This window comes from Oryza sativa, chromosome 5, assembly GCF_034140825.1.
Source record: "Oryza sativa Japonica Group chromosome 5, ASM3414082v1".
Lineage (NCBI taxonomy): Eukaryota > Viridiplantae > Streptophyta > Magnoliopsida > Poales > Poaceae > Oryza > Oryza sativa.
In genome coordinates, this window is record NC_089039.1 from 25,668,668 (window position 1) to 25,803,876 (window position 135,209).

General features: G+C 43.8%; 23 protein-coding genes, 1 long non-coding RNA gene and 2 other non-coding genes across 30 annotated transcripts; 15 read left to right on the forward strand and 11 right to left on the reverse strand.

Moving 5' to 3' along the window:
* The first annotated feature begins 3,892 nt into the window (after positions 1-3,892).
* LOC4339313 (auxin response factor 14-like) lies at positions 3,893-9,856 on the forward strand. Of its 2 annotated transcripts, none has more exons than XM_066310279.1 (10): positions 3,893-4,472; positions 4,560-4,616; positions 5,225-5,434; positions 5,520-5,604; positions 6,370-6,460; positions 6,549-6,713; positions 6,960-7,076; positions 7,150-7,225; positions 8,317-8,479; positions 8,561-9,653. In XM_066310279.1, the coding sequence occupies exons 1-10, from the start codon at positions 4,230-4,232 to the stop codon at positions 9,439-9,441; spliced, it is 2,088 nt and encodes a 695-aa protein (XP_066166376.1). In that variant the 5' UTR covers positions 3,893-4,229; the 3' UTR covers positions 9,442-9,653. The 2 variants fall into 2 exon arrangements, with proteins under 2 accessions (XP_066166376.1, NP_001407633.1); NM_001420704.1 differs by having other exon boundaries at positions 3,915-4,472; positions 5,225-5,410; positions 8,561-9,856.
* A 2,692-nt stretch (positions 9,857-12,548) lies between these two features.
* On the forward strand, positions 12,549-14,253 carry LOC4339314 (O-methyltransferase ZRP4). Its single transcript, XM_015782901.3, has 2 exons — positions 12,549-13,398; positions 13,751-14,253. The coding sequence occupies exons 1-2, from the start codon at positions 12,595-12,597 to the stop codon at positions 14,048-14,050; spliced, it is 1,104 nt and encodes a 367-aa protein (XP_015638387.1). The 5' UTR covers positions 12,549-12,594; the 3' UTR covers positions 14,051-14,253.
* A 2,892-nt stretch (positions 14,254-17,145) lies between these two features.
* On the reverse strand, positions 17,146-19,028 carry LOC4339315 (O-methyltransferase ZRP4). Its single transcript, XM_015783065.3, has 2 exons — positions 18,167-19,028; positions 17,146-17,622 (listed from the first exon to the last, which is right to left on the reverse strand). Exons 1-2 carry the CDS (start codon positions 18,977-18,979, stop codon positions 17,323-17,325), a joined length of 1,113 nt encoding a protein of 370 aa, XP_015638551.1. The 5' UTR covers positions 18,980-19,028; the 3' UTR covers positions 17,146-17,322.
* A 4,722-nt stretch (positions 19,029-23,750) lies between these two features.
* On the forward strand, positions 23,751-27,882 carry LOC4339316 (transcription factor VOZ1). Its single transcript, XM_015784923.3, has 4 exons — positions 23,751-24,132; positions 24,220-24,630; positions 26,157-26,682; positions 26,774-27,882. Exons 1-4 carry the CDS (start codon positions 23,866-23,868, stop codon positions 27,493-27,495), a joined length of 1,926 nt encoding a protein of 641 aa, XP_015640409.1. The 5' UTR covers positions 23,751-23,865; the 3' UTR covers positions 27,496-27,882.
* Positions 27,883-28,254: 372 nt separating this feature from the next.
* Positions 28,255-29,888, reverse strand: LOC112939030 (uncharacterized). Its single transcript, XM_066310938.1, has 3 exons — positions 29,690-29,888; positions 29,286-29,614; positions 28,255-29,211 (listed from the first exon to the last, which is right to left on the reverse strand). Exons 1-3 carry the CDS (start codon positions 29,886-29,888, stop codon positions 28,255-28,257), a joined length of 1,485 nt encoding a protein of 494 aa, XP_066167035.1.
* A 291-nt stretch (positions 29,889-30,179) lies between these two features.
* Positions 30,180-34,731, forward strand: LOC4339317 (uncharacterized). Its single transcript, XM_015782952.3, has 8 exons — positions 30,180-30,315; positions 31,362-31,402; positions 31,833-31,937; positions 32,047-32,130; positions 32,504-32,538; positions 32,997-33,082; positions 33,964-34,029; positions 34,371-34,731. Exons 1-8 carry the CDS (start codon positions 30,249-30,251, stop codon positions 34,403-34,405), a joined length of 519 nt encoding a protein of 172 aa, XP_015638438.1. The 5' UTR covers positions 30,180-30,248; the 3' UTR covers positions 34,406-34,731.
* Positions 34,732-35,260: 529 nt separating this feature from the next.
* TRNAR-ACG (transfer RNA arginine (anticodon ACG)) lies at positions 35,261-35,333 on the reverse strand. Its single transcript has one exon. It is a non-coding gene; the product is annotated as a tRNA-Arg (tRNA).
* Positions 35,334-37,404: 2,071 nt separating this feature from the next.
* Positions 37,405-37,959, reverse strand: LOC4339319 (uncharacterized). The gene has a single exon (XM_015783406.3). The coding sequence runs from the start codon at positions 37,887-37,889 to the stop codon at positions 37,530-37,532; it is 360 nt and encodes a 119-aa protein (XP_015638892.1). The 5' UTR covers positions 37,890-37,959; the 3' UTR covers positions 37,405-37,529.
* A 17,137-nt stretch (positions 37,960-55,096) lies between these two features.
* On the reverse strand, positions 55,097-56,463 carry LOC136356581 (uncharacterized). Its single transcript, XR_010741539.1, has 2 exons — positions 56,336-56,463; positions 55,097-55,319 (listed from the first exon to the last, which is right to left on the reverse strand). It is a non-coding gene; the product is annotated as an uncharacterized lncRNA (long non-coding RNA).
* LOC4339320 (GCN5-related N-acetyltransferase 3, chloroplastic) lies at positions 56,415-58,951 on the forward strand. 4 transcript variants are annotated; one of them, XR_001546105.3, is made up of 4 exons: positions 56,415-56,943; positions 57,628-57,696; positions 58,279-58,335; positions 58,494-58,951. XR_001546105.3 is itself a non-coding variant. In XM_015784252.3 (4 exons), exons 1-4 carry the CDS (start codon positions 56,464-56,466, stop codon positions 58,573-58,575), a joined length of 678 nt encoding a protein of 225 aa, XP_015639738.1. In that variant the 5' UTR covers positions 56,415-56,463; the 3' UTR covers positions 58,576-58,951. The 4 variants fall into 4 exon arrangements, 2 of the variants coding, with proteins under 2 accessions (XP_015639738.1, XP_066166841.1); XR_010741538.1 differs by having other exon boundaries at positions 58,508-58,951; XM_015784252.3 differs by having other exon boundaries at positions 57,638-57,696.
* A 2,208-nt stretch (positions 58,952-61,159) lies between these two features.
* Positions 61,160-66,604, forward strand: LOC9271877 (proline-rich receptor-like protein kinase PERK2). The gene is made up of 8 exons (XM_015784251.3): positions 61,160-62,385; positions 63,113-63,607; positions 63,931-64,017; positions 64,114-64,184; positions 64,287-64,363; positions 64,625-64,772; positions 65,415-65,576; positions 65,987-66,604. Exons 1-8 carry the CDS (start codon positions 61,263-61,265, stop codon positions 66,422-66,424), a joined length of 2,601 nt encoding a protein of 866 aa, XP_015639737.1. The 5' UTR covers positions 61,160-61,262; the 3' UTR covers positions 66,425-66,604.
* Positions 66,605-68,879: 2,275 nt separating this feature from the next.
* LOC4339322 (ras-related protein Rab7) lies at positions 68,880-71,608 on the forward strand. Its single transcript, XM_015784253.3, has 7 exons — positions 68,880-69,062; positions 69,165-69,191; positions 69,320-69,419; positions 70,381-70,527; positions 70,598-70,678; positions 70,786-70,931; positions 71,245-71,608. The coding sequence occupies exons 1-7, from the start codon at positions 69,010-69,012 to the stop codon at positions 71,309-71,311; spliced, it is 621 nt and encodes a 206-aa protein (XP_015639739.1). The 5' UTR covers positions 68,880-69,009; the 3' UTR covers positions 71,312-71,608.
* A 741-nt stretch (positions 71,609-72,349) lies between these two features.
* On the forward strand, positions 72,350-73,336 carry LOC4339323 (uncharacterized). Its single transcript, XM_015782162.3, has one exon. The coding sequence runs from the start codon at positions 72,399-72,401 to the stop codon at positions 72,939-72,941; it is 543 nt and encodes a 180-aa protein (XP_015637648.1). The 5' UTR covers positions 72,350-72,398; the 3' UTR covers positions 72,942-73,336.
* Positions 73,337-73,468: 132 nt separating this feature from the next.
* On the reverse strand, positions 73,469-75,518 carry LOC4339324 (ras-related protein RIC2-like). The gene is made up of 2 exons (XM_015782161.3): positions 75,190-75,518; positions 73,469-74,118 (listed from the first exon to the last, which is right to left on the reverse strand). The coding sequence occupies exons 1-2, from the start codon at positions 75,420-75,422 to the stop codon at positions 73,689-73,691; spliced, it is 663 nt and encodes a 220-aa protein (XP_015637647.1). The 5' UTR covers positions 75,423-75,518; the 3' UTR covers positions 73,469-73,688.
* Positions 75,519-77,505: 1,987 nt separating this feature from the next.
* On the forward strand, positions 77,506-83,360 carry LOC4339325 (protein LAZ1 homolog 1). The gene is made up of 9 exons (XM_015784948.3): positions 77,506-77,670; positions 79,374-79,783; positions 79,925-79,981; positions 80,467-80,575; positions 80,968-81,152; positions 81,234-81,322; positions 81,516-81,771; positions 82,262-82,504; positions 82,594-83,360. The coding sequence occupies exons 2-9, from the start codon at positions 79,568-79,570 to the stop codon at positions 82,903-82,905; spliced, it is 1,467 nt and encodes a 488-aa protein (XP_015640434.1). The 5' UTR covers positions 77,506-77,670; positions 79,374-79,567; the 3' UTR covers positions 82,906-83,360.
* Positions 83,361-83,661: 301 nt separating this feature from the next.
* Positions 83,662-83,734, forward strand: TRNAA-AGC (transfer RNA alanine (anticodon AGC)). The gene has a single exon. It is a non-coding gene; the product is annotated as a tRNA-Ala (tRNA).
* A 342-nt stretch (positions 83,735-84,076) lies between these two features.
* LOC107277192 (uncharacterized) lies at positions 84,077-85,318 on the reverse strand. The gene has a single exon (XM_026025454.2). The coding sequence runs from the start codon at positions 85,237-85,239 to the stop codon at positions 84,289-84,291; it is 951 nt and encodes a 316-aa protein (XP_025881239.1). The 5' UTR covers positions 85,240-85,318; the 3' UTR covers positions 84,077-84,288.
* A 4,677-nt stretch (positions 85,319-89,995) lies between these two features.
* On the forward strand, positions 89,996-94,717 carry LOC4339327 (probable alpha,alpha-trehalose-phosphate synthase [UDP-forming] 7). The gene is made up of 3 exons (XM_015784527.2): positions 89,996-92,143; positions 92,902-93,175; positions 93,730-94,717. Exons 1-3 carry the CDS (start codon positions 90,096-90,098, stop codon positions 94,105-94,107), a joined length of 2,700 nt encoding a protein of 899 aa, XP_015640013.1. The 5' UTR covers positions 89,996-90,095; the 3' UTR covers positions 94,108-94,717.
* A 3,990-nt stretch (positions 94,718-98,707) lies between these two features.
* Positions 98,708-100,610, forward strand: LOC4339328 (uncharacterized). Its single transcript, XM_015783382.3, has 3 exons — positions 98,708-99,462; positions 100,092-100,180; positions 100,260-100,610. The coding sequence occupies exons 1-2, from the start codon at positions 99,110-99,112 to the stop codon at positions 100,150-100,152; spliced, it is 414 nt and encodes a 137-aa protein (XP_015638868.1). The 5' UTR covers positions 98,708-99,109; the 3' UTR covers positions 100,153-100,180; positions 100,260-100,610.
* A 1,031-nt stretch (positions 100,611-101,641) lies between these two features.
* On the reverse strand, positions 101,642-106,010 carry LOC4339329 (gamma-glutamyl hydrolase 2). The gene is made up of 10 exons (XM_015781954.3): positions 105,631-106,010; positions 104,775-104,861; positions 104,500-104,589; positions 104,138-104,232; positions 103,843-103,903; positions 103,574-103,663; positions 103,242-103,304; positions 102,750-102,838; positions 102,008-102,100; positions 101,642-101,921 (listed from the first exon to the last, which is right to left on the reverse strand). The coding sequence occupies exons 1-10, from the start codon at positions 105,940-105,942 to the stop codon at positions 101,888-101,890; spliced, it is 1,014 nt and encodes a 337-aa protein (XP_015637440.1). The 5' UTR covers positions 105,943-106,010; the 3' UTR covers positions 101,642-101,887.
* Positions 106,011-107,068: 1,058 nt separating this feature from the next.
* On the reverse strand, positions 107,069-108,375 carry LOC4339330 (anaerobic nitrite reductase NSHB5-like). Its single transcript, XM_015783486.3, has 4 exons — positions 108,277-108,375; positions 107,890-108,010; positions 107,681-107,797; positions 107,069-107,381 (listed from the first exon to the last, which is right to left on the reverse strand). Exons 1-4 carry the CDS (start codon positions 108,369-108,371, stop codon positions 107,244-107,246), a joined length of 471 nt encoding a protein of 156 aa, XP_015638972.1. The 5' UTR covers positions 108,372-108,375; the 3' UTR covers positions 107,069-107,243.
* A 2,982-nt stretch (positions 108,376-111,357) lies between these two features.
* On the forward strand, positions 111,358-113,892 carry LOC4339331 (uncharacterized). The gene is made up of 2 exons (XM_015785028.3): positions 111,358-111,588; positions 113,572-113,892. Exons 1-2 carry the CDS (start codon positions 111,437-111,439, stop codon positions 113,651-113,653), a joined length of 234 nt encoding a protein of 77 aa, XP_015640514.1. The 5' UTR covers positions 111,358-111,436; the 3' UTR covers positions 113,654-113,892.
* Positions 113,893-114,473: 581 nt separating this feature from the next.
* On the forward strand, positions 114,474-115,714 carry LOC4339332 (cyclic phosphodiesterase). Its single transcript, XM_015785026.3, has 3 exons — positions 114,474-114,856; positions 115,059-115,113; positions 115,204-115,714. The coding sequence occupies exons 1-3, from the start codon at positions 114,560-114,562 to the stop codon at positions 115,407-115,409; spliced, it is 558 nt and encodes a 185-aa protein (XP_015640512.1). The 5' UTR covers positions 114,474-114,559; the 3' UTR covers positions 115,410-115,714.
* On the reverse strand, positions 115,305-117,836 carry LOC107276171 (protein VERNALIZATION 3). The gene is made up of 4 exons (XM_015785027.3): positions 117,507-117,836; positions 117,227-117,288; positions 117,028-117,068; positions 115,305-116,013 (listed from the first exon to the last, which is right to left on the reverse strand). The coding sequence occupies exons 1-4, from the start codon at positions 117,690-117,692 to the stop codon at positions 115,778-115,780; spliced, it is 525 nt and encodes a 174-aa protein (XP_015640513.1). The 5' UTR covers positions 117,693-117,836; the 3' UTR covers positions 115,305-115,777.
* Positions 117,837-125,880: 8,044 nt separating this feature from the next.
* LOC4339333 (uncharacterized) lies at positions 125,881-130,900 on the forward strand. The gene is made up of 3 exons (XM_015785025.3): positions 125,881-126,032; positions 126,150-126,525; positions 127,703-130,900. Exons 1-3 carry the CDS (start codon positions 126,001-126,003, stop codon positions 130,460-130,462), a joined length of 3,168 nt encoding a protein of 1,055 aa, XP_015640511.2. The 5' UTR covers positions 125,881-126,000; the 3' UTR covers positions 130,463-130,900.
* Positions 130,901-131,170: 270 nt separating this feature from the next.
* LOC4339334 (GDSL esterase/lipase At5g45670) lies at positions 131,171-133,378 on the reverse strand. Its single transcript, XM_015782921.3, has 3 exons — positions 133,061-133,378; positions 132,104-132,727; positions 131,171-131,653 (listed from the first exon to the last, which is right to left on the reverse strand). The coding sequence occupies exons 1-3, from the start codon at positions 133,308-133,310 to the stop codon at positions 131,430-131,432; spliced, it is 1,098 nt and encodes a 365-aa protein (XP_015638407.1). The 5' UTR covers positions 133,311-133,378; the 3' UTR covers positions 131,171-131,429.
* Between the last annotated feature and the right edge of the window lie 1,831 nt (positions 133,379-135,209).

Genomic DNA, 135,209 nt, shown 5'->3' on the forward strand with positions numbered 1-135,209 from the left:
ATATCGAGAAAAACAAGAAAAGAGAGAAGAAAGCTGGCTGCAGATTTATAGCCAGCTGTAACACGGACTCCAAGACGTTATGTGTGTATGAGAGGTGAGACCGGGTATTAATAGTGTAGTATATTTTTGTAGTTAACTATTGTATGAATCGACTATTAGATTAGATATAGATGATTTAGAGCCAGTAGTTGGCTATACTAATAAACTTGCTCTAAGGGCCCTGGAACGGAGGGTGTATAAAAAGGGTTAAATCTGTGAAATGGAGCAAGTAAGGCCTCTCACAGTGCTCCTAGCTGGCGCATGATCTCGTTGTGCTGCGGCGGATTCACATCGACGTGGAGCGGGCGACCGTGCCTCAGCTAGGTTTCTCACCCCTTATGTGAGCGACGTAGAACCTCGCCAAAACGAGGGCGCGCAGCGAGGAGAAGACGCGGGTCGCGCGCGCTGTGGGCGGCGTAGCCTCGCGCTCGCGTGCCCTAGCGCCCAAAATCCCCTCCTGCCGTAGCAAAATCCCCGATTGGCCCTCCCAAAATCCCCTCCCGCCACAACATTATTTCTCCCACCACAGATCGGATTGGAAGAGAAAAGGCCAGTAAATATTGAGGATTGGAAGAGAAGAACATATCGGATTCAACAAGATGAAAAAGAAAAAGAAAGCAAAATCATCACAGCAAAATCCGACAACTGGGTCATGCTTGACTCCGACAACCCCACTGACTCTCCTGCAACACCATCCCCGCCTGCTCTGTCTTCGACGATGAGGTGGGAGCGATGCTGATGGCGACAGCCTCTACGGCGGAGAACTCGCCGCGCCCGCCGCCGATGAGGCCGCTCTCCGGCCTCTTCTACCACACCGCCTCCACCGTGCCTCTTCTTGGGGAGGGGAAGGAAGCGAGGCGGCGCCGCCACCACGACGACGAGCCGGCAACCACAACGACGAGCAGGAAACCACTGGTGCCAGCGCCTCCCGAGGACGCCTCCCGCTCGCGTCAGTCGCCGCGGCGTCGACGCCCATGTCCACCAACGCCGCCACCGCCTCCGCCTCCCTAGCCGCGCGCACATCGACGAGGAGAGGAGTCCTCCCGCGCACATCGGTCGTCGCTGCGTCGGCGCCTCACCTCCCCGGTGTCCCCCCTCGCCGCCGTCGTGTGCAGTGGGTGTGGCACGGGCAGCGCAGTCGACAGCGAGGCGAGGCACACGGCGGCGGCGTCCCGGGCGTCCGCCGCGAGGGAGGAGAGCACGACGAAGAGGGAGGAGAAGGCGAAGGGGAGGAGAAGTGAGCAGCGCAGGCAGCACGGTCGACGGCGAGGCGAGGCGCACGGCGGCGGCATCCCCGGCGTGCTGCTGCGGCGTGGGAGGCGAGGAGGCGCGGCGGCGTGGGAGGAAAGGAGGAGGCGCGGCGGTGCGGGAGAGAGGAGAAGGAGGCGGTCGCGCCGAGGAGAGTAGAAGGAATATTCGCGCGAGTAGCAGGCGAGGACCGTGCTGAAGGGTAGTTGAGAGAAATAAATTTCGTTCTGCTCTGTGCTAACGCGCCTAGGGTCATGCCCACTGTGGGCTTAGTACCCTTTACCAGTGCCTCCATCCAATTAAACCACATATATATAGATGCTTATACTGTAGGATGGATGTCTTTATACCAACTTTTTACTTTTTAGACTAAGGTACGTGGCCATAGCTTATACCGTGAGGCCTCAAAGTAGAGAAAGGGAAATGGAATCGGAGCAACATCCCCCGATATTCCCGGGCTCTTGCTGCGGCTTGCGTCGCTCAGTGTGCGCAGGCTACTACCTGTCTGTCCCGGGATCCGAATGTCATCAGCATAGCCGTCACGTAGACAGCAGATTCGTTGGCTGCTGCACCCAAATCTCTCTCTGCCCCGTGCTTTTTTAAATCGTCTCCATGAGACAAAACTTGCCACCATTTTAAGAGGATTCAGTTTTCCATTTCTGCATCCACAACAGAAAACACACAATAATGCTGGATTGAACCTTTAGGTGGTGTTTGGATCAGGGACTAAATTTTATTATTAGTCTACGTTTAATACTTCTAATTAGTGTCCAAACATTTCGATGTGATAGAGACTAAAATTTAGTCTCTGAATCAAAACACTTTTAGGCTGTATTCAGCACCCCTTTTTCTAACCCCTCTCATTCGTTTTCCGCGCGCGGGCTTTTCAAACTACTAAACAATGTGTTTTTTAAAAAAAGTTTCTATACGAAAGTCACTTAAAAAAAATCAAATTAATTTATTTTTAGAAAAAAATTAACTAATACTTAATTAATCACGTGCTAATGGACCATTCCGTTTTCCGTGTGTACTGTTCTGATTGGGAACATATATCAGCAAACACAGCCTTAATATAGACACGTCTCTTAGAGCAGGTACAGTAGCAAGCTATTAGCCAGCTATAAACATATTTTAATGAGATAAATAATGAGAGAAGAGCAGCGGGCTATAGATCTGTAGCCAGCTGCAGCACGGACTCTAAGACGCAATATGTGTATGACATGTGTGACTATATATTAATAGTATAGTAAACAACTATTGTATAAATTAGCTATTAGATTGGCTATAGATAAATTGGAGCTAGTAGTGGCTTATACTATTGAACTTGCTCTTATGATAACTGAGAACCATCAGCCAACGAGAAAGCCTTTTTCAGCCTTTTAAGGATGCTGTCCCATTTTGAAATCTGATACCCATTTTGAAATCTGAACTTACACATGCTTTTGATTTTTTTTTTGAAAGCAATCAGTGCATGCACGCATTGCTGGCCAAATGTATGGATGGATACTTTGACTGTCTTTTTTTCTCCACACATCCGACTTTGGATTCAGCTACACCAAAGTGGGCGATTTCTGATTACGGCAAAGAGAATCGGTTCCATTCCACGGCTTTATTATTACCGGATGCAAATGTAAACAATGTTTTGATCTCCCCTTGGCGCTGCTTTTCGCGGTTGCAGAACTTGTGCAATGCGACAGTCACACAGGCTCGATTCCCCGCGAGGCAGCGTCGAAAAAGCAAAGCGAAAACACGCACGCATTTGTCCGTATCATATCAAACCGAAATGATACCGATTCCAATCTAACATCTTAACTTTTAATTCTTATAGTAACTTGATCTTACTATTTATTATTACATAATTCTAGAAGGACGTATTTTAGATAACTACGATGGTACAAAATATTATTTAAATATAATTGTTTGAAAATAATATAAATAAACACGCTCAAGTTCATATAAAAATCAATTAAATTTATCATAATTAATATCAAATGCTTTAGTTTATGCAATATACTTTACATCTTATTAAAAAAATATGTATTTTCCAAAATATGATAGTATTCCAGTTATATGATACTATCTCCGTTTCAATTATAAAACTTTTTATTATTGACCATATTCATATAGATATTAATGAATCTAGGCACATATGAATGTGGACAATGCTAGAAAGTCTTATAACCTAAAACAAATGTAGTATTACTCTCTCCGTCCCATAATATAAATAATTTTAGAGAGATGTAACACATCATAATATTAACCTAAAACAGATGTAGTATTACTCTCTCCGTCCCATAATATAAATAATTTTAGAGAGATGTAACACATCATAATATTATAAATTTGGACAAAGATATATCATATCACTTTAAAATTTCTTTATATTACGTGAGGGAGTACTAGTATCCAATATTCCAATATAAAAAGAAACGTACGTGACACTGATGCAGGAGCGATGCTGTCACTGAAAGAAAAAAAAACACAGAGAGAAGAAAAGCTGGGAGCTGTACACGAAAACGCAAGGGCAAAAGGCGAGCGAGAGAGAGTTCACGGATCACGAAAGGTGTCGTTTTTACTTGCAAAAATCCAATCTTTAGCTTCTCCCGATGCGAGGCGCCCGAGCCTGCCCTTCCTCCTCCCTGTGCGGGAACAGTGGCTACCAAAAGCGGCAGAAGCCGCGGCAAGGCAAGGCCCCCGGCCCCGCCACGCCACGGTGGTGGAGCCCGGAGCCCCCCCTCCTTCTCCCTCCTCCTCTCGTCGCTTCCGCCTTGGCTCGTCTTGTGCCTACGCGAGAGCCAGAGATTGGGGGGGAAGGTTGCATTCATTGATGCCGCCGCGGCGCCGCTGCTGCTTTTAACGCGCTCGTCGTCGGCGTCGTCGGCTGCCCTCCACCGCAATCAAGGCCAATTTGGCGCGCGGCGAGGAGGAGGAGGGAGGAGGAGATGGGGATTGACCTGAACACGGTGGAGGAGGAAGCGGAGGAGGGGGCGGCGGCGGCGGTGTGCGGGGAGCTGTGGCACGCGTGCGCGGGGCCAGGGGTGGCGCTGCCGCGGCGCGGCAGCGCGCTCGTGTACCTGCCGCAGGCGCACCTCGCCGCGGACGGCGGCGGCGGCGAGGTGCCGCCTGCCGGCGCCGCGGCCGTGCCCCCGCACGTCGCGTGCCGCGTCGTCGGCGTCGAGCTGCGCGTGAGTGATACTGACCTACCTCCGGCTCCTCCTCCCCTCGCCGAGAAAGAAGTAGTATTCTGATGGCGTCTCGTGGTGCGCGTGCAGGCGGACGCGGCGACGGACGAGGTGTACGCGCGGCTCGCGTTGGTGGCGGAGGGCGAGGTGAGCAAATGCAGCTTGGATTTCTCGCGCCGTCTCTACTTTCTCGCGCGATCGAGTTCAGTTCTAGAGAATGGGGGGAGAAGTGGAAGCAGTTAACTTGTTTACTCTTTTTGGTAGTTGTCTGATTGAGTTGTAGAGAGCGAGAGGCTTGTGCTGCTCCCGTTTCTAATTGGGGGATCTTGGGGTTGGAGAGTAGTCAGATAGAGACTGTTCCATTAAAATTGTTTCCCTGTTTCATTTTACATTTCGCATTTTGGCTTTACATTTTGGATACATTGTTAGGACATTGGAGACGTCACTTGCTTAGGATGTTGTACGGTATATGAATGCAGCTCTCCTTCTATATCAGTCAGATTTGATGGCTGTTGAAACTTGAAAGTAAGGAAAATTTGGATGCACTGGCAGGACACTGGAGACATATCTTTCTTTTGCACCTAGTTGCTTTGCTTAGGATGTTAATGTGTTATACAGTACTAGTATATGGTGAATGCAGCTCTCCTTCTATATTAGTAAGCTTTGATGTCTCCATGGTCTGTAGGTGTGTTGAAAGCAAGGGAAATGTAATTAGATGGTAAGTGTTCCTAACACTGTTGTTCTATTGAACTCAGATGTTGCAGCGGAACTTCCGCGAGGGTGGAGGTGAAGATGGTGCAGGGGAGATGGAGGGTTGTGATGCAGAAAAGAAGCCCCGGATGCCACACATGTTCTGCAAAACTCTCACAGCATCTGATACAAGCACCCATGGAGGTTTCTCTGTTCCTCGCCGGGCTGCAGAGGACTGTTTCCCACCTTTGGTGATACACTTAAAAGAAAAACTTGTAACTTTTAATGTAACTGCTAAAATTCTGATATAGTCACTTGCATTGCTGCTCTAACCAGCTGTAGTTCTTCAATTCTTTGTAGGACTATAAGACAGTTAGACCTTCTCAAGAGCTGATTGCCGTGGACTTACATGGCACACAATGGAAGTTCAGGCATATTTATAGAGGTGCACGATTGGAACACATTTGTTTTAGATTTTGTGCTGTTGTCTTGTATACAATACACATGTCCGCTGTGTTTACTTGGAGAATTTAAACCACAATAGAGAACTTGGTATGCTCACTGCTTGTGCTTGTTTAAGGCCAAAAAGGAGGGTTCAAAAAAGATGTCTAGTGGTGGTAGATTTGGATAGGATGGACTAAGAAGGGGCTGCATTTCTAAAGTAGAAAACTATTGTAGTTGTGTCTGGATCATGAAGGAAAGTTGCCAATCCAATATACTAAAAGGAGAAATATTTTTTTCTATTACTTGGTAGTACGGAATTTGGAACATGTGTGTCCTTCTATGTTTGCTAATTTGATAGTATGAAATGAGGAATCTTTCTGGACTTGGTTGCTGAAGTGAGCTAAGAATTTGCAAAGGCGTTAAAGCACTTCGTAGTATTGAGGACTCATTGGATTGATTAGAGGCTCAAAGTTAACTAGCTAAGGTTAACATAATAAGTAAGGTGGATGTAATTTATTGTGCTGGAGGATCAGGTTTGTAATATGGCGTTTTTTACCTATTGCTGGCCACGAGTCTTGAAAATCTGTGTAAAGCAGTGTGAAATTTATAGATGATTTAAGCATCAGCACAACTAATTTCCTTCTTCAGATGTGCTACCACTTTTCTGGTTTTCACTATAAATCTATGCATTGCAGCATTTTTCTTCTCATTTACGTGAACTCTCAGTTTAATTGTGACGTGGAAAAAAAAACTTCTTGAATTTCAGGCCAGCCTCGTAGGCATCTTCTAACGATTGGATGGAGCTCATTTGTCAATAGGAAAAAACTAGTCTCAGGGGATGCTGTCTTGTTTCTTAGGTAAGCATATCATCTATCTAAGTGATGAAGTTAACTTCCTTTTGTCATTTGTCCTTTTTCATAAGCTTCAATTGTTATTTTTATACAGAGGTGATGATGGCCAACTAAGATTGGGTGTAAGGAGAGCAGTTCAACTTAGAAATGAGGCCCTCTTTGAACCTGTCAACAGCAGCGATTCAAAGCTACGCATTCTATCTTCTGTTGCCAGTTCCTTGGAAAATAAAAGTGTTTTCCACATTTGTTTCAACCCAAGGTTTGTGCAGACAAGTGCAAAATTTCAAGTTCCAGTTAATCACTGTTATGCTTGCATGGATAGTTAAAAGTCATAAAACTCCCTTCACAATTATGTAATCCTTTAGGGTTGTTCTTTTTCTTCCTTTACCTGATCATATATGGTAGTATGGTACATGAAACTTATACAAGAAAATGCCTTTTTAATGTAACTCTGGCATAGCTTGAGTGACTTGAAAGTAATTTCGGGTTTTCTATTCTCCCACAGGAGTGGTGCGTCAGAATTCATTGTACCGTATTGGAGATTATTGAAGAGCCTGAACCATCCATTTTCCATTGGAATGAGGTTCAGAGTTTGCTATGAGAGTGAAGATGCTAATGAGAGGTCTGCACTTTTAAGTCAACCAAATGGTATTAGTCTATCTCAAATCTCATGAAGTTACATTTTTGCTGTGCAGGTCCGCTGGATTAATTTCAGGCATTAGTGAAGTTGACCCCATAAGATGGCCTGGATCAAGATGGAAATGCCTACTGGTATGCATTTGAGATTGAGAATATCATACTTGTTTTCTGACTTGAGAGTTTTAGCTTATTCACTGAGTGCTAAGTTTGAATTTATTATTCGTTTTGAAAGTCAATTGTTTTAAAAAGATTCACTGCTTTTCTGATACTTTGTTCTGCTTTGATTCACTGCTAGCACCTGCTAAGCTCTGTCAAATATTAGACGTTTCAACTCCTGGCAACGTCTGTCAGAAGTAGGGGTGGGCATAAATCTCCCGAAAACCAACCACCGCACTGAACCGAACCAAACCGAAGTATCTTTTTTTGGGTGTTCAGATGATTGTGGTTATTGTTTTGATCTACTTTGGTGGTCGGTCTGTTCTCCGGTTTCCGCCTGCTGTGAACAGAACGCACTGAAGAAACCTGAAGTCCTCATGTGCGTTGTCGTCTAGGCATAACTGCCTCCTTGTTTCGTGCTATCTGGGAACATGAGCGTGATGCTCCGTTCTTTTGTGGATGGACGGTGGAGCCCATGGCCTTCCTGCGCTGTGTGCAATGCGTGCATGGCATGAGCCCACCTCTTGCTTCATGTGATTGGTACTTAGAGGGAGGAATAATGGAGGCATATGTTTCTTCGGTAAAAAACGGTGCCCCGAAAAAACCAAATCAAATTTGTTCAGTCTTTTTCCATCGGTTTTTATTTTGTTTGCACGTTCTTCGGTTGCTATTTTACGAAAACCGAACATTTTGAAAACCGATAAAACCGACCCGATTAAACTGGTGAAACCGAATGCCCACCCATAGTCAGAAGTAAGATGGATCTAAGAATCGCAAAATCATTCATTTTATGACTGCTCAAATCTCGAGTATGCAAGTAAGATCCTTTTCCCGAAGTAACATGTGGAGAAGAGTTGCCAATGGCCAAACCTGTATCTTATTTGTTACGTACACTTTTAGAGTCTAAAATGGAAAATGACACATAGTCAAAGTTTCCTTCTGTTTTGTGTCATGGAAGTTGATTTGAATCTGTAAAAAGCTTATGGTGCATTGTTTATGGCTACTCTGGCTTAGGTGCCCATAAATCTTTGATGAAGTGATGTGCTTCTCTGTTTGCATTTTTACAGGTAAGATGGGATGATAGTACAGATAGCAGCCACCAAAACAGAGTTTCTCCATGGGAGATCGAGAGAGTTGGTGGCAGTGTCTCGGTTACCCATTCCTTGTCATCTGGGTCTAAGCGAACCAAATTGCACTTTCCTCAAGGCAGTTTGGATACTCCATTTCTTAGTAGGTTCCACAGTCCCAACAGTACTATATATATAATTTCATTTACTCATGCATGTTAACTAATTTGCATTAAACTTGTAGATGGAAATGGTCACCCGGACTCCATGGGAACTGAAAATTTCCACAGGGTCTTGCAAGGTCAAGAATTTAGGGGTTCTAGGTCCCATGGTGTTGTATGCTCTGAATCACCTGGTGTACCAAACTTTCAATCTCCTGACAATAGGAGATTTTCTGCTGATATGCGGGGCTACATGATGCCAGCAAGTGGGCCCCCACAGCGGAACACAGAGTTTACTTATCAGCCCATAGGCTTCAGTGAGTCTCTTGGATTCCCAGAGGTCTTGCAAGGTCAAGAAATGTCACAAGTAGTTCCTTTGTTCCGAGGAGCTACTTTTGGCGCTCGTACACAGAATGACAGAGTTGTCTCTGCTAATTCTGTGCATAGATCAGCTGCACAGAGTGGATTGCTAGCTTCAACTCTAGGGCATCCCATCTCGCAGTTTACTCTGTCATCGTCAAAGGTATCTTCTCCCTCGTCGGTTCTGATGTTTAACCAAGCGACAGCTCCAAATCATGAAACAGTAAGCGGAACCAACAACAAAGGTATGCATGTCAGCCAGTTTGCTTCCCAGGAGATGCTCTCAGAAACTGTAACCTGGCCCGGCACACAACGTCAAACGCCGAGCGAAATCACGAGCAACCAGTTCGCCCTGGCGAGAATCCCAGCTCCTCCAAGCGGAGCTGAATCCGGATTGCCCAAGAGGGATGCCGGGAGAAGCAGCTGCAGACTGTTTGGCTTCTCCCTGACAGGCAACATGCTGGGAGAAGATGGAGAAGGCCTAGATGATGGAGCCATTGAAGCTGGTTGCGAAAACCCGCCCGTGCTGGAGCTGTTTGGGCACAGCCATTCTACTCCCGGTGCTCTTCATGCCCTGTGTGCTGCTGCTCCCCTGGGAATGTGATGCTGCTGCAGTACTGATGGTTTGCTCTGGGGAAATGGTCGTTGCATCAAGCTACCTAGCTGAAACAAACTGAATAATGTGTTAGCTACTTCCTAGATTTCTTCGGCACATTCTTGTAAGGATTGCAGCGGCGCCATTTGTATGTTGGTGCCACATGATGCATGTAAGACTGTAACTGTACCTTGAAATTTCGGCTGTTTGTCCGTAGCTTATGACATGAAGACTATGCAGAAGCAGATCCTCGAACTTAACTACACGTAGCATGCTGTATGACTATACGAGTCAACTGCACGTGCAGTTAAGTTGGAGTATCCTGATGGTGTTGTTTTGACAGTTGTGAAGCTAGGCCGCTAGGGTGTTACTTTTCAGCTACTTCACCGAATTATTATTGCAAATTATTTATTTTATGTCTATCAAAATATGTGTTTGCAAATTATTTATTTAATGTCTCTCAAATTATGTGTTTTAAAAGAAAAGCTTGTTCTTAACGAGATATACCCGTGCCACCGAAATGGTCATAATTTTTTTAAAAGAGTTATCAATAAGATACCACATGAGATATATCACTCCACAAATTTAATACATATATAAATTATAAAGTAAAAATAATAAAATTGCGAAAATCAATATTTTTAAGGGACGAAAACACTTTTTCCAACAGTGGTGTTCGTACTAGCTTCGGTAGTCTGTCACTTTAATTTGTCTGTTTTGATAGTGTGTCACTTTGTCAGTGGTGTAGAACTGTAGATGTTGGAGGATTGTTTGGATTCGCCGGGTGCACAACAGTAGTTGCTTGATACGGGCACCATGAAACATCAAGATCGATCACGTCAGTGACTAGTCGTCGTACTTGCCATTTTGCAACGTGTCCAATATTATGAGGTTTCGCCAACTCTATCGTTCTCACTGCACCACCCATCCACTCCCTCCTCATCTATCCATTGATTTTCATCGACCTAAGACAGGAGCGCAACATCCCTCCCTTGCTCGACACGACTCCCAGCGAGAGATTGCAAGATCTAGATCAATTGTTGCCACGCCAGTAACACCGTGTTTAGTTCCAAACTTCTAACTTTTTCATCACATCAAAACTTTCCTACACACGTAAACTTTCAACTTTTTCATAGCATTGTTCCAATTTCAACCAAATTTTTAATTTTGACATGAACTAATTAAACACAGTATAAATGAGAGAGGTAGTGCTCTATATCCCGTTAGCCCCATCAGTGGGGTCCATGGTGTGGCCCGGATTGAGGGGTTCTGATCATGGATCCAGTGACGGGGGCTGGGACCTCTCTCAACATGGCAATGACGATAGTGTCCTTATCAATGAAGTTTTTCTTGGTGGTTGCGTTCGATCTCTCTGTTTTGAGAGAGATTTTCGACGCACACAAAACAAAAAATTTCATTAGCACATAATTAATTAAATATTAATAATTAAAAACTTGAAAAATGGATTTATTTGAATTTTTAAAATAACTTCCATATAGAATTTGTTTTTAAAAAAAGTATCATTTAACAGTTTAAAAAACGTGCTAACAGAAAACTGAGTAAGTTGACGTTTGAAGTTGAGAAATAGAACTAGGCCCTCAACTATTACGAGGGTAGAGCATATAAGAGCTAGAGATTTGAGAAGGCTGCATTATTCCAGGTTCACCTTCTTTGGTGGCAAGGAGAAGCATGTTGTGTTGCAATAGTTTATATTTTAGCATCCTCATCGTTGCGGTTATACTTATAAGCTAAGATTTGAATTCTGAAACTTTTTTTTAAGTTGATTTTGTATTTTTTTCATTGTAGTTTATTTACAGCATTTGCTTTTGAATAGCTAAGAACATGTATATAAAAGTCTGGTATAGTCATTCAGCGGCAAAAGTTTTACCCACTTTAGCTCATCGTCCAAATTCAATGGCACTTCGGCAGTACTCCCTCCGTCCCACAAAAACCAATCTATTACCAGATATTATCCAGATTCGAAGTACTAGGATATGTCACATCTAATAATATTATTATGTTGATTTTCTACTAGACAGATGGATTATAATTATCTCCACCTCCCAACCATCATAATTAATGTGCATTATTGAGAAACACAAGTAACTACTGACAGTACTGATGCATACTCCATCGGTCCCCATAAAGGAGTCTAGGACTGAATGATGCATACTCCATCGGTTCCCATAAAGGAGTCTAGGACTGAATGTGAAACATTCTAGTACAACGAATCTGGATAAATATATATCCTGGTTCATAGTATTAGGATATGTCACATTTAATATTGGTGTGGTTTTTTATTAGACGGTGGGAGGAAGACAAATACAATACTTCTAGTGAGGAGACGGATCGATCTTGGAGAGGATAAAATTGGACAGGACGATGCAGGTTGATTAGTGGGCGATCGATCTGCGTAGAAAAGCAAAGCGAGAAATTAACATGAAATAGTATTCAAATTAACACGAGCGTTTAAAAGCTTCTGATCGATCTCCGTCATTTAATCTCCAGAAGCTATAGCTTGATAGGAATTCGGTCACTACTACCTAATCCTGACGATCGACCTGGATCACCTAACTTAATTCCTATAAAAATGGAGCATATATGCACCCCAAGTAGAGATGCACTTGAAAAGTAGCAAGGGATGTGTGGTCTTTACCTCTAAATCTCGTTTTTTACGCAAGTAAAAAACACTAAGTAACCAATCAATTAATTATTTTTAGGGGAAATTAATCATTTTTATTATGGAAGATGAATATACTAGTAATAATACAATTAATTACAGTTAATTAAATGATAGAAAGAGTTACTCCTACAGTAGTGACTTGAGTAGCGCTTCTTTTTTCCAACAAAAGTTAGATAAACTTTTGTATACTCGTGGCACGTTTTTTAAACTGCTAAACGGTGTGTTTAGTGCGAAAATATTCTATATGAAAGTTGTTCAAAAATATAAGATTAATCCATTTTTCAAGTCTGTAATAATTAAAACTCAATTAATTACATATTATTACCACATCTTTTTACGTAAAACACTTAATTTTTATCTTTATTTTCAGGAAATTCAAACACCGCCTAGGTGATGACATTGGATGCAGCTGGCATGTCCACGATCTATATATATGGTGTGTGTCCTCACTATCCGAAGGAAGACAGTGTTACGGGAGCATGGAGCTCACTGAGAGTAAGTGCGATGGCGGGCAAGAAGTTAGCTTGCTGGACGCTCAGCTCGAGCTCTACTGGAACACCTTCGCCGTCATCAAGTCCATGGCTCTCAAGTCGGCGCTAGACCTCCGCATCGCCGACGCAGTCCACCTCCACGGCGGCGCCGCCACCTTGGCCGAGATAGCCAGCGAGGTGGCCCTCCACCCGTCCAAGATCCCCTGCCTCCGCCGCCTCATGCGCGCGCTCACCGTCTCCGGCGTCTTCGCCGCCGCCGTCAAGCCCGGAGACGGTGGTGGTGGTGAGCCCGTGTACGAGCTCACGCCGTCGTCGCGGCTCCTCGTCGGCTCCTCGAACCTGTCCGGCATCATGTCCATGATCCTCCACCCGACGCTCGTCGTCCCCTTCCTCGGCGTCGGCGAGTGGCTCCGCCGCGACCGCGAGCCGCCGGAGGAGGACCCGTACTGCATCTTCAAGCAGGCGCACGGCCGGAGCCTGTGGGAGCTGGCCGGCCGCGACGCGGCGTTCGACGCGCTCATCAACGACGGGATGGTCTCGGACAGCCGCGTCATCATGGACTACGTCGTGAGGGAGCACGGCGAGGTGTTCCGGGGGATCGCCTCCCTGGTCGACCTCGCCGGCGGGCTCGGCGCGGCGGCGCAGGTCATCTCGAAGGCGTTCCCGGAGGTGAGGTGCAGCGTGATGGACCTCGGGCACGTCGTCGCCAAGGCTCCCGCCGGCACCGACGTCGAGTACATCGCCGGCGACATGTTTGAGAGTGTGCCACCGGCAGACGCTGTCTTCCTCAAGGTATATATATATGTTGGTCTCTCAAACCTGCTAACAATTCTCTTGATCACTGTATAATGTCTAATGCAACGTGACATCTCTTATGGGTCATGGGTTCAGTCAACAAATTTTTGATTGTTTTTAAAACAAATTGGTAGGAGAATCTTCGATTGTTTTTCAAAATAATAGAAGTTTTCATTGATCTTAGTCAATTACATCGCGGTGATGTAATTGCACCATGAACACTCCTAGCATCTACATAGCTAAGATATATAGACAAAGAGAGAGAGAGAGAGAGAGAGAGAGAGATATCTCAATGTATTAAAGAGATAGAAAAATGAATATGTTGTCTCAATGTTTGATGCATATTCAGTGGGTTCTACATGACTGGGGCGATGACGATTGCATCAAGATATTAAAGAACTGCAAGAAAGCTATCCCTCCTAGAGACAAAGGAGGAAAGGTGATAATCATGGATATAGTGGTCGGAGCAGGACCGTCTGACCAGAAGCACAGGGAGGTACAAGCGTTGTTCGATATGTACATCATGTTCGTCAATGGCATTGAAAGAGATGAGCAAGAGTGGAAGAAGGTTTTTATGGGGGCTGGATTTAGTGGGTACAAGATTATGCCAGTCCTGGGTTTTAGGTCAATGATCGAGGTGTACCCTTGAAGGTGACACCGGTGATTGTGATTGTGAAATCAATGATTGGTGATTAGTTGCTCGGTGGAGATGTGGAGTGTAGCATGTTTGTTTGTTGTTGTGAGATTCACAATAGTGATGATTGTGTGGGTGTGTTTTCTTGGTTGTATGTGAAATTGTGATTAGAATTCAGACCAATAATAAATTGTGATACTATGTTGTATCGATGTAAACTATAGGAAAACGACACGGGTGGACTATATTTATTCATGCATGCCTAACGTGTGCTCGTCAATTATCACGGATTTAATACTAGAAACAACAATGCAAAATCTTAAAAGCAGAATATAGCATCAAGATATAAATGTCACTGCAATCTATACAAGAATGCGCCACTATAATCTTGGAAGTGGCTAACACAGTATACAAAAATGGGGGAAAATGTTTTAAACTCACGAGGGGGATCCCTCTTTTGTTCAAACACCATTCAAATAGTTGTAAAAAATCTAAATAAAAAAAACTTGAAATCGTTCAAACCATGTACATAGACTACTTAAAAAAAACAAGTCAAAACTCAACTCATGCAATGAATAGTATTGATACTATTCACGTCTGAATTTGTGTTTTTCGTTTTTTAATTCATAGATCTAGTTTGAATATGACTTTTTTGTGGAGGGGTAAATGTTACTCTACTCTACACTGCCAAATTTTTTTTAGAATTTTTCCCATCCATTTACATTGAATTTGAGAGGAAAAGTTAGCATTTGTTTAAGGGATTAAGAATCCTCTCCCAAAAAATAGCGATTTACATCTAGGTATGTTAAAATAAGTTTCACTATGCACTAGGTTGCATCATATAATTGAAGATAATTCTTATAAAGTATGAGTACTATGTACAAATCGTTTTGTATTTAAACTATATTTCACAATGTTCGATTTAAATTTCATAATTTTTTTTATAGATTTTCATGATCATGTTAGGTGAAACTTACTCCCCTTATAAAAAATTGCTTAGACTCCAAGAGTGTTTTAGTGGTGAGGAACTGTTAACGCCAGAATTTGATAAGCCCCAAAGTCATCATCGGCCTAGAGTCAATATCGGCTTCAATGTTCTGAAATTGGTCGATGAGAATTATCAAGTCGCCAATAATTGGATTCTTAGTAGATTCAGTTAAGAAAATCAATCTATTAAAGGAAGTTTATCCAGAAGTGACCGAGTTGATGGAGTATGTGGCATGATAATTTATCTATTAATTAGAAAGAGTTTGTTAGTTTCCTTTTATCTTTAGGAAAGTGTGTTTAGTGTCCGATAATGACATTATGTTTTCCTTTTATATTTAGGAAAGTTTTTTTTCTTGTTTAATAAGGACTAGTATCTACCCATGGGTATAAATATATACACTCGGGGTCATTGTAAATTATCTCACAGATCAATACAACTATTCTCGGCAAATCACCACCCTCTTTCCCGAGGTTTTTACTTATCACGACAGAACGTGGCACCTGATGTGGGTCTTCTGCATCGATTTTTGATCTCTGGCGAAGGGTTAAGTCCTACGTTTTGCCGGCCCAGGCAATTGTATCGGCTACGTTGGTGTTGTTCAAGGCTACATCGCTTTGACTTCTTGGGTTGCTCTGGTTCGGTTGATATTTGTTGACGGTCGTTATCAATCAGTTTCAACCGTCAATACTACCAAAATAGAGGAGAACTAGTGATGCTTGCAATGCATAAATATGTTAGAATAATAATATTCCACTAGTATTAGGTATACTAACATTTTGTAGAGAATAACACTAAAGTGAAGGAGAATTGACATCAACATAGAAGATAAATCAATCGGATGATGTCGAGAACCAGACTTATGTATGAATGGGCTAAGAACTCAGAATTGACATGACAAACTGGGCCAAAATTCACAAGTCTACAGAGAAAAACAACGAAGGAGGCCACCAGCCGAAATTGGGCTGGATTGGGCCGGCCCTAGGTTCGGCCGAACCCTCCTCAGCGCCATCCGATCCAGGGCTTCGCCTGGACGGTGTGGATTAGCCCCCAATGACGGTTGGAGGGTATTTCCAACCATTCCAACCGTCATTGGGAGGCTATAAAAGGAGTTCTCATCCTCACTTCACTCACACACCTCAAGCAATAGCTCTCTCATTTATCTCAAGTTTAGTTTAGTAGTATCTAGTTGGTGGAATAGAAATAAAGTAGAAATCAGGAGTCCAGAAGTCTTCGGAAGAGTTCGGGTATGGCTCTAGTAGCTTTTCTCTTCTCTTTTGTAAGCTTTGTACTTTTATTAGAATACTCTTCTAAATACATTTATGGTATTGAAATACTTTCCGAGTATCTGAGTACCTACTTTACATTATGTTCATGTTATACTGAATATACGGCTAGCTTATCTGGGAGATGCTTTGGTGCATGTATAATGTTTGTTTATGCAATTACTCTGTCATGACGATGAAATTAGAGTAGTATTTGGTAGTTTAGACGTGGTGTCTAGATTACAAGATATCATTATTTGGGGTTATATATTGCGGATGAGAGGTGTGCCGCTGATGGTGACAGCTCAGTACGGGTATTCCTCCGCGCCAGTATATAATCCTAAGTTAATTCCCTGGGGAGGGTATTCCTCCGTATTTAGCCCCGGTTGTATGGTCATGACGGGCTGTCGTAAGGAACTCGGCAGCCAGGGGTGGCTTTTCGAAGTACCAGGAGGACATCAGATAGAGGGTATTAGCTAGTATATTGGTTAACTAGGTATGTATACTATGTATATTAGAAGTATAGAAATATATTTTCTTTCTCTTTTCTTTCCACTTAGCCTAGATAATATATTATGAGAATGAGTAGTAATGCATGTGTGTCACTCTACCCTTGGATTATCTTAACTCCTGCTTAGAATATGATTATCACAAGTAATATATAAATTATTAGTCAATGTTCCTCTACATGATTGCAATGATGCATTCTTGTATGGATGGCAGCGACATTTGTATCTTGATGCTACATTCTGCTTTTAAGATTTTGCATTGATGTTTCAATTATTAAATCAATGATGATTGACGAGCATGTGCTTGGCATGTATAAATATATATAGTCCACGTGTACCGTTCTACTATAGTTTACATCACATACAACGTAGTACCACACTTTATTATTGGTCCAAATTCCAATCACAATTTCACATACAACCAAGAAAACACACCCATACAATGATCACTATTGTGAATCTCACAACAACAAACAAACATTCTAACAGTCCACATCTCCACACACCAACTAATCACCAGGGTCGCCTTCAAGGGTAGACCTCGATCATTGACCTGAAACCTAGGATCGGCATAATCTTGTACCCACTGAATCCAGCCTCCACAAAAACCTTCTTCCACTCTTGCTCATCTCTTTCGATGCCATTGACCAACATGATGTACATATCGAACAACGCTTGTACCTCCCTGTGCTTCTGGTCAGACGGCCCTGCTCCGACCACTATGTCCATGATTATGACCTTCCCTCCTTTGTCTCTAGGAGTGATGGATTTTTTGCAGTTCTTCAATATCTTGATGCAATCGTTATCGCCCCAATCATGTAGAACCCACTGAATATGCAGCAAACATTAAGACAACAAAAAAAATGTAAATATATTTCTCTCTCTCTCTCTCTCTCTCTCTCTCTCTCTATATATATATATATATATATATATATATATATATATATATATATATATATATATATATATATATATATATATATATATATATATATATATATATATATATCTTAGCTATGTAGATGTTAGGAGTGTTTATGGTGCAATTACATCGATCAATGGATGTACTCCCTCCGTTCTAAAATGTAAGCATTTTTAGTTATGAATCTGGACAACTGTGTGTCCAGATTTATAGTCAAAATTTGCTATATTTTAGGACGGAAGTAGTAATTGACTAGGATCAATGAAAACTTTTATTATTTTGAAAAACAACCGAAGATTCTCCCGCCAGTTCGTTATAAATTTGTTGGTTCTTCGTTATGGACTAAACCCATAAAGATGTCACGTTGGATTATACATTAGACACTGATCAAGAGAATTGTTAGCAGGTTTAATTAATTTTGATAGACCGACATATATATTTTATATATACCTTGAGGAAGACAGCGTCTGCCGGTGGCACACTCTCAAACATGTCGCCGGCGATGTACTCGACGTCGGTGCCGGCGGGAGCCTTGGCGACGACGTGCCCGAGGTCCATCACGCTGCACCTCACCTCCGGGAACGCCTTCGAGATGACCTGCGCCGCCGCGCCGAGCCCGCCGGCGAGGTCGACCAGGGAGGCGATCCCCCGGAACACCTCGCCGTGCTCCCTCACGACGTAGTCCATGATGACGCGGCTGTCCGAGACCATCCCGTCGTTGATGAGCGCGTCGAACGCCGCGTCGCGGCCGGCCAGCTCCCACAGGCTCCGGCCGTGCGCCTGCTTGAAGATGCAGTACGGGTCCTCCTCCGGCGGCTCGCGGTCGCGGCGGAGCCACTCGCCGACGCCGAGGAAGGGGACGACGAGCGTCGGGTGGAGGATCATGGACATGATGCCGGACAGGTTCGAGGAGCCGACGAGGAGCCGCGACGACGGCGTGAGCTCGTACACGGGCTCACCACCACCACCGTCTCCGGGCTTGACGGCGGCGGCGAAGACGCCGGAGACGGTGAGCGCGCGCATGAGGCGGCGGAGGCAGGGGATCTTGGACGGGTGGAGGGCCACCTCGCTGGCTATCTCGGCCAAGGTGGCGGCGCCGCCATGGCGGTGGACGGCGTCGGCGATGCCGAGGTCTAGCGCCGACTTGAGTGCCATGGACTTGATGACGGCGAAGGTGTTCGAGTAGAGCTCGAGCTGAGCATCCAGCAAGCTAACTTCCTGCCCGCCATTGCACTTGTTCTTACTGAGCTCCAAGCTCCCCATGACATGCACTGCCTTAATTAGTTTGATCTGTGTCTTCTCTTCAGACAGGGAGGACACACCATTTATATAGATCGTGGACGTGCCAGTTGCACTCGATCAATGGCATCACCTACTCAATGGCATCACCTGTATTTGAAATCCTCTTAAAATACGTATGTCCGAAGACCACTCTCCTAAATTTTCATACACATTTGCCACCCGGACCCACATGCCAGCCTCATCATCATTCGAAAAAATGAGATGTGGGACCAGGTAACGGCTGAGACTGACATGTAGGCCTAGGTGGCAAATGTGCATGGAGATTAATTTGGGAGAATGGTATTTGGGCATGTGCATTTCAGTAGGAAGTTGCTACTTACTTTTCTAGAATTTATAACTAATTATTGTATTACTATTCATCTTCCACTATAAAAATATTAGTTTTCCTCTAAAAGTAGTTAGTTAATTAATTAATTATTAGTGTCGTTTTACATGTGATGCACATGCTCCATTATTATAGGAAGTTGGGTGATCCAGCTCGATCGTCAGGGTTGGCCGGATTTATAGGTTGCTCTAGCTTTCGAAGATTAAATGACAGATAAAAAAGCTTTAAACGCTCGTGTTACATTGAATACGATTGCATGTCAGATTCTCGCTTTGCATTTCTATGCACATATATGTATTATTGTATATACTATAAGGATTCATCAGATCTTATGCACCTACTGTTGATTTCGTGTGAATGCAGCCTGAGCTAATTAACACAAATTTTGCCCCATATATTTGGTAATCAGAGAATTCATTGGTCCATTTAGCACGTACTCCCTCCCTAAAATAAGGTAATTTCTAGAATTTAAATTTGTTTGAAAATACGGGCCCGTTCATTTCATCAACTCGAGTGAGATTTAGTTTTTCATGATACGGAAAACTGGAAAGGTCATTAACGAGTGATTAGTTAGCTATTAACTATTATAACCTTAAAAATAGATTTATTTTTCAAAGAAAAATCTATATATAAAGTTTTTTTTTTCCCACGAAACATATAGTTTAATAGTTTGGGAAACGTGTTCACGAAAAATGAGTGAGTTGCTCATGAATCAAGCTGGTTAATTTCTAACCCCTTATTTATACTCGGTCCACAAATAAAAAATATTTCTCCTTTTTTTATCTATTAACCCACTAATACTACTTTCCTGGTATTAATAAGGGGCACTTTAATCTATTTTCCTTGTTATTAAAGTTTTTTTCATTTAGAATGCACGAATGAGAAGTATGCGTGCAGTGTGCATGCATAGTAATGATGTGTGCTCGTATATATGTCTTTCATTTAAGAGAGAAATATTCAAATGGTAGTGCATAGCTAGATCATCATGCTGCTGAATCGATATCGTAAGTTCGTAACAACGTTTGCCTCAAAAAGAAAAAAAATCGTAACAACGTTAGTGACAACAACCAAGCTAGGATCAGTGAACACGACCAGGTAGTACAATGCGTACATAAACAATACATATGTAGATATCACGTGTGTCGGGTGCATGCAGCATGCGTTCCATAGGATAATCGGACTTCGGAGAGAATTGATTTGCCATCTCATCAGACATCGCTGATAATCGGGGGGTCCCATGTTTATGGGAGTGGATTCTAATCTCTCGAGGAATATGTCTCCTCGGTACTTTTTCTATAAAAATTTCTGAAAAATAATTAACATGATGTGTATCGGGTCACCAAGAACCAAGTTCAGACGATTTACACATCGATAAAAAAAAGTAAACAATACGCCACTATTTATACGCTGAAAAGTTTTTTTTTAATATCTCGATGTGTGAGTTTAATTTGGACTTAAGATTATGTGGAGTTGTATAGATATGTTATATGAGTGTTGTTAACTTTTTTCAAAAAAAATTATAACCGTTTGGATGATTTTTAAGAAAACGAGAGGACATTTCTCAAGGGATGAAAATAGTTTTCCCATGCATGTTTTTGCATGAAATCGTTATACTTTCAGATGAACATATATCTCCTTGTTGATCTATGCATATATAATCTTCTTAATTGATCATTTCTTTTCACTGTTTCAGGGACGAAAAAAAGCCCTGGCCAATATTATTGAAATTGAGAGAAGGTAAAACATTTTACAACAAACATGGTTGTTGATGTACCGCCCGTTCAATGGGAGAAACGGGGCACCGCAAAGATAGAGCTACACAAATTACACACCCAGGCCAAGCTGCAACATCAATGATGCTCTTTAAACAGGTATTAGGAACACATAGAACTCTCCCAGGGATCACCGCATATTGCTTCAGGCTTTCTTCTGAGTAGAAGGGGATTAAGGAGATTGAGAAGATACGCAAAACGAGATGAGCCATTAGCTCATGATTAATTAAGTATTAACTATTTTAAATTTTAAAAATGGATTAATATGATTTTTTTAAAGCAACTTTTCTATAGATTTTTTTTTTTGCAAAAAACACATCATTTAGTAGTTTAAAAAACGTGCGCGCGGAAAACAAGACTCAATCTCCCCTATCACCCTGGAACGAACAGAGCCTAAGTCGTGTCTAGGATCTCTTCAATCACAATACCTCCCAAACCAGCTACTTGCCAAGCCCAACCATCCCTCCGTAGCACTCCAAGTCACTTCCGTGGGTGATTTAGTTGGTCCCTCATTGTGCGAAATTGCTAGTTCGCGACCGTGTCGCGCGTGGAGAGGGGGCTGCAGACAGCGCGTTGGCTCCCCTTTTTTCCCCTTTTTTTCGGTTTTTATTCGTACCTTCTGTTTTAGTTTTTTTTTCTGTTTTTTTCTTTCAGTATTTTTTCGGTTTTAATACGTACGTATGATAACTTTGTATACGTACAAATAATACGCGTATATAGAGTTTGTATACATGTATTTTTTGAGTTTTATACATAAGTATTACCAATTTTTTATACACGTATACCAAGTTTGTATACACATATATAAAGTTCGTATATACATGTATTTTTTGAGTTTTTATACAGACATATACCAATTTTTGTATACACGTATACAAAGTTTGTATACACATATATAAAGTTTATATACACGTATTTTTTAGGTTTTTTATACGTACACACAAACTTTATATACATGTGTTTATTTTTTTTACATTTAAAGTGTATACATATAAAAAAATTATATTTATATATACATACGTGTGTGTCTATATATATATATATATATATATATATATATATATATATATATATATATATATATATATATATATACACACCGTATAAATTTTGTATATACGTATACAAAGTTTATACGTATGTATATATAGTATGAGATAATCCATAAAATGCCATTGACAAGCGTCCAAGTCCCAGAAATGCCATCGACAAGTGTGAGTTCTAAGAAATGCCATCGTACAAACGATTTTGTCCCAAAAATACCATCGCCGTTAGGGTTCCGTCCATTCCACGCCGTTAAAGTTCTATAGGATGAACAGTGTATTTAACGGCGCGGAATGGACGGAACCCTAACGGCGATAGCATTTTTGGGACAATCACTTGTACGATAGCATTTCTTGGAACTCACACTTGTCGATGACATTTCTGGGACTTAGATGCTTGTCAATGGCATTTCATGGATTATCTCATATAGTATATACATGTGCTGTAGAGAAGAGAGACTAAGAGAGAAAAAAGTGACCGTGCGCCGCGCGGGGGGCGCGACTGGTCGCTAATCAGCGCCCCCCTCCCTCATTGTGTGCTCCATACCTAGAGTGCTCCATAAGATGGCATTACGTACATATCGATTTTAAAATTAAGGCAAAATTTATTACAAGACACTAACAAAAATTATGGTATTTACTAGCGGCATTGCAAGGATGTGAATTTACTCAAGGACACTAAAAAAAATATAGTAATTTGCTAGCAGACATAGTACGCATTATTTTATAATTTCCTACCAATTTGGAGAGAGAATTTTTGTAAATTGACAGCTTTGCCTATGGGATCAAATTTCTTTCCCAGGTATCTTGTTTGACCCAGCATAAGCTTATGTATGTCGGTAGCCGCCAACGACGCCTTGGTTCTGAGCCAATAAATCAAGTCATCTGCCCTTATACTATCATCACTTATCGGATGGCAAGAGTAGTCTGGCGGCATTGGGCCGCTAGGTGGCGGTGATTCACGCTACCTCTAGGTGGTGGAAGATCAGCATGGAGGTGGACACGATCCACGACTACAGGGGACATGAAGTCTTTTGGCTCAATTAACATTGCTATTTATTTGTTTTATTTAGATATTCTTAAAGTAGACTATTGATAATAATTGTATTTCTAGGATTTAAATTTATCCCAAAATAATTGTTACCATAGAGTACTAATTATCACATTAATTACTCTCCATTCAAATTTCTCCTTATTATACCCTTAATCACTCTTTCACTATTATTTATACCCCATTCAATGAGGGTCATTATAATCTTTCCTCTGAAATCTTAATATATGCTAAACAATTTAGAATTATAATTATTTTGGGATAGAGTACTAATTCGTAACAACGTGGGTTCGATAACTTATCCACAACAGTTAGTTTATCAAACTAATTCTGATCCGCTTGTTATAGACACACTATTAACAAAACGTTCATGGCTTTTATTCTGTACTCTATTCTCTATTGGTTTTTCAAGTCTGTTAAAGTGTTCTCAAGAACATAGTTCTACTTCTATCAAAAAAAAAAAAAGAACATAGTTCTACTTGTGAAATCTATATTTTCCATAAGCCATATATTGCGGTCAAAAAGGAAAGGAAAAGGAAATAAACCTTCTCAAGGACTTTGCTCACCAAATTTCGTCAACCGAAGGAGAGTCCTCTTCTTCGCCCACCAAACCCCATTCCAATCACACCGCCGCCGCCGCCACTTTGATCGGCAGGATGGCCGGCGATCCGGCCGCCGGCGGCGACGGCGGCCGTGGCTCCTCAGGCGGCAAGGGCTCGTCCCCCTCCTCCTCGCGGCACCAGCAGTTCCGCAACCTCGCCAAGACCCGCGTCGACGACCTCCAGGAGATGTTCTCCGGCCTCCAGTCCGCCCGCAAGGAGAGCCGCTCCGCCGACGCCGCCCTCCTCGAGGAGCAGGTCCACCACATGCTCCGGGAGTGGCGCGCCGAGCTCAACGTCCCCTCCCCCGCCTCCTCCCTCCAGGCAATCCCCCCAAACCCTAGCTTCCCCCCTTCCTCCTTTACTTGTGCAGTAGATTGATGCTGACTCCGAACTGTTGCGCCGCCGCAGAACTCTCAGTCGCAGGGTAACAACCGGGAGGCGTCGGATCCGCCATCGGAGACGCTGCGGTTGCTGCAGCTGGCCGGGGCCGAGGAGGAGGATGACGCCACCAGCAAGCTCGTGATGCCGCGATCGCCTATGCCGATGCAATCTTCTCATGAGGGCCATAATCTCAGCCCCGTGCTACAGGGGGGGACTATGGCGGGGGGAGCCGCTGAGCTGATGGTTCCCCGATCGCCGCTGCAGCAAATGCCATCTTCTCATCAGAGCCATGGGCATGGGCAGGATGGCGGCCAGAATCTGCAGGGTGAGGCTGTCATGGGAAGTACTGCTGCTACTGCTGCCCCGCATCTGGGTCAGGGAATGCAGGGCGATTGCGGAGGAATGGCTGGTGTTACCAATGCAATGTTCCATGATCAGGTATTGGATTTTAACAGGTCTTCTTTTCATTTCATCGATGAGTGGAAATTGTTTGATTCTGTGATATTGATCGTGTTAGGGAGCTTATAGGCAAGGCTATTCTGTCAGTGAGAGGTTTACTTTGTGTTGTTTGTGGAGTTCACCTTTATGAGCTTGCTCAATCGTTCGCTAATACTGTCAGATGCTTCATGCAATCCTTCGCAATATTGTAGTTTTGTTGAGGCAATTTAAACTAGCAGAATGGTTCATTGTGCTTTGTTATCCTTGTTGCATTTTAGGCTTGGGCATTCAGCCAAGCAGGACACACTTTTTTACTACATACAGCGTTTTTCTGCAACTGCCAACTATTCCTTAGTATTCCCCAGAAGAAGTTAATTGCTATTTTATATGTAAGGTATGAAAATGCATCTTTTAGCAGAACAATCCATTCGATTTGAACCATTAACTCTATTTGCAAATAACAGAATTGCTTTTCCGAGGCTTGGACTATTTACAATTCATTTTTCCTTTTCAATATATTTCTCCCAAAATTGTAATATAGCATGTGCCAATTTTGGATGTAAGTTTATGTATGCAAACTAACTTCATTCTGCTTTAGATGAGATTATTAGATCTGGCAATGACCTCTATTAGTGTGTTATTTGTCTAGTCTTGGGAGGAGCACAAGCCACCAGTCACAACTCGACAGTGTCTTTTTTTGTGTACTTCTTGATTTAACTTGGATGTCCAATGCTTGAGTGCTGTACTTAAGTATGCTAGCTTCAGCAAATCTACTGTTCAATGATGAGTAATGTGTTAGTGTGTTGTGTTATTTGTGTAGCTTTCTGAGGAGCACAAGTCCACAAAGTTTAACTTGTTCCATGGTTAACGTAAGTGTAAGTAGGAACTAATAATGGCCTCCTGAAGATGCATGTTGAGGCAGCGTGATATACCTTGCTCCAGTGAAACCAAATTTCCAAAATTTGTTTTATTTGCTAAATGTCTTTCTGAATTTCTGATCCAAATTGGTCGGTGTTCAAATTTTAGTTTTGTTAGGGTGTTCTCATTAGATGATGGATGAAACTGAGTTTACAACAATTATTCGAGGGAAAAAAACAAATGAATAAATATTAGAAAGTTGACAAGCTGATTTTAAAAAGTTTCCTTAGAAATGCTGATGAAGAAAGTTTCTGCAAAAATTGTACCATTTAGGAGCTTGGGAAGCATGGCCACAATAATCCATAATCCGTAAGCTACTGAGAATGCACCTAAAATGTTTCTTCTTTACCACCTAATGAAGACATATGTGTTTCAGGATATCTTTTTGATGCAGCTACGCTTTGTTTGTTTTGTGTGCCTTCGAGCATGCAAATTGTGAATCTCACAATGTGCTGGTCAGTATATGCATGCATGCTATCTGTTATCTGTATATAATATTTCATCTGTTTGGTGGTTGTAACCTGCACGTCCTGTTAGTGTTCATGTTGGTTTTGTTTTTTCCCTGCTGACTGCTTTTTGGGCTAAGTCTATGTTCCCTTTGATTGCAGCTGTACTATATAGATCATGAACTCAACATTGATGATTTTCTTCAAGATGATGATTATAAGATAAATCTTCCTGGCTCAAACCCAGACGGCCCCAATACCATGCAGGGGATTGGTCAGCTGGAACATCAACAGTACAACCTGCCATTAGATCTGCCACCTAACTCATTTGTTGATGCAAATAACTCTGCGCAGAGTTCTGGAGATGTTTTTTTCCACATGTCAGACTTGCTCACAACAATGTGCCCATCACCTTCTCAATATTTGGGGCCAAAATGTGCACTCTGGGACTGCGGTCGACCTGTTCGAGGATCAGATGAGTGTCAACATTACTGCAATCCTTACCATGCCGGTTTAGCTTTGAATGATGATGGCCTTCTAGGGACTAGACCTGTGATGCGTCCAAGGGGGATTGATTTGAAAGATGGCCCTCTGTTTGCTGCTCTTAGTGCAAAAGTCCAAGGAAAAAATGTTGGTATTCCTGTGTGTGAAGGGGCTGCAACTACAAAATCTCCTTGGAATGCACCTGGTAAGTTTGGCCATGTTACTTTTATCCCGTTGTTGAATAGTTATATCAGCATATTATTGTGCTAATTATTGTTTTCATTCTGTTCTGGCAGAGCTTTTCGATCTATCTCTTCTTGAAGGTGAATCTCTTAGAGAATGGCTATTCTTTGACACACCAAGACGGGCATTTGATAGCGGCAATCGGAAGCAAAGGTCATTGCCAGATTACAATGGCCGTGGATGGCATGAATCAAGGAAGCAAGTGATGAAAGATTTTGGAGGTCTGAAGAGGTCCTATTACATGGATCCACAACCATCCAGCAACTATGAGTGGCATCTTTTTGAATATGAAACCAATGATTCTGATGCTCTAGCGCTGTATCGGCTTGAGTACAAGTCTTCTGATACTAAGAGGAGTGTTAAATCAAAATTGGCAAGCAGTCCACTGAGTGAAATACAGCAGCAAATGGTCAGGCTTAGTGCAGACAGTCCTGTGGAAAGCAAACGGACTGCTAGGAGCAGGGCAAAGGCTAATCAAAAGGATAACAATTCAAACGCCTATCCAGCTCTCAATACCCCTGTTCAAGTCAGTGCTTCAAATGCTCATCAAACAATGTCTGTCAACACCCCTGATCAGGTCAATGTTTCAAATGCATATCAAACAATGCCTCTCAACACCCCAAATCAACCCGGTCCTTCTAATGCTTATCATGCAGCATCACAGATGGACCAGATGACGTTTCTGGATGGCAGTGTTGTTTATGGACCTCATCTTCCATATGGATACTCCACCGAAAGAAGCGATTTCTACTGGAACCCTAGTGACGGGACATGAAGATAGCATATTGGGTTTCATACATTCTACTGCATCTGTCAGCTGGGAATTTTAACAGCATCAGCTAAATTATGGGGCTCAACAGTGTGGCCCAAAAGTTTTCTGATTGTATGACCTCTTTTAAAGATGGCATGTTTGCAATACAGTGCTATACTTTGCATTAACACTTGACTGTAAAAATATATCCCAGCACGCCCTAGCTCCTGTTGATGGCAAGTTAAATGGTCAAATGGCTTTTACCAGGAACCAATGCTGCTGTGCTGGGTGTATTTTTAGCTTAGCCTGAAGCCTTATGAAGTTCTGAACTTCTGAAGGTTTCGTTTTATCCTTTGTATATACCCTGATTTTCTGAGGCGTTGTGGCATCCCAGATTTGCCTTTCCGTTTCCATATGCTTCATGTCGAATAACTCGACGCGCTGCTGTGGAAAATTAAGTTGCATAATATGTATAAGTAAAATGTATTTTTATTACTAAAACTAAAACAATTTGATACAATTTTGAGCCGAAAAATAATTAAGATTGCATGTTTTTATGAGAGAAGAAATAAGAGACAATTTAGACCATAAATATGTCATCCAAAGATTAGAAATAATTTGAATGATTGCTTAATGAGAAAAGAGAGAAATAACATTAATTACACTTAGTAGGGATGAGCTATGTAAGCATATATAAGTATATAGGATTAGGCAACACATTGGTTCCGTGCAAAAGAGTACATTTGGATGATTAAGCTAGTGAAAAAAAAGAAGGAAAAAGATTCATCCTTCTGCATTTGTGCATTGTCCCCCGTCTTCTTGCGATGGCCTCTGCTCCTCCTCGTACACGTTCAGCGGCATTGGCGCCTGGACCTCGCCGCCGTGCGTCGTCGCCGGCAGCAGCTGCATTGGCGCCTGGAGCTCGCCGCCGTGCACCATCGCCGGCTGGTCATTGTTCATCATCGGCGGCAGCTGCATTGGCGCTTGCGGCTGGTAGTTGTTCATCATCACCGGTAGCTGCTGCATCGGCGGTGGCGGGTCGTCGAACGGATCGAACACCCAATCGTCAAACGGCAGCTGCTGCATCGGCGCTTGGGCGATGTGCACCGGCGTCCACTGCGCCTGGTGCATGTGCATCGGCGCGTGGCCGCCGACGTGATGCACCGGTCGCCGCTGCGGTGGCGCTTGGCCGACGAGCACCGGTCGCCGCTGCACCGGCCGCGGCTGGAAGCTGTGCGCCGGCGACGGCATGCAGTTGTGCTGCATCGTCGGCCACCGCATCTGCGCGCGGTTGTTGTGCACCGGGAATCCTTGCTGAAATGGCGCGTGGCCGCAGAACGTCGTCGGCGGAGGCGGGAAGTTGTGCATGAGTGATAGCCCCTGCATTGGGACTTGGCGGTTGCCCATCGCTTGCGATGGCCCGCCGTCACATGGCGTCGACGGTGATGGTGGCAGCCACGGCCGCTTCGACGGCTGCTCGGCCACCGCCGCCGCCGCCACGGGCCTCTTGCCCGCCTGTTTCGCCGACCGCATGTCTCCCTCCGCCGCCGCCGCATCCGCATTGTCGCTGCCCTCCGCCGTCTCGGGACCCAAGTCGAAGACAGCGCAGGCTTCCGCCCACTCGTCGATGTCCTCGCCGCCGCCGCCGCCGCCGCGGACGACTTCGGCTTGCTCGCCGTCGTCTGCGCCTTTCTTCGGCGACGTGTAAATCCTGCACAACACGTACTGATCCAGCTGCCGCTGCAAGAACAAGCTCGATTTGAGCTACAGCGATTAACCCAAAAAAAAAAACAAGAACACAAGAGGCGGCTGACCTGGTTGCTGCTGCCGCCGGCGGCGGCGGTCTTGTCGAGCTTGTTCTCGAAGTGCGGGATGGTGAACTCGCGCATCAGCCACTTGGTCTTCTTCTCCGTCTTGACGGGGCCCTTGAAGTAGACGAGGCTGGTGACGCAGAACTTGACCCAGCCATAGCACTCCGTGATCGGGTCCTTCCCCTCCGTCTTCCCCGTCGACGCCTTCCACCGCCCGGCCTTGTCCTCCGTGCTCCGCGACGGCCGCTTCCCGTTCCTGTACTTGCGATCCCTCGGCGACAGGAAGTACCACCCCTCCTCGCCCTCGCCGGCGACGCCGCCGTTGCACTTCTCTGCACGCCATTGATCCGATCAAGATCACCAAGAAACAAGAACAACTCGATCAAAGAAGAAGAAGAGGAGCGCACCATTGATGAGCCGCTCCGGCTCGAACTCGTAGACGTTCTCCACGACGATGGCGGGGTTGGGCACGGGCGGCCGGCCCTGCAGCCGGGGGAGAAGGTAGTACTCCACGGCCTCCGCCTCCCTCGGCTTGAACCTGAACCCCATCTCCCCTCCGCCGCCGCCACCGCCGCCGCTACTCTCCCCCTTTCCTAATCCCGCCATGCCGATCGCGCGCTCTCGGACGCCGTGCCGGTCTCGAGTTCGTCGAGGAGACGACGCGGAAGCTTCGATTTCGCCGGGACGCCGAGGAGCTCGAGACCCTTCCACCTCCGTGTCGTCACCGGAAATCATTTTATACTCTCAAGAACACACACGAAGAAGAAGAGTTCGAGACGGTTTTTGCGGAGACCGGTCCGGGCCAGACCGGGAGACCGGTTTGGGCCGGATGGGCCCGGGCCGGTTCGGGCCCGGATGGCTCGGCCTATAAAAGGCGCCGCGGCGAGGAGGCGAAGCAGAAACCCCCGCCGCGGGAGGAGGAGAGCAGTCGCCGCAGTAGGGCTTACGTCGCCGCCGACGAGCTCCATGGCGAGGGGAAAGTTCAAGGGCAAGCCCACCGGGGAGCGGAGCTTCTCCAGCGAGGAGCAGATCGGTAAGCTACGAGGCGGCGGTGTGCCCCACCACCACCACCCTCCCCTCTCGCCGCCGTACGGCCGTTTGGCTCGCAATCCTCGCGCGTCGGATGCTTTTTGGGTTTAATAAGTAGGGAGATTTGGTTGCTTAATTGGAGTGTCACTGATCGACAGAGTTTGTGGGATGAATGATGCTTGGTGTTTCGCTTGAACGAGGTGGCTTGTTCCGGGCATAAAACCCTCCTTTTTTTTGAAGAGGGGGTTGGGGTTTTCAGATCGGGCGATCGGGAGCTTGTTGCTCTACCATCGCAGTGTTTGGTTTGATCCCACATTGTGTGTATTTCTTATTATTATTGAGAATTTGTCATGGTTTGCAAGCAGTTTGTGCTTTGTTTTGTGGGAGAGAGGAGGGTTTAATTTGTTCTTTTAGGTTTGAAGTATTGTTTGTTTTTCACTGTTCTATTGATGTCTCTCGTAGTAATCCGTGGGTATGTTCATCCATCCAGATTCCTAAGGCTCGTGGTTTGCGGAATCGGCTATGAAGAGCTCGGTGTAACTTGTAGAATTGTTGTGTTTATGATTTTTTGAGCACTTTGCCAAATTTTTAACTGCTGGACAATCAAAGAAGAACTTGGTGTTGAATAATCAAGAAGAAAGTGTGCGCGTGTAGGGATTCGAACACGGGACCTTGGGGTAGAGAGATGCACTTGATAGTGCTGTGGCAAGGGGTGTGTGGTTTCAACCCCGAGGTCTTGTGTTCAATCCCCAACACGTTCACAATTTCTTAAAAAATATATTTGGAGGGATGTCTCTCCCTCCAAATCTCGTTTCTTTTTTGGGACCATGGGGATGAAACCACACACCCTGCCACGACGCTAGCATTAAGTGTAGTATTTTGAGAATTAAGATGGAACTTTGGGCGTCATGTTGAGTGTCATTTATTTTTGATATCTCACGAATTTGGAGCTAGTTGCTTGCTGCCTCTGCATCCTAATGGAATAGAAAATGGATAGTTTTTACACTATTTGATCAATGTTTTGAGCTTATTTCTGTATTTTGAATGCAGCTGCCGGTACTTCAGCAGGTCGTCCAAAGAACTTTAAGAAGGTTCATTCATGCCCTTTTCTTTTCTACCTAGTTATTGATATTAAACATAACATTTAGCTTGCTTCGTTATTTCTCTCTTATGCTGTGCAAACATATAAAATTTTTGGCTAGGCTGCAAGCCTATAAAAAAATACTACTTATTATTAAATTGTTCTGCTACTTTTTTTTTGGACCAACTTCTCTTTTCATTACCATGATAAATCAATGGATTTCTGATCAATAACCAATTACCATAGTGGCATAAAGCATTTCTAGCCTCTTTGGAGTCCTGTAAAAGCATTTTTTTTTGTCAAATTGTGTTGAGACTTGAGCCCCACAGTCTTAGCTATAATTTTGCTTTGAACCAAGGTGTGCATGTCATAATGTGCTTATGATTTGATAAACTGATATGCTGCTTGTTGCCACTGTCTTGTATCATTAAATCAAATAGAAGCAATCTGAAAAGGAGGTATATGATAGAAGGCAAGAATCAGATGAGGAATATGATAGAAGCCAAGAATCAGATGAGGAAGAATCTGACAACTTCCAGAAGAACGTAAGACATTGTCCTGCTGAAAGCATGCATTTGCCCTCCTTTGACCCTTCATTGTCTAAACTATTTATTTCTTATGTGATAACTGTTCTATTTTTCAATATTATATCAGAAACATAAAGGCACTGAAGGTCTTATCGAGATTGAGAATCCAAACCTGGTGAAACCAAAGAATATAAAAGCCAAGGACATTGATGTAAGTCAAATATTTGTTTCTGTTCATGATGGAGGTAGTCTGGTAGCGATGCAGTTCTGAGGGGAAGAACATTTACAGGTCACAAGTTATATACAGAGTTAGACTGTACGTCTGCTTTAGTAATAGATTTAGCTTTTTTTTGTGTCAATTCTATTGAGTGAGGTGCACAAGTGAATATTCAGTAAAGTTATGCTAGAATGAGTGATTTTACTCCATGTACTTACCATGCCTTTCAGAATGTTATCGTCCTTGTACTTCATTGTATGTGTGGGCTTTGTGATACTGCTACTGTTATACTCTTTTCAATTAAGTGTACAAATTTGATTCATTTTTGTGTTTATATGACTACTTGACTAATTTTGCTCTGGTACAGATTGGTAGGACATCTGATCTCTCCAGGCGTGAAAGGTGGGTTTGTGTACTATGCAATGCTCCTGTCAATTTAAAAGTATTTTTCCTTCATGTGTAAATTAAGTGAAAAATATAATGTTGAATGTCAACAGCATAGGTGTAAGTTTATAAGGACTGCCTACAGTTGACATCATAGAGGGATGGCTGGTAGGACCATCTCCTCTCAGGATTGTTTTCAAACAATGCTGAAGAAAAGTATTCCAATAATATTTTACACTACGATTTGTTGATATTTTTCATGTCCATGAGTCATCTTCATTGCATTTTATCTTCCTGTTTTTAATTAAGTACAATCTGCAGTCATTATTTTGAAACATTATTGGTAACAAAATGATCCTGATCCTGACCCTGACATCATTTATGGAAAATATAAAGCAGTTTTCATAATCCTTATAAACACATCAGAATGCATCGTTGCCATATTCAGCACTTTTACAAACTTTTTCCTGTTGCAGAGAGGAGCTTGAAAAACAGAAATCTCATGAGCGTCACATGAAGCTCCAGGAGCAAGGGAAAACTGAACAGGCTAGGAAAGATTTAGGTGAGGACCTAAGTAACAAATGTTTATGGCTATTCTGTGACACCATCCTTCTATGGTTTGAACTATACTTCCTCCGGTTCTATAATTTTTGATGTTTTAACTATGACACAGTCTCTTAAATATCTTTGAGGTTCTTTTATCATAATATATACAATTATAGTACTTCCTCCATTTCAAAATGTATTACATCGTTGACTTTTTGCATAACGTTTGACCATTCGTCTTATTCAAAAAAATAATTTAAATATCATTTGTTGTGACTTGTTGTATTATCAAAAATATAATCTTAACTTATACTTTTACATATTCATATTAAATTTTTGAATAAGACAAATGATCAAACTTTGTGCAAAAAGTCAATGGCGTCATACATTTTGCAAAGGAAATAATACTTTGTAAGACAAATTTATATATGTTGTTATAGTGCCTTTAAACTAAATATTTTTAAAGTTACTAATAGTCAAAGTTATAAAAGTTTGATCTCTATTTTTAGATATTGGTTTGTTTATGCTTGGATCTTGCAGGTTGTGCTCATATTTTCTGTCGAGTTCATGTAACTACACAAGTAAGAGCTTTGAAGGAATGATCTGTCATTTGACAGCCTAAACTAGTATATGGTTTTAGCATACCAGCATTAGGAAATGATGACCCACGTCATGCTATTTGCCCTTTCATCAACCAGAACCTCTTTTAAGAAATAGATACAATTCCTCCTTTGCATGTGTGTATATTTTATATTTTAGTGCAAGTATGTATGTGACTATGTGTTGTTCCATATTTCGTATGTGATGCATACTATGCTACTTTTCTTTTATTCGAGCGCAGTTACTTATCATAATCTCAAACAATCATGATATTAACTTGCCCTTTTCCAACTATAGAGCGTCTTACTTTGATACGCCAACAGAGGGCGGAAGCTGCAAAGAAGCGTGAAGAGGAAAAGGCTGGTATGTGTCTTTATCTGTTAGAAGCAAGTTTATTGGAACTTTAGAAGATTCAGATCTTAGTCTAAGTATCTTCATAAACCCAGAGCAGCTGCTATTAGTTTGTTTTGGCATGTTTTTCCATTCATCCACCCATAGCGGCTAGTTACCTAACGTTCCTCGGGAGTTGGCCATATTTGTACGTCAACTAAGAGTGACAAGCGCAATCTTACACTGACACTAACTTTTCCTTCACGTCCTTAAGCCATACAAAACTTAGTGATTGTAACTTGTAGAATAAACTGTTTGTTTCTGCCCTACCACAAATTACATGCTGATGTTTTTTGTACTTTTACTATTGACAGCCAAGGACGAGAGGAAGGCTGAGGCGCGCAAGTGACCTGCCAAGCTATTGGAACAAGAAAGAATTTTGACCCGAGCTGTGATAGCTCAACGTTACCTTCCTATGCTTCTGAATTCTGATATCACTTGAACTCCCCTATATTTATTTACCGTAGGAATAGTATGCAGTAGTTATGTAAAGTGGTTGTGGTCGACCGCCACGGGTAGATGCGACTTTTGAGCTTGGAGAGGTAGTAGGAACTTGGTGGTAGCAACTTTGGTGAACAATTGTCTACTATTTGTCCTCATGCCGCGGTATTTTCGTTATGGTATTTTAGACTGTTAATGATCAATCTTTCGATAAAATGAATACTATTATCACTCTGCTATGGACTGAACAATAGCATTGCAAAACAGTATTCCTTGGGCTGTCGAGTCCTTTACTCGGTCCCAAACAAGGTTTGGCAAAAAAAAAAAAAGGTTATTACTTCCTCCGTTTTCAATTAACTGAGGGTGTGTTTGGATAATGGGAAATGATGGGTGGGATTGGGATTGGGAAATGAATGAAGGGTTAGGGATTAAATGGATGAGGGAGAATGAAAGGTTAAGATTTAAAGAGGGGTGGGAAATCATTTCCCTTAGACATTTGGTTTTGATTCTGGTATTTAAACTTTGACCACTAATTAACCACACTAACAAAAAGTGACAGATAAGTTTCATAATTACATTTATGATATAGCACACTTTGTTAACATGACTTGTCGATATTATTCTCAAAAGAAGACCAGTGGTCAAAATTTTAAGTAATTTTAAAACGGAAGGAACGGGAGCTTTTGTTTAATAAAAAGAAAATGTCTTCAACTCAAACGGGGAAGGAGAAGGCCGCAAACCCCAAAAAAATATTTTTAAGAAACGACTCCGCTGGGGATCGAACCCAGAATCTCTGGTTCCGTAGACCAGCGCCTTATCCATTGGGCCACGGAGTCCTTATGAAATGCGAATTGTAGCAAATGTTATTATTATTATTTTTATTTTATCTCGATTTCCAACCGATATATTTTATTAGAAAACTTTATATTTATAAGATAATTTAAAATATAATATAAATTTATACTTTGTGTTTATAATAATTAAAATTAAAATTCAATTAATACTTTCTTATTTGCTGTGTCCTGACTCTCTTTATTTTTATCTTCAACACCAATTAAAGCTACTATTTATGATTTCTTCATCCTTCAGTGCGTAGCCTAGGGCGCAAGATCCTAGATCCAAGTAATCATGTGGATGGCTAGAGCGACTACATCTATACTCTACTGAAGCTTGGAGATTTCTCCTGTTAATAACAGTCCATAGTCGTCATTCTGGACCAACAACACAATTTATGGCACACTGGTGTCGTCATAGCCTCCTAGCCCAGACCGCCTCAAGTTTTAATGCCCTTGATTGATTCCTGGATCCAAGCAGTGCTTCTCCTCAGCCAGTGCACACCAGCCACTACTATACCTGCATCTGCATCTGCAAATGGTGTAGTACGAATTCAGAATTCAGAGTTAGCATTGACACTGCACCAATCTCCAGCACAGCTCCGGGTCCAGTTTAGCTGTTTAGGGTGTGTTTAGTTCACACCAAAATTAAAAGTTTGATTGAAATTGGAACGATGTGACGGAAAAGTTAGAAGTTTGTGTGTGTAGAAAAGTTTTGATGTGATAGAAAAGTTAGAAGTTTGAAGAAAAAGTTTGTATCTAAGCTCAGCCTTACTCCAATGATTTTCGCACAGTGCCTGAACATTCCAGCGCCACAATAATCACAATCAGACCAAAAACACATCCACATGCTAGAGATTATCCACGAGTTCTTTTAAAACGCAAAAATCCTGCCCCCCTGATCATGCATTCATGCATACTGTTGCTACAGCTCCATCGACCATTTCGTTGACACATACTGAAAATCCGTTGTAATGAGACTGAAGCGTCAATGGCATTGTCGCCTATAGAAGACGTGGTTGTCTCAGACCACGACGTCGCAACAAACAGTCACCTTAATTAGAGACCACTGTAAAGGCAGTACTTAATTTTGAGATTAGGACTTGCTGACTTGCTGTGGTGTGGTTGATTTGTGGACATTATTTCCACCATAAAAACGTAGCAGTACTAATGTACAATCATTTGGTTAATTTTCAGAACATAAACAAGAGAGCTAGTCCTCGGTAAGGACTTAAGGATAAGAAAAAGTTTCAGACTTGATCATGAGTGAGAGGAAAGCAATGACAATGCTTTGTCTCTGGAGGTCTAGCTGCTAGTTATTAGTACTGGTACCAAATGCTCGAGCTTTGCTCTTGCCACAAGCAACGTCATGGGGGAAAGTTCAGTCAAGATCAAGATTGGATATATATGTATCTAAGCAGATTCAGTCAAGATCAAGATTGGATATGCAGCTAAGCAGATTCAGTTGGGAAAGAAAGGTTGTCCTCGTCGAGACAGATATTTCCATGAACAGGCGACAGCACAGCATCACCGGTGCCAAAAATTGAAGGCGATTTTCATTGCGATTCATTCAGTTCAGCACGGTTGAGACTAAATTCTGGCTGGATCACTCTGATTATTGGCGTAGGCAAGCTGCCTTTTTATCTCGTCCATGATCAGGCCATGATTAATGCGTGCTTTTTCCTCGAGTGGTTCATCTGCATGACTGCATCGCATTGCTTTTAACCCACTTTTGTTTAAAAAATGTTACACCGTCCATGATTCCAACCATTTCTTCCCTTAATTATCTTCTGATGAAATTTTGAGTAAGCTCACAGCTGGAGCAATCGACTGACAGTTCTTCTCATAGCAAATTCAGGTTCTTGATTCTGGTATAGCAATAGCATACTACAGAGTACTGTCGAAATTAAATGCTGGTCTTCGAAGTCAGTCGAGCCAGCTACCAATTTATCAATGAAATGTTACCATTACTCGATATGTACGTTAATTATGCTAATCCAGTTCATAGCAACAAATCAAGGAGAATCCATATATCTCCTCTGTACCTGCAAAGATTCTGGTGAAGTCATCCACGAAAATCAACACTTCAACTACCATTTCAAGAACAGAGCTAATTAATAGCTACAAGCGAACCACCAAATAAAAAAGAAGGAAAAAAGAAACAAAAAAAGGAAAAGAAAAGATCAAGAAACCCTCTAGCTAGCTAGCTCCGGCGACCGGCGGCGGCGCTTGGGCGGAGGCGGCGTAGTGGGCGCGTCGGCCGTCGTCGAAGTTCTTGGCGTAGCTGGCGGCGTCGTAGTGGAAGGTGGTGGTGGCGGCGGCCATGGCGCCGCCGTGCCTGCTGCCGAGGCTGCAGAAGCTCCTGCTCTCCCGCACCAGCCTCCTCAGCAGCCGGCTCCACGCTCGCCGGCCGCCGTCGTCGCGGCCGGCGGCGGCGTCGCGCGAGAGGAGGTGGAACCGCGCGGGGCTCCTCTGCACCGCCGGCAGCCACGCCGGCGAGCCCATGCAGCCGGCGAAGTAGGACGACTGCGTCATCGGCGTCGACGGCTCGGTCTCCATGGCTCGCTCGCTGCCTCGTCCAAGCGATCGAGAGATGTGTGTGTGTGTGAGAGAGAGAGAGATTGTGAGCGAGAGAGAGAAGCTTGGAGGTGGTTAGTTTATATATGGAGTTTTATAGCGAGGGAGATGAAATGGATTAGGAATGGAGAGAGTGGAAGAGTTGATGCGGGTGGCCGTGCAAGCCCGTACCCGCTAATATATTCGGATCCAACTTGCGACTAGGGAAAGTGGTTTTATCTCTCGAGTGGATATTATTGTTTCTTACGTGTCATCTCAATAATTATATAATTATAAAAAAATTCATAGATTAATATGGAATATATCACTCTATAGTACATGTTTAAATTCAACTTCTATAAATTACAATAAAAATAATAAATATAAACGAAAGTATATTAACTATTTTTAGTTTTCCTTTTTTGCAACCTTACCGTTTGAATTTAGCATTATATGTTTGTGTAGTGATATATTTCATATTGATCTATGCTTTTATTTTTAAGAAAATATATATGTCTATTTAGGTGACATGTAAAAACCGAGAAGATATTCTATAGGGAGATGAAAATCCAATTCCTCCCATGCCAATATACGGGAAAGTCAGAGGATTTACATGTGTAAAGTCAGAGAGCTACAGTACCGTGACTTTGGGAATATTTCTAGCCGTCTGATCCACAGCGAACGAACAAGATCGATCGCTACAGTAAATCGGTGAATAGTAACTATAAACAGTATTTTCGCACTGTTTACTACAGTAAAACTGCAAATCACTATTTCACACTGTAGCAACAGACTCATTTTACTGTGCATGTCTGCCGTTCGCTTCAAAAGTCAGAGGAGTCGCTTCCAAAGTCAGAGGATCCCAATCCCAATATGCAATATTGAAGGAGTACTACTACTGAGATATATGCAATGTAATTAATTACTGGAACTATATTCATTTATCGCACAAAATTATTAAAATATATCACTTCACATACGTGCAAGTTTAAATTTGACTTTAAGTTATAAAATACTTTAACTAATGCATGTATATTCACAACCAACTTTAATTTCTTTATTACAATTTGTAGAAATCAAATTTTAACTTATATGTTTATGCAATGATATATTACATATTAATTATCCTGTAATTTTTTTTAGATTTTTTTATAATCATTTAATTAATATGCAATAAACAACTAGATTTTCACTCGAGTGATTTAAGAGAGATTTCCATACTACACACTACACTTCTTACTCTAAGGTGCAAACATACACACCACTACAGACGCACATTAACAGCGTCTCTAACATAGGTGCCGGTGATAACCTTCCTATATTTCTTTTTGTCGAAATTGAAACTCACGGATCCAATGGTCCTCCTAATTGTACATGTTTACTTCTCAATTCTGAAGTTATTAATCATGATTAAGCATATCACATAAAAACACTAGCCAGATTTGCTACTGGCATTAAAATGTTATTATGCTAGTGCTGAATATTTCAGTCCTAAGGTGATTTGAAGTAGCTGTGAATTTGCTCTGTTGTGCAGTAGTTAAGTGTTTGTGTGGCTCCTTGCTGGAAAGTTGATCGTGCCATCATTAGCTGCAATCATTGTAAGAGCTTAAATGCATATAATTAGTGAGAGGACCACCACAGTCATGGCACTTGTGGAGATTATGGATATCCCATATCTACACGGCGATGATATTTGAACTGAATATAGGATACCGAATATAGATAGAATATCTTATGTGTATCCTGGGTTTGTTTCTTAACTTGTACATCAAGGAAACACCTTGAGACTTAGTCGGTCACGACTGTATTTTATCTGTATTTACATATTCCGTTAGGGATATAGATTATCTTTTGTAACACGGACTCTTTCCCATATATAAGGGGGGTCCGGGTGCCTCTAGGGGCAGATGTTGATTTTCTCTAAATCATACAATCAATAACACACTCGGCGGATTCATCCCCGGACAGGAGTAGGGTATTACTTCTTTTATAAGAAGGCCTGAACCTGTATAAATCCTTTGTCTCCAAACCCATACACTTTTCTAGCTTGATAGCCACCCCCTTTTATTATTGCCGAAATCTAGTTTCGACAGTTGGCGCGCCAGGTAGGGGTAGCGTCAAGCTTTTCGCCGATCAGTGCAATGGGTCCCATCTCCGGCATCGACGACCTCGTCTTCCCACCCGGGCAGACGTTTCGGTTCGGCAGCCTCGACTTCGTCACCAACAACTTCGGCAAGATCTCTCTCCTTGACTCGGAATCGGACCAGTCGGGAGAGAACCGGATCTCAGTCCCGTTTGGATTCCCAAACGCGGCTGAAACCTACTTCAAGACCATCTCAATCGAGTCGGCTTCAAACCACTCGGCTGAGATCGCATCTTCTCCAACGACACCAGATCAAGATGATGGGGCTTACCCACCAGTCCTGATGAAGCTCCCCGACGATTTAGCGGCCGTCTCCACCACGACAGCGTCTTCATCCCGTAGGCCTAGGCGGAAGTCGGCTTCAACACCGATTTCGCCTAGCTTCAGGGAAGTCGGCGTCATCCTCCAACCACTCGGCACGGTTTCGACGGATCAGCTGGATGACTACAACAGCTCTCCCACCGTCGACTCACGTCCTACTGACATTGTGGAGTACGACGAATTTAGTTCTCGCTACAACGACTTCGACGACTTCGACGGAAGCCTAGATGACAACTACACCCCTCTCTACTTTGGCGTTTTCATGGCCAATAATGAGACGGAGGAGCAACGCCAAGCCCGGGAGACCGAAGAACGTCGCCGACTGGAGGAGGAGCATCAAGCACAAGAACAAGAACGGCTACGGCGTGAGCAGCAGGACCGTGAGCGGACCGCGAAGGAGGCTGAGGATCGACGTCATCGAGCTTTGGAAGCAGGGCGCCGAGCGCGTGATCTCATCGGCCAGCAAGATGTCGAAGGGACACCGGTTTTCCGCACCCCTCAACAGAATGCGGTTGCCGCGATCACCCTTCTCGACACCCTCCTCAACCAAAACGAGCTCAATCAATCCGACCACGTCGTCAACATCTTGAACCAGACGAAGACCATGATTGCGGCTTCGGTCCCAGTTAACTCCGAAAGCGTCCACACGCCGACTGGCAGCCGAGTTCCCCACTTCCGATCTCATGACTACCGTCATCCAAGCCTCAGCATCACCGGCGCAGGATCCAACCGCAGGAGCAGGGGTCACGACGAGCGGTCTGTTCACTCACCTCCCGACCTTCGTAGGGAGCGCCGAGTGGAACGGCCTCGCTCACCACCTCGTCGCCGCCCCATCGATCTTCGCGACACGATCATACAGCGCCGAGCAGCTCGAGGCTACCATCACTCGCCGGACCGCCACGACGACGACCTTGACGGAGTAGCAGCCTTCACCGACGACCTGCGTCGAGTGGATTGGCCAGCCGGCTTCAAACCGACTGGAATAGAGAAGTATGACGGCACCACTAACCCCGAATCGTGGCTTACCGTCTACGGTCTCGCAATCCGCGCAGCAGGAGGAGACAACAAGGCCATGGCGAACTATTTACCAGTGGCTTTAGCGGATTCCGCCCGATCTTGGCTCCATGGATTGCCCCGTGGTACAATTGGATCTTGGGCCGAACTACGCGACCACTTCATCGCCAACTTCCAAGGCACCTTCGAGCGTCCCGGCACACAATATGATCTCTACAACGTCATTCAGAAGTCCGGAGAATCCCTTCGAGATTACATCCGGCGATTTTCTGAACAACGTAACAAGATCTCCGACATCACCGACGACGTCATCATCGCCGCGTTCACCAAAGGGATTCGCCACGAAGAACTAGTCGGCAAGTTTGGGCGTAAGCCTCCCAGGACAGTCAAGCTCATGTTTGAAAAAGCCAACGAGTACGCCAAAGCTGAAGACGCCGTCACCGCATCAAAGCAGTCGGGTCCCAGTTGGAAGCAAAACAAGGGTACGCCGGCTACGGGAGGAGGTGGAAGTAACAATCATAAGGACCGCAAGCGTAAGCCTGCGGAACTTGTTGCAACCGCCAGTCACTCTTCTCGACAGCGTTCGCGCGTCAACACGTTCGACAAGATCATGAACTCCCAATGCCCGCACCATCCTAACTCCAACCACGTGGCCAAAGATTGTTTCGTCTACAAGCAATTCGCGGATCAATACACCAAGACTGCACGGAAGAACTCTGACGAAGAACAAAGCACGTCGAGGAAGAAGGACGACGGCGACACCCCGGCAGGTTTTCAAGATCACCGCAAGGAGCTCAACCATATCTTCGGCGGCCCCCTGGCTTATGAGTCTAAACGGAAGCAGAAGTTGACTGAACGGGAGATCAATGCTGTTCAGCCCGACACGCCCCAATATCTTCGATGGTCAGAGATCGCAATCAAGTTTGACCGCTCGGATCATCCTGACCGAGTGGTCCACCCGGGGCGGTACCCCCTGGTACTAGACCCAGTGGTCCGTAATGTCAAGCTTCGCAGAACCCTCATCGACGGTGGCAGTGCACTCAATATCCTCTTCGCCAAGACCTTGGATGATATGCAGATTCCTCGCTCCGAGTTAAAACCAAGCAATGCGCCTTTTCACGGAGTGATTCCAGGATTATCCGCAACTCCACTCGGCCAGATCACCCTCCCGGTCACTTTCGGCACTCGGGAAAACTTTCGCACAGAGAATATCAGCTTCGAAGTCGCCGATTTCGAGACAGCTTACCATGCCATACTCGGACGCCCGGCGTTAGCCAAGTTCATGGCCGTCCCGCACTACACTTACATGATGATGAAGATGCCTGGTCCCCGAGGAGTGCTATCCCTACGGAGTGACATCAAGCAAGCCGTCACATGCGACAAGGAGAGTTGCGACATGGCTCAAACCCGCGAGATGACGTCTGCCCGAGAGGATATCCGACTGGCTGCAGCCACGGCGAGCGAAGGAGAAATACCTGCTACCAAGACTTCAAAAAGTGGAGAAACCGAAGCCAAGACTAAGAAGATTCCCCTAGATCCCTCTGATCCTACTAAAACTGCTGTAATAGGCGCCGAGTTAGATTGTAAATAGGAAAGCGCGCTCATCACCTTTCTTCAGAACAATAAAGATATCTTTGCGTGGAAACCATCTGATATGCCCGGTATTCCTAGAGAGGTGATTGAGCACTCCTTACATGTCAAAGAAGATGCCAAGCCTATCAAACAACGACTCCGCCGATTCGCACAAGACAGGAAGGATGCGATCAAGGAGGAATTAACCAAGCTGTTAGCAGCAGGCTTCATCAAAGAAGTCCTTCATCCCGACTGGCTGGCAAACCCGGTTTTAGTTCGGAAGAAAACAGGGCAATGGCGCATGTGTGTTGATTATACCGACCTCAACAAGTCTTGTCCCAAAGATCCTTTTGGGTTGCCTCGCATTGACCAGGTAGTTGACTCAACCGCCGGCTGTGAGCTTCTCAGTTTTCTGGATTGCTACTCGGGGTATCATCAGATCCGACTGAAGGAATCCGACTGCTTGAAGACTTCATTCATCACGCCCTTTGGAGCTTATTGCTATGTCACCATGCCGTTCGGACTAAAAAACGCAGGAGCAACTTATCAACGTATGATCCAAAGATGCTTCTCAACGCAGATCGGCCGCAACGTTTGTCACGCCCTGAAGTTCCCCTCCCTTGCTCTAAAATCATAAAATAAATTGTCCGAAGAAACTGTTTAATTTAACCTAGAGAGAAACCCTAATTTAATAAATGCAAATAATAATCGGAATGGACATGTGGAATTTTTCTTGAGTTCTACATGTCGAAATTCATTAACAGGATTTTTAGTGAAATTTTCAGAGCTCTAGAAATAATTTTAACCAATTAAAATGGAGCAAGTGCAATTTTAAATTCCAGGGAAATTCCTTTTTTTCTTTTTCTTTTTCTTTTTTCCCCTCTTTTTCCTCCTTTTTGCGAAATGGGCCGTCGGCCCATTTCCCTTTTCCTTCCCCCCTCCTCCTTGCTGGGCCGGCCGCAGGCCGAGGCCCAGCCCAGTAGCCGGCCGCCCGCCTCCCTCCTCTCGGGGTCGCCGACAGGTGGGGCCCACCTGTCGGGCCCGTCTCCCACCTCCCGCCGACCCCGGCGCGCCGCCGCGCCCGCAACGGCTGCCGCGCCCACGCCTCCGCCACTCCCGGGCCACGTCGGCCACGTCCGCGCGTGCGCCGCGTTCCCCGCGCCCGCTCCCCTCTCTCTCCCGCTCGCGCCCGCGCCCGAGATGGCCGGGATTCGAATTTCGAATCCCGCCTCTCTCTCCTCCCCACTCCCCCACGTCGGCCGTCGAATCCCGCCGCTCCCGGCCACGTCCGGTTCCCCCATCCCCTATTTAAGCATCGCCGGCACCCCCTCTCGCTTTTTCCCCATTGCGCCGACCTCTCCCGAGCTCCCCATCGCCTCCGCGCCGTGCAACCACCCGCCGCCGCCGCTTTTGCTACTCCGGCCGCCGCTAGCCGCCGCTAGGCTCGCCGCCGTCTCACGCCGTCGCCGCCGTTAGCTTCGCGCGGCCGAGGTCCACCTCGTCCACCCCTCCTCCGTCGAGGTTCGTCGCCGGAGCCCTCATCTCCACGCGCACGGGTGAGCGCCACCTCTACCGCCGCCTTCGGCCATGGATCCCGATCGCCATGGTCCATCTCTCTCTCTCTAATCCCTCTCTTCTCCTTCCTTAGGGCACGCCGAAGCTCGTCCGCTAGCCGACGCCGTCCTCCCGTGGCTTGCCGTCGCCGTCCGCCATCGCCTTCCTCCGCGCCGGCCACCCTCGGTGAGGCATCCCCTCCCTTCTTTTCCTCTTCCTCTCCTCCTAGAGCCGCTAGCCGCCGCTTCGAGTCGTCGGCCGTCGCCTTCGACTACCGCCGCCGTTTCCCGTGCCGCCGGTAGCCGCCGTCGTCGCACGCGTGCCGTCGCCGTTTAACCCAGCCGGCCGGTCGGCTTTGATGCCGAGCCGCGCCGGCGGCCGCATTTATCGCCGCCCGCCGCTCCTCCTCTAGCCGCCGCTCCCCGCCGCCGGTCGGTCGCCTTCGGTCGCCGCCTTGCGCCGCTGCCGCATGCGCGCCGCCGCCGTGTGAGCGCCGCGCCGCCGGCGCCATGGTCGCCGCTGTCTCGCGCCGCGCCCGCGCGCCCCGGCCGCGAGGTCCCCGTCGCCGTCCGATCTACCCTTGGGTAGATCGGGGCCGTCGGTTCGGCCGCCACGTGGCGCCGCCGCCCCTCCTTTTCCCCGTGCCACTGACCAGTGGGCCCGCGCGCCGCCACCCCCTTTCTCTCTCTCCCGGTCGCTGACCGGTGGGCCCCGCATGTCGGCGCCGCGCCCCCTCGCTGACGTCAGCCCTGGTTAATATTGCGCAATAAATTATTTAAGGATTTCTTTTATAGTAATAAACACAGTGAATCTTCTAAAATTCATAACTAATTCATCCGAGCTCCGTTTAATCCCATTCAAGTCTCAGTAAATTCATAAAAATGTGTAGAATCCATTAAAAATGGTTTTGCTTCCTGTTTCAGTAGTCTTATAGCATGTTTTGCTTGTGTGCTTTGTTTGTCGCGTAGATTTCGGCCGTTTCGTCGAATCGTGGTTTCTCGAAGACGTTGCTGTGGTTCCATCAGTGCGAGAGCAAGGCAAGTCATACATTGCAATTGATCATATTGTACCTAATTTACAAATGTCCCGCATTTCTATTAAATATTGCATTGTTTTACAATATCATGTGGGATGGGTCCTATTACTCAGCTATATGTTGTTTCCCTTATGCCTTTGATAACTTGGGTATTAAAATGACTAGATGTTGGTTTAGGAGATGCTTAGCCATGCTTAGTTCAACTAGTGCATAAAAGGGGACCACATTAAAGCATAGACTTGATTATTGGCAATAGCTTTGGATTAGTACCACCGCTCCGGTGTTGGTTAAATAAAATGAATCACATGGTGGGCTGTGGGTGCATGGTTTTGCTGGTCGCACCCATGGCAGTTAAGGACCGGTTCGCGGGATGCCCTGGAAGAACTTATCGTACTTACCACAAGCCAGCGTGGGCAACGGCTGGGCTTGTAGTGTAGCTTTTCTCTAGCCGACGTACCCAGGCGAGGGTGGGCGTGATGGAGTTGGGTCGGCCGGGGTGTCCGGTTGATCGGCTGCCGGATTCACCGCGGCACGAAAGGGGGGCTGCCCGTTGCCTGCTGGGGACGGGGGCGAACCCTAAGGTGTGGTGCGATCGGTTAGAGGGGGTTATACGAAGGGTCCTGTCACGGCCTCTTTCCGGTATGTCGTGGTGGCATGTCGGCGCACGGGAACGTGTCGTGGGGCTGTGTCTTGTGGGTACAGTTGTACACCTCTGATCAGAGTAAAACTATTCGAATAGCCGTGCCCGCGGTTATGGGCGGTCGACCAGATTCACCGTGATTAGTTTCACCCTAGTTAGCTTTTGGAACTGGTTAGTTCAGGTGGTGGTTTGGGCCTGTTGCAACGTGGTGTAACGTTGGACAGTGATTGGTTAATATGGATTAATTACTACAACTGTTTTACTGCTTTCAACTACTGCTTTGAAATGACGGCTTTATGCAAAAGAACCTTTAGCCTCCCTTGGATATATCTTGCATCATACCTCCTCTTCCGGTGTGACTTGCTGAGTACAGTGGGTAGTACTCAGTCTTGCTCTCTTTTCCCCCACACCAGAGTTGAAGTCCTTCCCAGTTGAAGATGTCTCGAAGAGGTTGGTTTCGTCGCTGCCGTCAAGGATTGCCTGTGGAATGGAGTCGCCCGCTGCAGGAGTCAAGTCTTCAGGCTTAGCTCGCTTTTATCTTTTTCCGCTGCATTTGAAATCTTTTATATTTTTGTAAGACGTGGATCTGTATGTCAACAATTGTCGTTTGTGTACCCTGGCTGGTCCTGGACAGGGGTTTAATGCACATTCAGCTTAGAAATTCTGGTTCGTGAATTCCTGGGCGTGACAACGTTGAAGCCTATGTGGATGATGTAGTCGTCAAGACCAAGCAAAAGGATGATTTGATCTCGGATCTAGAAGAAACCTTCGTGAGCATCCGTGCTTTCAGGATGAAATTGAACCCTGAAAAGTGCACCTTCGGAGTACCGTCAGGGAAGCTGCTTGGCTTTATGGTGTCTCATAGGGGCATCCAAGCCAACCCGGAGAAAGTTACTGCTATCCTCAACATGAAACCGCCAAGTACCCAGAAAGATGTTCAGAAGCTGACTGGATGCATGGCGGCGCTCAGCCGATTTGTTTCAAGACTTGGCGAGCGGGGGATGCCCTTCTTTAAGCTGCTGAAGAAAACAGATAACTTCCAGTGGGGACCCGAAGCACAAAAGGCCTTCGAAGATTTCAAGAAACTTCTCACCGAGCCACCAGTCTTAGCCTCACCACACCCGCAGGAGCCGTTGTTGCTGTACGTATCAGCCACCTCCCAGGTTGTGAGCACAGTCTTGGTCGTTGAGCGCGAGGAAGAAGGCCATGTCCAAAAAGTCCAGCGGCCGATTTATTTTGTCAGCGAGGTCCTAGCCGACTCCAAAACGAGGTACCCTCAGGTTCAGAAGCTGTTATATGGTATTCTAATTACTACCAGGAAGCTATCTCACTACTTTCAAGGTCACTCGGTAACGGTGGTCACATCATTTCCACTCGGTGATATACTGCACAACCGCGAAGCAAACGGACGTATTGCTAAGTGGGCTTTGGAGTTGATGTCTTTGGACATATCATTCAAGCCCCGAATTTCAATCAAGTCCCAAGCGTTAGCTGATTTTGTCGCCGAATGGACCGAGTGCCAGGAGGATACCCCCGCGGAGAACATGGAGCACTGGACCATGCATTTTGACGGATCCAAACGACTTTCGGGCACTGGAGCAGGAGTGGTTTTGATTTCCCCAACTGGAGAAAGATTGAGCTATGTGCTTTGGATACATTTTTCGGCGTCCCACAACGTTGCCGAGTATGAGGCCCTCCTTCATGGACTACGGATTGCAATTTCCCTAGGGATAAAGCGTCTGATTGTTCGAGGCGATTGACAGTTGGTTGTCAACCAAGTTATGAAAGAGTGGTCCTGCATTGACGACAATATGATGGCATATCGACAAGAGGTGCGCAAACTGGAAGACAAGTTCGAGGGACTCGAGCTCAGTCACGTTCTTCGACACAACAATGAAGCCGCCGACAGACTTGCCAATTTTGGATCCAAGCGCGAGACGGCGCCCTCAGATGTTTTCGTCGAACACCTTTATACACCGACCGTACCTCATAAAGATACTACTCAAGATGCGGACACTCATGACGTAGCTATGGTTGAAGCCGACTGGCGAGAGCCCTTCATACGATTTTTAACTTCTCAAGAGCTCCCTCAAGATAAAGATGAAGCCGAGCGGATTTCAAGGCGGAGCAAACTTTATGTTATGCATGAATCTGAGTTATACAAGAAAAGCCCTTCAGGAATTCTGCAACGCTGCGTATCTTTAGAGGAAGGGAGACAATTGCTGAAAGACATACATTCTGGGATATGCGGAAACCATGCTGCTGCACGCACCATTGTCGGCAAAGCTTACCGGCAGGGTTTTTTCTGGCCTACTGCAGTGTCCGACGCCGACAAAATTGTGCGCACATGTGAAGGTTGCCAATTTTTCGCCAGACAAATTCATCTACCAGCTCAAGAGTTGCAAACTATCCCGCTGTCTTGGCCGTTTGCGGTTTGGGGGCTCGACATGGTTGGCCCGTTTAAAAAGGCAGTTGGCGGTTACACGCATCTCTTTGTGGCCATTGACAAATTCTCCAAGTGGATTGAGGCTAAACCGGTTGTCACAATCACAGCAGATAATGCTCGAGACTTCTTCATCAACTTTGTGCATAGATTTGGAGTGCCCAATCGGATAATCACTGATAATGGCACACAATTCACTGGTGGAGTTTTTAAAGACTTTTGTGAGGACTTTGGAATTAAGATTTGCTACGCCTCAGTGGCACACCCCATGAGCAATGGACAGGTGGAGCGAGCTAATGGCATGATACTTCAAGGGATTAAAGCGCGTGTCTTTGACCGGCTAAAACCCTATGCCGGCAAATGGGTGCAACAACTGCCATCGGTACTTTGGTCTTTGCGAACTACACCCAGTCGGGCCACAGGCCAGTCACCTTTTTTCCTTGTCTATGGGGCAGAAGCAATGTTGCCGAGTGAAGTCGAATTTGAGTCTTTGCGCTTTCGTAATTTCCGTGAAGAACGCTACGAAGAAGACCGAGTGGATGACTTGCACCGATTGGAAGAAGCCCGCGAAGCAGCTTTGATTCGGTCGGCTCGATATTTACAAGGGTTGCGGCGCTATCATAATCGCAATGTTCGATCTCGTGCCTTTTTAGTTGGTGACCTGGTTTTGAGGAAAATTCAAACTACACGAGATCGGCACAAGTTATCTCCTCTATGGGAAGGGCCATTTATTATCTCTGAAGTCACCCGGCCAGGTTCTTATCGACTCAAGCGCGAAGACGGTACTCTTGTCGACAACTCTTGGAACATTGAACATCTTCGTCGTTTCTACGCTTAAGTTTATCATTGTACTTCCCTATCTTGACTGTCAACATCAAGTTTTCTTCTTGCCGTTGTCAGTCGGGGGCTATCATCATAATAATGGAGTGTGATTTTTTATCAATTTAATTTGCTTACTTGGTCTATCATTGCCTTGTTTGATTTTTTTTACTTAGTCTGCGAGGACTGAAAGTTTTTAATAGCTTCTTTGGGTTTTAGGCTCAACAAAGCTTGATAAAAGCTTTTAAGAAATCAAAGACTTGGTTAGAACTATCAAGCACAGCATAAATACACCAGTATTGTACAAATTAAGCCTCCATTTGCTACATTTACACTCAGTCAGAATCAGTCCTTTCATCATCAGAGTTATTATTGCTCGGCTGAAGGTCGTTGTTGCGGAATTGCTCTACAACATCACTTGCAATCTTGTCAGCCGCACTTTGAGCATTACTGATAAGATCAAGAGCAGCTTCTTCGCTTGTCCCGTCTGCAAAGCCATCAATGGCGTCAATTTCAATCCTCGGGTACAAGGATTTGGTCATCGCCAATGCCATACTAGCTCCCATACTTCCAGCTTTCTTGATATTCTTGAAGTATACATCCGGTGCTACTCTCAGCTTGTCAAAGATTTCGGTTGCGTCAAGTGCACTTGGACCACTGTCATTAAGGAACATAGCTTGGACAAGTGGTGTAGCGACATTGGCGACTTCGTCTCTTGCTCCTTCAAGCTTCTTGATCTTACCAACCAGGACATCAAACTGAGCTTGAGATTTGATTTTACGGTCTACAAAACACATTTATAGTAAGAATTTGCTGCATTAAAGGGAGGAAAGTTCAAATTGTCAGCTGGCAGTACCTTCAACCTCCTTCAAGGCTGAGTCCCTTTGCACAGCTAGTTCTACTTTGTCTCTTTTCAAGGCTTCAATCTGTTTCTCCATTTGTGCCATCCTGGTAGCTTGTGCTGTTTGAAATCCAAATATTTGAGGATACAGTTATGACAGCATAAATCAATGGAATGGATCTGGAAGGTTACCTTTTGACGAACCACTTAGCTCGAAGTTTGAATCCTGGAGCTGGGCAATTCGGTCCCTTAACTCCTTCTCTGTCTTTTTAGCATACTCCTTGGCCTCATGCAGCTGGTCCCTAACTGCTTCAAGAGTTCCCAAATGAGGAACCAGCTTTTCCAAAGTTGTAGTTTTGGCCTCATTGCGAAGATGGATTCTCTGCATGATGGATCATGGTTCAGTTCTGCTAAAGAGAGAACAAAGTTATTAAAGGCAGTCACCCGGAAGATTTACATTCACAATGCGAGTGGCTTCTCCAAGTGCTTTCTTCAGCTGGCACACTTCCTCATCTTCTTTTTGACGATTTATAACGATGCCGGCAACTTGCGAGTTCTCGTCCCACCATTTGAGCAAGATAGGAGGACGGGAGTCATCAGCCGCCTTTATGCGAGGAATTGTTTCTTCGTCATCGCCTAGTGTTCCTGATGTATTTCCAAGACATTAGACGAGTAAGCTGAAGTTATTTAAATCGGCATCACTTGAGAAGATGTGTTACCTGAGGATGTTCCTGGCTGAACATGAGGTGGTCCTTGTTCTTTATTTAGAGACCCAATCATTGAGTCTTTACCAGCCTCTGGTCCTTGGGAAGTTGTCGTTTGCGCTTCAACTTCAGGGATTTCTTCATCGGGACCTACGTCCGACTGGTTTCCAGTCGGGGGCTCTTGTGTTGTTGCAGTTTCAGCTGTTGCCGACTGGTCTCCAGTTGGCGGCTGGTCACTCGGATTGGCTTTGTCATCCGAAGCATGGGCGCCAGTCGGCTGGCTTTCGGCAGTCGGCTGGTTTTCGGAAGACGGCTCAGCGTCTTTGGATAAATTTGGCTCTGTCACAGCCGGATCAGGGTCTTTTCCAGTTGGATCTATGTCGGACGGTTTCCTGCAAAGTGTCCTTTCGATATTCAGCGTAATTTCTATGAGAGAAGCATATCAAAGGGAGATGGTACCGAGAAGTTTATACCTGGAAGATGTTCTAATCTTTGGCATTTGACGGCCGGCCAGTTTTTTCCTGGGCATGGTATGCTTTGGGAGTTTGTTGGGCGTGCCCTTGTCCCCAGATTTGTTGCTGTCATCGCCCTCGTCGTCATTAAGCACCAGTTTTCTCTTGCGAGGACCTGTCTGACCAGCCGGTTTGGAGGTTTGAGGTTGTGGGTCTGACCTGATTGTCGGCCCTCCACTTCCCTGAATGGTGTGCTGGCGAGGAGATCGGCGCTGAGCAATTGGGGGATCAGATTTCATCAATACGTATTCCTGAATGAGATGCCTCCATGGTTAGTTAACTCAACATGAAGACAAGATACTATTTTGGTCATAAGTTGAAGATTTCAGATACATACCTGCGGAGGCGGATTGAATGCATTATATGGCACAACTGGCAGCTGGTGTGAGTAGCTAACGACAATGGCATTTGAGAAGATTTTATACATTCTCTCCTTCATGATTTTGAAATCCAGAGAGTCTGGTTCTTCGCGATTAGGATCATGCTTGCCGTCAAACTCAAAAGCTGTACGGGATCTTTCTTTAATTGGTGCCAGTCGGCATTTGATGAAATGCCGAGTGATCTGCTCTCCTTGCAAGCCTTGTTATTTGAGTTTTAACATGCGATCCAACAATTCCAAGGCTTGGACTGCTTCATCTCCGATTGGAAGAGAGTTCCAGGTATCTTGGTACACCGGAGGAAGACAAGAGTACCCGGGAAGAGCAGGCTCAGGATTCTGAACATAGAACCAGTTTGCATGCCACCCTTTATTTGAAGTCTTGAAGGGCATAGAGAAATACTTTTGGCTCAGAGTTCCCCTCAGCTGGAATCCTGCCCCCCCGACTACGCACGGTTTGCTCTTGTTCGGTTGGGGTTTGAGGAAGAAGATCCGGCGAAACAGGGCAAAGTGAGGCTTGATTCCCAAAAAGGCTTCACAAACATGGACGAAATTGGCGATATGCACTATGGAATTCGGGTTTAGGTGATGCAAGCTGATTCCGTAGAAGTTCAAGATCCCGCGGAAAAATTTCGAGGTCGGAAGAGCGAAGCCGCCGTAGAAGAAATGCGAGAAGACCACAATCTCGTGTGTATCGGGGGTCGGAAAAATCTCACCGCACGCTGGCCGCCACCCGATGATCTCCTTAGCAGGGAGAACGCCGTGCGCCACCATCTCCTTCAAGTTTTCTTCCGTCACGTCGGACGGCGCCCATTGGCCTTCGAAGCTTTCCTTCTCTTCCGCCATCGATTTTATCCGAATGCGCTAATTTGATTCGAGGGATGGCTAGGGAGAAATGAGGGATTAAGGCGGTGGATCACGGGAAGGATTTTGATGCACTTTTCGAAGGTGGATTTGAGTGGAGTGGTGAACCCTAGTTCGCCGGCGCAGTTCTGCACTGTAGCAAGGAGTGGGGAAAATGGCGAGAGTTCCGGCGGGGAAGACGAAGCGTCGCTTGGATCTCGGGATTTCTTGTTAAGGGTATCGGAGGTGCAAATGGGCCTAGGCCTGAACAGTACTTCAGCCCAATACTTTTAACAGCGTGGCCCATTGTGTTCCTTAGGGACTTAGGCATATTTTGCTTTGGCAATATTATGCGCACAATAGTGTTGCCCAATGCTGATAAAATCCTTTTTATGCGGTCATATAATTCTTTGGAATTATTGCAATGCAAATTAAAAGGTGCCCGACAGAAAGGTGTTATACTGCTTTTTGTTAGCTTTATTAGGCTACAAAAGCTGTCTGGGTTAATTTGGAATGACTTGTTTTTATCATGGTCACTTCCTTGGTATGTTATATACCTATTTTCATTATGATAAATAGTCATAGCCTAGGCTATTAGACTTATTCATTACCATAATTTTTATAATACTTGGTGGGTAATCTTTAGAGTTCTATATTCGGATGCCTGTCCAGTGTGTTCATTCGTGAACCTTTTAGAGTGTAAACCACTCGGACTCTTTTCATTATGGCTAAAAAGCAGTCGGCTAGCATGCCTATCTAGGCGCCGTGTATGCTTTTGTCATATGATGCACAATTGTGCTATTATTTTGTTTCTCAACTATATGTTTAGTTCGTTAACTAATCACATAGTTGGGGGCTACACCTAATTAGGTGCATCTATTCGATGCACCATATTTTTATCTTTTCGCCCTTTACAGTCTTCGTCTTCGCTACTCGGCAGGCCTTGGCATGATAAGTTTTGAAGCACTCGGATTATTATCTTTGAGAAGGCTCTGATGGTTGACTGCAAAGGTCTCGGGGGCTACTGTGGAGATTATGGATATCCCATATCTACACGGCGATGATATTTGGACTGAATATAGGATACCGAATATAGATAGAATATCTTATGTGTATCCTGGGTTTGTTTCTTAACTTGTACATCAAGGAAACACCTTGAGACTTAGTCGGTCACGACTGTATTTTATCTGTATTTACATATTCCGTTAGGGATATAGATTATCTTTTGTAACACGGACTCTTTCCCATATATAAGGGGGGTCCGGGTGCCTCTAGGGGCAGATGTTGATTTTCTCTAAATCATACAATCAATAACACACTCGGCGGATTCATCCCCGGACAGGAGTAGGGTATTACTTCTTTTATAAGAAGGCCTGAACCTGTATAAATCCTTTGTCTCCAAACCCATACACTTTTCTAGCTTGATAGCCACCCCCTTTTATTATTGCCGAAATCTAGTTTCGACAGCACTGCAGCTCAAATATTTCTATGATCTGCAGACTGCACACAGCACACAGGCAGCTAAAAATACTGAATTCGGAGTAGCAACAACTGCTAGTACAGTAGTACGATCTACCAGCACCAAAGCTGCACTATTCTTGCTCCAAATCTCAAGCAAATTCTTCCAAAATATTTTGATAATGTCAGGTTTTCACCGATTTTTCTTAATTAACCATGCTGTTGTACGGTTTTTATCCATTTCGGAGGTTTCCCTAGAAAAGAATAATGATCCTATGACAGATTCATCGAATGTTATCACTAGCTTATGCTATAATTAAATTGTTAATTAAAGCTTCAGCTGTTCGTCAGACAAGACTACAACACATACTGACAGAACAACTGAACAAAATCATCCATCCATACAGAACGAGGATCAATGGTGGTTGTACCCAACTGACAGAGCGATGATCGTAAGCTCCTTCAGCTCTGGAACCAGAATTGTAACGAACGTTGACACGCCATGCCGATCGAACTCCTTGCAGTCTCATGTACTAATAGAAACCAATCTGAAATTCGTCTTCGATTCGTGTTACCTTAAATTCTGACGAAAGATTAAAGCAGCATGATGCAGTTGAGTAATTCAGATAAGCAGAGAGCAGTTGCAAAGGGGAGATCGAGTTCAGAGTTGAGGTTGAGGTCATGTGGGTTTGGTCATAACTCTAACCAATCCAATAGATCTATGAATGGATCATGGATGTAAAGTTCCAAACTAAATGATAATTTGGAGCCACCTGCCTTTACATGCTCTCTAATTGGATCATCTGGACCAGCTCATCATATTACCGATTATTTTGGGTGAAAAAATAAGAATACTTTTGTGCCAGTGGGCTGCATTGCAGGTCATTTTTTGTTGTCCTCCTGGTGCCTTCGCTGATGTCTGAAACTCTGAATCTAAGCTTTTATGTACCAGTGAGATTGGTAGACAATAGTAGATACCAAAATGTTAAGGACCAATTTGGACAGGATCACAGGAACAGTTGTCCATGGCTGTTGCTAGCTACACTAATTCATTGTCCAACAAACAGAATTGATAGAGAATTTTGACCATGCCAATTCAATTGGCAACCGAAATCCGTGACATTAGTCATGGCGTCCAAGAAGTAGGTCTATGTTTCCTACAATAATAAAGTGTCAATGATATTAGTATATCACCGTATCAAAATATAAGAACAACAATTTTTGATAGTCGAGAATAAGGGCCCGTTTAAAAACGCCGATTTATAATGGATGATACATGAAACCCAGTTTATAGCATTATTCAAGATCATAGATGAATGAATTAAATAGATATTACAAAGTTGATGGGTTGATTTCAAGAGATTTTAAAAAATTGATAAAGAAAGTTCTTTAAAAAAATCATATCAGTAACTTAGAAGCACATCCATGATAATTCGGCGACCAGTAGTCATACTCCCTTGGATAAGGCCTAAACTTTTTTTTTTCTCATTTTACACCCAAACTAGTAGAGCGTGCACTTTACTTTGTAGGCATTTCTTTTTTTTTTTGTTTCTCTCCATATAAGTCAGTATTTTGAACTGAAATTGGTAGAATTCATATATGCATTACAATTCAATTCTTAAGGTTTTTTAATCTTTCTTGTCACTATTTGCATAGGTTAAAAGCACCTAAGATTGATTTAAACAATGAGATTTAAAGTTCAACCAAACGATTCTGAAAGTATTTGAACTTATTTTGGATCTTTTATATTACGCCAACTATGGCTGTAAAAACTTCATCTTAAAAAATACAACTTGTATAAAAAATACTATTAAGCAGTAAAGAGAATAATTTTAATAATCTAAAGGAAATATGAGCGAAGGTTGTGCATGTGTGTTAATAGAGATAAGTGTGCATGCGTCGTGAATATCTGTGTTTGAATCATGTTTCTTAAAAATAAAAATTTTAACAATAGTTTAATGGTTAACTGATACTCTCTCTGTTTTATATTATAAGTCGTATTTAACTCTTTCTTTCCTACTATAAAAAATTTCAGTTTTATTAAGTTCATAATAGCAACATCTAAAACATCAAATTAGTTTCATCGAATATATTTTGATAATATATTTGTTTTGTCTTGAAAATGTAATAATCAAAACGACTTAAAATGAAAAATGAAAGAGCGGCCCAATACCGGAGGAAGATGAATGGACCACAGGAGGATGAGATGGTCAGAATCTGGATAGAGTCGTGGGCCCACTTCCAGTGACACTGATTTTTCCACATACTGCTCGCACGTTGCTCGTGCTTCGCTCGCCGCCGATGAGGCCGGGAGCCATGGCCGCCGCCGCCGCGAAGCTCCCGCGCCTCACCACCTCCGCCGCGCTCTTCCCGACCCCGAGGCCGTTCGGCTCCCCCAGGCCCGCCAAAGCCAGGCCGATGCCGCCGCCGCCGCCCATCACCATCTCCATGGACCCTGCCGCCGTCGACCCGGCCCACCTCCAGGCGCTCATGCTCGCCTGCGCACACTCCTGCGCCATCCGCCCCTCGCCGCCCTCCGCCGCGGAGGACCCCGTCGACCTCCGCAAGCTCCGCGTCGCGCTCGCGCACAGCTTCCTCGTCGTGTCCGTCTTCTGCAGCGCGAGGTTCCTGGACGATGGGGATGGGGGTGTCGATGGCGATGGCCGGCGGCGGCTGCTGGGCCTGGGGCTCGGGCTCGGGCGGCGAGAGGACCGGCGGCTCGTCGGATTTGGCCGGGCCGTCTCCGACGTCGGGCTCACCGCGTCCGTCCACGACGTCGTGGTATAATTTTTTCCTTTCTTGTGATCTCAAATGGGCGATGAGGTAATTGTTCCTGATGGAATTCTGGGATGCAGCAATTAGTTTGATCCGTATGGATACCTATGAGTATGAGCATGGGTGGTAGTGTAGTAGATCGATTTCAATATTGATTCCATCTAGCAACCAAACACTGACTAAAAATTCAAAGTTTGTTGCAAGAAACTAGAGCACTCTCACAGTGTACTTCTGAGAGAGCAATTTTATCTGCAGTAGGAATGCTGAGTGAAAAACAAACCACAGAAGGCAACATTTCAACATTGGCGGTGCAGCCGTGTGTATTTCTTGCGACCCTAATACGTGAATTGTCTGTTATGTTATCCAAAATAGAAAAGAAAAACTCAAAGAACATTGTGCATGTGAAAAAGAAATGCAATAACTGAAAGTAAAATTTTTTGTGCACTAATATAGTTGATGTACGTTCAAACATTTTCTTCACAGCACTAGGTGCAACTGAAATGATTGGGAGGGTACTTGGGCCATCAAAATGATGTGCATACCTGAACTGAGTACAGTCTGTTAGTCTATCTACAATCTACTGATAACTTACTTTGATGTGTCCTACTTATATTATTTTCCTGAATCCTGAACATTGAACAAAAGGTTGTCGACCTATTGAATTGCATCTGTTCATATGACTTTCTTCAGTGACTAACAGGTACATCCGTCACTACAGAGGAGAGGTATAGGCCGACAAATTGTTGAGAGAATGACAAGGTAATGTATTATCTCCAGTGTTTTCAGTGATAGTATTTGAAAGGGGGTTCCTTGTGTCACTTTATTTCATTAGAGGAAAAAAGCAGCATACATGACATTGTACATAAATTATGCCAGCCAGCAAAACCACAGCATAAACACTTCTATAGACATTCTCAATGGATGCCTTGCAACTGAAAATCGAAGTCTTGTTGTACATAAACAAGAAAAAAATAAAGTTCCTTTTTGCAATCTGTTAGTTGATGAATTCTTCCCAGAATGTTCTCTATTGTTATTCCAAAATTGATTCGTACTTGCTTGGATTGATCACTTATCTTGGGAGTATGTAAGAAGCAAGTATAATTTGCACACAGATTATTAACTAGGCTTTTTTAACTGTCTTAGTTTTTGGTATACAAAGTCCCCTTGCCTTGTACGTCCTTAATGCCACAGTCAAAACCAAGTTACTGATGGTATCTTGATCAAGTGATCTTAGGTCAACGACGCAATAAATCTATTTGAAGTAGAGAACTTGTTGAGTGCATCAGGTTGATCCAATGTTCAAATTTCATTTACTCATCTTATCTGTCACAATTTCTGCAGAGTACTCCATAACAGAGGTATATTTGACATTTCCGCACTATGTACAGAAAAGGAGAGGTATTGCCTTCCTGTCTAATCTGGCACACCTCATGTGAATCCGTGTTCTTGTCGAATATACTATATGATGGAAGTGTGATGATATACTTTGACATATGCGCTGCAATATATATTCACTGGTATATGATGAGTTTATCATTCCCTGGTGCTAATGGCAGGCCCTTTTTTGAAGCATGTGGATTTGGGGACGATGCAATGGGTTCAACAACAATGATGTACACGGGAAAGATGCACAGATAGTACACAATGATAATTGTCTCAAGGAAGATATTGACAGCTCCTCTGGTGGGTTAACAGTTGCTGCTTGAATATATCACTGCCAGTAAAGGAACAGCAGCCGGAGTAAATTATGCAATCCTTTCTAGCTGGTTAGAAGAGAAAATAACCAGAAGGATATGGCAAAACTCATAGCATACTAGTATTTGTGAAGGATAGCAGTACATACCATGTTTGATACCCCAGACCAGCATCTGTATACTCTACCACTGATTGTAAAAACTTTGAGATGAGTGCTAAGATTTCATTTACAAACAAAGAATGAAGGAAGGAAACAAATACATCAAACAAGTTATTGAATCTGCAGTGGAAATAGCAATTATCCTTCAAGGCTTACTTATTTTTAATCTTTTAGTGCACGGTATAAACTGTGGAGTGTAAGAAGAATTTGTCCATCTTTTGATTCAATCTGTCTCAATCAGCTCGGTTAATAGAAAGGACTGTGTTCTGAACCTCTGTAAAAACGCAATAGAAGAATATGCATCTTGGGGCATTGGCAAAATGAAAAACCAAGCACATTCCTGAAACATCAGCAAACGGCACGGTTCAATTTGTATAGCGTACAGCTACCATTGCTGCAATCAGTTTTCGGTTACATGTGCTTCTAGTTCGAATGGAAGTTGTAAAAACCAGCAAATATTCATCGCAAAATCAGTTACATGTGCTTCTGAAAGTTGATAACAAACCGTGCTAAGTTGAGTCCCCACGAATTCCTCTCGATCTTCAGGCAGCCGCCAAGTGGATGTGGATCAGATATTCTGATGTTCCCCTGTCTTATAGATACCTGGTGAAGCAAGACAAAAGGATTGCCTTCAAAATTCATGAACACGCTTCATCTGAATCTCTTGTGTTTAGCTGCAATCTGCAGGTACGGTCTGATGATAGCGAGGTTTGGTCTGAAGGAAAATGGCAGCGAATTCTGTTCATACATGCAACTACTATTAAAAATTTCCAGAAGTCCATTTTGTCTTTTACATTGGCCAAACAAAATAGTACTCCTATCTACTACTATTTGCTAGCAATTGGCTTGAATCTGATGATTTGAGCATCTGCACGACGAAGCCATGGTTTGAAGAAAAACCCTGCTCACGACGAAGCCATGGTTTGGGGATCGAGCAAACTTGTTTTTGTCATCCAACATTTATCTTAAATCGAACCAGACATGGTCTAAATTTTTCCTTTTACTTAAATCTAGGATAAGAGCTTTACTTGCAGTCAGTTGGCACTATCTGTACAGTAACAGTACTACAAAACCGTTCCAACTGTCGATCTTTGGCAGGCAAATGCTTTCTCATCAAGCTTATGCGTTGCCGTAACCGTAAACATAGCTTTTTGCGTTGCCGTAAACATTGACTTGTTAGGCCGACCAGAGTCACAGATGGATGGCATCATGGCAGTATGGCACCTCACAATCAGTACACGATACAGGCAAAATCTTACACCTAAAAAAGAAGTGTCCACCTGAAGCTCAAGACGCATTTCTCGTGCATTCTTTATGCAGCAGCAGAAGAACTCCATCCTCCCAAATTGCTCAAACACACAACCACTTTGCTCTTTGCACATGTCAGGTGCAGCAAGCAGCGTCGTCAAGTCGGCGCAAGCAGCGATCAATCTGAACTACGTAGTACATCGCCGTCTGCGTATGCTAATCCTCTCTCCCATAACTTTGCCCAGTAATCAAGCGTAAACCTAACCATCTCGTACTTAATCTGAAGAGAAAGACAAGGTCTCGTCTTGTTTTGAACGGCAGCACCCTAGTCAACTTCAAACTGCGCAGTAGAGGCAAAAGCTGGTCGTCGTGGCGGGTTCATCGGGAGGGGATTATTGATTTAGTTTTTTTTAAAAAAATGGATTATTGATTTATGTTATACTTGACACAGTTCTATATAGTATTAGATTTTTTTTAAAAAATACAAACGCAAATACCTACAACACGTGTGCACTCACCTCTTATGAATGCGCCCGCCCAAACACCTTACTCCTATAGCTGCATCCAAAAGACCGGACCGGTAACTACTAATAAAAGAATAATACTGTAAATGAGAACACCTGTATCAAATATGAAATTTGAATCCGGATGATTTAGTTTCATCACAACAACCTAACCAGTTGATCTACACTTATTCCATAGATTAATGATAAATTTAAAGTTTATATGTTAAATTGTTATTGTTTAAGTTTTAAATTTATATATTCATATATTTATAGAGCTAGAAATATTCAGCTCTTAAAATCATTGGATCCCTAGCTCTGCCAGACCGTATTCTTTCACCTTATTTTTCAGCTCACCTCTTCTTTTTTTTTCGTACACATGTTTTTCATACAGTCAAACTATACCATTTTCTAAAAAAAAATTCTATATGAAAAATTGTTTTAGAAAACATATTTACCATTCTTTTTGAAGATAAGGATACTTAATTAATTATGTGCTAAAAAAATGTTCCGTTTTACGTTTGAGATAGCTCCCAAACGCAACTAACGATCACATCCTAGACAGCAAAGAAGGCATTGTTTCGGCGTCCGCGCCGCGTCGCGAGGATTTTCAGAGGCCAACCCAACCAAACAAACAACCTCCAAAAACCATCCCCCGGGATTATCTCCGCGATCTCCTCTTCTCCCCCGCCGCCGCTGCTTTGCGGTTGCACCCGCCCATGTCCGCGCCGCCGCCGCCGCCGCCTAATGCTAGCACTCCTGCTCCTGCACCGCCGTTGCCTCCGTCTCTTGGTGCACCCGACCCGCCGCCACCACCACCACCTGTGATGCCATCTCGTCCGCCGCCGGCTGCTCCGCCTCCCTCGCCACCGGCAGCGTCTCCTCCTCCTCCTCCTGCTCCACCGGTGGCGCCGCGGCCAACTCCGTCGCCTCCTCCTCCTCCACCGGTGATGCCGTCGAAGCCAGTGAAACCTGTACCGCCTTCGTCGCCTCCTCCTCCTCCGGTGATGCAGCCGCCGTCGCCATCTCCACCACTAATACCGCCGCCGCCGCCGCCTACTCCGGTGATGCCGGTGCTACCACCGACGCCGTCCCCGCCTTCACCGGTGAATCCACCACCGCCATCGCCGTCCCCGCCGCCTTCTCCGGTGAACCCACTGCCGCCAATAACGTCACCACCTTCCCCGGTGTCACCACCTTCTCCGGCAAATCCACTGCCGCCTGCGACGTCACCACCTTCTCCGGCGAACCCACTGCCGCCTGCGACGTCACCACCTTCTCCGGCGAATCCACTGCCGCCGACGACGTCACCACCTTCTCCGGCGAATCCATTGCCGCCGACGACGTCACCACCTTCCCCGGCGAATCCACTACCGCCAACGACGTCACCTCCTTCTCCGGCGAATCCACTACCACCAGCGACGTCACCGCCTTCTCCAGCGCCGCCTCCAACGGTGCCTTCCCAACCACCGGAGGCTGCACCGGCGCCGACGACGAAGCCACCACCAACCCCGCTCCCACCAGCTCGATCGCCGCCAGCGCCATCTCCAGCTTCCCGCGAACCGTCTCCCTCGCCGTCGCCGTCAGTAGCACCACCGTCTCTTCCAATCTTCACCCCGTCACCCCCCGGTGGTGGCCGCGGCGCCGCCACTCCTTCGCCGCCGTCGTCGCGGCCGTCGCCTAGATCTCCGCCGCCGCCGTCCTCCGCCCCGCAAGGAGTGATGATCGCCATCGTCGCGGCCATCGTGGCGTTGCTCGTGCTCGGCGCAGTCGCCGCCGGGCTGCTGTGCTTCTGCTCGCGCCGCCGTCGCCGCCGCCGCCGCCGCCAACCAACATCGCCGGGTATGTGTTCGACCGCTCACTTTACACCACTAACCTGGCCGGTGCAACGCCGGTGCAGCACCGGCCGGCCACCGGCGTGTCGCGCGGACACGGGTTTGCATTAGCGCAAGTCGTCGGCTCTTCGCCGCCGCCGCGCGGTTACGACGCATCGCGCACGCGCGCGCGCACTTTCGCCATGTCGCGTCGTGCGCGGTGGTGACGTCACGGAGGCAAATGGTGACCGTGACACGTGGTCGTAAAGTTGGATGCACCAAACGGCTTGGGGATATGGAGGGACGATGGACGTGTTGCTCTTGCACAATTCGATCAAACTTGAGCTTTTCTTCAAGTTAGTTAGTGGACGGACCGTGTAGACGAAGTTGGATGCAATCGAGTACTCCCTCCGTCCCAAAAAAAAAACTCACTTATATCCTTTGTGTAAATTTGTTATACTAAAGTTAGGTTAAATTTTTTTATGGAGGGAGTATACACAAAGTGGTTTAGAGGGTTTTAAAGTTAGTGTGTTCTGGATTGAAAATTTCTTGAAGTTAACAAATACTTCATCTTTCACAAAATATAATAACCTACTACAATAGATTAATGAACGTGTTCAGATTTGTAGTAGTAGAAAATATCTCATCCGATTCTAAGTAGATTCAGAAGTAAAATTAGCTCATACACTACTTTATTTCTGCATGAAATTCTTAACATCTCTTATGGAACATTTACCATTGTGTCACCTTACCAGGTGATTTCCTCGGACCCTTACCGGTGACATCGCGTCATCACCAGCAATCACAATTCATCAAGCCAACAGTAACATACCCACCACAGCTGAATGCACACTCGCCGCTGCAAAGCAGCAGCAACTCCGACCCACCGTCACCGCTGCTGCAACCGTCTCCACCTCCACCGGCGGCGAGCGGCGGCACGGTGTCGTACGGCGACCTGGTGGCGGCGACGAACGGCTTCTCCGAGGGCAACCTGCTCGGGGAGGGCGGGTTCGGGCACGTGTACCGCGGCGAGCTGCTCCTGCACGACGGCCGGAGGCAGCCGGTGGCCATCAAGAAGCTCCGGCCGGGGAGCCGGCAGGGCGAGCGCGAGTTCCGCGCCGAGGTGGACATCATCAGCCGCATCCACCACCGCAACCTCGTCTCCCTCGTGGGCTACTGCATCCACGCCGACCACCGCCTCCTCGTCTACGAGTTCGTCCCCAACAAGACGCTGGACTTCCACCTCCACGGTACTTTCTACTCTCTCTCAGTTTCATATTATATGTCATTTTAATTTTTTTTCTTAGTCCAACCTTTCTAAGTTTGATTAAATTTATATAAAAATATAGTAACAACTATCACATCAATTTAGTTTCACTGGATGTATATATTCTGATACTACGTTTGTTTTGTGTTAAAAATATTGCTCAAACCTAAAAAAAATTGACTTGAAAAAAGTCAAAGTGATTTATAATATAAAAATAAAAGGAGTACTGCACTTCTCGTTTTTTAATTTTCGCGTTGTCTGCGCCATTCACGAAATGAGAGCTTCTTCTCTTCTTCTCCGGTGCAGGGAGCAGCCGGCCGACGCTGGATTGGCCACAGAGGTGGATGATCGCCGTCGGGTCGGCCAAGGGGTTGGCCTACCTGCACGAAGACTGTAAGTTACTTGTTTTTTTCTTCTCTCTATCTTGGTCTGAAATTTTCAAGATTTTTTCTTTGATTTAAATTCATGTTGATTGTTGATTGACTTCAGGTCGTCCAAAGATTATTCACCGAGACATCAAGGCAGCCAACATCCTTCTCGATTACAAATTCGAGCCAAAGGTAAACGAAGGATGAGATCATTATCAGTCACACCGGCCGGCAAGAAGATTACCACAAAACAATTGCTATATTTCAGAACGAGCATTTTTGCTGTGCATGCAGGTTGCGGACTTTGGGCTAGCCAAGATCCAACCGGGAGACGACACACACGTTTCCACCCGCGTGATGGGCACCTTCGGGTAACACATTCTTAGCGTGACCCTATTTTTTATTTTTAAGATAATGGAATGAAACAACGTGATTGATCAAAGAGATACAACCAATTATTATAGAATTCACACAAAAAAAACCCCACACAAAGTTCACATTGTGTTTGTGTTTGTGTTTCACGAGAGTTTAGAATAGTTTATCTGATGTGATGGAAATACTTCAAGAAGTTATAAGGGGACATCCTGTACTGTTGATGCAATCGACGCTTGTTTATTTTTTCTTTCTTTCAGCTACTTGGCGCCGGAGTATGCTGCTACTGGCAAAGTAAACGACAGATCAGACGTCTTCTCCTTCGGTGTCGTTCTTCTGGAGCTGATCACCGGGAAGAGGCCTGTCATTTCGACTGAGCCCTTCAACGACGAGACTCTGGTTTCTTGGGTATGTATACCATGCATGAATCTCTATGGTTCTTTCAGTGGTTCAGTTTAGTCCAGCCATCCATAGTTAGTGTTACAACTTACAAATAAAGAACTTGGCGGTACTATGCATGAAAAACATTGCAATTTTCATAGCATTTTTGCATAGTGACAACTGAGAAGCAGTTGTCATGCTAATCTGGGCCGGAGCTATAACAAAATGGAGGGTGATGGCACTTGTTTAATTTACTCTATTTTAGATTGAGTTTAAGTTGATACAGGTGTCTAAGTTTGTATTGAAGGGGGTGCATGGTGAAAATAAATAAGGTATAGCTAAACATTTTTCTTGCATGGGTTCCTGTACACCCCCGTAATATACTCTCGCTCCGCCCCCGCCTGGCTATGACTTTAAAAAACTTTTAGACATGATACTTTGTCGAAACTTAACCCCTGCAGGTCCACTTCTTGCTATCAGATTTTCAACAGACTAGTACAGTGTCATAGTACAATCCAATTCTGACTTCTGACTTCATTTTTTAAAAAATATATATATATTGTGGATTCAGTGACAGCATCGCGTTACATCTCGTTAACTAATGGCTGATTATTCTGTAACTGTAAGGACTACTAAATTTGTTCTTCTTTTATGTTTTGGACGATGCAGGCAAGGCCTCAGCTGACAAAAGCTCTAGAGCAGCATGTCTACGACGATCTGATCGATCCAAAGCTTGACGCCTTGTACGACGCCCACGACATGCATCGGCTGATCTCCTGCGCTGCCGCCGCGGTGCGGCACACGGCACGCTCCCGCCCTCGCATGACCCAGGTGAGCCTCCCTTGGAGAAGAATAAAATGTCATGGTGTTACATATCAACTAAAATGGTTATTATTTTTTTTTAAAAAAATAATTAGATAGAATTGATATATGATATATTACTTCATCAATATATAAATTAAAATTTTGACTTCTACAAGTTGTAATAAAAACAATAACTTGTGAAGTCGAATTGGATTGATATATCTCATGCCAATCTATTTTATCATTTTCTTTAATTATTTTTATATAATTATTTAGTTGATATATAATAAAAAGGTGGATATGGATATTTAATTATTAGAATTATCTCCCTGCTGTGCAATGCAACTTGCGAAACGACCAAAGAAACAAGTTTCTCTTATTGACTTTTTGCCCAAAAACCTGAGTTCTTTTTTTCTGTTCTTGCAATGGACGAGCAGATTGTGAGATACTTGGAGGGGGAGCTGTCAATAGATGACCTGAACGCCGGCGTCGCACCGGGGCAGAGCTCGCTGCGCTCGCAGGAGCACTCCGGCGACATGACGGAGCTGGTGCGGCGGCGGCTCAGGAGGGTCGCGTTCCCGCCGGGCAGCGGCGTCACCGTCACCGGCACCGGCGCCGTCACCGACAGCGGCTACCTGAGCGAGGCGACGAGCGAGTACGGGGTGAACCCATCCATCAGCTCGAGCAGCGGCGGCGACGACGACGACACGGCCGGCGAGGTGGTCGGCGGCGTCACCGCCACCAGCCGGCCGCACGCCGCCGCCGCCGCGTCCAGCCCGGACACGTCCGAGGTGGCGTCACCGCACGCCGGCGAGCTCGCCGCCGACGCCGCCAAGCCGATGAGCAGACGAACACGCCTCGGCCGCTTTCCGTGAGCGCACTGGATCTCTCTTTTTCACCGGTGGTAAGTGGTATAATTGTACATGCGTAAAAGTGGCTAATAGTGGATGAATTTTTCAGCTCATTTTTTCTTCGGTTTTAGCAAGGTTTTGTCTGAATTTATTGTCGCGATTAATTTCGCACTAAGGGCCTGTTCATTTTATCAAATTTTGGCAATACTAAATTTTGGCAACTATGCCAAAATTAATTTTGGTAAAGTTGTTAAAAAAGTGGCTACATTTAGTTTGCTGCCAAATTTTGGTAACTATATAAGAAATACTACCAAAATTTTGGCAACTATGCTAAAATTTTGGCATAGTTACTAAAATTTTGATAGTATTTCTTATATAGTTACCAAAATTTGGCAGCAAACTAAATGTAGCCACTTTTTTAACAACTTTACCAAAATTTGATAAGGTTGAAAATGACATCAAAGTGAACAGGCCCTAAACGAAAAGAGAGCAAAGTTGGATTAGCAGTCAACGTGAACCACATGGGACGGATCAGTGATGAGTGAGCTGTACAGAACTTTCATGTTTCTTCCATTTGTTAGGTTGTCAATACACCTGTCCTTGAGAAGATGCCATGTGGATAATTATCATCCACGCCTCTGCTATCAGTCACTATCATTGGTCATGCAACACAAGCGTACGATCCAATCAATGATTATCCATCCTTAAGCAGTTTTCTTAAAGTTCTCAACTCAATTTCCCCGTTTTCCACTTTCACATTTTCAAACTACTATTTTTTTTATAAAAATGTTACTTAAAAATCATATTAATTTATTTTTTAAAAAATATTTAATATTTAGTTAATCATGTATTAATGAGTTGCTTTGTTTTACGTGCGTGAGGATAAGTTTCCAATACCTAGCAACGAACTCAGCCATACCTACTCTTTCTCTCCAATTGGAGGGATATACTCAGCGCATGCGAAACAAGAAAACTCATTAGCAAATGATCAATTAAATATTAACTATTATAAAATTTAAAAATAAATTTATTTAATATGTTTTAAAAACAACTTCAACCTAGAACCTTTATGTAAAAACACACCATTTAATCGTTTAAAAAATATGTTAACAGAAAACGAAAAAGTTAAAATTTTGAGTTAAGAACGAGGAACGGGTCTTAGTAGTCAGGGTTTACAATTTGGCTCGCGAACTTTGAGACCCATGGAGACGTTGATTTTTTTTTGTTAATTTTGAATGAATTTTGATAAATTTCCAACAGATTGTATCAGGTGCACATATAAATTCACGAAATTCAACGAAGAGCCGCCATCACAAATGATGAGCCCCATTGTAAATCCGGAATGTGGCTTGCTGCGAAAGTTCCCCTATCGAACGATTCGCATGATCCATAGCAACCAGTTTGAAATATGGAAATACTCCTACGGGAGTGTTTAGTTTACACCAAAATTAAAAGTTTGGTTGAAATTAGAACGATGTGATGGAAAAGTTGAAAGTTTATGTGTGTATGAAAGTTTTGATGTGATAGAAAAGTCGGAAGTTTGAAAAAATATTTTGAAACTAAACACGGCCTATGTATATGAAGTCCACGTGATCCAATTTTCAAGCAAATCGATGATAATAAGCTGTTGGTAAACAAATGAAGCAATAATATAGGTAAAAGTATATCTCTGTGCTTAACAATTGAAAAGATAATGATGTAAAATAAAACCACAATATTAAAATATTAAAAACATAATTTTAAATTTTGCCTGTGACTAATAATAACTCAACTGGTAAACGATGAGTCTATACAAATTGAGTAAATTTTGATGGGCAAATGTCTAAGGGCTTGTTTGAAATGCAAAATAGAAAAAAACGTAGGAATAAAAAAAGTATATGAATATGATAGGATTGTATATGTAAAATAGAGGAATGAAAACATATAAATTTTTTGCTCTCCGTGCGCAAAATTCTTACAACAAATAGACTAGAGTGGATTTTTTCTTTGGAAACATGGGCAGGGAATAGTATTCCTCTGGATTCAAGGTAGCAAGCCCTTTGAAACGAATATATGTACATTATCCAATTTAAAGGAATCATCAATCCTTCCACACTCTTCTCTTGTTTGGTGTGTTTAACTTGTCTTGAACTACACTCTCTTTTGAAGTGGATCTTTGCAATAATTGGCTGTAGTTCTTTTTAACAAAGGCCAGGATATTATATTCCGTTATAAAAAAAAATCAATCCTTCCACACATTTCCTCTATTTCAAATGAGCCCTAAAATTGCATGCTCACGAAACTGGAGAGAAGTTTAAATTGTGTAACTCCTACGCCTACGCATCCTATCTCTGTTGCCAAGCGTGTGGTCGCCACCTCACACGGACACGCATCCGTTCCGTTCCGTTCCCCCGGGTTTCCGGTCTCCTCCCCCTACCTCGGGATCGTCTCGGGTGTGCGCGTGCGCCCACAAAAACGCCGCACGCACCCACGCACGCACGCAAGCAAAGCAAACGCGACAGCTTCGCCTCGTCTCTCCCCCCCGAGTCCCCAACCCCTCCTCCTCCTCCTCTTCCCCTTCCCCGCGCCGCGGCGAGATCGCTCCCCCCGGGGGCAGCAGCTAGATCCCGATGGCTTCGCGCCGCCGCACCCTCCTCAAGGTCATCATCCTCGGCGACAGCGGGTGAGCGATTCGGATCTCCCCCCCACCTCCCCATCTCAGTCCGCGGCCGTTTTTTTTTCTTGGGCTTCGGTTTATCGCTGACTTGGTTTCGTTGCGATCTAGGGTTGGGAAGACGTCCCTGATGAACCAGTATCCTTCGATTCGGATAGGGGATGGCGGATGATATAGCCCGCGTCGTTTCACGAACACGGGCGGGTTTTTTTTTCTTCTTCGATTTATTTGGGGGTTTTGTTTTCTTGAGCTGTGATTTAATTCAGATATGTGAACAAGAAGTTCAGCAACCAGTACAAGGCTACGATTGGCGCGGATTTCCTCACCAAGGAGGTTCAGTTCGAGGATAGGCTCTTCACTTTGCAAGTAAGATATTTCTTTTCCCCCGCACTGGTTCTTCTCCTCATCGCGCCGAGATTAATTAGGTCCGTTCATGGGAAGCGAATTTGTATGAGCTTGATTAGTTACTTAACTGCTCCACTCCGAGCTCAATGTAGAGAAGATGTTTCTAGCTGTTTACTTCTGAAATGTTTGTTTGTACATGCATCATTGACTTGAAGTTTGCACGACTGATTGAGTCTCAATATGGTCTATAACTCTAAACTCTACGGTTTTGGTTTATTTAGATGTTGTGATTTAAATTTTCAAGATCGAATTGCGTGGCATTAATTGATTGAACAATGAGCAGGCACCTTTTCCATTAATTTCGTGGTTTCATGGATTGATTGAAGTACTTGAATTTAGTCTTTTTTGCTTATGTAAATTGGTATTTTGGCTGGAAACAATGTACAACCAGTTATTTTGCATGATGGAAATAATGGCAGGAAAAGTTATTGTCATTTTAAGAATTTATTCACTTTATGCTTTGTCAGAGAATAGAAATCAAGTGCCAGCCTAGTTCCTACTTTCTTCTGTCCGATACTTTGCAAGGTTATAAAAAGTACTTCCGTTATGTCTTTTGGAATTACCACACATGTTTTTGTGCCCCAAGCCTGCTCTTTACCAATCCTAAAGCTCTTGCTCCTGCTTAAGTAACAAACTACATCATTTTCAGATTAGTTCTGCGTATTCTAATGGACTAAACATCTCTTCTAGGTACCTACTGCATGTTTATGTTGCTTCTTATCTCTATTTAGAGCATGTCTATTGTATGCATAAGAAATCTATTTGTCAAGTTTTTCTGATTTCACATTCTGTTTTATTTGAAGTCTATGCATGCCCCAGTCTGATGTGTTAGATGTACGGCTGTCATGCATACAAATAAATTGGGAGGATCACCATCTCTTATTTGCTGGTTTATTTTGCTGAACCGTGTATTTTGTTGCAGATATGGGATACTGCTGGCCAGGAAAGGTTTCAGAGTCTTGGTGTTGCATTCTACCGTGGAGCAGATTGCTGTGTTCTAGTTTATGATGTCAATTCTATGAAGTCATTTGATAATCTTAACAACTGGCGTGAAGAATTTCTAATTCAGGTAATGTGTTTTCTATAATTAGTCATGAATCATGTCATTTCTGTCTCACTTTGGATGTTTGACTTTACAGGCAAGCCCATCAGACCCTGATAACTTCCCTTTTGTTCTTTTGGGCAACAAAGTTGATGTAGACGGTGGCAACAGCCGTGTGGTAATTATCGTTCCTTCTTCAGCTTTCTAACAGAAGTTCCTTTTAATCAGATTCCATATCTTCTCTCGGTGGCTGATATGGATACGCCAAACTGGATAATATTTTAGGTCTCTGAGAAGAAGGCAAAGGCATGGTGTGCCTCTAAAGGGAATATCCCATACTTTGAGACATCTGCCAAGGATGGTACAAACGTGGAGGAGGCTTTCCAGTGCATTGTAAAGAATGCTCTGAAGAATGAACCAGAGGAAGAACTGTAAGCACACTCTCTCCTTACTCTCTTTGATCTTTTGTAAAGATTTAACAACCTTTATTGCAATTGGTGGTTGATCATTTGATCTACCTGAAAGTGCAATAGTTCTTTCAGTTGGCCATTGCTTCAATCATTATGTACATTAAATAGTCAATAGCGAGTTGCTTTTGTTTTTTAGACACAATGCACTGTTTCTGTTTCATGGTACCGTCTTCTCTTTGCATGGTCATGGGACTGGCTTAGCATCACCACACATCTACATTTGGTTATATTTCTGCCGGTTTTTGTTTTTTGATATCACGAAATGCTCTTGAAGGTATGTGCCGGACACCGTGGATGTGGTGGGTGGCAACCGGGCCCAAAGATCATCAGGCTGCTGCTAGAACATGATGGACCATGAGGGCTGAGACTGTTGGCTATGCGGTAACAGAACTACCTTTGGACATTGCTGTGCCTCCATGGTGACTCTCAAGGACCCATTCGTAACCTTTTCAATCACCTCATGTACCCAGTTAAGATTGATGCGTCTGGCCTGAGTTGTCAAATTTGTGGATGTTGTGCAGTTTATCAGTAGCGTCATATCTTTGTGAATACAATCGGTGAAATAAGTCGAGTGTAAACTGAAGTTTCTCCATTATGGTTCTCTCTGAAACGAACAAGATGAATTTGTTTTGTCTGCATTGAGGCTGCATTTCTGCATTGACCATCCTAGTTGGGTTTCTGTTGCTGGTTATGAAACCTTATGTAGTTATGCAACGTAAGAACCTGTTCGGAATTTTGGAGGCGAAGAATCACGAATAGGAAAATTTCCTGAATTTGTATCGTTGTTTGCTTGAGCCATATTTATGTTACATTTTCTGCCGAAAAAGAAAAAGAAAAAGAAATTTGCTTCGACCTCTTCATCATATTTAAATCAAAGAAAACGATTTTCTTTTTCTTACTACCTCCGAGTATAAGAAGTTGGACATGGCTATTGGTAGAATTAAATTAAGGAATATTGTTATTTGTTGAGAAGTAGAGATACGTGGAGTAATTAAATGGTGGAGAGTTGTGATTGGTTGGGAATGTGATGTTATTAGAAATGTTATATTTTGAGATAAATTCTAAGAGCTAGGAGCTATTATTATTATTATATTATATTTTGAATGCTTTGGGACGAAGGAAGTATGTTTCAAATGGTAGTACCATGCATTTTGACGAGAGCGAGGAGGCCGACGAAATAGCAATGATCACGGGCCGGACATGTCGCGGACGCGGCGCGCACACGCCGACAAGCAGTTCGCTCTCCACCCATTCCTTCCACGTTTCCCCCCTCGCCCCAATCACGCGCGTTAACTCCCGCGCCGCGCCGCCGGCCACTGTGCTCGCCGCGGCACGCGCTCCCTCCCTATATAAGCAGGTCGCCGTGCGTTCCGTCGTTTGGCGTAGTGTGCAGGTGTAGCTAAGTTAGCAGTAGTAGTAGTAACTTGTATGGCAATGCCTATGGCGGCGGCGGCGGCACGGGCTTACGGCGTTGCCACTCCTCCCGGCGGCTACGTCTCGTTTGCGTGTGCTGCCATGGCGACGACGCGCACCGGCGCGAGGAGAGCGGCCGCCGCCGTCGTCGTCCTCAGCCACGCGTCGGGGGGTGGTGGTGGCCGTGGCCCCCGGGGCGGCGGCGAGCGGGAGGAGGAGCCCACCGACGCGTCGTCGTCGTGGTTGGTTGACGAGGACATGGCCACGCTGCGGCGGCGCATCCGCGAGGCGAGGGAGGCGGAGGAGGAGGAGGGCTATGGCGGCGGTGGCGGCGGTGGGCTCCCGGCGGAGTGGACGGAGCTGGAGCGGCGGCACCACGGGAGCTACGTCGCCGGCGTCCGCGGCGCGGTCGGCCTCCTCCAGGCGCTCCTGGTGAGCGCGCGGCCGGGCCTCGGCGCCGGCCTCCTCGCGCTGCTGCTGCTCGGCGTCCCGGCCTCCGTGCTCCTCGTGTCCGCGCAGCTGCTCGCCGTCGCCTCCGCGGTGCTCTCCGGTACATGATCGCGTCGCGTGTGCGCTTTGCGCTTGCTTGCTTGCAAAATAGTACAGTATAGGGTCTAATTCGTGAAATTTACTGTCACAGTCCAATCAGAAACTGCATATGCCACCTGAAGCTAGCGTAGCTTGTTAGATTCGCTGTGGTGGAATCCCGGGTTCAAATTATAGATTTGTCACGGACGCTCGCATCTATGGTTAATTAAATCAGTATGATGGTATGCCTAACGGATACTCGCATTTACAGCTAATTAAGTCAATCTTAAGGTACGCCAACCCAATTTTTCGGAGATGCTCATAGGGATAAAGGGGTAGGGTGCAAGTGTGTATGCGCTGTGAGCATCCGTATTTGTATTGTGTTTCTAAAAAAAGAAATTGCATATGCCACTATAAGTTTATAACATGTGTTTTTTACTGTGTTTCTAAAAAAAGTTTGTAATCTGCGTTTGCAGAATGCGGCTTATAACAAGGGTTTGGAATGAATATTGACAAATTAAATTAATCAGAGCAGACACTCTCAAACAATGGATATATGCTTCTTCTGTCAACATAATACTTGCATTGCAGTGATAGATAACAACACCATGATCAGTTTGATACAAAGAGCAAATCAAGAACTGATAGTTTGAATGATAGTTGGATCACCCTAACCCTCAATAACAACACCAGAAATGAGACAATTGAATAGATCTATTACAGTATACCCTGAGCATCCCTACTTGGAAAAATGAATAAATTGTGTCCCTCTTGTCTTTAGTTTGAGCAACATCCAACTCTCTTCATCGCCGAGACATCATCTTTCACGTTTATCTTCTCTCCTTTTCCTGGGCCAGCCGACCCATCCTCAGGTGCCTCCACCGGCTTCTTGTTCACAATCTGGTATATCTGAGTCAGGACCTCCGCGAACGCATTGTCGACGTTGGTAGCGTCGAGCGCAGAAGTTTCCATGAAGTACATTGATTCGGCTTCAGCAAACTCTTTGCCGTCCTCGGTTGAGACAGCCACCAAGTGGCGGAGATCGGATTTGTTGCCAATCAGCATGCAGACAATGCTAGGATCAGTGTGGTCTCTAAGCTCCCTTAGCCAGCGTCCCACGTTGTCGAATGTAGCACGACGGGTGACATCGTAGACGAGCAATGCTCCCACAGCTCCCCGGTAATAGGCACTAGTGATAGCACGATACCTGAAAAGATACAGGATGACAGTTCTACATAAATACAGAGCTCTTCACGCAGGACACACAAAAAATAGAAAACACAGGCAAGGTAAAATAGCAAGAGAAGATAGGATGAGTGGAGATTCTCCTCCCCCATTTTATTTTCTAGCGATGACAGAGTAAACGAAAACGGACGTATCACCTAGCCTAGGATGTAGTTGGCAGAATATTTGCATCTCTATGCTAATCTCACTCACTGCTGGTAGGTGGCAACTGCAAATTCAGCAGTTCAGCACAGGAAGACGTTGAATCGTCGTAGAGCTAGACTACCAGGACAGGATTAAACTGGTCTGTATCTAGAAACCACTGCAGCTGCTGAATGTCAAATTCTTCACATATTGGTCAATGACAAATTCTTTGCATAATGTTTAGGAGTGCCATATGACATTCATAATCAGCACTCGTCTGATAATCTAAACTCCAAAGCTGAATCACGATGGCTCTAGCAAATACTCCACTTTATAAAATCCGGAGTACCAACCTGCCTGTGTAGCAGTATTAGCTTCACTTGAACTCATGTAGTCATATTGATTCACCCACATTTAGCAAATGCACACCTTTACTTTCTCAGTGTTTTGTGAAGAAAAAGTATGCAAAGGAGGGCAGTCAATTTCTCCCCTCCCTTGAACAGAAAAACAAGTAACACGTACCTAAATTTGACATGCTAACCACCAATATCAAAATTGCCACCCATCTACCCAGTAGAAACAACCAATGGACATCTGAACACTCGACTATCTTCCAGAGAAATCTGAACCACTCGACCACCCACAGATCCCTTTTTTTTTTAACTGAATCGTTTCACCAATGCTGAGATGCCAGATCCCAAAGGCTCATGGCAATTTCCCTAGATGACTACTAGATCACAATCTCGTACCAAAATAGCACTGCAAGTTTAGCTCCTAAACAGGCAAGAAAGCGAGCAAATGAGCAGCTGCAAAGCCCGCAACTGCGCGAGAACCCCAATATCGAGCAAACGAGGCTAACCAAGATCGCATTTTCCAACAAATCTACACGAGCGCGTGCACCAGGGGGTACCTCTCCTGGCCGGCGGTGTCCCAAATCTGGGCCTTGATGACCTTGCCGTCGACCTGGAGGCTGCGGGTGGCGAACTCGACGCCGATGGTGGACTTGGACTCGAGGCTGAACTCGTTCTTGGTGAAGCGGGAGAGGAGGTTGGACTTGCCGACGCCGGAGTCGCCGATGAGCACCACCTTGAACAGGTAGTCGTAGTCGTCCTCCGCCCTGTACCCGCCCGCCGCGGCCGACATTCTCGCCTCGCCTCTCCGAGCTAACGCTGGCTGGTCGGATTTTGGATCTCGCAGGCAGGCGCAGTGTCACTATGGAGTGGGGAGACACTGGAGTTTGTGTGTTTGACAGTTGCCGCTAGCTTCAAGAGTTGTTGCCCTTTTCCTTTTTTTTTTTTCGAGATGTGATTATGTGAAGAGTAGTTGAAGGTGTCTTTGTTACTCCTTTATACTACCTTGTATGTATATGTCCATTTAGGGGTCAACCAAAAAAAAAGACTAGATACATCCCAAAATATATGCCCCATCGTTTCACTTATCGGTGGATATTTGCAAATAAAAAGTAATCTGTAAATAAAATTTTTATATACGTGTTCTTAGTGATTTAAAAACAAATGATAAAAAATAAACTTTGATGAAAACCCCTAAAATCAGCTCCAAATTTAAAATTAAAAATTTAATTTTTTGATTGATAAGTATATGCATCAGCTGCTAATGAATCTTGCAATGCTTTATTCGAATTTAAGTTTCGGCTTAGCTTATTAGCGGTCCACAAATCGAGACAGTTTCATTAATGCATGATTAGTTTTAAATTGTGCATTTTCAATAAAACTTTCCATACAGAAGTTTTCATTAATGCAAGCTGACTTGTTAAAATAACATGCTCAAATGAATAAAGCTATTCTTTCCATTCCATAATATAAGGCACAACCACTTTTTTAATGTTCCATGATATAAGACATACATGCATGCATACAATTAACTATGACATTTTCTCCATTAAATTATTAATTCTTTAAATCCTTCACTCTCACATCCTCTAATTCTATTGGATGCATGCATTATATTTATTAGGATGATCCAAACTACAAGATGATAATAATTATTTCTTGGTCTTTGGATTAAGGTTGGTTGTGCCTTATATTTTGTAATGGAGGGAGTAGATTGTTATCTACCTCTTCCTCTACCTCTCATGGGACACAGTAAATGCAATCAAACATACAAAAGGAATAAAGATATCATAAAAAACCATGTCATTGTAATTTATTACAAATACACAATTGGAAACAATCATGTTCAAGCACGTAAATTTCAAACTGTGTATATATTTTTTTGAGGGAAAAACTGTGTATATATCGTAACCAACGAGTAAAAGAGATAAGAGTTAATTTATAATTTTACATGAGATAACTTGATACCAAAATGAATAATAAAACATTTCATAAGTAATGCTTCATGAAAAAATATCATTTAGACAGAGCCTGTTACAAGAGAAGAATTCACTTTTCATTTAGCATGTTCATCTTTTTGAAGATAACGGGCCTGTTCACTTTGATGTCAAAAAAAACCTTACCAAAATTTTGACAGGATTTCTTATTTAGTTATCAAAATTTGGCAACAAACTAAATGTAGCAACTTTTTTAGTAACTTTACCAAAATTTGGTAAGGTTGAAAATAACATCAAAGTAAACATGCCCAACATATTAAAATCTCAGCCTCTGCAACTCAGCATGTTCTCCCTAATTGAAGATACGCTCGAAAATTGTCAAGCACCAAGGATCTTTACGAGCATGGGCAGGTGCATACTTACTATGGCTATATATACTCTATTTATATAAGACATATTCGTTGTAAAAAATTGTCTGTATATATTATCCCAAAATTGATAAAAACAAACAACTTCAAATCTAAATTTTGAATCTTTGTGGAGACGGTTGGTTAGACAGGTCACCAGGACAGCGACTTTTCACCACCTCACTCACAACCGGAAAAACGGCGGACCCACCATCCGCGTGCCCGTTTACCTTTTTATCCATGGGCCTCCGTCCGTGGCTCGGCCCGTGGCCTCGTGCGGCTGGTGGGCCCATCAGCCGATCCGTGGAGTAGAGCTGGGGTCTCCTCAAAGTGGGCCCCACCGGGCCCACCTCATAGCGGACTATTCACAGCACGGCGGCGGCGGCGACCACCTCGTTTACCCGTGCCACGTAGGACGTGGGCCCCACGTGTCCCTGCCGCTGACACGTGGGCCCTCCTCGTAAGGTGGAGTCGTACAAACAGCGGCGGAGGCGCACAAGAGAGACCCGTCGCGTCGAACCGAGATTTCTTCGAACAAAAGAAAAAGAAAAGCGAAAAAAAATAAAAAAAAAACAAGCGCCAGACAAATTCGTCTCCCTCGTTGGAAGTGGAGGCGCGGAGGCGGAAGCTTTTCCTCCTCCTCTCCTCTCCTCTCTACCCTAGGCGCGATCTGCTCGTCCGCCTCGGCGATCCACAGGTGCCCCCCGCCTTCTCCCTCTCCTCCCCCCCATCTCGGCTCGGCTTCCCGATCCAATTCGCCAATTCGCTTGCTGTTCGATTCGCCGGGAGTGTCGGGTAGAGATGCGTTGCCGCCGACCCCGCCGCCGCGTGGTTTTGGACTTTGGAATAGGATGGTTTGGGCGTGCGGCGGAGGGGGAGCGGGTTGCCGCACGAATTGTTGATTCCTTTCGTCAATGCAGTGTGATTTTTGCGCGGAGGTTATGGGGGGGGGGGGGAGGGGGATCGGGAGCCCAATGTGCTAGTAGAGTTTTGAGTGGTTCTGAACAAATGCGTGTTCTGAATTTTTTTTTTCTTCCACGGAGCCATGGAATCTGTAATCGTGAATTATTACTACTATACTAAGTTAGTTCGTGTAGATGACTAGATGTTGGTCCCGTGCTATAGCTCCTGCGGTCAGTGGAGTGGTCGCCAAATTGCTATTTGGTTGGAGCAGGGGGCTTAATTTGTGATTACTAACCCGTGCGATCTGTTTGTAAGTTGCGTCGTGGACTTTGTAAACGCTGATTTAGTTATTCCATCAATTTGCAGTTGCTCTCGTCATTTCCTTATCTGTGATGCTGTTGATTGGTTGGTGGTTTGGTTGTGGACCAGTTGTTGAGAAGAGCAGTTAGATCTTGTTAATAGTTTTTTTTTTCTGCTGTACATGGTAACCTATAACATGCAGTGTGTCCTGAAGTCTTATGTTGCTTATCGAATCAAATTAGGTAAGTATATGAGCAGTCGCCATTCACTAGTTTGAATTGGAGGGCTAAGTTAATCATTTTCTCTCTTACAAAGATTAGCCACACAGTTCTTAGGAATGAAAAGAAGATGTATCATTATTAATATTAATAATTAGAGCATGCTTTAAGCGTATGACAAGAGTCACCAAGGTTTGCCGCTATGGTTACTGGTATGTGTTTGTATTTTGCTTTGATCCTTTGCTTGATGCCTTTTTCTTTCTGGAGACTCATGAATTCTAGAGTTTAACTAATAGCTATGCTTTATGGCTTTGTTCTTGGAAACCGGGACACAGGATCTTTGAACAGTGAATTCAGATATGTATTTTTAGATAACAATGATCTTTGTAATTCTGCTTTTATTAAAACCTCCCGTTATTGGCTATCATGTTTATACACCATCTGGTAACTAATAATGAACAATGTGGATATAATTTCAAAATCAACAGGAAGGAGTTGTTTGTAACATGTTGGATAACAATTTAGTTATAGCTGTAAGAACAGTTTTTGGTGGTCTGTTTGTTACTTTTACTGAATCGAAGGGAGCAATGTGCTCATGTGTGGAAATTTTATAATGTACTATTTCATTTGCAGGTAATAGAATTGTGCATATCCAGACTTTGCTTGAAGTGAAGTCCATAATTCAGTATTCTAATTATTCAAAAACTTAAGAAAATTGGGAAACTGGCTATGCTAGGTTTGATAGTGGAATTATCTGAAATGGATGGGTTTTGAGTGATCTTTTAGATGTTGACAATTTCTTTCCTTGTTTACTTTTACGCTCTATAATTCCGTGATAACTAATAGATATTTATCATTGCTCCTTTATATTTCTGCCAGAAGTTGTGTCACAATATTTTAAAAGCAAAAGACAGTTTTTAGCCTAAAATCATCACTGTTATGCCTCTGATTTTAAATCATTCAAAAATTGAATTTGTAGGGAAGGAGCAGCATGCTCCACAAAGACGCACTACAGAAGACTAAAGAGAGCTTTTTCATACCAAAGAAGTACAACAAAAGATTTGCTCCTCATTTTCTGAATCCTGGGACTCTCTAGCCTGTAGAAGAAGAAAGGCAGGAATTTCAGCTCAAGAGAACAGATCACAATATTTACCCACGGCACTGTCTCGCAATATGGCAATGAAAAATGTTGTCCGTTTCTTTTTCGTGTTAATACATGTGAGCAGTTGTTTGGGTCGATCAGGGAAAATGTTTTCTCCTGGCTTTGTTTCATTGTCAGAGTCATTACCGAGCTGGCCAATTGTGAGTGCAGGAATATCTGTGACCGCTTCACTTGTTTTATCCTTGTTTCTAATATTTGAGCATCTCTGCGCATACCATCAACCTGAGGTAGTCTTCTTTCATTATTTCATCAGAATTATTAGAATAATTATTTTGATATAGAAGATTTTAGACAGGAATAAGGGATCCCTTCCTGTTCTTTTCACCTGTGCTGTTATTTTGGTCAATTAATTACTTTGTCTGTTGCAGGAGCAAAAGTTCTTGATTGGTCTCATTCTGATGGTTCCAGTATATGCTGTTCAATCAGTAAGTATACCCAGATGCTTTTACCTTCCTTCCAGCATATTGGTGGTGTACTGCTATTGCGGTTAAATTAGTGTGTCACAGTTCTGATACTTGGAATAAGAATAGGACTCCAAATATTTTGGGAAGGGATAAGATAAGCTTCATTTTAACCGTTTTACTACATACTGTGTGGTAGTAATCCATGTTATATCTTGCTAGAGTTTAGAATATATTTGACCATTTCATTATATAGTCACACTGTTTTAGTTGTGTCCATCTTGAGCATGGGAAATCGAGCTAGTCCAAAATTATTTACTTATTTAAAGTAGCCAGTAACTCTGTTCTCTGAAATGTATTCTCTTTAAGATACATTGCTATCACTTTGTAATGTATGGTTCCCTTCCTGTACCACATTTTGTTTTTGCCAACTTGAATGTGTTGTATATAAAAACTTCGGTTTATTTCTTTCATTCCTGATAGAATGACCTTTCTTGTTCTTTTTGCAGTTCTTCTCATTACTGAACTCAAATGTTGCATTTATATGTGAACTGATGCGGGACTGTTATGAGGCATTCGCCATGTATTGCTTTGAGAGATATCTCATAGCATGTTTAGGTGGGTATATATGATTTTTTTTTTTGGTCAGGATTCTTAGCTGATAAGTTTTGAACTTTTGAGCAATAGTTATTCATAATCATGACCTTAGTGTTTCACTTGCACGTATAAAAATAAATCTCATCATCTAATGCAACTTAACTGAATTGAAGTTTCACTTTGGGGTATATTTTTTCTATGCTTTTTAAAAGTTGTACTGACATACTATAAAGTTCCATAAGAGTGCTGATGAAGTACATTATTCTGCTTCCTGCTTTAATTTGGCCAATGCATAGCGCTTGCTTCATTAGAGGGTTAGTGTGAAAAGTATAATCTTTTAGCATACGATGCTTCCAGCTTTGCTAAGATATTTTCCTTCAACGTTCATTTGACCGGAACTTCTGTCATTTAAGGTGGGGAGGAAAGTACAATCAGATTCATGGAGGGTCGATTTCAATTCAGTGAGAGTTCTCCTCTGCTAGATGTTGATTATGATTATGGTATTGTGAAGCATCCTTTCCCATTAAACTGGTTTATGAGAAATTGGTACCTTGGTCCTGATTTTTACCATGCTGTGAAGGTTGGGATTGTGCAATATGTAAGTGTAATCATGAAGGCAGCTCTCTTTACCATTTGCTGATTCCGCTGAATGGTTCTGATTGAGCATGCTTTTCTGTAGATGATACTGAAGCCTATTTGTGCCATCTTGGCAATTTTTATGCAACTTATTGGGATCTATGGGGAAGGAAAATTTGCATGGAGATACGGGTAGGAGTCATTTCCTCTTCCTGGGGCTTCTGTTCCATTAATTTTCAGTCCCGCCCTCTGTTTGTCCTGCTCTGTAATAAGATGGATGGTGTATTATTTAAGTCATTCTATGCAAAAGCCATGATTCTTGTTGGAGGCTGGCCAAGATGTTTCAAGTTTCTGCATTCTCACCAAATTTCCAATCCTTCTGCAGGTACCCATATTTGGCCATTGTCCTAAATTTCAGCCAGACATGGGCATTATACTGTCTAATACAATTTTATACTGCTACCAAGGAGAAGTTGGAACCTATTAAGCCCCTGTCTAAGTTTCTAACCTTCAAATCCATTGTATTTTTGACATGGTGGCAAGGTATTGCTGTTGCATTTCTTTTTTCAACTGGGCTTTTTAAAGGACATTTGGCGCAAAGATTTCAAACACGTATCCAGGATTACATCATATGCCTTGAGGTATGCATTATCCATTATGGCTTTTCATACTTACTAGTTTCGGGTTGGTTGCTAGCATGTACCCTGTACGTAGTTGTAAGCCTGCATAGTCTGCATAGTCCTTATCAGTGGGACCCTGGTATTGTCTAGATCATCATATTTGTTCATCTTTTTAAATTGGTTCTCTATGGCTTTCTTTTATGCTGTTTTCAATATAGTTGTAGCTGCATGAGAATGTGACTGAGAGCTCAATACCTGCTTATCAATATTGCTGCGCTTGTATTTTCTGTGAACTTTATTCTGCCATGTTTTGCACTAGGCAACCTTTTTTTTTCTTTTTTATTTTCTGCACTACATCAACTTCTATTACACAATTGAGGATATTTTGTTTTTTGCTTCATTAGCATGGGATATACTGCAGAGAATGACCCTACTCTGATATCTAATTTCTTAATAAATAATGTTTTATGTAAGATGATTCCCAAAGCATTTTGTATCCCTTGTATGGCAGATGGGGGTGGCTGCAGTGGTTCATTTGAAAGTATTTCCAGCTAAACCTTACAGACGTGGGGAGAGAAGTGTTAGCAATGTTGCTGTGATGTCTGATTATGCATCTCTGGGAGCTTCAGATCCTGAAGAAGAACGAGAGATTGACAATGTAGCAATCATGCAAGCTGCTCGTCCTGATTCCAGGGACCGGCGATTGAGTTTCCCTCAGAGTGTTCGCGATGTCGTTTTAGGAAGTGGTGAAATTGTATGCTTCTCATTTTGATGTTATAGTCACCTGTACCTATCATATTATTTCTCTTCCAAATTCACATTTTTCTCTCTTTTACCTTTCAGATGGTTGATGATGTCAAATATACAGTTTCCCACGTCGTGGAGCCTGTGGAGCGGAGTTTTTCCAAGATAAACCGGACACTTCATCAAATCTCCGAAAACGTCAAGCAGCTTGAGAAGCAAAAGAGAAAGGCTAAGGATGATAGTGATGTTCCCCTTGAACCATTTTCAGAGGAATTCGCAGAAGCTCATGACAATGTTTTCGGAGGTAGTGTTAGCGACAGTGGATTAGCTAGGAAAAAGTACAAGAACACCAAAAGGGCACCGTCGTCTCTGAAACCGTTCGAGTTCAGATTAGGTAGATGGTTCCAGTAGTCAGCCAGTTGTGGTTTATTGGGTTTTGTTTCTGACCAACAGGGAGCTAACCTCAAATCCAGCAGTTTATACAACATAGGACATACTGGGGGCAAAGCGATGACATTTCCGAAAACTAACAGTTCACAGGAGGATGATGTGCACTGGAGCTTCAGTTTCCTTCATTAACTTTCCTCTTGTGTTTATACAGCTCGTCCTGGCCCTTGTCAATTTCAGGAGGCAGTTACTAGAATTTTTTTTGTCATGAGAGCAGCCTTGTTTAGTCTAGTTAACTACACTTACTACAGGCAAAGAAATATTAAGCCGCGGCAAAGCAACTACTACTGAATACTGATGTAACCCTCCTTAAGTTTCTTTGAATTAACATGCATAGAAGGGATACATTTGTAAACTGATGAACAACATGTTTCAAATCGGTAAAGTGATAATAGCACCAATGTGAAGTTCTGTTGTTATCTTGTTCTTGTTCCCCAGAAGGGACATGCTTCCAAGTCCTGCACATTCGTTTGTGGTACTACTACATAGTTTTGCTGTTCAACTACTATGAATGAAGAAATCTTTTGAGCTACTATAGCTAGAGTAGCTAGAGGGCAAGTTTTGGATGTGCATGCAAACATTGTAAAAGAAATCATCATGAGATTACTTGGTGCTATTATCACTTTTTCAGTACAGATCGTATGAATTGGAGTAGTTTAGTACTTGAATGAGCTTTATACAAACTAATATAAATAATATTGTACAAAATTATAGCAGGCTGGGGATGTAGCTCAGATGGTAGAGCGCTCGCTTAGCATGCGAGAGGTACGGGGATCGATACCCCGCATCTCCAAATATATTTGTTTTTTTTCACATTTTTTCACCTTGCTTTACTATTTTCTCTCCATTTTTTTGACATTTCCCCTTGCTTTACTGGTTTCTTTTGTTCAAGTAGAAATATTGGTACTTTTCTCTCTCCTTTTTTTTAACATTTTCCCCCATTGCTTTGGTACGAGTAGAAAATATTGACATTTTTTCCCCTCGCTATTGTACAAGTAGAAATATTACTAGGAGTAGTAGTTAACAGCAAGGAGACCAAGTACGTATTCGAGTTTGAAATTTTGAATTCTAGAAACTGGTGAATTCGGAGGAATCTACAGCTGCCAGCGTGCCATATACGCACAAAACCACAACATCGAAACCCTGTTTTTTTCCGTCTCCCCTCCATTTGATAACAAATTCAAAATACACATATTTAGATCCACTGTACAAGAACACCTCAAATCCACGTGCATTTCATTCACCATTAGCTGCAGCTAATGAGCATTTGAGCAAGATTTTGATCGGAATCTAGCAGCTAACGAGGACACGTGTCACGCAAACAGGGGAGCTGACCGACACAGTGCGTCAGCAATGGCGAGCTCGTCGGCGGCGGGAGAGGTGGAGGTGGAGGTTGATGTACTCGAACCAGACCTGGCGGAACACCTTGACGATGCAGTCGTGGTGCTCGTCGGCGTTGAGGGCGAGGTAGCACGCCAGCAGCCGCTCCAGCTCCTCCGGCCGCGCCGCGATGCTCCCGCCGCTGCTCGCGATCATCTCCACCATCGACTCCCGGAACGCCCGCTGCGGGTCGCGCGTGCGCCGCACCACCGCCAGCCTCTCCAGCTCCGGCGCCGAGGCGGCCGCGCGCGGTGGCCGTATCCGGACCGCCGGCATCCTCCCGGACACGGAGAACGACCGCCTGCCGCTCCCGCCCAGGCTGCTGCGGCGGCGGCGGTGCGCGCGGCGCCGGTGGCGTCGCGTCCGCAGCTTGGCCCCGGCGTCGGTGTCTGACGGTGTCGCGCCGCCGGCGGCGGCGGCAGCGGCGTTCTCCGGTGGCTGGGAAGCTGGGGAGCCTGCGAGGGAGAAGGGGATCAGGTGGCCGAGCGGCGGGAGGTCACGGTCGCCGCCGAGGGAGCAGTGGCGGCGGCGGCGGCGTTGTTGCTGGCAGAGCCGCCGCGCCACGGCCTCGGCACTGTCATTGCCAACGGACAGCCGCCGCGGGGCGACGTCCACGGGTGAGCGGCGCGGCGGGCTGGACCTCCCCGCGGCGACGTCGTCGACCGCCGCCACCACCGAGCTCGAGCTCGCGGCGGCGGCGGCGGCGCGCTTGGGGAGACGACAAGAAGGCCCCGCCATGGACGCCGCCGGCGCGTGCTTGGCACCGCCGCACTTCCCGTGCGACGACCTCGCCGTCAGCTTGGCGATCCACGACAGCGGCGAGAACGAGAACGCCGCCGCCTTCCCCTTACCTCCTCCCCCTCGCTCCGCCGCCGCCGCCGCTTGCTGCTGCGGCTGCCTCCTGATCCCCCATCCCATGGCTACACTTTGTCAGCTACACTGATCAGCTCAGCTCAGCTCTGCGCTGCTGCTCGTGACCAGCTCGAACTCTACGAGTGAAGTGAGACGACGAGACGCGAGGCCGATTTTAAAGCGTGCAAGTTTTGGCGGTTAGGTCACTGCCACTGTCGGAACTTGGGCTTTAAAACATTCATCTTTAAAAAAAACAGAGAGACACATGCTGGTATTTTACCATGGTTGTTTGTGGTAGTAGAATCAATATACATCATTCATCTTTCTAATCTAATTATAATACTCTCTCCGTTTCAAAATATATTAATCTAATATGTTAGTCATAACTTATTATTACAAAAACTGGACTTATGTCTATCCAATTTCGTAGTACGTTCGATATGATATTACTAGGTTTTATATATTAGGACGAACGGAGAAAGTAATGGTTGATAATAGAATAAGTTTTTTTATTAATAGTATAATTTATAAATTAGTAATGGTTAAGATCACTTCTATCTAATACTACCGACAATACTAGCAATATAGAGACTACAGTAAAGGGGCAAAGCCAAAACAAAGTCGGCACGCTTCATTTTCAGACAGGCGTGATCTGAGCTCTGAAGCCAATGTTGGCATGCATGGACACATAGATTTTCGAAAGCCCCTGGCGGCTTCAGAAACCAGTGTCCGATGCAACTAGGGCCCCACTCCACAGTGACACAGAAACAGCCATGATTCAACCATTCATTAATCAGCAACTTTGTTTGTGCAACCCTTGTACTTTCTGCCGTCCCCTCTCAAAACATCTCTTTGCCGATGCAATGCACAAAACAGTCAGTCACAGTGTAGTGAAGGAGACAAAGAAGAGGCAAAAGTGTAGTGATGGCTGAAAGCTATAAGCTGTTACTACGGTTTCTTTGCTCCCTTTTGCTTTTGTTTTTCTTCAGTCCTTGCTGCTGCATTTGTTACTGCTTCTGCTTGTGTTTGCTCTTGTGCAGCTGCTTTGCCTGACCATGATCGTTTGAACAAAGTCCCCGCCAGGGCTATGGCTCTGCACATTGTAAATTATGCTACTCTCTTTTCACAGATTTTACATTGGGATACGGCAATGCAAGTGTGAGTGTTTGACAGCTGAAAATTTGTCGTGTGAAGCGTTGTTAGCACGGTGAAAGTTAAGATTTTGAACCGGTTTGTACGGCAGGTGATTACATTATAAGTACTAGTAATTAGCATTTGTAGGAGCATATTGGTTGGTCCAGGGGTAGCTACATGCGACTCCAAATGGACAACTTGGGTGCACTCTTTGCTGAGATCGAGCATGTACTGTATGTCCTGTACGATGCCATCCAAGATACCGTAATTCACGAGCCTTTTTATTTTGATGGTTGCTTCTTCAGTTCAAAAGGTGTCTCTGTTTTTATTCTTGTTCTAGCCATTGGCAAGTCTGAAGAACCTAGACTGAATTCTATACTGTGGCTAGCTAGGTACAGTTCTATCATCATCAGTACAGTATAAAGAAGCAATCTTTTGAATCCTTTTCAAGTAGGAGTATAGTATGAGATTATTATAGCCTGTCAAGTTGCTGTTTGTAGCTACCCAATGCCAATCTTTTCAGCTCGATTATGATATATATCACGTCGTCAGATTTGTGCAGAATACTAAAATTGGTATAGAGACATTCTGACCGGGTTATGGTCGATGACACTGTCCATCATCTGAGAGTTTGCAAGTCTCTGAACTCTGAACATTGCCCAGAATCTCTTACAGGGATCTTTTTGTTGGTCTTCTCCTACAGTATATCATTGGCCTCTTGCAAGCAGAGGACAAATTCTCTTTGCATTCGTATGCATTTTAATTCTGCAAAAACCTGTAGCTTGTCCTGTGTATAAACAACGAGAATATCAATCATCTGTTTATGATTCCAATTTCCAAGTATCAACTTCTACCTCGACCAGGAGTAATACAGATTCTGAAGTTTATAAACACAGCTCTGCCTGAACAAGATGGAAACCTACTGTTTTCAGTTCACCATTTGATCTTTACCAGATAAACCTGAAGTTCAAACCGTGCAGCACTGCAGCCATGTTTCAAACTTGAAAGAGGAGGAGGAAAAAACAGTGGTGATTACTGTCCTGGCATATCTGAAAAGAAAATTGAAATGCAAAGAGGAGACAAAAGGGGAGAATACTATCTGTGGTCCCTCCAAAAAATCGAATTCCAGTATTCAAAGTGGAACCACCCTCAAAGCGATCCTAATCCACATCTGCAATATTATGGATGAGTGTAACTGTCAACTCTGCTTGCTGCAAGTGTCAACTAAAGCCAGACGCACTCACCATCATCACTAGCGACCATCATGCACTGCTTTTTGCTGATTAAGATGGTGCCCAAATGACAAAGCACACATCTTAATCAGGCCCTGGTGATGAGGTTCTTCCCAAATCCAAATGGACAGTGCAAGCCTTGACTTCTTCTCATCCACATACAGACCATATAAGATATTCAGAGAAAAGGTGGCATTTTTAACTTCAGAAGCAAAAAAATACAGCCAAGAGAGAGAGAAATAAAACTTTGCTTCATAATATAACAAACCAGCTTTGCTTAGGCTCTAGTACTAACCAAAGCTAAAAAGCACTTTGGAGAGACGGTGCATGCTGTAGATCTAATACTATTATACTAAACCAAAAGGACACACAATCTTCAGAGACAACAAACAATATCATACTGCTGCAGCAACACCGAGGCCAACGAGAAACTGGCCCCCACTGATCCTTCCTCTCATGATGCAGCAATTGAGAGACAGATTCCAGCCAAGAAAAACTATTTTTTTTTAAAAAAAAAACCTTGACTAGTACTCATGCAATGCAAGTTGCCATTGTCTTCATGGCCAACTGGGCCATCACATTTTATTCTCGAATCGGCCAAGTTGCCGCTACACAAACCATTGGATATTTGGATATGTAGGTCAGGGAGAGAAAAGGAAAGAAAGAAAGGCATTAGCTTTTCACGTTATCCGAATAAAATCGAGGGGATATGCTGCTTCTGAAATTGTTGCTGAAATTGCAACGAGGAGTTGGTTAGGTGGTCGGTGCACCTCACGCCCTTAATTGCACATCAAGCTTTGCTTTCTTCTTATCCTCTTTTTTTTTTTTTTGGATGCTTGACTGTTAGAGCAAGTTCAATAGTATAGCCTACTACTAGCTTCAATTCAGCTATAACCAATCTAATAGCCAATTTATACAATAGTTGCTTACTATACTATTAATATATGGTCTCACCTATTATACATATACTGCGTCTTGAAGTCCGTGTTGCAGCTGACTACAGATCTGTAGCCCGTTACTCTTCTCTCTCATCTTCTATCTCATTAAAATATGTTTATAGCTGGCTAATATTCTGCTGTTGTACCTGCTGTCATGGAGGATGAGGAGAGTATTAGCAACGCTGTCTTGAAAGGTGGAAAAGAAAAACGAAAGGAAAACACAACGCTGTCTTGGTTAGGGATGGTGTGCTGACTAGACGCTTACTAGGCAAGCGGCTGGCGTGGCGTGGACGGTCGTGGTCATCCACGTCATCTGCGGCAGACAGCTTGAGGACGGCCCACGTGGCCTCGATGAGTCAACCATGCAATTAATGTGGATAAGGAGTTGTTTTTTCTTTTCAAGAAATGTGGATAAGGTTTTCCAATAATTAGGCTATGGTGAAACATTTTCTCAAATATTATTTCTGTTATGAGAGTATTTTTTTATTATACGTGAGAGATTTTGGAAGAAGTTATAACTGGGCAGAAGCTACTTTACTCGCTACTTTACTATAAGGCTGTATTCTTTCTTCCACTTTTCCAACTTCTACTCCATTATTTGTCGAACTGTTAAACGATGTGTTTTTTTTTTACAAAAATCTTCTATAGAAAAGTTGCTTTTAAAATCATATTACTTTTAAGTTTTTATTAATTAATAATACTTAATTGATCACATATTAATGGGCAACGCTGTTTTCCATGCCCGGAGAGAGGTTCTCGAACACAACCTAACTAGGGCTTAAATCCATACCACTTAATAATATTCTGCGATAATTTTTTGCTTGTGTTAATACTTGAAATTCGAACCAATTCATCGCATTCCAAAATTTCGAATCGCAATGGATACGCTTAACAACATATGACGTGGCACCCACCGCTACCGGACACGTGTTTCACGCCCTGCAAAAGCGCCCCTCGTTTTGCTGCTGTTGTTTGGCGTTCGTTCGTTCACCCGGGGGAAGAAAGAAGAAAAGGACGACCCAGACCTCTCATAAACCGCCGGGCAATTCAATTCAAAGCCTCTCGTGAGGAATTTCCCAAAATACCCCTCCCCCCACTGTAGGTATGGATGGGTTGCTCGGTCCACCTCGTCCGTCCATCGCGTGGGCCCCACCCCGACCGAACGCTATCCCGTACGTCCATCCGGTGGGCCCCGCGGTGTCAGGTGGCAGCGTGACGCCAGCTGGCACCGGGGTGTGGGGGCGCCCCCCCTCCCCCCTCCCCACTACCTTATCCTCTTTTCCCGATGCAGCATCACCTCCCTAGGCCCGGTCCACGGTGGACCCAGCGGCTCACCGGCATGCGGGGCCCCGCACTGTCGGTGGGTCTACGGGGGGAGGCGCCGTGGACCGGGTCCACCCGCCCCGAGGGAGAGGAATATACCGCGTGTGTGCGCGTGTGTTGTGCGGGCTCGTCTTCCTCGCCGCTCGCTCGCTCGCCTCCTCCATTTTTTTTTTCTTCTCTTCTTCTTACGAACTCGAAACGCGAAAAAGGGAGTAGATCAGATCAAAGACGCGGAGGAGGAGGAGGAGGAGGAGAGCTAGGGTTTGGATCGGGAGAGAGGGCTAGGGTTTCAGCCATGATGTCGAGGTCGTACACGAACCTGCTGGACCTCGCGGCGGGGAACTTCGAGGCGCTGGGGCCGGCGGGGGGAGGGAGGAGGAGGTCGTTCGGGGCGAAGCGGATGACGCGGGTGATGACGGTGCCCGGGACGCTGTCGGAGCTGGACGACGAGGACGACGAGCCGGCGGCGACGAGCAGCGTCGCCTCCGACGTGCCCTCGTCGGCGGCGTGCGAGCGCCTCATCGTCGTGGCGAACCAGCTCCCCGTGGTGGCGCGGCGGAGGCCGGGCGCCGCGGCGGGGGGGTGGGCGTTCTCGTGGGACGACGACTCGCTCCTCCTCCGCCTCCGCGACGGCGTCCCCGACGAGATGGAGGTGCTCTTCATCGGCACGCTCCGCGCCGACGTGCCCGCCTGCGAGCAGGACGAGGTGTCGCAGAGCCTCATCGATGGATTCGGATGCGCACCCGTGTTCCTCCCCGCGGGGCTCTACGACCGATTCTACCAGCACTTCTGCAAGGGTTACCTATGGCCGCTGTTCCACTACATGCTCCCCTTCGCCTCCGCCTTGCCGGCGGCCGCATCCGGCGATGGCCGGTTTGACCGCGGCGCGTGGGAGGCCTACGTGCTCGCCAACAAATACTTCTTCGAGAAGGTGGTCGAGGTCATCAACCCGGAGGACGACTACGTTTGGGTCCACGATTACCACCTCATGGCGCTGCCCACCTTCCTCCGCCGCCGCTTCAATCGCCTCCGCATCGGGTTCTTCCTCCACAGCCCCTTTCCCTCATCGGAGATCTACCGCTCGCTGCCCGTCCGAGAGGAGATCCTAAGAACGCTGCTTAATTGCGATCTCATTGGATTCCACACATTCGATTATGCGAGGCACTTCCTATCTTGCTGTAGTAGGATGCTGGGGATAGAGTACCAGTCAAAGCGTGGATACATTGGATTGGATTACTTTGGCCGCACTGTTGGAATCAAGATCATGCCAGTGGGAATCCATATGGGTCAATTGCAATCAGTGTTGCGATTGTCCGAGAAAGAAAAGAAGGTTGCTGAGCTGCGGCAGCAATTCGAGGGCAAGTCCGTGTTACTTGGTGTGGATGATATGGATATCTTCAAGGGAATCAACTTAAAACTTCTTGCGTTTGAGAATATGCTGAGGACGCATCCCAAGTGGAAGGGAAGAGCTGTGTTGGTGCAGATTGCAAACCCAGCACGAGGGAAGGGAAAGGATCTGGAGGCTGTCCAGGCTGAGATTCGGGAGAGTTGTGATAGAATTAACAAGGAGTTTGGCCAGTCAGGTTACAGTCCAGTGATTTTCATTGACCAGAGCGTGCCAAGTGCGGTGAGGCTTGCATATTATACGGTTGCTGAGTGTGTTGTGGTGACGGCTGTGAGGGATGGGATGAATTTGACCCCATATGAATACATTGTCTGCCGGGAGGGGATACCTGGCTCTGAGTGTGCACCAGAGGTGAGTGGACCAAAGAAGAGCATGTTGGTTGTGTCGGAGTTTATTGGTTGCTCACCTTCACTGAGTGGAGCCATTCGTGTTAACCCGTGGAATATCGAGGCAACTGCAGAGGCACTGAATGAGGCCATCTCAATGTCAGAGCGTGAAAAGCAGCTGAGGCACGAAAAACATTACCGTTATGTCAGCACCCATGATGTTGCATATTGGTCTAAGAGCTTTGTACAGGACCTGGAGAGGGCTTGCAAGGATCACTTTAGGAAACCATGCTGGGGCATTGGATTGGGATTTGGCTTCAGGGTGGTAGCCCTAGACCCACATTTCACAAAGCTTAATTTCGATTCAATTATAATGTCCTATGAGAGATCAAAGAGTAGGGCTATATTTCTCGACTATGATGGCACATTGGTGCCACAGGCTTCGCTCAACAAGAATCCAAGTGAAGAATTACTGAGGATCATTAATACCCTATGCGCAGATAGAAATAACACCGTGTTCATTGTCAGCGGGAGAAGCAAGGATGACTTGAGCAAAAAGCTTATCTCATGTCCAAAGCTAGGCATTGCCGCAGAGCATGGCTACTTCTTAAGGTACAATTCCTTAACCGTAGTCAGCTTTCTTTTCATTGCCAGTACAATCTGCACTTTTTTCCTAAAATAGAATCTGCACTTTACCATATATACTAGAAAGTCTTGCATTATGCACTAGCATAAAGCGTGCCACATGCACCTTTTCAAAATACGATTCTGAGCTAATAACAATTTATGTTATCAGAATGGAGGGCATTTTATCTTTAGAACTTGCGTAGCAGATCCTGATCTTACTTTTATGTAAAAGTCCATGGCATCAGCAAATATTTATAGGTGCTTCTTAACTGTTAATTTGGGCTTGTGTTTTTATTACTCCCTCTGTCCCAAAATATAGCAACCTAGTACTCCCTCTGTCCCAAAATATAACAACTTTTAACTCTCAGGATTTGTCCTGAAATATAACAACTTCTACACCAACATTCTCTTCCTAACCAATCACAACCCTCCACCATTCACTTTTCCCACCTACCTCCATTACTCATCCAATCACAACCCTCCATCATTCACTTCTACCTACTTTCTTAATAACCGTGTCCAACTCTAAAACTTCTTATATTCTGGGATGGAGGGAGTACTAGATTAGACACAACCTAGTAGAGTTTAGATTCCTACTATAGGTTGTGTTTAATTTAGTACTTGGTTGCTAAATTTTGGGACAGGGAGTAGCCAAGGACATTGATGATAAGTGAAGTCCCATCTGATTCCCTCTTGAAATTACGAAAAAAACGGATGATGGAATGATTTCTTTCAATATGTAGGTGGACTAGAGATGAAGAATGGCAAACCACTGCACAGACCTCAGATTTTGGATGGATGCAAATGGCGAAGCCAGTGATGGATCTTTATACTGAATCAACTGACGGATCCACCATTGAGACTAAAGAAACTGCACTGGTGTGGCACCATCAGGATGCTGACCAAGGTTTTGGCTCTTCCCAGGCAAAGGAAATGCTTGATCACTTGGAAAGTGTATTAGCAAATGAACCAGTCTCAGTCAAGAGTGGCCAATTCATTGTTGAAGTCAAACCTCAGGTACATTATCTTGATCTCTTACATTCCTTTCACAAGTACATTGTTATTCTGATCATGAAACCACATATTTTTGTGCCTTTTGTGGAGAACAGTTTCTGTACCAAATAACCTGACTATTTAATTCTCATTTATATGATGCTCCTCGAGATCCAGCTAATTCTTTTGCATCAATCGTACAAACCGTTTTTTTTTTCCATTACGGTATAGAGCTACAGGGTGATCATGATGGATGCAGATATGTTGGCTTCACATTTTCTTTACCCTGTTGTTATGCCTTTTCAATTTCAGTTCACCTTGCATTCTGGTGTAGACTTATTGTTGGACAAAATGCAAGATATCTGATATCATAACTAAAACAATGCTGTTTTATATTGTCTCCATGTTTAAAACAGAATTTGTGAATTGCAATGGAACACTTCCTATGTTGGCCTTTATGGTTTAATGCTATACATGTCACTTAACAGTTTAACTTCACCTGCTCCAGGCTTTTCATTTGTAATATATGCATTGGTGTGCATTCCTCATTTATTCCTTCAAACTCCTTTGTGCTGCAGGGTGTTACCAAAGGGCTCATAGCTGAGAAAGTACTCACATCAATGAAGGAGAAGGGGCAACTGGCAGATTTTGTATTATGCATTGGTGATGACAGGTCAGATGAGGATATGTTTGAAAATATTGCCGATGTCATGAAAAGGAGCATTGTTGCACCAAAAACTCCACTGTTTGCATGTACTGTGGGCCAGAAGCCAAGCAAAGCTAGGTTTTACCTGGATGATACATTTGAAGTCGTCACCATGTTGAGTTCACTGGCGGATGCTTCAGAACCAGACCTTATGGCAGACTTGGAAGATGACTTGGCCACATCAGTCTCATCAATAGAAATAAGTGACAGAGTGGTATCTTTTAGTAATTTAAGGACAGAAGGATCTTAGTCTGGTGTTTCTGCGTTGCTTTTCTCGCCGAAAAAGTTCTGTTGGAACTGAGTGAGGGAGTGTTAAGCAAGATGAAACACTGCAAGATTAAAGATGCTACAGGGCAAGGAAGTCGAATTCTTGGGTTCATGATTCATTTTGGTGAAGATGAGGGTAAGGGATTAAAACATGTAGCTGCAAATATTCTGAAGTCCGGAAAGAGATTACAGTTTGAGTAGCTCCCAAATAGCCTCATTATGCGTTTTGTTACGGCGGCATTTACTACCAGTCGCTGCTACGAAGATTCTTATGTTCATAGCTGACCTGCCATGTTCTTTCCATTTGAATACTTATCCCAAGGCTAAGTAGGAAGCATCGGCGTGGCAGAAGTGCATCGGTGCAATATGGGGGAATATGAGGGTAAATCTTGTGACAGGTTAACTGCAGCTTGTGATTTCTTGCTTGTTAACCTGGTTAACAGAAATCGTCTAGTAGGGAAAAAACTAGTGATGCTTTTCGTTTACTTGTAATGTTGTGGCAATGTGGAGGATGACATTTGATTCATTGTTTGACAGCATTATCTGTATCATCCTTATATGTAGCTAATTTATATTGAGTTCTTTACAATTAATCACCACTTGCTGAACTTCCATCTTGCCATTTCTTTTAAGATTTTTCCTGGACGAGATTCCTGGACTCTTGGATGAGTTGGCTGATCAATTATCCTCATGATTAGAACTGAGATTTGCATTAGGGATATAGCCTATAAGACAAGCTTATAAAACAAAATACCATGCCAAAGTTTCGCTATAACTATATCAACGAAACTATAGGGTGCATTTTATTTCCACTCAACACAACATCGATGGGCTTACTTGGGCTGCATTGTCGTTCCATACTAAGAACGTTTTTCTAACTTTACTCCCTCTTAGCTTTTACTACCCTTTTTCGTAAATGGTGCATTTTTTTTTCGCTTTAAAGAAATCATACCACCTCCGTCTCATTATAAGTGCAATTGTGGATTTCTATGTCTAATGTTTGTTCGTCCGTCTTATTTAAAAAAATTATAAAAAAATAATCACACACGAAGTAATGTTTATGTTTTATCATCTAGTAACAATAAAAATATTAATCATAAATTTTATTTTAAATAATACAGACGGTCAAATGTGGACATGAACAGTAAAAAGCTACACTCTTTTTGGATGGAAGTAGCATTAACTTTTTTAGCTAATACTTAATTAGTCATGTGCTATTCCCGTGTTCTATTTTGCGTACCTAGGGAAGGGTTCCCAAATTCCAACCCACACAATCGAACACGACTTTAGTAGAGTTGGCAACACAGCGGGTACGGGTTTCCCAGGAGAGCCCGGTGGAGAGGGTGTGCTCGTGCCCTTGTCTAGGGCCTCGAGAGTCGAGACACCCGAGCCTTGTTCCGGCGTGGCCACTGTGCTTGGGGTAGCCACGTGTCCAGGGCACCCTACATGTTAGGGGCTCCCGTTGCCAAGTAAATATTTTCTTGTTACATTGGGCAAGCTTCTCAAAGACGTCAATGATAAAGAAGTTCACGATAGACATGGTTCAAAAGAGGTGCCGATGCTTGCAAGTGACATCTTCAACACCTTAAAGATATAGATCTTATAGGTTTTGACTCTCTTCTTGACACCTTGAAGATGTAGATCTTGTTGGTCTTAGTAGGGCCCACGGTACCCCAGGATCTTGAGGGGTCCCACTTCTCCAACACAATTATACAGAAAGAACATATTTAGAGATGTGATGCGCCATCAACGCAATATGTGTTCAACTTTTCATCACATAATGGCAAGCATTTCTAGAGTACTCCATATTCCACAATCATCTATTGTTTAATTTCTTTGTATTTTATTTTCACCGAGAAGGCCGAAAGAGGCCATCCGAATGTATTAAGGAGTAAAAGTTACAAGAAAAAACAACACAATACACCGAGGTGCATGGCCACACACCATGCGCTACCACCCAAGCACAAACCACTGAGGGTGAAGCCTAGCACCAAACGACCCCAGCTAAGTGTAGCCGAACGCCGCTAGGCCTACAGCAACACCACAGAGACGAGATTCCGAAAAACGACGCCACCACGGTAGTCACGACATCCAGAATGACGCCATCACCTATCTAAAAAGTGGTTTTCACCTAGAGATGCTCGTCAAGAAAGAGAGAGGGCAACCTTGACAACGCCCCAATGAGGTTACGACGCCCGAAGGCGTAGCCGCCGCCAGTCCAGTGAATCACCAGACTAGGCTTTCGCTTGGGACCTTACAACCTTGACTGCAGATCACCGTCCAACTCAGAACCACCACACAGACAGATGGTAGCACACAGCTTCCACCACACCACACCGATGCCCCTCCGTCGGCCGACTCCATTGAACCACCGTCCCTGAGAGTTGGCGCAGGACCCCTCCGTTCCACCACCCGCCGGCCGCCTCGCTAGTTTTGGCCGAAGGAGAATCCGGGACTAGGTGGCATTGCTTCGGCAGCCTGAGCTTCCCCCGCTGACGAGCTGCTGCCTCAATCCAACCTAGAAACTTCCCGCAAAGAAGAAGATGAGCTCCAGGAAGGACGAGGGTGCTGACTGGTAACAAGAAAGACGACACACCGCCGCCAGCTCCCTTTGCACTGCCATCTGGCCGCCGGTGGCACTGCCGCTCCGGACCGGCGCCCCCATTGTCCGGCCGCCGTACTTCACCTGGCCACCGCGTTGGCATCCCGGCTGCTCGGCCACCGATGCCAAGCCGCCACCGAGGCCTGGCTGCCGAGGAAGACGGCCCACCGAGCCCAAGGGCTGCTCACGCACCGGGGAACCACGGTCGCTGCGTCTTGGGCTGCCGCCGGCCGGCCGGGGCGAGCGGGTGAGCGGGGGCGTCGCTGCCGCATTGAGCGGCCGCTGTCGAGCCGCGTCCGCGCACGGGCTGACCACGCCACCGTTGCCCCAAGCACCTGCCGCCTCCGCGCACGGGCCGGCCACGCCACTACCGCCCCAAGCGTCCGCCGCTTCCGCTCCCGGGTGGGCCACACTGAGTCGCCATCGAGCCGCAGTCGTCCGCCGCCTCCGCGCTCGAGCCGGGCCGGCCGAGCCACAGCCGCCCACCGCCGCGCCAGATCCAAGTGAGGGATGGCCGGATCCAGCCTTGGGGGCGCCGGATCCGCCGCCTCCCCACACCTCGCTGCCGTGGCCGCCTCGGACCGCACCGGTGAGGGAATGGCGCCCCGTCCACATCGCGCCGAGGAGGGGGACGCCATGAAGAAGAAATGCCTCGCCGTCGCCTTCCCTGCTTGCCGCCGGCGAGCTCCGGCGGCGGCGAGGTGAGGGGAAAGGAGCGGAGGCGCAGGCGGCTAGGGTTTACCGAGCCGCCCGCGCGAGAGCGACGCGGGGAGAGAGTGTTTCCCCTATCCTTTGTATTTTATTGCCAACCACCATCTCACTAAATGAGGTGCATTATAGTGTTCTTTTTTTCTTCGTCCTTAATCCCTTCAAAACAACCTAACAATTCGTTCCAAAAAAAAGAACGGTAGAACAGAAAATACGAAGTAATGCGGCACCGCAGTAATGCCATCTTAATGAATAAAAAGAACGACTTAATCACATAAAAGATGATTTATCAATGACTTCTAGCACACCAGCTTAGCTCTTGCATATTTACATAAGCCACACCTTTATTGGAGGGAAAGCTAGATGAGCAGATGTGGATAAGGGAGTTGAGTAGTCCAAACTCTAAAGTACAAACAACATAAAATCATTTAATTTAAAGTAAAAAAGATTCGGTAAAAGGTGGCCATATCAAACTTTAGTAACAGAAAATACCCCTAAACTGCAGTTCCCTCTTTCGTTTATTTTTGAAAAGGCAGTCAATGCAGATGCATGAGGCAGGGCCACACACACACTGCAGTCTGCCTTCGCGTCACTCTTTTTGCCCCACGACTCACACCGCTGATACTTATCCTTTTTACATGTACAGTTAGAAGGCACGAACTGCATGAGCAGTGAGATGGTCAGTACAAAACCACACATGCGGCTAATAAGCATGCAGTTCTGCAATGGTATCTCTCGTCTGAGAGCGGTTGGTTCTTCGATCGCCTTCATTACTTTACTTTAGGATTTAGAGAGTCCCGATTTGCAAAATAAACCTACTCTGCTATCCCAATAGTGTATCAACCAAATGTATGCATTTCAATTAAAGTCGTATTCTCCCATTACGATTATAATGATTTTTTTTTGAACGACTCGCACGAGACGATGCGAAGTTCTATTGATAAAGCAGGAAAAAATTACAAGATTACAACCTTGGAGGGTCATGACCAGAAAAAGGGAAAAAAATACAACCCCACACACCGACAGCGCCAACACACACGACCAGGAGGAGGCTAGCACCGGACCGGCCGCCGCTTACGATTATAATGATCATTATTTGCTTTGTGAATGTGTAAAAGTGTTCCAGACAACTTGTAAGGGATAGTTTGATATACCAGATAATTGAGCAGAAATCAAATCCTGATGCATCCCTGCTGCCTAGTACTACTTACATACATACATCAGGCAGTCAAATGCTGATGCATGAGGCATGGCCACACAAGCAAGAAAAATTTTACTGTATTTATGAGGTATCAAATCTTTTAGTGTAAATTTTCTTGCTCCTAATATCAAAATATCAAAAGATACCAAAATTTACGTTAAAAAATGTAGTATACCTCCTAGTATATATAAAAGAACTGTAAAATCATTTCACAAACAAATATACCTGGCTTGTTTTACCAGTACAGCCAGAAGGCACGCGCTGCGTGACAGACGACGGTTATACGAACCACACAAGCATCCAGCATGCAGTTCATCAATCAGCAATGGCACCTCTGCACCATCTCTTCTCCGATTCTCACCTCCATATATACAGCCATGCCTGCTGTTGAATTCTTGAGCAACTAATCAGGCCACACAATTTCAGTCCAAGTACTAGTGCAAGATCGATCAAGTGTGAGGCTGGGTTGAGACAATGGCTGGGTTTCACCGCCTCTCCCTCGCCTTCCTCCTGCTCGTCGTCGTCGTCGCCGGCGACCTGATGATCTCCACCGCCACCTCCATGGCGGTGGGTACATCGGACGACGACGGCCCACCTATCAAGATCAGTATGCGGTACGCCAACGCGGAGGAGTCGCGGTGGCTCGACAGCTGGGCGGAGAAGACGCAGTCGGCCGGCGGTGGCGGCGGCGACGACTTCGAGGTTCGCCGGGCCACCGACGAGGAGTCGGCGCGGCTGAACCGCATGCGCGCCGACGCCGACAGGAGGGCGAGGGACGGCAGCGGCTTCGGCTTCGACGGCCACATCGAGTTCGACGATGACCATCCGTAAATATTTTCCTCCGTTCCATATTATAATTAGTTTTTGTCTTAAGTTAATACTACATCCGTTTCAAAATAAGTGCAACTGTAAATATCCATGTTCAACGTTTGGCCGTCCATTTTATATGAAAAATTTATGAAAATTTAATCACACATAAAGTATTATTTATGTTTTATCATCTAATAATAATAAAAATATCAATCATAAAAATTTTCAAATAAAACAAACAGTCAAATGTTAGATATGAACAGTGCAAAACTGTATTTATTTTAGGACTGAGAGAATTTCATTTCATATTATAATTTGTTTTGATTTTTTCTCAGTTAATATTTTCTTAAAAAAATGATCGAATTTATAAGAAAAATATAAAAACATTTTCAACACAAAACAAATATATTATCATATGTATTTAATGTTACATTTGATAAAACTAATTTTAGTGTCGTAGATGTTTTTAAATTTTTCTATAAACTTAGTTAAACATAAAACGTTTCACTATGAAGGGGGTATAATTTTGCTTTGCTTTGTTTGATTCGTGTTGTGGTCTGCACTGCAGTTACGGTGAAGTTCATGTTAAATTTTGCTATTCATGTTGAATTCATGTCAAATTTTGCTTGCTTGTGGTGGTGTGCAGTTTTGGTAGAGTCGTCGTGACGGACTTCCCTCCGTCGTCCAAGCCGAACGATGATCTGTGAAGCCAGAACAAGTCCCACTCGCGCCGAGGTAAGTAGATTTAGGAACTGTGGGTTTTTGTTAATTCTTGATGATGCACATTGATTTAGAATCTCCTTTTCCTCTTCAGGATGATGAGTTCCAGTTTCCTTAGGACGACGAATTAAGCTGAATACCAACAAGCTTATGGATTGGAGGCCGGCGGGTTCATTGCACCAGAGTCTTCAGTTTCTAGCTTTGGCTCTTCAAGCCTTAGTATCCTGGGCAAGACCCAAACTATCTTCAGTTTCTATCATGTCGTGTCCTCTTAGCTTAGTTAAACCCAACCTCTTAAAGGTAGTGGTTTTCAGTCAGTGTAATCGGTCTTCGGTCAGTTAAAGGTGCCTTTTCAGTTTCAGTTTGTTCAATTGCAGTTCCTCTGTTCTGTCTTTCCTCAAAATGTTTCCCTGCTTAAGTTCTTTCTGTGATCATCTCCGCTTTTTATCCTCATTTCTGCCACTTGTAGTTGTATCTTGCTTTCGTTTCTCTTTTGGTCCTTTGACGGCAACCTGCATTTCTTTTTGATTGAGTGGATGACACTAAGTCAGGGGTAGAACTAGAAGGCAAGCTTATTGAACGAAGATACCCCACGTTTAGCTATACTAGATGGATACCATGTACGTTGCTGCAGGAGAATTGTGTGATATGAGTTCTAAAATTTTCTTTCTTATCTACTATATGATTTTTCTTTCACGTGTTTATATATTTTTGTACCTTTATCAATTATCCAAAGGTTATAAATGATTGGGTTGTATGATGTGGCTTTTGGAGGGATGATATGCAATTTACACCCTTGATGAATCATCGAAAGGCTAAAAATAATTGAGGTAATGTGAAGAGATGCAATTTATACCCTTGATAAATCATCCAAAAACTAAAAACAATTGAGATAACGTGGCTCTATGAGAGAAGAGAGAATTAGCATTAACTATACTAAGGGGATGAACTTTATAGATACTAGAAAAAATGCCCGTGCGTTGCAATGGGTAAAGTCTATTTTAATTTTATTATTGTTATATGGTTTAGTTTAGGTGAAATTCACTGTGAAAATTCGCTTGGATATATATTTTTTCTAAAAAATCATGAGCTGCAATTAGGTATGATAATCTCATGTTAGCATGTAATTAGAACGATTGTCAATGGTATTTCTTGGATTATCTCTTTTATAAAGAGATTTCTTATACGACTACTCTTGTATATCGAAAAACAAACGAACTTAAAACCCGACTCAAATACATATATGTATTTCCAAAAGCGAACGAATTTAAAAACCGACTCATACACAGATGACGTACCAAAGTACCAGCAAAAACATCTTCAATTTTTATAAGAGTAGAGAGAAGAGAAGAGATAGAGATAGGATACCAGCAAAGTTACTTGGGTTTACTTTTTAGTTCACGGGTTTACTAGATCACGAACCAAATTTTAACGGGCCTAATTGGGCATTAGTGTCCATATGAAAAGCGGGCTCAGTTGGGCCAACAACTATATTTGCTGTTTAATTTCCAAGGGTCCGAAACGAATAATGTGACCGCGGATCAAACAGCTGGGACCTCCTTCCAAAGCAGGGAGCGAAATCCGCTCTTGATTCGTCTGATAAATTACAGCGGCAACGGCAATGCAGCACAATGGTAGACAATGGACACATATATACTCATACACAGTGAAGCACTCCATGTAGAATACAATAGCGAAGACTTTCAATGATCAGGTTGGCCATTAGGAGAAGATGTAGACCACGTCGAACGATTTCCTACATTGCATTTAAATGTGTTCATTTGATCAGAGGAATAATGAACGGATAGCAGACAGCGTAGCAGGAAGTGACAAGAGACTCACGATTTTTTCCCAATAAACGTAGGGCTGTAGTTGTAAATCAGGTTGTCCAACACCTTGTCTGCGGGAGGTCTGTTCTGGGACTTGCGGGCTTGGCTGTTTCAAGTCAGAGCGACAGGGTGAGAATGCGATGAACATGATTTACTGCAGTGGAATTGCAAATTTAGCACTTGCATATGGATAGCATGCACTGGAAGGAGCATGGTGCAACAGAAGCATTGCAATTTACTGGTATGTTTCAGGCTTGTTGCAACAGAAGCTATAAACAAGGAACGATTGAAATGACCTGGGATTATTTGGTCTGCAGCCAACCCATAAAGGGTGTGTGAGTGTGTCATGCACTCATGCTCATGCTGTACCTCAATCGGTTTTGGGTTTTGCTTCATAGCGAAAACTGTGGTTGCTTGTGGGGAGCATGGCTTACAATTGTTTTGAAATATAAAAACGCTGTGCACGAATGCTACAAACTGAACAGCTACTGTGATTACGCATAATCGGGAAGTGCCAGTAAAAGATTAAAATTATCATTAAAAGGAGAGATACTGACATGAAAGGTTAATGGCCCATCATCGTCTTAGATTTAATTCCATAGAATAATTTGGACATGTAATGTGCCACCAACGCAAGTATGTTTTCAACTTTTCATCACAGAATGATATGCATGACCAAAAATATCAAGGACAGTAGGATGCAGTCATGGAGTAATGCCAACTTAATGAATAAAGTGAGCGCCTTAATCACAGACCTGATAAAATAGTTGGCAAAATTTTGTGTCACTTGTACTGCCTCCTCGCTGTGTGGAATCATTTGTTTACCAAACTCAAAAATAGCTTTCTGCAGTATGCAAACAAACTTATCATGGTAAAAAGGCATCATTTACCCAAGTGCTGAGAATCAGATAAATTACAGAGGAGAACATTTATAAAAGGAAATATTGAGTAGCACATTAATGCATAATCTTTAGAAATGTTGTATATTTTGGAGATGGAACAAGTTAAAATATAAAACAGTGATTCAAAAATGCCATACACTTCAAGTTTAAAACAGAGTAAGACCCAAACTTGGTAGGTGGCTTCACTACTCTGGGTACCCACCATTCCAGCACAAGAGACTAAAAATAGTTCCACAAATGTCAAATAGTGATAAGTATGATTGCAAAATGGGCTTATCCTGTCAACTGGGTAGCAGATAAATATTCAAACTTCAAGCATAACCAGTAGCACTATGGTCAGCATACCTCAGGATGCCACTGAGTGCATGTGATAGGATATTTGTTTGCTTGCACGGTTGAGACATAGACCTGATTTTCCAAATGAAAGGAAATTAGTTTGTTGTACCTTAAAGGAACTGGTGATCCTTCAACGAGATCAGAACACTGGAGATCTAGATGACAGTTGTCCTTTTATACCACTTAATACCACCACAGAATCAGATTAGATAAATACAGACTATTTAAGTGGCAGGATAAGGAAAGAAAAGATAACTATAAATTTACTTGAGAGACAAAAGGACCTTCATTAATATATTCTTCATGCAGGAGATAAAATAAAAAACGACTACATTTTGTACCTCGCCATTTTCATCAGGTGAGGTTGTCAGAATCTTGAAGAAACTTGATAAGGCAACATTCTCTCGCAATGTCTTGGGTGATATACCATACTTTGACCAGTTGAGAAAATAAACCATGTTAGGAAAATTAACAAACTAGAGAGTAAGGATGATTATTCTACATAGAAAGAGTTATTCTGAATAACCACCCATGATATATATCATGTTTAAGATTTCACAGGGAGTTGATTTAAAAAAAAATTGAAAATAGAATGCAGGATTTTACTCACTTTGTGGTTTTGCATCACAAGACAACTGGTGCTTAGTTTCTTGATGAGATCAGGATCAAATCTGTGAATTTAGATAATGTTCAATACTTAATTCCACTATTATAATTACAGATTAGCCAAAGCAATAACATGGACAGAGAACACCAAAATGGCCTATATATATTACACTCAGTTGCAATTTATCTTGTGAAAAAGAAATTACTAACCTATATAAGATGGGACAAAATAAAGTATGAAATCTCCAAGTGCCCATCAAAAAATAACAAGAAAGGTTGCATTAGCATTCAACACATACCTTTCAAATACTGATCCCTCAAGTGAAGAGTAATTGGGAAATTGAAGAGTAGATGCTTGATTTGTGGCACTGAATGACTCCAAGATATTATTGTCCTAATGTCATAGCAATAAGAAATATTATTTGCTGGTTATTGGCAAAAAAGCGGGATGAGAAACAAGTATACTTGGCCTCTTCAGGAAAATAATACTGTAGTCATCGATTCACTTCTTTACACAAGGCATTAGAAAAGATTCTTTCTGTAACATCTAACTGACCATTTCCCTCAACAAGACATCTATTTAACCTAGTAAGGCTATAAACAATCCAGAGTCCCCTCGCCCCCTCTTTGTTGTGTAGAGTCCGAAAAGGAGTGAAATTACCTTGCTGACAATCATGCTTACAAGCTCAAAACCAAGACACTGTGCAAAAAGTGGAAATGGAATCCCTGCATCATTCTTGTCCAAGACATACTAAAAGAGAACAAAACAACGAAAACTACAATTAGTCCTTCCATTATGTGTGGGTTAGGATAAATAAGGTAGATGTAATGAAGTTGTGTTGCGGCACTCAGATGGGATATGTTATAGTACAAATAACAAGAATAGAAGAGAAGAATGCATCAGCTATGAATCAGAACGTGATGCTCAAAAGGTACCTGAAACACTTTCTTTATGGTCTCAAAATATGGGCCACTCTTCACCGAACCACCAGTAAACAGAACACCGTTAACCAAACTCAGTTTCTGTTGTAGAAAATGCACAAGCAAAACCATGAGGAAGTTATTTCATGAAAAAAGAAAACATAAGTAGCATGTAAGCAGGGCCACCAAGTACTTCACAATTGGCCTATTTCAGGAGATGATGTGTTTGCAAAAGATAAGCAAAGATGTATGGTAACCTAAAACATGACAGGCCAACTATTCCAGACAGATCTGAAGTACCCAAATGATTCCAAAGGTTCGTCCTAAATAATTGGCATAACCAAGTATTTAAACAATTCAGCTAAATTCACATTTGATATTGACAGTTCAGGCATCCACATATCAATCCATGCTCAATGAGGTTTCCAACCAACTACGACCTGATAGGCTGAAGAAAAACCACAAGAAACTAAAAAACAATCCGGCTGGTTCAGCATCCAGCTCAACACAAGGAGCGAGACTAATGATAGTGAGCAGTCAGATAGCATTTTACGAGACACAAGCCTTAAGAGTTTTGCCTCCTCGACAATTTGGAATAATCTATGGAATGGTATAAAATAATTAACACTGATAAACTTAAAATATACTTTGGCAGTTGCTTAGAGAGGATCACTACACCTGTTTGTTTCCCATTTGAATGGATTAGCACCAATTCTTCAAAACGCAGGGGAATGCAATGTAGTGGCGAACACATCACGAAGAATTTTCTAGACAATGACGAATTGACGAACATAGCACGACTCCACGCGCACACATTTGGAAGCGGAACGAAGAACGGGAGAAAGGGGGGAAGGGAGGGAGTCTCACGGACCTCGAGGAGGCGCTCCTCGGGCTCGTTGTAGATGAGCGGGACGACGCGCGCCCCGGCGGACTCGACGAACTTGACGTAGGAGGCGGCGATGTAGGAGGCGGCCGTGCCGTTGCTGACCCTCCCGCCCGCGCCGTCCCCCGGGTGCGACACGATGCCGATCACCGGCCGGTCGTACGCCGCGGGGTCCGTCGGCGCCGCACACGCCCTCCCCCTCGGCAGCCGGATGACCCCCTCCGCCGCCGCCGCCGAGCGGTGGAGCACGGCGGCGACCGCGAGGAGGAGGAGCAGGCGATGGGGAGGAGGAGAACCCATCGCTGCTGCTCCCGTGCGTGAGGAGTGCGTCTCACGCGACGCGAGATGTGAGGAGGAAGGAGAAAGTTGTTGGTGGCAAAGTGAGACGAGATAATTATCTGAGATATGCAAATGACGCATCGGTTTGAGATTATACCTTTTTAATTCGTGAATCGTGACCAGCGTGTAGTAATCAATTGGAGATAGGGACATGCCAATTATTTGATCTCGGTCCGTTTCAAAATAAATTCATCTTACTCCTCCTGTTTGTTCATAAGTAGATTTATTTTTTATAATCACTGTATGAAAGTGTGTAGAAGTAAGAAATAAATATATCAATAATAGATAAATAATTGTATTGGGATTTGAGAATCTGATCATTTTTTGTTTGTATTTATGTGTTGGATGGGTGAAAAATAATTTTTTTAATGATGGAGGGTGTAGACATAAAAGAACTGATGAAGAAAACGATAAGTAAATCAAGGAAAATAACAAGCATGTACAAAATCTGTTGTCGTGGACTTATGGTAGAGGATTTTTTTTCATTTTTTGGAGCCTTTTAATTTTAAATTTTAAAAATAAACCATTTCAAAATTTATTTCTAAAATTCGAACCTTTTATGCCAGCCCACCTAACGCGGCAAAACAGTACTAACACGCCACCTACGGTGGCCGTGACAGTTTTATCCTGTTACACTAGCGAAAGCGACGTGACCAAATAACACTGTCACGCCAACGAGGGTAATGTGGCCAAATAACACTGTCATGCCAACGAGACCAGCGTGACAATATTATTTTGCTACGTTAGTTTGGTTTGCATGACTAAAAGATTCACATCTTAAAAATAAGTTTTAGAAGAATTTATTTTTAATATTAAAATTAAAAGGTTCACAAAATTTTAAAAAATTCAGGAGGATCCTACGCAACTGTCCCACGACATGATAATTGATATGTGGGATCTACCATCCACGGTCCCATATGTTAGTGAACTTATTTCTCTCTAGTTTTGGTTGGAGGATCTTGTTCAGGTTCCGAAGGGAAAAAATTCACAAGAGATCTACTATATGTTCTTCTTTATTCATTTTTCTCCAAAATTTTTCAAATTTCCTCCATTTTAAAGGAGGCGTCAGTCCTGAAGCAGCAAGTTCTGAAGGTGCAACGGTGTACTAGCAGATATTTCATTCGTCCAGGATGATTGACAAAACAAAGTTAATTACACAGATGCAGAGGTAACTGCACAGCAAGGACAGTTCAGTTATGCAAACTAGACCCTTATTAGGCAAGGTTTAGCGAGGCAGACAGACACACATAATAGCAACTGAATTAGGCAGCCTTCTTCATCTCCTCCTTGATGGCAGCAGCCAGCTGATCGTACGCCTCCTCCCACGCCCCCTTCATCTCCGGCGACCACATCTCCGGCACCGCGTCCTTGATGGTGTCCAGCAACGCCGTCTTCACCACCTGCATTTTTGTTCCCCCATATCTGCAGCATAAGTTCATCGCAATGTACTTCATGAAATTAACCTATGCAATCTACCGGCCCAATCGCTTGGCTTTTTTAAAGGAATAAACCAAACAGCATATTTACAAACTAAAAATAATTTATAAAGAAAACTTTTATATACGTATTCTTAACGATTTAAAAGCAAAAGCTGAAAAATAAATTTCAACGAGAAAACCCTAAAATCAACACCAAATTTAATATTGAAAATTCAAATTTTGGCTACTATGCGAATCTTGATATATAGTTTCTGGTGTACCTCGAAGTACGCGTCGGCGACGCCGGCTTTGACGTGCGTCGCGCCCAGCCTCCTCAGTGTCGCCTCCCTCACCTTCACGTCACCCGTCTTCCTCAGCTGTGTCGCCGACTCGCATGCCTGAAGCCGGAGCATTGCATTGCAGCCATGGTTATAGTGAGATGAGGATATGCAGAGAGTGGAAATGGGAGAGAGTGTGTGTTTTTGCTTGCCATGACGAAGACGGTGACGGCATGGGCCTTGACCTTCGGGTGGTTCTCGAGGGGCACGTCGTCGCCGGAGTCACGCAGGAACGAGAACATCTGCTTCGCCGCCGGCGCGATCTCGAAGATCCTGACAATGGGAGAGAGAGAGAGAGAGAGAGAGAGAAAGAAAATGCAGGTTCAGATACTTCAGAAATGCGATGCAATGCAACTCTGTTCATGGCGTCTCACAATCACGACGTAAATGGGTACAGACATGAGACATGGACGATTATCATATTGGTGCATTGCATATAGTGATTAAGAACACGTAATTAACAGGTAGCGATACTGACAGAAGTTGAACCCATGGAGTCAGCTGAATCATCCTGACCGATAGTGAAGATGGAAGTTCACCTGAGGAAGAACTTGAGAGCAATGGATTCAGAGTCCTTCTTCATCGATTGCCATGAGCGAAGGACAAGCTCTTCCTGCGTCTCGCTGAACCCCATTTCTCGATCAATGTGTTCCTTTTTGTTAATTTGGTGTGATCATCTACATTGGGATGCATTTGGTTTAGTTTATATAGGCAGCTAGCAGGGTGGCTGTCCAGCGTGTGAAGAAGCTTAGAACCTCATTTTGATTATTTTTAATTAGCTGTGGCTCTTTGAACGCGTGTGCAGGCAAGAGAGACATCTGATCTGGAAAAACTAAGCTATCTGGATGATTCTCTCGATACATTGGGGCGCCCCTAATGCTCGATTAGTCGCGCGCGGTCGCACGGGCGCGCGACCACTAGATCCACTACTACTACAACTCATACACTACTACTGCTACTGCTACTATATATATATATATATATATATATATGTATATACTTTGTATACATACATATAAACTTTATATTATTGTATACGTACGTATAAATTTTGTATTAATAATATAAATTTTATGTATATGTATACAAAGTATATACATACGTGTATATATAATTTTATGTGTACCAAAAATTGATGTATACAAAATATACACATATACAAACTTTATATACACGTGTATAAACTTTGCATACGCGCATACAAACTTTACATACACGTATATAAACTTTGTATACGTGTATACAAACTTTGCATATATGTATACAAACTTTGTATACGTACATATTAAAAACCAAGAGAAAAAAATATGAATACAAAGTTTGTATATGTATGAATACAAACTTGGTATAGACATGAATACAAACTTTATAACACGTACATCTTAAAAAAAAGGGGGGGAAACCAAAAACGGAAGAGAAACGAAAAAAACAAAAAAAAAGACGGAAGAGAAACGAAATAAACAAAAAAAAAAGGGAAGAGAAACGAAAAAAAACAGAAAAACAGAAGAGGAAGAAAAAAAAACAGAAAAATCGCTCCTCAGTCACGGCGCGCCGTCGGCTGCCCTCTCCGCGCGCGACACGTGTTCAGTCGCGCGGGAGAGACCGCACGCGACTAGCCGTCCATTAGCTTTTTAGGCTGGGGACGCCTTGGAAGATCGCATCAGGTTGTCTTTCTTTCTTTCTTTCTTTAGTTCTTTATTTATATTGCAAGATCATTACGTAGTATTCCATGCTACATGATGAACGCATATGCATGGTGGCCCATATATATGACCGTATCTCACTGCCTGATTGATGGAACTTTGACAGCTTCTAGTACAGATCAATCAGTGTTAAACTCCGTCCCATACTCCCATTCCCATATATTTGCCTGTGTTCTGTATGCTAATAGTATATTGGAATGATTCAGGATTTATTCTGTGGAATAATTCATGATTTCTGACTTACTGTTACTAGTAAGACAATGGTAATTGCCAAGTTCTTCTGCTATGATGCATCCATTGAACTACCAATCAGATATGTACTTGATAGTGCAATGACAACGGGTGTGTGGTTTCAATCTTGAGGTCCCATGTTTAATTCTTAACACGCTCACAAATTTATTCTTAAAAATTGTTTGGAGGGATGTCTCTCCCTCCAAATCTTGTTTTTTTTAACTACCAATCAAGGAATCAACACAAGAAAATATGTTCACAATTTCTTCTTAAAATTTATTTGTTGGAGGGACATCTCTTTTTCCAACTCTCGTTTTTTTTTTGTTTGGTGAACTACCAATCAAGGAACCAACACAAGAAGCTAAAAACAAAACTCACCAGTAGCTATAGTATATGCACTATGCAAGCTATATCGATTTTTTTTTTTGAAAGAAAGAACTGTAAGTATCAATTTATTTATTTTTTTTGCCAAAACTCATCAGATCAATACATGATTTTGTCAGCAACAACCTGAGGAAGAACTTGAGCGCGATGTCGGCCGCGGGCTCCCCCTTCATGGCATTCCACGCGCTCAGCAACGAGCTTCTCTTGCTCCTCGCTGAAGGTGGCAGCCGCAGCCGCAGGAGGATCCTCCTCCACGACCACGGCCGCAGGCGCGGCGGCGGTCATGCTCGCCGCCGGTGCATCGCTGCTGCTGCCGCTGCTCATCTCGTCCTCCTCTCCGACAAGGAAGGCAGCAGAGAGCAACCTATCGACGTCTCGAAAGGCCAGGATAGTGGGCACTGCGACTCTGCGAGTGTTGCATTGTATCCAGCAGAGAGAGGTTTGATCACCTCATCACCTCACCAGGTAGCAAAAGGCCAAGATTTCGCTGGATTGACGTCCGGATCCATGGATGGCTCACGATCAAAGGGATACGGCTGCCGTTATCGGCAAAGGGCAGAGAATATCTGCAAGTACAGACAGGCAACACCGACAGCAGAAGCATGCAACCGAGCCTTCTCCTTGAAACTTTCTGAGTAAATTTCGCAAAACTATGTATACTTGTACCAATCATAAAACTAGCAAGACCGTGTATCATATGGTTTTGTGATAATTTGATAAAAATATCTGTATTTTTGCAAAATTTACTACAGCATTTTCCCTTCAGTTTCACTGGATCTTACTTGCACGAAATCTTTAAAAATCGATGGTGGATGTTTTATTTTTTTTCTTAGAACTTCTAGGACTTATTTAATTTATTAAGTGTCATGTAGCAATTTAGGAGCGTTTTTAGGATCTCCACGTGCCGGTTCAAGAGCGTTTTATAGAAAGTTTAATGGATTTTTAGTATATAATAGATCTTTGTATCCTTCGGTTTCACTTATTCTCACTTGCATGAAATCTTATTAAATTTACATAAAATTTCACATTGTTGACGCTATAATCAAATCCAAATCATTCAATTTTTTAATTTCCCTTTTTGTTTTGAACATCAATTTGCCCATTTTATGTCTGTCAATTTGTCCATTTTTTTTTGTTTGAGATAGGAAGAGCAGAAGCTAATTTAGAGCAGAGGAGAGGAATGGGCCGCCCAGCCCGGCAACCAATTTAAGCCTGCAACACCGAGGCCCATAAGGCCCATATGCCCTCGCTCTCAGCACGCGAGGCCTCCGATAGCGCGCCGCCGTGTCCGAATCGCGGATCGGATTTGGGCTTCCGTTGCCGGCGGCGCTAGGGTTTTGGAGAGGAGGCGAGGCGATCGGAGGCGGGGGATCGGAGAGCGATGGCGCTGACCAACTTCATCCTGACGGTGGTGGGCGTGGGCACGGCGGTGCTGCTGCTGCGGAGCGACGTGAAGCAGTCGGCGTCCATCTTCCGCCGCAACGTCCGCCACATCCGCAAGTGGCTCGAGGAGGAGTCCGCCGCCGCCGCCAAGTACGGCCATTTACCTCCGCCTCCTCCCAGCTTTGTCTGCTCTCGCCTCTAACTACATGTCTTAGCTCATGATCTCCAGCCTCCTTTTGCTAACTGCGCGTCTAATTTGATGCCCAAGTTCGACTGTATTTGAATTGCTGATGGCTGATTTTTTATTTTTGTAGTTAACGAAATTGCTAAAGTAGAGTTAGTACAATTCTAGTGCAATCATGTTGAGGTAATTCCAGTGAACTAGAGGGATCGGACTTGATAATTAGTACTCTTTTCCAGTTTCCGCTTCCTATGAATCCCCAATCCAGTTGATAGTTAGTACTCTTTTCCAGTTTGCGCTTCCTATGAATCCTCAATCCGGTGACATGTGTGGTACGCAGCCGCCACCAAGTACGGCTGTTTAACTCTGTCTCCTCCTAGCTTATCTGCTCTCGCCGCTAACTATCTGTCGTAGCTCATGATCTCCCGTGCCCTTTTGCTAAGGTTGCGGCTAATTTGATACCCAGGTTCGACTGTATTTGAATTCTTGCTGGCCCTTTTTTTTGTAGTTATGCAAATTGCTGAAGTAGAGTTAGTAGAGTTCTACTCCAATCCTGTTGAGGTAATTCCAATGAACTAGAGGGATCAAACTTGATAATTAGTACTCCTTTCTAGTTTGTGCTTCCTATGAATCCCCAATCCAGTACATGTGTGGTCATCTGCGGTAGCATATTGTGTATGGATAACATGGAATCGAATGAGAATCAACCTGCCTGTCTAAAGAAGTATCATGAGGTGCCAATGCCGCGCAAGAAGTGATATGTTCTGATTTCCTATACAGTATGTAGAATCTTGTTATGTGGTTGTCAAGTGACGTGCTGCTTATTCTACATGCTCAATTGTCAACTCTGTGGCTACAATCAATTTCTGCACCAGTGGATAAGACCTCTACTTATGCTGCACATTTCTCTTGTAGATTGAATGTCCTAGATTCACAGCTGTAAGGTTCTTAACTCGACATGTCGACATCTTGGCTTGCAATTTGTATCTCTCTATGTCACACTGTAAAGTTGTGGGCTCTTTCACTCCATGTTTTTCCATGTTTCACATTTCGTCAATCATACCTGTTGGAGCTAAAATACCAGCACATGGGGTTAACTCATAATTCTTATTTTCAACTTAGTAAACTTTCACAGTTTTATACTTTGTCTTTCAGATGCTAATCTATTTTCTGTTTCAAGTTCCTTTGTGAAGAGTGGATAGCTCACTAGCTTTTTTTTTCTTTCACACGGTTCTACCCATTGGAGTGTTTTGTTATATCATTTATGGCTTTGTCAAGGGTGCATAAATTGCTTTGTGGCTTTACTGTATATTTGGTTAGTTACGATGGATTCTAGATCAACTAATCAACTTCATCCAAGCTAGCCAGATTTTGATTTCGTGTGTTGCCATATGCTCCTCAACTTTTGGATATTATAAGACCATGTCATTGTTGATAATGCCAACAGTAGTTGAGTAGCCCATTAACTTCATGTCTTGGTCTTTTTAGCTCTTATCTGTTTTTTTATAATGCTATTGGGTTTGGGTATTTCCTACCTTCCTGGCATAAAGGCTTAACTGACTGATTTCTCTTGTAGCATTTTATATATATCATTGCTGAAATCAGATTTTGCTCTTTGAATATGAGAAGAAATCAGTTTACTAAGCTTATGTGCTAGAGTCTGGTTAAAATAGAAAAGCTTATGTGCTAGAGTCTGGTTAAAATAGAAAAGCTTATGTGCTAGGGTAACATTAGCAGCAGTTGGGATCTGCAACTCTTCCATGGTTCCATGTGTGCACTATCTCATAATGGTGTTCAGGCATTTGTGGGTTTGACTTTGTGATGCATTTTGTTTAGCCATTACATTTTTATCGACACGTTATTTTGGGCTTCGTTGAAAAGCTCTGGTAAATGTAAGTCAATGCAACACATCTGATCTCCGCCTTCTGCTGTATCTTCTTTCATTTCTGCAGACCTGCTGAGCGGGCTGCACCTAAGGAGCTGGAGTCCCAGGCTGCAAAGAAAGATGTTACCCCCAAAGATGATAAGCATTAGATGATAGTATTTCACTTTATGTTCTTGCATAATGTAGTGTTGATGTGGGAGCTAGAATTCCGAGGTAGCACTTGTGAAAAATTTTTAGTAGGATATTCAATCTTGATGAGAATTTTACTCAATAAACTAGGACAAATGGGTAGCTAAATGCATGTGATTTGTACTTGTTTATTAAGGCTTTGGACATGAAATATATCACATATGGAGGGGCTACTGACTACTGAGTACAGTTTGAACAACTGAGAGCATTTCATATTTCTGCTTGTTATCATATTTATCCGATGAGATCAATCGACAAGTCAGTAACCAAAAGTGTGACTTGTCTATCCATGTTTTGCTGGCACCATTTACCTGGTGATTTTGTCATTTTTTATGTAAATTTAGCTACAAGTTGCCATGTGTGCTTATCAAAACATGAATGTGCCTACTTGTTTTTATTACGACTAGATTTGACGTTGTTGAGTCACATCACGTGTGGTTAGTCCTAATCTCTAAAATTATACTGTACTACATTGTTGCTTAGTGTACTAACTCTAGATTTAGATTAGTCCTAATTTCTAACATTATATTGTTGCTTAGTGTACTAACTCTAGATTTAGATCTAGACTGCGCTGGTTCTTAGTCAAATTCTAAACTTATTATCGACGGCGGCACACAAAAATTCGTAATTACAGTACGAGTTTAGTACTAGTCACTGAATGTGGGCCCTCGTATCCGTGTCTCGATCTGGGCCCCACCTGTCAGTGTCTCATCCTAGGATGCAACTCCGGAGGCGAGGCGTCCAATTAATCCGTTCATCTCCCGCGACGCGATGCTTCTCGTCGGCAAAAGTATATTCCCCCCCAGCTTCCTCTCTCCGGCGCCGCTCGCCGCCTCCGACTCACCGGCACGACCGCGCGGCTCCACATGGACGCCGGCGACCAGTCGCCGAAGGAGGTGTACTCCGTGTGGGCGCTCCCGCCCGAGCCCGTCCGCGCGCGGCTCCGCGGCGTCATGGCCGGCCTCCGCGCCGCGCACGGCGGGCCGGCGTTCGAGCCGCACGCCACCGTCGTCGGGGCCATCCGCCTCCGCCGATCCGCCGCCGTAGAGGCGCTCCGCGCCGCCGCCGCCGGCGTCCGGCCCTACACCGCCCGTGTGGTCGGCGTCGCCCGCGGTGACTTCTTCTACCAGTGCATCTACCTCCTCCTCGAGCCCACCCCCGAGGTACCCCTACTACCCACTAGGCAGCCTTCCCCTTCTCCTCCTAAGCTTTTTCCTAGTTTTAGGAGTGCGACTCGAGAGCTTAATGGATTCAGAGGTGTGATCGATCATGTCGGTGCCATCGTTTAGTTTCGAACATTTTTGTTGGCGTAGCTCGGATCAAATGTCTGTACAGTGTGCATCATATTATCTGAATTTTTCTCAGGTGGTGGAAGCGAGCGATCATTGCTGTGGCCACTTTGGGTACGAGAGATCAACCCGTAAGTTAGCATCTAGCAGAAAATTTTTTTTGTCTACTAAAGTTCTCAGGTTGGTGATGGATTGATGATTCATGATCTGCTTCATTGCAGCATATATGCCACACGTCAGCCTCTTATATGGAGACCTGACAGATGAGGAGAAGGAGGTAGCAAGGAAGAAGGTAGAGGAGATAGACAAGGAGATTTGTGGATTGCAGTTTGAGATCTCCGAGCTTGCGCTGTATAGGACGGATACCGAGGACAAAAGCTTGGAGTCATGGGAATTGGTGGAGATCTGCCACCTTGAGAGGAAGTGATTAATCTCCTCCCGTTGGTGCTTCTGCCATAAGTTAAGTTTGAGGTGAGTTTGTTCAATAATAAAGCTTGCCCAAATGCAAAGCGATGCCTAAAATTTAAGTTTTGAGTTATTCCTACTGTAAAAGTTACATATATACATATATATCTTGGGTTCTTCCCAGATAATATTTGTCTTATTAATTATCTGTTGTACTGATAACTGAGTTATGTCATAGACAAGCTCTGATCAACTCTTAATGTGTATGCCACATTATCATCACATTTAGAGATGCACTCTAAATATATAGTGCTGCATATAGAGATAGTACAGTGCGTTCTGTATATATAAGCACATAATTTGTGATGGCTATATTTGCTAGTACTTCTCTTAAGGGCCTTCAGGCGCAAACTTTCTTCCACCCCATCCTGCCTCCCTTTGACAGTTGAAGTATGTGGCAGCCACGATGTTGAGGTGGTGTTGGCGTGCAAAAATTCTGCAGTTGAAGTTATGTCGTTTTTCCGGTGCAAAGACTGTCCGCCTGCCAAGTTGGCGGAACAGCACAAATACCATCCGATGGATGCCTGATCTTGGCTCTGGCTTCTCATATAATATTAACTCTTCGCCTGCAGGGTCATTCGGGCACTTTGGATTTATGAAGTTCTCGACTATAAGCATAAGACAGTTTATTCTCTTCAAATGTAGGTTGACTCATCCATATTTCCATATATGGTGCAGTTGCCTCTTTTGATATAGACAAATACAGCTCTTATAGATATAGAAATATGTGTTTAAGCCATAGGAGCAAATTTTTGTTCCAATATATAGGGCAACCTTTTACTCCAGTGTATGGTAGTTAGAAGCAAAATCGCATATTACAAATACAAAAATCCTCTAAATACCACAAATAAAATGAAACCACTTGGCATGTGAGAGAAGTAAATGCGGTAGCATGACACTATTGTAAGTGTTTGAGTAGCTTATTTTACAACTCCGATAAAAAGCATACAAGAATAATCTGTTGAGATTTTACTGAAGTTAAATGGTACCAGACTTTGCGTAAAATTATAATGATTTTTTACTGATGCACTCACTGCAAGTAAAAAGTGTGCAACTCGAGTAAAACTTTATGTTCCATGTAGCGAAATACAAATCCTTAGGCATTCCAATATATTATAAGCCCCCATTCTATGTATTGTTGGTCATCAAAGAATGACCCGTTGTAAAATTCTTTCTGATATATTTAGCTTCATTAACATGGATACTTGCCACTATAAACTTTTATCAGATTCTGAGCTCTTGTGTACCATTAAGAGGAACTGTTTTTAAAACAGTTTAAATGCACCTAGTATCTTTGTTACTCATTTAAACAAAATTAAGGCCTTGTTATGTGATTGTGATCTATAATTAGTGGCCCCTAGTTGTGTCTTTGAGGGAATCAAGCTTGTTATAAAAGTTGTATATGCATTAGTGTCACCTGACAGCTTGTGTAACATTCAGTTTTTATTCCTTGATATCCTAGTATGATTTAGTGGTAATAACATGTTTGAGCCTTTGCGGAACATAACCTGCACAGTGACAAAATTAACTAAAAAAGAAAACCACATCAAACATCCCTTTGCTATATAAACACATCATACCAAAGCTGATGGAAGTTGTTTCAGGGATATCTGTTACCATCCTACAAAAAGTACAGTTGCATCATAAATAACGAGAGCAGACTAAAAATATATGTATATATATATATATATATATCAAAAGTCAAATGCATGGGTCAAAAAAAGAATGGTGTAATTTGCCATAATTGGTCATAGCTGCAATATGTTGTGATTGGTTTACCAGTGCAAGTACTCCCTCAGCGATGGGTCACTTGGGCTTGGGGCATCTGGATCCACCAATACCTTTTTTAGGTGAAGGTAAACGGGTTGTCATGCAGGTAGGTTGTATTTTGCTAGTAAGTATTCTTCATAAAACTTAATAGAATAGACTAGAAATTTCTCCCAAAAGAGCTTTTAAAAAATCCTACCAATAGAGATTGTAATATTAGTTATAAAAGAAACAATAGGATTGACATATATTGTTCCCTTTGATAGCTATATCTTAAAACCACCTAGCTTACCAGTGTGTAGGAAACCCTCATGTCATTGCCACCAACATCAACCTGTGGCTTGCTTACAACTGCAGATGGTTTAAGCGCTGCTCCTGCCAGAAGTAGCCTGCTGTTGTAGGTTACTCTGAGTGAAATGGTTGAAATAAATGGATCCAACACATCCGGTATGATCTGAGATAGGTACAAAGGATCCATTGATCTGTAGGGCTAGCTAGCGCACTATGAGTCGGGGTAACTAGTATCCAAGCATAAACTATTTATATGGTGAATGATGAGGGTTGTCTTGTACATTCACCTTTCAAAAGTTAGACATCATGTGATGCGTCACCCATACGAAACTGTTTCTTTGAATTGGTATTCATATTTGTTGATTAGATTATGGGACCTATGGATTAGTCATGCATCAGATTTCTTTGACCTCTAAGGTTGAGCTACCCTGCCCATCAGAGATTGGTAGCATAGTTTGTGTCTACTGGAGCAAGCTTTAGTGGTTAGCACAAACAGCTGTTCTTTTGGTCATATCCTCTCATTGCAGACGACAAAGATCATGCTTCATAACTTAATTGTATACTTGTGTCGAACATTGGGGTGTACTTAATGTGTTCTGATTCTCACTGCAACACCGTATCTGAGCAGTAGACATCTAGGAATATTTTTTGCCTTGCCTTTCTTGCATCTAATGCATTTGTAGAAAGTGTCTGTTTATCCTTTTGCGAACACCAAGGAACTTAAATAGCTTATTTACTTAAGTTATTTTAGGGGTTACACAATGGTACTTTTTTTAATAGGCACAATGGTACTTTAGGAGCAAGACAAATGTATAGCAAGTTTGTTGCGGCTCATGTGCGATGAGCTTGTGCTGTAACATTTATTTACAAGGTGGATTGTTTCTATTATTTGGACCTGTGAAATATCATATGACAATTTATTTTGGAACATGGACATCATTCTTTTGTTATTGTCAAAAAAGTGAGATCGCTGTGTGCATGTTCCCAAGGCTCAAAGTTAGTTTATGTGTTATGTTGCTTGATCGCTGTCATATTTTGGCACCATCTTGTTTCTATTTCATGTTTCTTTTTCTTCAGTATGCAAATGGCATTCTTCAATATGTACTCTAACATCACTGGAGTTTCTGCTGCACTGTTTGTTCCCATATTGACTTGATTAGCATGATTTAAGTTTCCACAAAGTGTAGCAGTAAAATGCATCATTTGCTTCATCATGCATGAGTAAAAATTGGCTTGATTGCCTGCGGTTTATCTTGTACGCTACCCGCATAGGGTCTCAATACAGGTTATTAACTACTTTACATATATTTTCATCGGGCACAAAGGAAAAAAACAATTCAAGGTTGTCATTTGGAAGTCCTGTACCACTTTCTTCACTTCAGGATAAGGATTCTATTTCTACCATTTGCTAGGAAAGCAGATTCTTCTTGTACCTTCTTCACATGGAGCAAAAAATGACCCGAGGATTCTAGTTACTTCCTCTGTTTCAGACTATAAGTCGTTTTGACTTTAGTCAAAGTTAAACTGCTCCAAATTTATAGATAAACTGCTCCAAGTTTATAGATAAAAAGTCAAAACAAACTATAATCTAAAACGGAGGGAGTAACGTTTTTTGAAGGCACATGCCTGATTTGATTGTCAGATGCTCAATACTATAATGCAAGGAAAGCTGTGCTCTATGGTCTTCAGTAACTTTGATATGCCAAAGAGGAGGACTTTTCGTCATAAAAAAGGTATTACACTACATACAAGGAAAAACTGAACAATCCTTTTTAAGCTTTTATTGAATGGACAATATTCGTCCTTTGATGTTTTCTTAAAGGGAGAAGGGAGGGGGGCATGTTATCTTTCTAGATGTTGCTATCACAGCTTTGATAATAAAAATACTATGACAGCTTCGATAATAAAAATACTATGTTATCAATCATGTGTGGTCATTGGCCAACCAGATGTTGGCCTATGCCATGTAACTAGAAATCGTCTCACTAAGATATGACCTCTTAACATAATGCTATATTTACTCAATTGCATGGAATTATGGTGTTAACTGTTTGTGTGATGTCACTGTTGCATGTATCAACCATACACTCTGTCATGTGTCCAGTTATGTTGCAACTAAACCAGATGGCATATAGGGGGGCTTTATGTCTTTTGCATGAGATTTGTGTATGACCGATTGATAAGCCCCAGTGGGGGCCTTAGTTTTGCTGCTGTACGAGGTTAGGACAAGATTTGGTCAAAACTTTTGAAACAACCATGGATAACTTCTTAAACACTATATAAAATCAAATAAAAATAATACTTGCAAATTTGCGTCGAAAATTATTAAGTTTGACCACCTTACCTTAAAGGTTAAATATTTATGATTAAAGGCTATATTTTGGATACGATCCACAGTAGCTAGCTGCCAGGTTTGGTTCTCGGATCTGAAGCATTGTTGTGCCTGGTCCCTCAAGATGGACTAGTGCATTATTATTGTTCTTCCCTTTCCCTTCTCCAATCATGTACCTCAGGTACAAGCCTGACTGTTCTTTTGCCATCAGAATAAACTTGCTCCCGTTTTGCATCTTAATTTGATTGATCTGGTAAGTCCCTATCACCTGATTTTTCTTTCCGATCAAGAACATTAGCTTATTTGCTATTTTGTTCCACATTATTATCAATATACAATCACCTTTTGTCCCGTTGAAATTTGTACTGTCATTGGTCTGGATAAAGTTCAAAGGTATCCGCATCTTTCATCTTTCATTGATCTAGTAAGTCGCTACTGCCTTCTTCCTGCTTTCAATCAAAAAAAGTTTGCATAATTGCCATCGTGTGCATCTTATATTTGCCGACATGCATGCCAAATTACTTTTTCTCTTCTCTTGGTATAATTTGTAAATTGCATAAATTGAATAAATGTGCGATAAAATTAGAGGTAGCACTTAGCACGATTTCTATGCCATTTCATGTTACGCACTTGCTCAAATATTTTCGGGGATGCTAAATGGAGGGGGGGATCCATCCAATCCCCTGAACGCGAATCGATGGAGAAAGCCAGAGGCGGACCTGCTCCTCCCGTAGCCCACGAGGTCGCATGTGATGGTCCGATGAAGGTTGTCCTGCTCCTTTAAGAGTTGACAAGGTCGCGAGGCTTCTTGTCGTCTCCGATGTACTCCTTCTCGCCTCCTAACCGTATCTTCCCTCAGGCCACCCGGACTAACTTGTAGATGAGGCCATATACAATGCGTGACCCTGACCTGTGGTCTCAAACCTCCACGTCGGAGCCGAGCCGAGCTGGCACATGTTTAGGTGGTCTCGCAGGCTGTCATCGAGCTTGCAGAAGAGCCAGTGCAAGCGTCGCGCCTGGGCTCGGGAGCCGCGAAGCCACAAGCCGAAGCCTCGCGTTGGAGGCGTCGGAGCCCCGCGCGTTGCCTCATCCGGTCCCCCCCGTGTTGTGGTCGTCGTCGCCTCGCCAGATCCATCGCAGCCGCCGTGGTCATCATTGCCAGATATGCCGCCACCGCTGCCGCCGCCGCCAAGCTCGCCACGCCGTCGGCGAGCTCGCCGCGCCGTCGTGAGGGGAGGAGGACGGCGGTGTCGAGGAACCACTGCCGCGTTGTGGCCCCCGCCGCCAGATCTGGCGAGCCGCCACCACCGCTGCTCCCCGCCTTCGCTAGATCCGCCCCCGCCAGAGCTCGAGCGGCGTCGATCTGCCGCCGGAGGCAAAGGGAAAAGAGAGGGCGGCGAGAGGAGGGGAGAGGAGAAGAGAACCGAGCGACGCTGTCGGTGCCTCGGTGGAGAAGAAATCGAAGAGAGAGAGAGGGGAATAAAAAAGAGAGGGGGATGGGAAGAGGCTGACAATGGGTCCCAAGTTGTTTAGGGGTGTACATATACTTCTTTTGGTTATTATAGGGTTCAAAATATAAAATTTCAATAGGTTTGATAATACAAGGGCTGACATATAAATAGATAGGGGCTGACATGCAAAATACGTTTTGGAGTGGTTTCCATTGTGGGTAGTGTGACCTTTATGTGGTTCCATTCTACGTGGCGTCTTAAAATCACAGTTGCTTGTGGCTATCATTGTACATGCCCTGAAGCGTCGTCTCCTTGCACAATGCTAGTGACAGACTTCTTCGGCAGCTGGTGGAGATCATGCGTCGAGCAACCTCAGGTTGCAAGGAGTACGCGGAGCATGCAGTGGAGGCTCCTCGTTGTCATCGACACAACGATGTCCTCTTCGTCTCCTGGTTTCTCCTCTCAGACCAGTCGAACCTACTCGCTGTCCTTGAGCTGCCCCGAGCACTAGCTTAAGTTTGGTACTCTACTTATCAATATCGTATTGGTATCCACGAGTATCAGGTGATATCAACATCTGGTACTAATAGGTAGCAGCAATACTTATCGGGTATTACCTAGTGGTACCTCGTAAGTATCATCTAATACATAGTCGGTATCATCTCGGGTATTACCTAGTGGTACCTCGTAAGTATCATCTAATACATAGTCGGTATCATCTCGTTTGGACAGGGCCCCGTGATATAGCAGTCCTCATTATTTTTACCTTTTTAGAACCTATACATTTAGGGATGGCAACGGGTCGGGTCGGCACAGGTAGAGCAAAACCATGCTCGAATCCCATGCCCATCGTCACCCGCCCAAATCCTACCCACTAGGGTTAGCGGGCAAAACTCTGTGCCCGTACCCATACCCAACGGGCACGGGTATATCCGTCGGGTACCCAATGGATCTTACAATAATAATAACTCGAAAGATATATAATTTAACAAAGAGAAATAAAATCAACAATTTACCAAATTATCAGTTATCAACAATAATTTAAATTACATCAGAACTTATTATTAGTTAGTATCACAAATGAACCAAGAGAAAGGGGTATAAGAATTAAGAGATAAGTCGAAATTAGCTAATACATATATATGTATTGGGTCGGGCATGGGTTACCCACATGTAAAAAATAAAACCCGACTATTGCTCACGATGTCTACGGGTCTCGGGCGGGCATGCCCACGGATAAAAAATCACACCCACGCCCGTGCCCATTGGGTCGGGTATCCGCGGATACCCGGACCCATGGGCAAAATTGCCATCCTATATACATGAAGCCTATCGTATGGATATTATTCAAATCCAATGTGATTTCAAGCACGATTTCTACGAACCTATTCTATGGATAAAACTAAGCCTAGTACAATTATTCGAGGACAAACAAATGAATTAAATACTATTATTGATTTGAAAAGTTCTTTAAGAAATTATGATGAAGTATTTTGTAATATCAGCATATTAATGGTAACTGCTAATGTCCATTTCTTCATAAGTGCTAATTTGATTTACCTTTCCACTTTAATTTAGGATACTAAAATATTTAAAAATAAAGTACGAGCCAATTAAAAATAATAGCCATATAAATATTCTTTTGTATACCCAAACAATTTATATGATTTACTATCCACGTAAAGTTACGTACTTAAATTTTACATATATTGTGATGATATTTTTCTCCATGGATCTTCATTTAAATTGTCCCCCCCCCCCAACCCCTCAAGTCTAAATCATGGCTTTGCCACTGGCCGGACAGATTTTGGGGATATTTTGGAAAGGACCGAACACGAGAAGAGAAAAGGAATCAAGGGTCTATTTAAAAATTTACTAGTGTATGTGCGGGAGGTTTTATCAAAAGACATTCCCTTGCATTGCATCCGTCCGATGGAGATCAAATGGTCTATGTCGTGCGAGTGCATGTGTGTACCAAGGTGAGCGGGTACACATGATAGGTTGCTAGAGGTATTAGCTACTTTTAAGACCTTTTTATACGAAAAACAGAGAAAACAGAAAAGACATAGGAATTGAAGTATCATGTTTATTTAATTATATCCTACATAAATTGAAAACACTGTAAATAGGAAGAGAGAAATAAATTGAAGGAAAGTTTCCAAGATGTATTTTCCTATGAAATTAACCATATGAATGCAAACTCTATGGAAAATTTCCTATCACTTTCGTATGAATAAAAGGGTCCATCGGAAAAAAAAAATCAAAGGAGTTGAATGCTCCAAAAATCCTTTGTCAATCCTCTATTTTAGAGGGCCTTAGTGTTTAAATTTTATCCAAAATATACTCCGTCCATACACAAATATAAGGGACTTTAGGCTCTTTTAGAGAGGTTAAGTGCTTGTTCAGTTTGTAGGAAAAACAAATGATTAAAATTCCTAAGAATTGACTTCTATAAGTGTTCACTCAGTTTGTAGAAATGAACTAAAGGAAAACCAAAGATTTTTTTTCCTACAAGCTGTAGAAAGAAACATACAAAATTTTACATCAAATCAAACCTCTTGAAAAAATTTCTTCGATTGTTGGGTGCATGTATTACTGTTCCTTCACTTTTCCTATTTTTCTATTCATATGGGTTGAAATTCGTAATATGCCCTAAGGATTAAGAGATAAGACTAACATGCACCTATATTAAATGAGGGATAGTTGGGAAGACAAATAGAAGATGTCAAAATCCCTTATATTTGTACATGGACAAAGTAACTACTTCAAATAGTTTCTCTTCTTAACCGATCACAACCGTTTCTTAATTTTTTTTCATCTACTCTCTCATCTTAACCAATTACAACTACCACCTCCATCCCAAAACATAACAACTTCATATATAGGACCGAGTCAACTACCTAGTATTACGGATCTGAAAGGGTTGGGTGAGTATTAGTTAATCCATCTTCTTAGGTTGAGTTCTAAACAACTATTTGAAATGGTTACTTACTCATTCTCCGTAAGCATGTGTTCCCAAATTGTTAAAGGTGTGTTTTACGTAAAAGTTTTCTATACATAAGTTTCTTAAAATAATCAAATAAATCTATTTTTAAGTATATATCTACTATTATAAAAATTGAAGATGTTTCCGCAGTCCGTCATCCATGTTTGAGTCGATTATAAAAATTGAAGATGTTTCCGTGGTTCGTCATCCGTGTTTGAGTCGGTTTTAATCTGTATCTCTTCTCTATCTCTATCTCTACTATTATAAAAATTGAATATGTTTTTGCCAGTATTTTGGTACGTCATTCGTGTATGAGTTGGTTTTTAAGTTCGTTTGCTTTTGGAAATACATATCTGTATTTGAGTCAGTTTTTAAGATCGTTCACTTTTGGTAATACAGAAGGAATCATATAAAAAATATGTTTAAAAGAACTCACATGCTAACTTGAGACGATCAGACTCCTAACTGCAGCTCATGATTTCCTAAAAGTATATATATCCTAGCGAACTCCCACAGTAAATTTCATCTTAACTAAACCATATAACAATAAGATTAAAATAGACTTCACTCATTGCAACGCACGGGCATTTTTTCTAGTAATAATTAATATATGATTAATCGCATGCTAATTGTTAGCTTAGCTGGTTTCGTATGTTGTCAAAAATCTCGGCTAAAAAGGAAACACTAATGATGTGGTGGAGTCGTGGCTGCATATTTTTAGCCACCAGGGTTCAAATTTTAATGACCACGACTATTACGCACATACATGTAGACTTTCAACTGGATTTTAGTGGGATTAATGATATGCCGATGGTTCCCGTCTCTCTGAGCGTGTGTTAAAGAGCGTATTTGCTGAATATATGAGTGCGATGCTACGTGTATATTGATGTGTGTGTGTCTACTGCGAGTAAAATAGAATCATAACTAAAATGCCTTATATTCTCTCTATTCTAGAATAAGTTCATCTAATACGGGGTGTAACATATCATAATACTACTATGAATCTGAACAAACATATGTCTAAATTCATACGAATATGTCACATTTCGTACTGGATTAAATTATTTTGGACTTTCCCAAAATAGAACAACGTGGGATGGAATGTGATATAATATAGTACAATGAATCTGAATATAGGTTTGTCTATATTCGTTGCACTATACTTCGTCCCAATATAAGTACGTACTAGGATATGTTAAATTTTATAATAGATGTGCTTATATTAGAATGGAGGGAGTATTACATCAAATTTAGAATATTCTGGGACAAAATGGGTAAGCAAGTACTTCTTCCGTTCAAAAAAAATCAATCCGAGGTTTGAATCTGGACATATATGTGTCTAGGGTTAAATTGTTTTTTTAAAAAAAAATTAAGTATTTTTGTTTTGGATGGAGTAAACTTTTTTGACTCTGTGCCGTTGCCTGTTTTTACTGTGGCCCCACCACGCCCCCCGTCAATCCAGCCATGACAACCTGATCCGTCCACGGTGTAAAAGCGCGAGCAGCGGTGTCAGGCCGGCAGGTGCCTCTCCCTCTCCTCTCCCTCCCGGCCCACCGCGCACACGGCGCGCCCCCCCTCATGCCAACCCCACCACCGCACCCTCGCCATCATCTCACTCTACACACACACCGCGCTACTACTGTGCCTGCGTGCGTCGCTTGCAGCGACAAGCAGCAGCAGCAGCCGCGCCGCGCGTCGCGTCGCGTCGCGTCGCTTTCCTCTCGCGATGGCCGCCGCCGGCGTGCCATTCTCCATCCGGTACACGCGCGTGCTACTGCATTGCCCGGACGCCCCGCATTGCGCGGCCGGGGTGGGGTGGGGGTGGCGCACTGACCTCGTGTGCGGTTTTTTTTGTTGTGTTTTTTTTTTCTGAAGGGGGTACGCGGCGCGGGCGCGGGCGGGGGCGGCGGACGAAGGGGGGAGATGCTGGCCGTTCGCGGGGAAGGCGGGGGCGCTGCCGCCGATGGAGGTGAGGGGGTTCCGGTGGTGGGAGGACGAGGCCGCCGCGCTGGCCGAGGAGGAAGGGGAGGAGGAGCGGAGGCTGGCGGCCAAGCGGCGGAAGCGCTCCATCGTCGAGCTCTTCGCCGCCGTGCCCAAGGTCGTCGCCGCCGCCGACGAGGGGCTCGGGAGGGGGAAGCGTGTCAGGAGGAAGCTCGACAAGGGGGACCCGCCGGCGGTCGGGGTTGAGGCGGCGAAGAAGAAGGGGTTCAGGAAGCAGAAGGTTCTAGTTGAGATCGGCGTCAGAAAAAAAGTAAGGTTTCATACCACATTGCATTACCTACTTCAGTTAATTTCCTAATAATGTTTAGTATCTCTATAGATTGTTTGCTGCTCCATCCGTTTTATATTATATATCGTTTTGACTCTTTTAGTCAAACTTTTTTTTTAATTTTGATTAAGTTTGTAGAAAAATATAGCAACGTTTCTAACATAAAACAAACATATTATCAAAATATATCCAATGCTATATTTGGTTTTATAGATGTCGCTAAACTTTTTTTATAACCTAAAAAAGTCAAACCTAAAAAAGGTTTGATTAGGAAAAAAGTCAAATCAACTTATGATATTAAACGGAGGGAGTACTACTCAATACAACACCCTGAGAGGCATGGATGTTTCTTGCTCTTATCATTTAGCTGCAAATAAAACAGGCTTTGCATTCTGAGAAGTTCAAGGTATGCTTACTAACGTTGTACTTATCGAAGCCATGAGAGAAGTGATGGATTATAACACAATGACTTTCTGGGAATATAACACTGAGGAATCACAACTAAAAGTTGATGTGGGTCTCTGTTGAATGTGCTTGCACAATCCTACACTCGTGGGCGGTTGATTGGCTAAACCAGTAGTTTAGCCAGGCTGTAGGTTTCATGTACCGAACTGCAGTTTAGCTAAAGTTGGAGGTCCTGCTTAGATGTCCTTGTTGTCACCTTACATTTTAGCTAGAGTGGACAAGTGGCTATCAGATTCTTGTCGCCTTTATCTGTCTTGATATTCCAATGCTTTGATCCTGTTTTAAATTCACTCAAGCATTGTACTGCTTGTAATGGCAATATCTGAATTTCTATATATGTTACTATCTGGTGACTCCCATTTTCACAGTTTTCTTCTGTTGCTACTAGGCTTGTTTAGTACTCCCTGCGATCATAAATATTTGACGTTTAGGACAGGATTTGATCAAACTTTTGAAATTCCAACCATCAACTTTATATTAGAGTAAGTTTATAAAATCTAATATTTTTTGAGGTAAATCTACGTATATAATTCTGTTTGTTTTTAAACTATGGATTGGAGAAATTATTGATGGCCGGAATTTTAAAAGTTTGACCAAATCTTGTCCTAAACGCCAAATACTTTTGACCAGAGGGAATACACTGTTGTGCTGAACTACATCTCCATGATGATCTGTGCTTGTTTGTTCATTTCAGGGGAAAAATAGCAAGACAAAAGTCACCTCAGCTAGTATGTCGCAGTTGTTTCAAAATGCCATACAAAAGCAGAAGAAAAAATCTCTTAGCAAGAAAAAAGGAGTTCCATTGGAAAAGAAAAGCATGAAGGGAAACAAAACAACAACTTTAAGCAGCCAGAAGACTACAAAGAGTAGCTGTCATGTTCAAAGCATTCTTAAGAAACATTTGAAAACAGGAGTGGGCACACTACTAAAAAACACAGATGTTATGTCTCCATCAAAGTCTTTACTCAAACCAAAGCGTGTTACCTTTTCTGATGACAATGACATACTTGGAAGGACAGACTCCCAACTTGGAGATGGCACAGAGAAATCACAGTTGTTACAAACATCCCAACAACACTACAAGGATGGTAAATCTCAGGGAGGTGACAATCACTGCAGTACATATGAACCACAGTTCTCGTATCAACGAGCAGGTGCTATCGTGGATAGTGTTGAGGAGGATACCAGCTCTACTGTTCTGCTTACTAAATCAAAAGAGAAAACTATATTGGCCAATCCAGTGGATCTGAATCATTGCTTAGAGATATCCAGTAGTGGTAGCTGTTTGAACTCTATTAATTCAGCTGTCCTATCAGGTCAGGTCCTTCCCCAAAACTTTGCTGGTGTGGGCTCTATTCCGAATGAAGGCTCAAATGTTCATGTTGGATTTCAAGCAGAAGAAAATCATCATAAATACCACGGATCATCTGTTGGTGCTAGTTTAGCAGTCAAGGCGAGATCAAGCGATCTTATTAGGCGACAACTGCCTGAACCTTCTAGTTCTTGTTTTGTTGCTTCTCTCCGTGTAAATGATGGGAACAGAAGCAAAATGCTTCAGGAAAGGTTGACAGCACTTCATCCTAGGCTTATTAGATCGAAAGACATGGTGAACAGCATAAGCTCTTCTGCAGGATCAAACAAATCAACCGATGCACAAACTCCAAATTGTGTATCTGCATGCAGGAACATGCATAGTGAAGGCTATCAGGGGCTTCCTCTTAATTCACATGGTGAATTTGTCAAGCTTCATCCTAGTGGCACAATCGATCCTAATGGGATGTTTAAGAGACAATTTCCGGTAGGGGATTACGTAAGACCTTCAGCATTTCCAGCCTTTATCACACCTGAAACTTGCGTGGATTATGCCCATTTAAAAAGCAGCTATCAAGGACCACAATTTTGTGCAGTAGATACATTTGATTTTCAGTCAGAGCCTTATCATTCTCCTACAGCATCAGCTGCATATGGTATGGGTTTCAGACAGTCACCAAGTTCTGAAAGAATGGAGGTACATGGTTATGCAGTTCCTAGCAATAACGATCCATACAGCAACCAGCAAGAGCTTTCAGTGGGATGCTTTTGCCCTGCATTCACGGGACAAGGTAATCAAACACATAAGCCACTAGAGATGCAAAATTGCTTTCCTAGTCAGCATTATGAGCAGAACTCCCAGCCAGCTCCTGAAACAACAGTGCGCCTGATGGGCAAAAACTTCACTCTTGGAACCAGCAGTAACCAATTCAGAGGTCTAGATAACAAGAATCCTTGTCCAAGTAAACAAAGTAGAGATGAAGATCATGGTACGTCCGCAAAAGCTTTTTCTCAGTTGTTTCATGGTACGCGTGTTGAGCCTCCTAGCACATTGAGAAATTCAAATGGAGGGGTGGAACATCCATCACGTTTTTCTTCTGTTCCGGAAGCTGAACTAAGGTGTGGTCTTGATTCCTATAGTTTCAGAACAAGTGATCGCTATCAACAACCTCATCTAGCTGTTCAAAATAAGCTGTATGTTAACCCAGTGAGCAGGCACAATGAGTCTGAGCCATGGCAGCAGCAACTCCATGTGGAAAACCATATTCTTGGTGCTTCTGAACCCCAGCTCCTTGGTACTATGCACCTCAGACAGAGTAAAACTGCTGCAACAGTGCCATCTTACAGTCCAAAGCATAACTTTAGCAACTTAGTGGAAATAAGGCCAGCACGTTCTCAGTTCGCTTATTTTCCACGGCAAAACGTAACACAGAGGACTCCAATATCATCTTTTTTGTCTGGTTACGCTGTTCAGAGCAGTCCTGGTTTGACAACTCCAACAAAGTTTACCTCCCTCCGTCCATTGCCCCCTTCAGTTACATCTTCTCATGTTTACAGCAGTGAAGACGCACAGCCTCATGGATCTGTTCCTCCATTTTATCCATCAATTGCCTTGTCTGATCAGGCAAGCAAAAATTGTGATCCTGGTGATCTCAAAGACAATAGGAGCATGCAGCAGACTCCGATAACATCAAATCATGATAGTTCTGAACAATTGAACAGAGGTTTCAAAAGGCCAGCAGTAGAGGATGATGTGTTCCTGAAACCAAGAAAATCTTTCATAGCAGTAGGAAAGGACCTAAATCTGTTACCACTTCAAGAAGAAAGGCTGGGATTGTGTGGGTCTAGACCAGATGCACAACTGCCTGTTTGTCTCAGCAAAGATTCTGAAGTGGATGTTCAACTTTTAAACAACGATACGCAGATCGCGTGGTCTGATTCTGTCAATCGGGTAAGAACAATTCTACCTGTTAAGTTGAGATCTGGAGCGAAGCATATACTTGAGCCAGGTGCTAGTCCTACTGCTACCTTGGGCCAAGAGGAGTCATGGCCTTTGCATTCGATTAAAACTTTTGTAGTGGAGGATGATGCTCACGCAGTAGGCACATCAAAGAAGAGAGACGAAGAAATTTGCAGAGTCTGAAGAAATTTGTGAGTGATGATAAGGAACTTCATTTGCGGTACAACCTGAAACCAGTGTCGCCGAAAACAAATCATAGTTTCGGCTCATGACAGGTATGTGCAAAGGAATACATGAGAATTCTCAGGCGTTCACAAGGGGAAAATGATGGTATATGCATCAATGCATGTGGTAGTTTCTGAGTATGTTCATTATGGACTGCATTAATTACTTCACAACAAGCAATCCTATGACGAGCATGCCAGATAGTAATGCACTTCATATGCCGTGCAGCACTTTTTTCCTCTTGCATTTCTGTAATCAATTTCCTTTCTTGATCTCTCGTACAAACCTCGTGAAGCCTTCAGGAAACAGAGAAATGGCCTAAACTAGTTGGGCCGTATATGGCCTTTACCTGAAAGGACCACTCGTATTTATCAAACATGTTATTCTTCACTTGAATCGGTTGGTCGCATTGCCTTGCACTCTAGTACGTACTCCTACTAAATTTCTTTTCTTTTTACATTTACTCCTACTAAATTTCTAGTAATACCTAATCATGAGCTGTGCCTTAACTGTTCTTCTCGAGTAACGAGTGAATGTTGTGGTCATGTGAAGCTAGGTACATGCAGAGTTTACCATACCTTTTTAGGTAGGGTTACCACCACCTCATGGTTTGACGGTTATCTTGGTTACCGTTGTTTCGAAAATTGATAAGATTACTGCACGTGATAGCCCGTGATAATCACATAGTTTTCTAAACCCCGGTACATGTGTTCAAGGCAAAATGAGATATTCAGGTACCAATTACACATCCTTACCAAACTAACCGAACACTGGAAGAACAATATAATAACTGTGATCTCAAAAGAATCTACTACACGTCGTTGTACATTGTAGTAAAAAAAAAATCCATGATACCTATAATGTTATTTGGCAATTGCCATATAACTATATATAAGCAATTTTTTGGCCATGTGATCGAGCTTAATTAGAGGCTCGCGAGAGTGCGGAGATCCACCGGGTGCACGTCGGACTGCAGCCGCGCGCTGTACGTCCTCTGGCCGACGAGTACGTTGGCCGCCTCCGTCGGGTGGAACGCGTCCCAGAAGGCGTACTCGTGCCTGTTGGCGCACGGCGTCTGGAACGGCAGGCACGTCACCTGACCGTTGTTCCTCCCCACCCCACAGCACCCCTGGTTCGTCACCTTCAAACCTGCACAAACAAAATATTTCTCCGCTAAGCTAAGCTAAGCTAAGCTTTTAGGTCGAACTGGATAGGCTGGTCGGTAACCGACCGGTGCACGTCTCCGGTGCACGTGACTAGACGACTTCACAAGCTTTTAGGTTGAACTGGTTTGATCGGTCAATCGGTGACGGTTTGCGATTTCGGTAACCACTGAAATTCGGTGGTTGCCAAAATTTGGAATTTTTTTGAATTTTGGTGTTTTTGCATGAAATTATTTGAAATTTTAACATATTTTTGACTGAATTTGAATAAAAGTTTACCAAATTCATAGATATTTTTAAAAAATCTGAAGTTTCAGGGTAGATTTGTGCTTGCCGGTGGGGTCCGAAATTTCGAACTGAAAATTCAAACCCTTGTGTGTATGCGGTGAAACGATTTTGATTATGAGCTTTTTTGAGGTGTACTGGTCGGTCCTACCGTGGGATCCGGGTGCACCGAGGATGTCGTCGAAGATGCCGTAGATGTTGATGTAGGTGAAGTGTGCGCCGGGGAGGGTGTTGAACTGGTCGACGAGGCCGACGAGCTTCTGGTTGAAGATCCTGATGGCGCTGTTGATCCGCTCGACGCAGGTGACGCCATTGGCGCTCTGCTGGGCGAGCTCGTTGGGGCTGCACCCGACCTGGCCGACGCCGACGAGCGCCACCTTCCTGGCGCCGTTGCTGTACATGGCGCGGAGGAGCTGCGCGTACCGGGCGGCGAGGTCGTCGGCGTACTGCTCCGGCGTGTACTGGCTGCCGGTGTTGTAGAACGCCGGCATGAAGTAGTTGTTGAGGTAGTCGTTGCTGCCCATCCCGACGGTGAAGATGCACTGGCTCAGGTGCGCCGCCGCCGTGTCCTCGTCGCCGAGGATGCTCACCAGCTGCTGCACCGCCGACTGGTAGTTCTGCACCTGCCCGCTGAAGCTGATCCGCGCCCCCAGCTGCTGCCCGGTCTCCTCCCGGATCCCCGCCGCCGCCGACGCGAAGTTCACGCCGGTCAGCAGCTGGTCGCTGCTCGCGCCGGCGAACGGCGGGATGAAGTCCTCGAACCCCAGAAGCTTAGCTGCACACCACACGCGCGCGCGCACATTGTGATCAGCGCCATGTACTATGTCATCACGTACGAGACGTTTTGATTTTGGTTAAAATCAAACTGTTTTTGCAAAAAAGTCAAATTTTTTTAAGTTAAACTAAGTTTATAAATAAACATATTAATATTTATAATACTAAATTAGTTTCATTAAATCAATAATTGGATATATTTTTATAATAAATTTATCTTGAGTTAAATATGTTACTATTTTTTTCTATAAATTTAGTTAAAGTTAAAACAGTTTAACTTTGACTAAAGTTAAAATGTCTTATAAATCGAAACGGAGGAAGTAGCTAAGCTTACAGATGACGTCGACGGTGGTGAGGCCGTTGCTGAAGCGGCCGGTGGCGGCGCCGCCGGCGAAGTCGATGCCGTAGGGCGGGTAGTTGGCGCGGGCCAGCGACACGATATCGTTGTTGTTGCCGTTGTCCACCAGCGAGTCCCCGAACACGAAGTAGCACGGCACCTGCGGCGCCGCCTGCACCGGCGCCGCCACGGCCAGCACGACCGCCGCCGCCACCACCACCGGCCACCGCCGCCAAGCACCCGCCATTAATTCCGACGACGACGAGACACGTACGCTGACACTGCCACTATCACTAAGAGCAGTGTGAGATAGATAGAATGCGACACAACGTGTTTCATTTATATATAAGTCGATCGTCTCCTGGCTCCAATGGAGTAGGATTGAATTAAATCAGGCCGCATCAGCAGCAGCGAAAAATGGATTGGATTTTAATTATTGGGCTCTTTGCAAGCTAGTCGCCATTGGGCCGAGCATTAACTTCCACGCGGCGCGGGCACTGTACCATGTGTGAATTGCAAGCTTACGACCTGGCTGATTGATCGATCGAACAACAGTTCACACAATTCAGTACATCACTGGCAGTGTCTGCTAGTACTAGCTAGTTAACACTATTCAGATTTCATTTGAACATACGCCAACTACGGCCTTTTTAGTTCCCGTGCAAAAATTTTTACACCGTATTATATCGAACGTTTGGACACATGTATAAAGTATTAAATATAGGTTAAAAATAACTAATTGTACAGATTGCGACTAATTTACGAGACAAATCTTTTAAGCCTAATTGCTTCATGATTTGATAATGTGGTGCTACAGTAAACATTTGCTAATGACAGATTAATTAGGCTTAATAAATTCGTCTCGCGGTTTACTGACGGATTATATAATTAGTTTTTTTTATTACTGCCCAAACACCCCATGCGACAATGTATATTATAATACCTGATGTGACACGCCAAAACTTTATACCCCTAGATCTAAACACCCCCTATAGCCATATTCAGATTCATATACAAAAGTAAATTTATTTTATGACGGAGATGTATGTACAAATGTAAAGTATTTACGCAAATCCGTACATGAGGCCTGGTTTACCAATCAGCATCTGGATTCTGGAAATTCTGGAACCGTAATGTCGCCAATTAATTAACTATGAAGCACATACAGGTTGAGTGTAAATTACGTTCGAGCACACCCAAAGTACAGGTATTTCACTGAAGAGACTTTTACTTCAGTAGTAGTAATAATGGAGATTGGCTTCACTGCGCATCTCCTGGAAAATAAAAAATGGCAACATGCAAAACACTGCCAATGCATGCATGAGGTTGGAAGTTGGCAGCTGGGTGTTAAGTTGCTGCTGACCCACGAGCATTTTGTGAAGAACAAAGAACAATCCGTTCAAAAAAAAAAAAAGAACAAAGAACAAGAACACGGCCCGCTTGTTACACAGGTTCTAACTTCCAGGCTGGGGATTTCCAGTTCCTTTACTGCTGGAGTGCTGGTAGTAGCTGGTGAGACGACATGAATGGTTTCAGACTTTCAGTCAGAATTTCTCACTGACCGGAAGAAAAAAACATGATCTCAGCGACCGATCGACAAATTCCCTAGCTAATAACTCGCCGACAATTCCCGTCGAGCTTACTGAATCTTCTTCCGTTTTCCATAGTTAAGTTATTGCTAGCTAGCTCCACTCCAATAAATACTCGATCGATCAATCGACCAACGCAACTGTGCAAGACATCAAACCTGACAGACTTGTGAGCTAGCTGCAGAATAGGAAAAAAAGATGGATATCGATCTGTCAAAGGAGAGGAGGACACACACCCCACATGCAATGCATCCATGCAAGTAGCAGCGGCGTCGTCACAAATCGATCTGGTTGGTAGATCGATCGATCACCGCCCGTAGATTCTGACCACGCGAATTCATTGCGCCGCCATGGTAGAGGTGAAGAGGTGTATTGCTTCTTTTTGCTGCTACTAGAAGTAGCTCTGCTCCATCCAGGCATCCACTAGCCTAGATCTAGGAACAGTACTGATCGATTCGTAATGTCCCAGATGACTCCCAGTAACCAACTGCAAGTACAGGTAGTCCCAGTTTATTCGATAGCAAACAGTATGATCATTTTCCCTAGCGAATAAGGAG

Coding starts and splice junctions, on each gene's coding strand:
- LOC4339317 (XM_015782952.3), top strand. CDS start 30,249: ATGGCGAGGGGAAAGTTCAAGGGCAAGCCCACCGGGGAGCGGAGCTTC. Junction 32,131..32,503: donor TAAAAGCCAAGGACATTGAT/GTAAGTCAAATA, acceptor GCTCTGGTACAG/ATTGGTAGGACATCTGATCT. Junction 34,030..34,370: donor GCGTGAAGAGGAAAAGGCTG/GTATGTGTCTTT, acceptor TACTATTGACAG/CCAAGGACGAGAGGAAGGCT.
- LOC4339332 (XM_015785026.3), top strand. CDS start 114,560: ATGGACGCCGGCGACCAGTCGCCGAAGGAGGTGTACTCCGTGTGGGCG. Junction 114,857..115,058: donor TCCTCGAGCCCACCCCCGAG/GTACCCCTACTA, acceptor AATTTTTCTCAG/GTGGTGGAAGCGAGCGATCA. Junction 115,114..115,203: donor TGGGTACGAGAGATCAACCC/GTAAGTTAGCAT, acceptor GCTTCATTGCAG/CATATATGCCACACGTCAGC.
- LOC107277192 (XM_026025454.2), bottom strand. CDS start 85,239: ATGGGATGGGGGATCAGGAGGCAGCCGCAGCAGCAAGCGGCGGCGGCG.
- LOC4339328 (XM_015783382.3), top strand. CDS start 99,110: ATGGCTGGGTTTCACCGCCTCTCCCTCGCCTTCCTCCTGCTCGTCGTC. Junction 99,463..100,091: donor GAGTTCGACGATGACCATCC/GTAAATATTTTC, acceptor GGTGGTGTGCAG/TTTTGGTAGAGTCGTCGTGA.
- LOC4339316 (XM_015784923.3), top strand. CDS start 23,866: ATGGCCGGCGATCCGGCCGCCGGCGGCGACGGCGGCCGTGGCTCCTCA. Junction 24,133..24,219: donor CCCCCGCCTCCTCCCTCCAG/GCAATCCCCCCA, acceptor GCGCCGCCGCAG/AACTCTCAGTCGCAGGGTAA. Junction 24,631..26,156: donor ATGCAATGTTCCATGATCAG/GTATTGGATTTT, acceptor CTTTGATTGCAG/CTGTACTATATAGATCATGA.
- LOC4339322 (XM_015784253.3), top strand. CDS start 69,010: ATGGCTTCGCGCCGCCGCACCCTCCTCAAGGTCATCATCCTCGGCGAC. Junction 69,063..69,164: donor ATCATCCTCGGCGACAGCGG/GTGAGCGATTCG, acceptor GTTGCGATCTAG/GGTTGGGAAGACGTCCCTGA. Junction 69,192..69,319: donor AAGACGTCCCTGATGAACCA/GTATCCTTCGAT, acceptor GATTTAATTCAG/ATATGTGAACAAGAAGTTCA.
- LOC112939030 (XM_066310938.1), bottom strand. CDS start 29,888: ATGGCGGGATTAGGAAAGGGGGAGAGTAGCGGCGGCGGTGGCGGCGGC. Junction 29,615..29,689: donor GCCGGAGCGGCTCATCAATG/GTGCGCTCCTCT, acceptor AATGGCGTGCAG/AGAAGTGCAACGGCGGCGTC. Junction 29,212..29,285: donor CCGGCGGCAGCAGCAACCAG/GTCAGCCGCCTC, acceptor TTGTTCTTGCAG/CGGCAGCTGGATCAGTACGT.
- LOC4339315 (XM_015783065.3), bottom strand. CDS start 18,979: ATGGGGAGCTTGGAGCTCAGTAAGAACAAGTGCAATGGCGGGCAGGAA. Junction 17,623..18,166: donor CAGACGCTGTCTTCCTCAAG/GTATATATAAAA, acceptor CTGCATATTCAG/TGGGTTCTACATGATTGGGG.
- LOC4339327 (XM_015784527.2), top strand. CDS start 90,096: ATGATGTCGAGGTCGTACACGAACCTGCTGGACCTCGCGGCGGGGAAC. Junction 92,144..92,901: donor GAGCATGGCTACTTCTTAAG/GTACAATTCCTT, acceptor TTCAATATGTAG/GTGGACTAGAGATGAAGAAT. Junction 93,176..93,729: donor TTGTTGAAGTCAAACCTCAG/GTACATTATCTT, acceptor TTTGTGCTGCAG/GGTGTTACCAAAGGGCTCAT.
- LOC4339331 (XM_015785028.3), top strand. CDS start 111,437: ATGGCGCTGACCAACTTCATCCTGACGGTGGTGGGCGTGGGCACGGCG. Junction 111,589..113,571: donor GAGTCCGCCGCCGCCGCCAA/GTACGGCCATTT, acceptor TCATTTCTGCAG/ACCTGCTGAGCGGGCTGCAC.
- LOC4339313 (XM_066310279.1), top strand. CDS start 4,230: ATGGGGATTGACCTGAACACGGTGGAGGAGGAAGCGGAGGAGGGGGCG. Junction 4,473..4,559: donor TCGTCGGCGTCGAGCTGCGC/GTGAGTGATACT, acceptor GTGCGCGTGCAG/GCGGACGCGGCGACGGACGA. Junction 7,226..8,316: donor CAAGATGGAAATGCCTACTG/GTATGCATTTGA, acceptor GCATTTTTACAG/GTAAGATGGGATGATAGTAC.
- LOC4339333 (XM_015785025.3), top strand. CDS start 126,001: ATGGCCGCCGCCGGCGTGCCATTCTCCATCCG. Junction 126,033..126,149: donor GGCGTGCCATTCTCCATCCG/GTACACGCGCGT, acceptor TTTTTTCTGAAG/GGGGTACGCGGCGCGGGCGC. Junction 126,526..127,702: donor AGATCGGCGTCAGAAAAAAA/GTAAGGTTTCAT, acceptor TGTTCATTTCAG/GGGAAAAATAGCAAGACAAA.
- LOC4339324 (XM_015782161.3), bottom strand. CDS start 75,422: ATGTCGGCCGCGGCGGGCGGGTACAGGGCGGAGGACGACTACGACTAC. Junction 74,119..75,189: donor GACACCGCCGGCCAGGAGAG/GTACCCCCTGGT, acceptor GTATCTTTTCAG/GTATCGTGCTATCACTAGTG.
- LOC4339325 (XM_015784948.3), top strand. CDS start 79,568: ATGGCAATGAAAAATGTTGTCCGTTTCTTTTTCGTGTTAATACATGTG. Junction 79,784..79,924: donor GCGCATACCATCAACCTGAG/GTAGTCTTCTTT, acceptor TGTCTGTTGCAG/GAGCAAAAGTTCTTGATTGG. Junction 81,153..81,233: donor AGGTTGGGATTGTGCAATAT/GTAAGTGTAATC, acceptor GCTTTTCTGTAG/ATGATACTGAAGCCTATTTG.
- LOC107276171 (XM_015785027.3), bottom strand. CDS start 117,692: ATGGATCCTTTGTACCTATCTCAGATCATACCGGATGTGTTGGATCCA. Junction 117,289..117,506: donor TGAGGGTTTCCTACACACTG/GTAAGCTAGGTG, acceptor CACCTAAAAAAG/GTATTGGTGGATCCAGATGC. Junction 116,014..117,027: donor AACAACTTCCATCAGCTTTG/GTATGATGTGTT, acceptor ATGACCCTGCAG/GCGAAGAGTTAATATTATAT.
- LOC4339330 (XM_015783486.3), bottom strand. CDS start 108,371: ATGGGGTTCAGCGAGACGCAGGAAGAGCTTGTCCTTCGCTCATGGCAA. Junction 108,011..108,276: donor GCTCTCAAGTTCTTCCTCAG/GTGAACTTCCAT, acceptor TCCCATTGTCAG/GATCTTCGAGATCGCGCCGG. Junction 107,798..107,889: donor CCGTCACCGTCTTCGTCATG/GCAAGCAAAAAC, acceptor CTCCGGCTTCAG/GCATGCGAGTCGGCGACACA.
- LOC4339314 (XM_015782901.3), top strand. CDS start 12,595: ATGGAGCTCACTGAGAGTAAGTGCGATGGCGGGCAAGAAGTTAGCTTG. Junction 13,399..13,750: donor CAGACGCTGTCTTCCTCAAG/GTATATATATAT, acceptor ATGCATATTCAG/TGGGTTCTACATGACTGGGG.
- LOC4339323 (XM_015782162.3), top strand. CDS start 72,399: ATGGCAATGCCTATGGCGGCGGCGGCGGCACGGGCTTACGGCGTTGCC.
- LOC4339319 (XM_015783406.3), bottom strand. CDS start 37,889: ATGGAGACCGAGCCGTCGACGCCGATGACGCAGTCGTCCTACTTCGCC.
- LOC4339320 (XM_066310744.1), top strand. CDS start 56,464: ATGAGGCCGGGAGCCATGGCCGCCGCCGCCGCGAAGCTCCCGCGCCTC. Junction 57,697..58,278: donor ATTGTTGAGAGAATGACAAG/GTAATGTATTAT, acceptor CAATTTCTGCAG/AGTACTCCATAACAGAGGTA. Junction 58,336..58,507: donor CTATGTACAGAAAAGGAGAG/GTATTGCCTTCC, acceptor CCTTTTTTGAAG/CATGTGGATTTGGGGACGAT.
- LOC4339334 (XM_015782921.3), bottom strand. CDS start 133,310: ATGGCGGGTGCTTGGCGGCGGTGGCCGGTGGTGGTGGCGGCGGCGGTC. Junction 132,728..133,060: donor CACCACCGTCGACGTCATCT/GTAAGCTTAGCT, acceptor TGTGGTGTGCAG/CTAAGCTTCTGGGGTTCGAG. Junction 131,654..132,103: donor CGGTGCACCCGGATCCCACG/GTAGGACCGACC, acceptor TTGTTTGTGCAG/GTTTGAAGGTGACGAACCAG.
- LOC4339329 (XM_015781954.3), bottom strand. CDS start 105,942: ATGGGTTCTCCTCCTCCCCATCGCCTGCTCCTCCTCCTCGCGGTCGCC. Junction 103,305..103,573: donor CACCTGATGAAAATGGCGAG/GTACAAAATGTA, acceptor TTGGAAAATCAG/GTCTATGTCTCAACCGTGCA. Junction 102,101..102,749: donor TTTGCCAACTATTTTATCAG/GTCTGTGATTAA, acceptor GACTTGAAACAG/CCAAGCCCGCAAGTCCCAGA.
- LOC9271877 (XM_015784251.3), top strand. CDS start 61,263: ATGTCCGCGCCGCCGCCGCCGCCGCCTAATGCTAGCACTCCTGCTCCT. Junction 62,386..63,112: donor CCGCCAACCAACATCGCCGG/GTATGTGTTCGA, acceptor TCACCTTACCAG/GTGATTTCCTCGGACCCTTA. Junction 63,608..63,930: donor GCTGGACTTCCACCTCCACG/GTACTTTCTACT, acceptor TCTCCGGTGCAG/GGAGCAGCCGGCCGACGCTG.